At 33.1% G+C, this 121896-nt stretch overlaps 12 protein-coding genes, 4 long non-coding RNA genes and 1 other non-coding gene across 20 annotated transcripts in view; 7 read left to right on the top strand and 10 right to left on the bottom strand.

The window, feature by feature from the left end:
- Positions 1-1545: 1545 nt before the first annotated feature.
- Positions 1546-2370, top strand: LOC108200586 (uncharacterized). Its single transcript, XR_001802761.2, has 4 exons — positions 1546-1696; positions 1898-1924; positions 2067-2144; positions 2343-2370. It is a non-coding gene; the product is annotated as an uncharacterized LOC108200586 (long non-coding RNA).
- Positions 2371-2453: 83 nt separating this feature from the next.
- On the top strand, positions 2454-2944 carry LOC135151189 (uncharacterized). Its single transcript, XR_010289770.1, has 3 exons — positions 2454-2542; positions 2743-2769; positions 2862-2944. It is a non-coding gene; the product is annotated as an uncharacterized LOC135151189 (long non-coding RNA).
- A 407-nt stretch (positions 2945-3351) lies between these two features.
- Positions 3352-4239, top strand: LOC135150548 (uncharacterized). Its single transcript, XM_064086915.1, has one exon. The coding sequence runs from the start codon at positions 3352-3354 to the stop codon at positions 4237-4239; it is 888 nt and encodes a 295-aa protein (XP_063942985.1).
- Positions 4240-15097: 10858 nt separating this feature from the next.
- LOC108192295 (3-oxoacyl-[acyl-carrier-protein] synthase I, chloroplastic) lies at positions 15098-18227 on the top strand. Its single transcript, XM_017372802.2, has 7 exons — positions 15098-15712; positions 16220-16651; positions 16752-16925; positions 17265-17381; positions 17471-17572; positions 17761-17827; positions 17942-18227. The coding sequence occupies exons 1-7, from the start codon at positions 15293-15295 to the stop codon at positions 18007-18009; spliced, it is 1380 nt and encodes a 459-aa protein (XP_017228291.1). The 5' UTR covers positions 15098-15292; the 3' UTR covers positions 18010-18227.
- Positions 18228-23109: 4882 nt separating this feature from the next.
- Positions 23110-28219, top strand: LOC108202936 (3-oxoacyl-[acyl-carrier-protein] synthase I, chloroplastic). The gene is made up of 7 exons (XM_017371568.2): positions 23110-23699; positions 25170-25601; positions 26077-26250; positions 27219-27332; positions 27464-27565; positions 27762-27828; positions 27932-28219. Exons 1-7 carry the CDS (start codon positions 23247-23249, stop codon positions 27997-27999), a joined length of 1410 nt encoding a protein of 469 aa, XP_017227057.1. The 5' UTR covers positions 23110-23246; the 3' UTR covers positions 28000-28219.
- A 146-nt stretch (positions 28220-28365) lies between these two features.
- On the top strand, positions 28366-31578 carry LOC108223776 (acyltransferase Pun1). Its single transcript, XM_017398196.2, has one exon. It carries the CDS (start codon positions 30093-30095, stop codon positions 31449-31451), a length of 1359 nt encoding a protein of 452 aa, XP_017253685.1. The 5' UTR covers positions 28366-30092; the 3' UTR covers positions 31452-31578.
- A 259-nt stretch (positions 31579-31837) lies between these two features.
- Positions 31838-40992, bottom strand: LOC108202927 (probable aspartyl aminopeptidase). Its single transcript, XM_017371555.2, has 10 exons — positions 40788-40992; positions 40637-40706; positions 38147-38282; positions 37550-37822; positions 37084-37231; positions 36445-36684; positions 35256-35388; positions 34487-34668; positions 33846-33958; positions 31838-32026 (listed from the first exon to the last, which is right to left on the bottom strand). Exons 1-10 carry the CDS (start codon positions 40935-40937, stop codon positions 31921-31923), a joined length of 1551 nt encoding a protein of 516 aa, XP_017227044.1. The 5' UTR covers positions 40938-40992; the 3' UTR covers positions 31838-31920.
- A 1304-nt stretch (positions 40993-42296) lies between these two features.
- On the bottom strand, positions 42297-65680 carry LOC108204512 (ABC transporter C family member 13). Of its 3 annotated transcripts, XM_017373995.2 has the most exons (36): positions 65349-65679; positions 65194-65234; positions 65022-65109; positions 64501-64656; positions 64268-64399; positions 63842-63942; positions 62115-62178; positions 61709-61954; positions 60949-61018; positions 60789-60849; positions 59357-59444; positions 58363-58481; positions 56962-57059; positions 56405-56471; positions 55899-56016; positions 55699-55815; positions 55521-55601; positions 55181-55423; positions 54686-54787; positions 54525-54592; positions 53882-54013; positions 53640-53787; positions 50564-50835; positions 50275-50431; positions 47731-47906; positions 47552-47663; positions 47400-47453; positions 46730-46852; positions 46396-46494; positions 46173-46265; positions 45936-46046; positions 45704-45865; positions 45373-45560; positions 45039-45228; positions 44468-44635; positions 42297-42669 (listed from the first exon to the last, which is right to left on the bottom strand). In XM_017373995.2, exons 1-36 carry the CDS (start codon positions 65385-65387, stop codon positions 42586-42588), a joined length of 4368 nt encoding a protein of 1455 aa, XP_017229484.1. In that variant the 5' UTR covers positions 65388-65679; the 3' UTR covers positions 42297-42585. The 3 variants fall into 3 exon arrangements, with proteins under 3 accessions (XP_017229484.1, XP_063941894.1, XP_063941895.1); XM_064085824.1 differs by lacking the exons at positions 47400-47453; positions 47552-47663 and having other exon boundaries at positions 46730-46841; positions 65349-65680; XM_064085825.1 differs by lacking the exons at positions 62115-62178; positions 65022-65109; positions 65194-65234; positions 65349-65679 and having other exon boundaries at positions 64501-64640.
- Positions 65681-68458: 2778 nt separating this feature from the next.
- Positions 68459-73479, bottom strand: LOC108208304 (3-oxoacyl-[acyl-carrier-protein] synthase I, chloroplastic). The gene is made up of 7 exons (XM_017378825.2): positions 72953-73479; positions 71374-71805; positions 70362-70535; positions 69747-69860; positions 69510-69611; positions 69226-69292; positions 68459-69108 (listed from the first exon to the last, which is right to left on the bottom strand). The coding sequence occupies exons 1-7, from the start codon at positions 73403-73405 to the stop codon at positions 69041-69043; spliced, it is 1410 nt and encodes a 469-aa protein (XP_017234314.2). The 5' UTR covers positions 73406-73479; the 3' UTR covers positions 68459-69040.
- A 1452-nt stretch (positions 73480-74931) lies between these two features.
- LOC108194194 (uncharacterized) lies at positions 74932-76165 on the bottom strand. Its single transcript, XR_001801351.2, has 2 exons — positions 75910-76165; positions 74932-75463 (listed from the first exon to the last, which is right to left on the bottom strand). It is a non-coding gene; the product is annotated as an uncharacterized LOC108194194 (long non-coding RNA).
- A 2828-nt stretch (positions 76166-78993) lies between these two features.
- Positions 78994-81220, bottom strand: LOC108204405 (large ribosomal subunit protein eL20). The gene is made up of 4 exons (XM_017373823.2): positions 81063-81220; positions 80823-80938; positions 80655-80718; positions 78994-79526 (listed from the first exon to the last, which is right to left on the bottom strand). The coding sequence occupies exons 1-4, from the start codon at positions 81072-81074 to the stop codon at positions 79185-79187; spliced, it is 534 nt and encodes a 177-aa protein (XP_017229312.1). The 5' UTR covers positions 81075-81220; the 3' UTR covers positions 78994-79184.
- LOC135149974 (small nucleolar RNA Z103) lies at positions 80163-80268 on the bottom strand. The gene has a single exon (XR_010288329.1). It is a non-coding gene; the product is annotated as a small nucleolar RNA Z103 (small nucleolar RNA).
- Positions 81221-82350: 1130 nt separating the features above from the next.
- On the bottom strand, positions 82351-84709 carry LOC108204688 (small ribosomal subunit protein uS11x-like). The gene is made up of 6 exons (XM_017374254.2): positions 84568-84709; positions 83716-83835; positions 83585-83630; positions 82980-83065; positions 82715-82844; positions 82351-82612 (listed from the first exon to the last, which is right to left on the bottom strand). Exons 1-6 carry the CDS (start codon positions 84568-84570, stop codon positions 82545-82547), a joined length of 453 nt encoding a protein of 150 aa, XP_017229743.1. The 5' UTR covers positions 84571-84709; the 3' UTR covers positions 82351-82544.
- A 5610-nt stretch (positions 84710-90319) lies between these two features.
- On the bottom strand, positions 90320-95756 carry LOC108204592 (phospho-N-acetylmuramoyl-pentapeptide-transferase homolog). The gene is made up of 8 exons (XM_017374112.2): positions 95468-95756; positions 95288-95347; positions 94529-94743; positions 93248-93698; positions 93066-93130; positions 91984-92177; positions 91312-91520; positions 90320-90657 (listed from the first exon to the last, which is right to left on the bottom strand). Exons 1-8 carry the CDS (start codon positions 95603-95605, stop codon positions 90475-90477), a joined length of 1515 nt encoding a protein of 504 aa, XP_017229601.1. The 5' UTR covers positions 95606-95756; the 3' UTR covers positions 90320-90474.
- Positions 95757-97251: 1495 nt separating this feature from the next.
- LOC108204593 (protein BIIDXI) lies at positions 97252-102291 on the bottom strand. The gene is made up of 3 exons (XM_017374114.2): positions 101986-102291; positions 98652-99149; positions 97252-98005 (listed from the first exon to the last, which is right to left on the bottom strand). Exons 1-3 carry the CDS (start codon positions 102068-102070, stop codon positions 97419-97421), a joined length of 1170 nt encoding a protein of 389 aa, XP_017229603.1. The 5' UTR covers positions 102071-102291; the 3' UTR covers positions 97252-97418.
- Positions 102292-111040: 8749 nt separating this feature from the next.
- LOC108211056 (uncharacterized) overlaps positions 111041-121896 on the bottom strand; it is an 11361-nt gene continuing 505 nt past the window's right edge. The window contains exons 1-4 of the long non-coding RNA XR_010288103.1: positions 121595-121896; positions 119146-120677; positions 116778-116883; positions 111041-111620 (exon numbers count right to left, since the gene is read on the bottom strand). The exon at positions 121595-121896 is cut by the window's right edge and continues 505 nt beyond it. This is a non-coding gene — a long non-coding RNA (uncharacterized LOC108211056). The remainder of the gene's footprint in view (positions 111621-116777; positions 116884-119145; positions 120678-121594) is intronic.
- Positions 114941-119564, top strand: LOC108211038 (potassium channel KAT3). 2 transcript variants are annotated; one of them, XM_017382529.2, is made up of 11 exons: positions 114941-115702; positions 115787-116002; positions 116100-116255; positions 116356-116413; positions 116517-116834; positions 117531-117770; positions 117919-118017; positions 118099-118131; positions 118214-118399; positions 118515-119178; positions 119412-119564. In XM_017382529.2, exons 1-11 carry the CDS (start codon positions 115524-115526, stop codon positions 119537-119539), a joined length of 2277 nt encoding a protein of 758 aa, XP_017238018.1. In that variant the 5' UTR covers positions 114941-115523; the 3' UTR covers positions 119540-119564. The 2 variants fall into 2 exon arrangements, with proteins under 2 accessions (XP_017238018.1, XP_017238009.1); XM_017382520.2 differs by having other exon boundaries at positions 118512-119178.

Here is a 121896-nt window from a genome sequence, read left to right as displayed (position 1 = left end):
TACATCTATTTCTCAATACCAATTAAGTATTTAATCAATAAATTAAAACTAAATATTTTATAAGTACTTGACTCATATAGTGTAATAGTACAAAAATAAATAAACATATTTAACAATATTTTATTTATATACCATATGGAAACGAATAAATAATAATTATTTATTTTCCTTAAAAAACAATTATTTATTTTATTTTTTTCATAGAATATTAAGTTAAGTAAAAGTGATTAATTTCTTTTTCTTATTATTCTCAAACACTTCAGTATCAAATATAATCAACTTTCCCTTACAAAAAAAATAAAAATATAATCAACTTTCTTATTCTTCTATTATAACCACGTAGGCCATTTATACAGGTTATCAATCAATTAAACATGATTTTAATCGATTTATAAAAGGAATATCTACATCAAATAATGTTCGACATTACATTTAAACTGTAAACTAATCAAATAATTCGGAATTAATCAATTAATGTTCGAAATTAATAAAATTTAAACTTAAACTAATCAAATAATTCGGAATTAAAAATTTTGAAAATGAAAAACTAACTTTTGGAATACAAAATTATTTAATATTCGATATTACATTTGAAAGATAAATACAAATAAAATATAAAATATAAAAATATATTATTTCGAAAATAATGTATTGAGATATTATATTCGTACGAAACAAAATAATATACAATTAAAAAATATATTTGCAATTAAGGAAATTAATATTTGGAATTAATATTTATTTAATATTAACTATTAAATAAAGGTGCACATTAAATATTATTTAAGTGATGCACATGGAGAGAATGAAAGGCCAAAGACCAAGTGATCTGTGTTTGCCAGTACGGTCGCCCTTGGCAGGGGCGACCTGTGTGCCTATATCAATTTTTTCTGTTTGGGTTGCTCAAACTCAAAACAATTAGGCTGGTTAGTTTTGAAAACTTGAAAAAAACTGGTTGTTTTTGAAAAGTGGTTAAACATATTGGTTATAAATGAAAGGCCTCGTTTTATATGCTACTCACTCTGTTTTGATATGTTAGTCGTTTAAGATGTTAGCACATATATTAAGAAAACTTATCCTGACTACTGCCCTTACGTAACTTCATGCATGTATATTTACTGCTGTTGTATGGGGAACCTACTGAATCAATTTTCAATGATTTTTATTGCCTTGTTTAATAAATTGAATGATTTCTATTGACCTGTTTAAATTCTTCTTTAAAGTTCCCTCCCCCACTTTTAACTAAAATTTGAATAAAAATCTAAAATTTCATTTCCCTCTATAATTTCCCTCCAATTAAAGTCTATATATTGTAAACAATATTGAGATAGTCAGCAATGTTGAGATAGTCAGTACTCAAAAAATTGTAGAGAGCGTAAAGCTAAAGTGAGAAGTTATGGGTACCAAGTGTATTGATTTAAATATTTCTCCAGATGACATGCTTCAGAATTCAGAAAGTAATATGCATCCAAGTACTCTTTTTAACGTAATATATTTATTTTTTGCATTTCATACAAATATTTTTAGTATGAAGTGGGATATTTTATTTTGCAAGTAACCATTTAAAGTAGTCTTCTTTTGCATTTTGATAATGAAATCATTCTTTCCTGTGCAGGGCAATTTGAGTTTATACAAGTGACTCAAGAAAATTTTAAGGAAAATGACATAGACTTGAATTCACTTCCATTTTTTGAGGGTACTTTAATTTAATTTATAATTTTTAAATTTTAATTTTACTATATCATACAAAAAGTATTTTTTAGTTGTAGGTGAAATTGCTAATGACTTTCTTTATATGTGAATGAAAGTTTAGAAAAATAAATTAATTTAAATTAATGAATGGTTATTTTACATGCATTTTGGCTTATTTTTTCCTAATTTCTTTTAACTATTACAGGTGGAGCAACACATGAAAAAGATACAGGTTTATAAACTTATTTGAATGAATACTTATTTTTTTAATAATTATCCATTTTAATTTTTTTTTCTTTGGGTGACAATTTTCTAAAGAAAAATTGGATAAATGATAATGTATTCTAATTTAGTTTTGTTATGTATTGCTACAGGTGCACATGAGGAGTTTACAGAGCATGGAGAATTTACAAATAATCATATAGATTTGAATGCACATCCATTTTCTGAGAGTAATTTTTTTTCATATTTTAATTTCATAATTCTTGTAACAAATTTTTAAGTTTTGTTAGTTACCGGTTAGATCTTATTTGTTCATAATTTGTCTTTTTTTTAGCAAATTCTATTTTTAATTTTACTTGCATAAAGTATACTTAATGTTGATGTAAAAATATTTTATTATTTTTTCTAATTTCTTTTAACTATTACAGGTGGAGCAACACATGAACAAGATACAGGTTTACAAATTTATTTAAATGAATATTTATTTTTTCAATAATTAACCATTTTAATTATTCTAATTTGATTTTGTTTTTATGTACAGCTACAGGAGGTGCTCATGAGGAGTTTATAGAGCATGGAGAATTTACAAATAATCATATAGACTTGAATGCACATCCATTTTCTGAGAGTAATTTTTTTTCATATTTTAATTTCATAATTCTTGTAACAAATTTTTAAATTTTGTTAGTTACCGGTTAGATCTTATTTGTTCATAATTTGTCTTTTTTTTTGCAAATTCTATTTTTAATTTTACTTACATAAAGTATACTTAATTTTGATGTAAAAAATTACTTTATTATTTTTTCTAATTTCTTTTAACTATTACAGGTGGAGCAACACATGAACAAGATACAGGTTTACAAATTTATTTAAATGAGTACTTATTTTTCCAATAATTAACCATTTTAATTATTCTAATTTGATTTTGTTTTTATGTACTGCTACAGGAGGTGCTCATGAGGAGTTTATAGAGCACGGAGAATTTACAAATAATCATATAGACTTGAATGCACATCCATTTTCTGAGAGTAATTTTATTTCATATTTAAATTTTATAATACTTGTAACAAAATTTTTAATTATGTTAGTTATCGGTTAAATTAATTTTGTTCATAATTTGTCTCTTTTTAATTATTATTTTTTGCAAATATTATTTTTTTTAGTTACATAAAGTGTACTTAATTTTGATATAAAAAATTATTTTATTATAGGTGAAAATCAAGTAATGCAGGAAGAGAATATAACTGGTGAATGCTTCCCGTCGCAGGGTAATAATTTCTTGGGTGTAATATTTCTTAATTTTTCCTTCAAATTTTTTGACTAGGCATATATTTATCAACTTGAATTTTTTAATTTGTAGGTGAAGAAATACAACCAAAAAAGATTAACATATTATCTAATGAACAAAGAAATGCAATTTACCTTGCCCTTTTAAGGATGAGCGTGAATGGAAAGCTTAAGAAAAATACCAGCAGAGAAGTTGCTACATTGTTCTCTGTATCCATGCGTACAGTTCAACGTGTTTGGAAACGATCAAAAGAAAATATGAAGAATGGGGTGACTGATGTATCTCATAAAAGAACAAAAAATTGTGGTCGCAAACGGATACATATTGATTTGGATCATTTTCGGAGCATTCCTTTACAGGAGAGAAAAACTATTCGAGATGCAGCTAATGCTCTAAAAGTTAGCACATCAGTTCTAAGCAGGAATCTAAAGTCAGGCGATATAAGGCGTCACTCCAATGCAATCAAACCATTTTTAAGTGAGGAAAACAAGAAAGGTAGACTACAATTTTGTTTAGACATGCTTGACAAAGAAAGTTTGCCTCATGATCCCAAATTTCATGACATGCAGAATGTCATTCACATAGATGAAAAGTGGTTTGACTTGTCAAAAAAATGTGAGACCTATTATCTTTTGGCGGATGAAGAAGAGCCTCATCGTACTTGCAAAAGTAAAAATTTTGTTACCAAAGTCATGTTTCTCGCTGCTGTAGCTCGTCCGCGATTTGATGGTCAAGGCAATGTTACATTTTCTGGGAAAATTGGCATCTACCCATTTATCACCAAAGAGCCTGCAAAGAGGAGTAGTGTGAATCGAGTTGCAGGTACACTTGAGACAAAGGCAATGACTTCTGTTAAAAGAGATACAGTTAGATCATATTTGATTGAAAAGGTGATACGTGACATTCGAGCAAAATGGCCACGTGAAGATATGCATAAACTTATTTGTATCCAGCAAGATAATGCAAGAACTCATGTGGATCCCAAAGATATAGAGTTTTGTCAAGCGCCCAGCAAAGTGGTTTTGATATTCAGTTAATGTGCCAACCACCAAACTCTCCAGATATGAATGTTCTAGACCTTGGTTTTTTTAGAGCACTTCAATCTTTGAGGTACAAGAAGGTGGCAAAAACAATAGATGATCTGGTGAATGCAGTGGAGGAAACATTTGAAAATTATCCAGTTGAAAAATTGAATAACATATTCTTAACTTTACAGCTGTGCATGATGGAGACGATGAAAGTGAAAGGTAGTAATGCTTACAAGCTTCCACACATCGGCAAAGATGGTTTGGAGAGACGTGGACAACTACCCATTCAAATAAAATGTGATGCAGGTCTTGTTAATTCAGTTTATGAATTTTTAAATGAAGTGTAATATTAGATTTATCCAGCTTTAGGTTCATTCTAATATTATGGTTACAAGCTTTTGTGTTACAACCTTTTGTGTTTAGTGGCATGATTTAGCCAGATCAAGTGTATAAATAAATATACATATTTAATTATTTAATTATTTAATTATACATATTTATTTAATTATTTAATTATACATATTTATTTATTTAATTATTTAACTATACATATTTATTTATTTATTTATATGCAGAACTTTTTAAAATTAATTTTTCTAAGAAATTTCTAAAAAATCTTAGAATTATGTCACATAAATAATTTTAAATTTGTTGTGGATTATTTCACATCAATAAAATCTATATTACTCTAATTCTATTTTCTTTTATAATATTAATAATGAATAAAAAGTAGAATTAAAACCAACCAAATGAAAATGTAATGCTTAAACAAAAAAAACCAAAAAATCTACAATATAAACACAAAATTTACTAAATGAAAATTTTCATTTCAAAATTATCATTACATAGCACCACCAATATTTAACAATATCAAACATTTAAAATAATACTTCTTTCAGATAGTTGCACATGCATTTTATTCCAGAGGAGGCTTATTCAAATCAATAGCACATTTTGCTTTCTTTTTCTTGTTTTCTCCATCATTCACGAAAGCATTTTCTTCTTCTTTTTTGAGATATTGAGGCTCCTGCAAAAGAAATTGTTTGACAAGAGGAAAATATATTTCTGACATACATATTACCTCTTCACAGAGACCTTTTGTTATATGACTTGTTTCAGTGACTTTTTCTTCACCTTTTTCTATATAAGCTTCTTTCTGGACTTCTAATATTGGGAGCTTTTCTTCATCTTTCTCTCTTTTTTGAGACGGTAGGTTGAAACTCATTGTGTGGGATAAAAAAAATGAAAGAGGATACATTAAGCTTAACACTCTTGTGCTTTTAAAGTACAAGAAGAGGGTAGCCGTAGGTGAAAAAGTTCAATTTTCTATGTAACTGTTGGGTTTTTCAACATGCACGGGATTAACAAAATAAGGGTAAGATAGGAAAATTTTCATTAATGTACTTTGAAAATAAGAGAACGACTAATATTAAAAGACACCTAAACTTTTCTAGAACGACTAACATATCAAAACAGAGGGAGTATTTCGTTGGTTTTCGTAAAATTAAATGGTTCCCGCTGTTGAGTGTTGAGGACAATTAATGTTGCCTCATTTCACTTTTTAAGGAGTATCGACGAATATGAAAAAAATATTAAATGGAAAAAATATAGGAGGTAATACGATTGGGTTTATAATCGTAAAATATAAACCAATTTATTGTGGATTAAACTTAAATATAATTATATTACTGTATATTAATTCATTCAATCAACTTCTTTCTGTTTTAACTTATGAGTTGCGACTTATAATCCATTTGGCTCGAACATGAATTTCTCGCATGTGCGCATTTATATGTGACGTACCTTCTGTGCGTATCGTCGTCTAATCATGTAATTTGTTCGAATAATCAACGTCAAAGAAGGACAAAATTCAGTTTAAATATAGAAGTATATGTTGTTTACACTCAACCGGTAAATGTTTTTAAAATATAACTTTGAACGACTATAACAGGGTCAGGGTTGTTATCCTTTGTTCTATGCACAAATTGTCTTTTCTTTTTTCAGCATGTACAAATTGACTTTGTTTATCAAAAAATGGTGGTAGATTTTAGTATAACTGTGAACTATGAACAAAGCACGTTGATGATAAATATTATATATATAACATAAAATACAAGTTAATTGTAAAATGTTGAAAATAATTAAAGTCTGTTTTGTATTTTATAACATATGATCCCTTTATTCACATATTTTGTGTTATATTGCTACTGTTTAAGAGTTGTTTAAATGAAATAAATGTTGATCTTAAAATTAAATAGAAAAATATTATATTAAAAAATAAGTTGTAGCACTGTACCTTATAAGAGCATTAAAGTGCGTGTCGAGCAGTGAAAAAATTATATAAAAATGAGTGAGATGAAGAGAGTATTTTATGATTTTTTATATACAAAAAATGTAGAGAAATATATATATTATATACCGAATATGTTATAAAATACATGAATTTCCTGATAGTATTCTTAATTCTATGTATAAGATACTTTATTCAAATATATGAGTCTTCTATTAGAATTTCCTGATCATCACATATTTCTATTCTGTGCGTATCGTTGCTGCGTCATGCAGTTTGTCCAAATAATCAACATTAAAAAAGGACAAAGTTTTTTGTAAAAAGTATAGGCGCATGTTCTTTAGACTCAAGAATCAACCGATAAATGTTTTTAAAATGTGACGTAAACGACAAAAGCAGGGTTGTTATCCGTCAAGTGGTTGGAAACGGGTTATCAAGAAAAAATGTAAAAAATATGTAAAGTGAGATGAAAAACGAGTATAATAGTGGAACTCATTTATATTTAATAATATATTTGAGATAGTAGTGTAAAGTAGTGGATGTAATAGTGTTTATATTATTATAAAATGGAGATACCGGGAAAAGAGTAGTTGATGTAATGGTGTTTTATATTATTAAAAGTTATTTTTTTTGAAATGTATAGAAATGATAGGACATCTCACTAAATATTATAACACTATATATTAAGTATACGAGTGTTAAATACTGGAGTTATTTTTGTCGTTTTAGCATAAATTTTCAATTTTTTTAGTTCTGATCTGAGTTATATCGAGTTTGACCCGAATTATCATGAGTTCGACTCGAGCTAGAACTAAAATCATATTAACATAAAAATAATATAAAAAATTAGCTTGGAGAGGTTCGAATTCGAGTACTTGATTGAGTTATTAACTTGATTGAGTTATTAACCGGCAATAACCGATTTTTAGAAAACTAATTTACACATATATACAGGGGTGGTTTAAAAGCCGGGCTTCTAGTTAAGTTAGAAGCATTTATTTGTACAAACGTAAAAAATCAAGAAGCACTTATAAAAAATTAGGAATGCTAGCTTTTGTTTCAGGACTTCTGCTTATTTCTCAAACACTTTAATCACTTATAAGTCTTAACTTGCTTCTAATTTCTAATCTAATTTTTTATTTTAAGCAAAAAGCACTTATTTTAAACTCACTCAAACGGCCTCATATTACAATTAATTCTAATATAGTATAATGGACGTTGACTTATCTTTTTAATAAAACACACTAAATATAAGGACCACAATGAAACGATGCCAAAGATTAGGGAGGCAATTAGAATTAAGTAAAATTAATTTGTTGAGTATATGAAACCTTAAAAACTCGCATGCAAAGGAACCATCCAAAAAAAGTTAATTAAGCACAAGTAGGGAACTAAGAAATACTCATGGGCACGTGAATCAACATGCATGTGAATCAAGTAACATGAATTTGAGTAGGCAGCAGAGTTTGTTAGAAGAAAATTCAACACAAAATTGGGGATGATCTATATTAATTTTAAAAACGATATTTAGTACTTCCCCTGTACAAAGTCCACTCGATCCCTTGCTCAGCCTCTTGTGATCTCTATAAAATGAGAGCTTACAGAGTAGGCAAAACAGGAAAAGGCAAACAACATATATTTTCCTCAGATAATATAAGTTCAATTTTGCGCTTCCAATTAACACAATGTCGACCGAGGAGTCAAATGCCACGCAGCTGCTCGAAACGCCGGATAGCGAGCTAACCGATAGCCAGGCTTGTTTGGCATGTTGTGGTGGATGTGCGCTATGTGTTGTGTGTTTGCCCTGTGAAATCATCACCGCTGTGCTCAGCTGCCTCTTGTGTCCTTTCCAGTGCTGTTTTGCTCTTTGCTTGGGTGCCGCGGCTGCAGCCTGATCACCTCATTATTTGAGCAGACATGGCATAAGCAACTTTATGTTTCCGTGTGATCAACTGGAATTTTCTTACTTTCTGTCGATTTGTGCACTTGTTGCTGGATTATTTGTTATTCATAATGCTGTCGATCACCGTTTCTATTTCACTTCATCAAGAATAATATGTAATGTTATAATGTACTATTTTCAGTCCTAAAAAAAACTTTTCTAATTGTTGTTGTACCATGTCCTTTTTCACATAATCTTCATTACCCTGACTTTATTATTTTTGATGACCAAACAATCATCTTGCCTTGTCTTTTGACAAGTATCGAATTCAACCCGATGACGTGATATCATATATGAAAATATGTATTTTAACTATATGAGATGCTTTTTATAAGATCTTAAAATTATATTATACAGAAATTTACATAATTAGTTTCTAGTGTCTATTTTAATTTTGATTTAATCATTAATTACTTATATATATATAAATAAAAACTATATATAGTAAATATTATAACATTATAATAAGTATACGAGTGTTACGTACTTGGGTTATTTTGAATTTATATATACTAAATATTACAACATTATATCAAGTTATGTCCAGTTTGACTCGAAGACATAAAATGTGATTATCATATAAATAATGTAATATCAGTTGAGTTTGAGCACTCGATCGAATTATCAATCGACATTGAACGACTTTTGAGAATCGATTCATTTAATTATAATTCTCATATAGTATAATGCGGATGTTGAGTTGTCTTTCTGATACAGATTCTTAAGGTGAAATTAATAAAGTATACAATATATAAGGACCATAATGAGGCGATGCCAAAGATTAGCTAGCCAGGGAGGCAATTATGATTAAGTAAAATTAATTTGTTGAGTAGGAACCTTACAAACTCGCAAGGGAACCATTCAAAAGAAATATTTAAGCACAAGTAGTTAGAGAACCTAAGAATAATACAGTGGACATAACCACCACAATACTCAGCAACTACTACACAAGCATGTGTATCAAGAGTAACATCAATTTGAGTAGGCAGGAGGAGAGTTTGTTAGAAGAAAATTCAACGCAATAATGGGGATGATTATATTAATTTTGTTATCCTTTGTCCTTAACCGGAAAATGTGTATAATTCGTTATTTATCAACTTCCAAAAAATTTAATCCAATTAAAATACATCTTTCGCTTTTTGAAATGTTTTGAAAGATATTCCAGTAATGCATACTTCTACCCGAGACACTCCAGTGGAATTTCTAATCTTAATATGAAAAGGTAAATAAAATTTAATATCTTAAATGTAAGATAGATGGAAAAAAAATGAGTATTTTATCCAGACATACCTAGATTTTAATAAATATAAACTAATATGATTTGTATTAGAAAACGATATTATTGAGTACTTGCCCTGTACAAAGTCCACTCCCCTTCTCAGTCTCCTGTGATCTCTCTATAAAATGAGAGCTTACAGAGTAGGCAAAACAGGAAAACATAGACAACCTATATATTTTCCTCAAGAAACATAAGTTTCATTTCCACTTCCCATTAACACAATGTCGACGGAGGAGTCAAATGCCGCCCAGCTGCTCGAAACACCGGCAGACGGAGAGCTAACAGATAGCCAGGCTTGTTGGGCATGTTGTGGTGTTTGTGCTCTATGTGTCGCGTGTTTGCCCTGTGAAATCATCTACGTTGTTGTCAACTGCCTCTTGTGCCCTTTCCGGTGCTGTTTTGCTCTTTGCTTCGGTGTCCCGGCTACCGCCTGATTGCCTGATCGATTATTTGAGCGGACATGGCTTATGCAACTTTATGTTTCCGTGTGAACTGAAATTTTCTTTCTTCCTGTATGTGTTGCTGGATTATTTATTGTTCATAATATTGTGAGTCACCGTTTCTATTGCAATTCATCAAGAATAATATGTAATGTTTCTAATGTACTGTTCTCAGTCTTGTAAAAAACTTCTCTAATTGTTGTTGGACCATTTCCTTTTTCACCTGATCTTCACTTCACCGATCACCCACTTTACTATTGATAATTAAACTGGCGGTCATCCAACCATCTTATCTTGTCTTTGATAAGTTTCGAATCCTCGACTTTTTATTACCGAGTTACGTGTCCTCTCTCAATATAGGAAAACTTAAGATCAACACATCACTCCACTGTAGTGACCAGACGAACTCGGATTGGAGATCCTGCCTAACCGAGTTAATATACGAACTCTTTTAAAACTTCAAGTACTGAGGCGGCCGAATATAATTTAAATTAAATATAAATGTAAAATTAGAACGAGAACAATAAGAACTATCATCATATTAGTGAATAAACCATTGTTGATTAAAGAACTAGTCAATAGCATTAGTAGGAAAAAAACAGCTATTCAGCCGTGGTTTAGTGTTTGTTCAGAGGTCGCTCGTAGCCGGCATCAGAATACTATCCATATAAATAAGTTGACACTAAAAAATGAGTAAGCCACTAGCAGTTCAATTTTTAAGCAACAATCGATTCACCCACCAGCATTAGTCAATTGTTTAATTAGGCATGAGATGGAAGAAGTGTCTCTTTTTTATTTTTCTAAACATTTTTGGAACAACTGTACATTATATCATACATAAATTTCTACTTGTTGACCGAGTAATTAAGCTACAAACTAATCTATCGTTCTCCTGCATAAGCAGTATTTTCTATTTACAACAACTATATAGCTTATGACCGTAGTTTCCTTAATTTTATATATTATAGTTATAATATTTTTAAGTTGTTACATTATCATCTTCTTAACATACTTATAAACACTATCATAATGATGATATGTTTATTTAAATAAATATATATAATAATCAAAATAATATTATTTTTACTGGATAAGAGTATTTTGTATTGTGTATTGAAGTATTAAAATTATTTTTTATGTTATGAGATTATGTTAATATTGAGTTTTTTTTCTAAAAATAATTGATTATTTTTTATTTTAAAAATAAATCAATCAACAAATATTAATACAAATATATTGAAATTTAATATATAAAACTAGTCAAATATACATATTACTAATTTCAGTATATGTTTCAAAGTTTAATATACATATACATACATACATACATATATATATATACACATACATATTTACATACATTCACACACACACACACATATATATATATATATTTGTGTATATAAGTTTTGTCATAGGTTATATATCAATCAAACATGTAAACAAATTAGTCATTTTTAATAGTGATCCGTAAATCTAAAAATATGTTTTGCATAAAAATTTATAAAATAATAATAATAATAATAATAATAATAATAATAATAATAATAATAATAATAATAATAATAATAATAATGTTTCAACGATATACACTAACATAATATATAATAATAAAGATAAGAAATTGTTACAAATAGATATATTAAGACAGAATAAAATTAACTAATTATTGTAATAATCACAAAGAAGTTCTATATGTATTATTAAGATAAATAGAATTTTTTAAAATTATATAATAATTTTTACATGAAAATAAGATATTAGAACATGAAAAATAATATATTAAAAACTATGCTAGCAGGGATGAGAGTTGCATGTATATGTTTTATGTATAAATATTACATCAAGAGTGGGGATGTTAAATAAAATATTTATATATCTAAATATATGTATGTGGGCAAGCTCTAAAAGCATAGGATTATACGTGGTGAGCTGCATGTAATTATACGTGGCTATCTAATTACATGTACGTGGCCAATTATAAGCGCTATGCACATGTACGTGGCGCTCTGCATGCACTTGCATGTTGCATAATTACACGCGGAAAGCTGCATGTACTGTATGGTGTGTTGATGCCATCTATGCCGTACACGTATCTTGATCTCTAAGTGGATACAGTAGTACCTCACAGCTAGTCAGCTATATATATTTAACATCTTGATGGAAATTTGTGTAAATCAACACTTTTCTCACAGTTGTCTAATTAATCCATTTTCTTTCTTCTATCTGATGGTCATATATTCAATGTATGTTTATAATATTTTGTAAAAACTATGAATGATGATGATCAATTTCAAAGAAAGAACAATTCATCACATCCAGGTATCCAACTATCCTTTAAGAACACCTTCACAAATCTTGTTTAGTTACTTTTCTCTATTAAAATCAACGTTAATTCTGTAGATCTGTTTGCTTACTAATTTTTTGTCATAGATACTAATATTTTGTAAAATACAGATGCGCTCTTACAGTGATGATGGTGCATGGATGAGAGTAAAGAAGAAAATGCATACATATATTGAGAGTAAAGAAGAAAATGCATGTAGAGTCATCTTGTGCTGCTACATGTAATATGAGATGTCAGTTTAAGTATCTATTTAATAAAAAATGGTGTCTAGATGCAAGTTTGCAACTATAAATATAACATGGAGATGATATTTTGTATAAGATACAAACTCGGCATGTGAGTTTGCTTGTTTCGATTGTTGTGTTTAAATGCACCTTAGAATTCTAATAGAAAATAACAAAATATTGGTGGTTTATGTTTGACATGGATATTTAATTTTTATTTGTTGAGCTTATCTATAGTCTATACACGAGTATGCAATAAGATTTAAATATATCATCTTGGAAATGTGTACTGTTCTTGTGAATTTAGTATTATATGGAATATTTTTATAATATTCTATCTTTAAAATTTGATCGGTTCTTACTTATTTCCATTTGATGCTTTAATATAATAATATTTGTTTAATATTTATGTTTAAAAAAACTTAAGTAGATAATTCGTATATAAGGTAAACAATAGTATTATAAATTCAATATTGAACTCTATTATATCTTAAAAAGGAATATCATTTCACTAAATTTAGTTTAATTTATATAAATTTTTGAATGGTTACCGAATGAATATGAAATGGATGAGATTAAATTAAAACAAACAATTTTTTTTAAATATATTGAGAAATTTACACTTTGAAAATTTTTCAATAAATGAAATTAAATTAAGGCGATCTACCAATATCAAACATGAAATAAAAAAAAATTATGAAGACTTTTTATTATATAAACAACATCCAAAAAGGAAAAATAAAGAGTGAATCGAGCAAAGGCTTATAAAGCTTTTGATTTTATAAATAAATGTTATCTTTTCCTGTCGATAATATATAATGAAATTGAGGGGAAATAGTTTATTTATAAAATTACTATTATAAATATATACTATTTTTGACATTATTCATTGGAAAAAGGATCATTTTTGTTAATATTTTGTCGATTTTGATAGTTGCCTTTTTAATTTTATATAAAAATCAAATTAATTTTTTAATAAATATATAAGAATTATGTCAATTATACGTGTGGGTGTGTGTGTGTATGTGTGTATATGTATATGTGTGTGTGTGTGTGTATATAATTATTAATTAAAAAAAATTAAGCAAGTATAACAATTATTACATTTTATAAAAAGATATGACATTTATAATTCACAAAATTTCAATGACATGCATATTTTGTTTATTATTAAAATAAATATTTAAATTTACAAAGTGCTAATTTAATTATTTGTTTTATATTTAAAGTTAGGAATATTAAAAATGAATTTAAAGAACATTTCCGGTGAAAAGAAGATATACACAATAATATTAGGAATCCTTAAATATAATTGATAGTCCCGAATTTCTATGTCACTCTAGAAATAGAAATTATGAAACTTGTGCCCACTTTTGTCACCATTCGCATGCAATTCCTTTTCTGCATGTATTTTTGTACTTATGTATGATTATTAATTTATAGAGTACATCACTATTCGCATGTAATTTTATACTTATGTGTGGTTATAAGTGCATCACAGCTGGGATTGTCCGTTTCAATTGAGTCATCGATATTTGATGTCATATAGTTAGATTGACATATTTTATATGCATTTGTAACTTGACGATTTTATTGAATTCGGATGTTATGTTATCGCGATTTGATAAAAAAAAATTTAATCCAAAATAAGTTTCGATTAGATTTAAATTTAATTCACACTATTTTATTTTGAATAACTAATTCACACTATTTTGATCACAACATAAAAAAAAATCAGAAATTTATTCCGCACATAATTTGTAATCCAAATTTTTAGTATATTATAATAGAGACATTATTTCATTGGAGATCTTGAAAGTTATATATTACTGTCGAAGAGAATATGTCTTACATAAATTAAACTCTAAACTTAGAGAACATATGTACTCGATAATAATAAAAAAATGCTCTTCAATTCATAAATCATATTTTCAATTTGTATATTGAATTATTAATCATAAATTCTCTAACGTAATTACTACTGGGCTAGGTTGGTGACCACTGATGTGTTTATATATAAATACTTACTAAAATACAAATCAGATTGGCCTACAAACTAAAATCAATTTTGACCAATTTTTATCATTATTTTTAACTACAGAATCACCGATTTATACATCACGTATCACTGTATTATATATTACATATCCCTCAAATAAATTAACATTATCTTTTTAAACTGAATTATGAATAAAAGTTTAACATGTATATTATCATCAAAAAATTTAATTTTTTTTGAAACTATCAAGTGAACCTTACAAATATACTCGAAAAAACAAAAACTACAAAATGGAGTGGTGCTCATACAAATACATGCGCATGTACAGTTTGCATGCCATCATTACGCAATCAGAAGAAAATCCAGAACACTCCATAACGCCTCTACTTCAAAGTGACCACAGCTTCACCTCGTTATTGTCACTCCTCCCCCTATTAATTCTCCCTTCACACCTCTCCACATTTACAACAAGCTAGAGCAATCCATTCTACAGAAATACACAAAGATTTACATCTTACGAGCCCTCTTATCTCAATCCAAAATGCAATCCCTACTTCACTCCACATTCACTCCAGCATTCCGCTACCGCAATCCCACCCTCACATCCCCTAAACCGCCTCGAAAGTTTTCGGTTTTCGCAGCCTCGGCCGCTCCCAGACGTGAAAAAGACCCGAAAAAACGAGTTGTCATAACCGGTCTGGGGGTGGTCTCGGTGTTTGGAAATGACGTGGATACTTATTATGACAAGCTTCTTGCAGGGGAATCCGGGGTGGATTTTATTGATCGGTTTGACGCGTCCGAGTTTCCGACACGGTTCGCGGCGCAGATCCGAGGATTTTCGTCGGAAGGGTACATAGACAGCAAGAATGATCGGAGGCTTGATAATTGTCTGCGATACAACATCGTTGCGGGGAAAAAAGCACTCGAAAATGCTGGTCTCGGTGAAGACATGCGCTCCAAGGTTATTTTTGTACTTAATAATTTTAAAAATACGGAAAACATTTTTTACGAGAATTTTTTTATTTTTGTGGATTATTTAGCTTTGTTTTTACGATTTGTAACTCCGATCTTCTGCGGGGAAAAGGGTGCGGTGCCGTCACTTTTCGTGGCCGGAAAAAGTTGAGTACAGTGGAGGACCACCCTGTACAAATTTTGCATATAGATTTCTCTTTTATTTTTTTTATTTAGTTTTTTCCAAATACGTCCGATCGGGCCCACACAAAATTCATGTTTCGAAACTTATATGAACGATTAATTACATCTATCTTTGATCAACTACATCAGGCATGCAATTAATAAAATATAAAAAGTACCTAGCTGGCTGTAATTATTGTACTTTATATTTGTCAATTAATTCACTTTATTGTAATCATAATTAGTACTTAATTACTACACTTGTTAATTTTTTTAATTTTTTTTTTGGTCAGGGACATTTGTTAATTGTTTTTTTTTTGTTCATGTGTCTCAGATTGACAAGGAGCGTGCAGGTGTGCTTGTTGGAAGTGGTATGGGTGGCCTTACAGTGTTTTGTGATGGTGTTGAGAATCTCATCACAAAAGGCTACAAAAAAATATCACCTTTTTTCATACCCTATACTATTACCAACATGGGCTCTGCATTGCTTGCTATTGATCTTGGCTTCATGGGGCCAAACTATTCCATTGTTGCTGCTTGTGCCACCTCGAATTATGCGTTTTACGCGGCTGCCAACCACATTCGTAGTGGCGAAGCTGATCTGATGCTTGCTGGTGGAGCTGAAGCTGCAATTGTGCCTGTTGGACTGGGCGGGTTCACTTCGTGCAGAGCAATGTCGCAGAGGAATGATGATCCCAAGGCGGCTTCTAGGCCTTGGGATGTCGATAGAGATGGTTTGGTTATGGGTGAAGGAGCTGGAGTCTTGGTATGTTTTACATCTCTTGGTTTGTGGTGGCTGTTTTTAAAGTCCTAATTGTTTGATTAAATTTGAGGTTTGTGAATTCTGATATTTGCAAATTATTTAGGTGATGGAGAGTTTGGAACATGCTATGAAGCGAGGTGCACCCATAATTGCTGAATACTTGGGTGGCGCAGTCACTTGTGATGCTCATCATATGACTGATCCAAGACCTGATGGAGTTGGCGTTTCAATGTGCATCCAGAGTGGCCTTCAGAATGCCGGTGTGTCACCAGAGGAGGTAATGCCTCTGTTCTTAATTCAGTAATACTAATCATAGGTCTATTTTTCATGTTATGTTTGTATCTGCTTCTGAATAGTACTGGTTTATATTTGTTCCATGATATACATAGTTTCAGTTTTTATGCTTGGCAAGACGGGGATAAGATGTCACCCAAATATTAACCAATGCGTTGATTCTGGATTTTTTTGTATTGTGTACTGATACAGAATGCAATGCATCAGCATATCACTGGAAACTACAGCTTATTGTACTGAATTAACTTTTTTTTTTGGGGGGGCTAATTCTATACATTGTAGTATTTGACAATGAACTAAGAACATCGCCTTCTATTTGCAGGTCAATTACATCAATGCACATGCAACTTCAACTTTAGCTGGAGACCTTGCTGAGGCAAATGCCCTTAAGAAGGTATTCAAGAACAATATGTCAGAGATCAAAGTTAATGCAACCAAGGTAAACTCTCATTCTAACATTGGTTCATCTTCAAAGAATTAAGTATGCAAGTTGCTTCTCACTCGCTTCCTATACATATACTGCTGCAGTCTATGATAGGCCACTGCTTGGGGGCTTCTGCGGGTTTGGAAGGCGTGGCGACAGTGAAAGCCATAGCTACCGGATGGCTGCATCCTACTCTCAATCAAGTGGTATGTTCTACATTTAACTTGTACCATCACAACTATTACTCTTACCTCTGTGAACTTGCAGGTTTAGCCCAAAGAACAAAGAAAATGATTGGATTACTAACAGTTTAATTTAATTTTGCTCGTCCTCCTCATACGTCTGTCACTAATCCTTAAAATTCACGATTCGTTGTCTATGACAACAAATGCAGAACCTTGAACCTGAAGTAGACTTTGACACAGTTCCAAACAAAAAACAACAGCATGAAGTGAATGTTGGTAAGTTCACTTTCGTCTCTTTCATATTCTATATCAATGAAATCACAGTCATATCTTGAAAGCTAGAAATTTAAGTGTCGGCTTGCTGATATGGACTATAAAAATGTAATGCAGGCATCTCAAACTCTTTCGGGTTTGGTGGACACAACTCAGTGGTGGTTTTCTCTGCATTCAACGCATGATCAAGCATTAGAGCTCCCCTTCGGCCATCCAAATAGATTATAGTGTTTGCTTATGGTTTACAATTTGGAATAATAAGCTACTTGTTGTCTCTTTGTAATGGTTTTATGCCATACAAAACTATTTTGCTGCTGTTAATTACTATGAAGTACTCTTTTATCTATTTCAAAGGCCTGGCATTTTCTTATTAGATAAACAGAAATTGCCTTGTTATTGGTTGCTGAAAGTTAGTGGGCTAATGAATATGGGCTTGGTCTGAATAAGAAGCTGGTATTGGGCTCATGAGCCCATCTCTGCTGTTATAACTAAGTAGCTTACTTTATCGTTGTGTTTTCGGTGAATATAGACCAGGCCCGGTTCAACTGTGATGGATTTAAATGTTGGGCTCTTATTAAAAAAAATATACACTGTATAAATAATTTCAGCACATCTTTAAAAGAAATTTTAGCTTTTTATTATATTGATCATAATTTCACAATAATTTACATATTTTATGTAAAACACTAGTTATCACCAAACTCTGTTCTATTTTATTTACTTTCCGGAACTAGGTTCTATTATATCCAAAACATATAACATACATATACATGGGCCTATACTAACGGGGAGTCCTTGAAAATTTTGGGCCTGTGCAATTGAATTGACTACAGAGGTCAATAGCGTATCCCTGCTACAGACATGTACTACACACTCATTATAAAATACTACAAAATTACCTATTTTAATGCACCAAACTTTAACAAAAAAAAATATTCTACTAGATGCTATTTTTATGCTTTTGATTTATAGATAGAACAAGTGAAAAAGATAAAAGTTTTCTAAAGAAAGTGGGAAAAAAATTACCGGTCCTACCAGGTGCTAATGGGTTAATTAAGGAGTCCAAAATGGCACACTATGATGTACACCCTCCGCACTCCTAGTTTGTTTACATGGGAGGACGGAATTCGACACACATTCTAATACTCTCGTAAAATGTAGTTCGATAAATTATTTTAAATTTTTTTTTGAATAAAAATCTAATGTTTAAATTTTAATACAAAAAAAATTACAAAAATAAATTATTGAACTACATTTTATATGCGCCTTAAAATGCGTGTCAACCACAGGAGGCAGTGTGGAAAAACTATAAAAAAAATAGAGGGACCGGTCAAGTAGCAAGACAATAAATGTAGCCAACCAAAGTTGGCAAAGAGCATGAAGAAATTAAAAGGGGTGGTCTTTATAGTACACCTACTAGTGTTTCAGCTACCAACCAGCAACGGCGGCCGCCCCTCCACGTCAATTACTATCACTATTGCGTTGAGTAACCGTATTCATTTTTAATTTTCTCCCAAACTTCTCCCCGAACCTTCACTAAAATAGATACCCCTTCCGACCATGCTTTCTGGTTCTTATCTCCTTTATTTTTTGCCCCAAAAATATTATCAATATTAAATTAATATTATAAATACTTCTCCTGTCCCAATAAATTGTGTCCCAATATTATTCAATACTATTTATCGATAATTCTAAATAAAATAATATATAATGCTATATAAAATCATATGATGTAATAATGTTACATAACTTAATAAAAACCTCAGTCAACTAGTCAAGGAGGAATAATATAATACATGATATTCTGGTACTAATATTCTACTTATAACAATATAATACACTTGATGCCATATAATATTCTTAAATATATAACAAAAGCGGTTAACCATAATGTATAATATTGCATTTTTGCAGTGAAGAGTAATTTCATTAAGTTCAAGTGAACAAGTTCGCGTACTCTTATTACAACTATCTAACACTTCACATTTGTTTGAATTTTTTCGTATAATCATAGAGACTTGCAGAATTTATAATAACAGAGTTTTGCATGTGCATCTATGTGATATATCTTCGTTGTTCTCTGAGCATAATCATCATTGTTCCAATTCTTTCTATTATGTTATTATACACCTACATTCAAAATATTTTGAAATAATATTGTCAAACCATCATAGTTTCTTAATTTACGCACATTAAAATCTCTCTCTCTCACACACATATGCTGTGTCATAAAATAGGGATATATCTTCAATCCAAGTGTGTGCTCGTGCAACTCCGATTTTAGTTGTTGAATAATGCATAACAATATTTATTTATTTTGAAAAACAAAGATTTTCATTCAAAAAAGAAAATATTACATAGGGATTGGCAAGTCTGCAACAAATATAGACCCTGCAACATAGAGAGTATCCATGTTCCAAACAATACTAGCTGATTTGACGAAACTATTTTGGCTAAACAATGAGTAAGACCATTAGCGGATCGAGCTACATAATCAAACCCCTTAAACCCTACATGAGGGGTCAACATTTTGATGTTATCAACTAATCCATCAAAGTCGCTACATCCATAAAACGATTTTTTTTAACAAACTTACAGCATTTGCACAATCAGATTCAATATTAAAGTTTGATATCTTCATATCAACTGTCGTGATGAGTCCCTATTTTATTGCATAAGTTCTGCCACCAACGCATTAAGCTCTATGAAATTACCTGGATCGTGCTTCAATATCTTTACGAATGTGTGAGAATTTTTTGTTTCTTTTTAGAATTTTTTTCTACGATCATGAAATTAGAGCACAATTATGTCCTTCAATACATCAATATCGCATAAATCGTTATGATCTACGGGTTTTAATATAATATTGATTTTACATACTGATACAGATTTTGTGCTTCATTTTTCATGGACTTTTTCTTCGAGAAGAAATATAGTACAGTCAAAATTGTGAAAGAGTGATTATCAAAATTCCTTTTTTTAACTCTTTGTTAGGGGTGAGCATTCGGTCGGTTCGGTCCAAAACCGGACCGAACCGAATAGACCGAGAACCGAAGTTTAGATTTTTTTCGGACCGAACCGGACCGAAATTTTACAATGGACCGAACCGGACCGAACCGAAATAATTCGGTCCGGTCCGGTCCGGATCGAAGGAACCGAAATTATTTTAAAAATAAAAAAAATATTATAAATAAAACTAAAATTCATGATTTATTTTAAAATTTTCATATTAATTAATCACCCCCAATTTATTAAAGATACATATAATTAAACTAGTTGAGAAGCCGCGCGTTGCGGTGGCCTATAAAAATTATATTAATGATTCAATATTAATATTTGTAGAATAAAATAATTTTATGGTTGTCTATAAAAAGTATATTAATATTTCAAAGTTAATATTTGTAGGATAAAATAAATTTATATTATAAAAATCTTGATGTAATACCAATACTAATATATAAAATTGTAAAATTGGACTATAATTCATGGTGAAAAAATGAAAATAAATTTATACACGTAATTAACAATTTAAAGTATGACGAATCTTAATTTTATTTGTTTTTTTTAAAGTAATCATGTTCTTACATTGTCACCTTTCTTCAATTTTTTTGGATTGATTGTGCACAAAAACATCTAACTTAAATATAACCACCCTCTTAAAAGTTGCTTGAACGGAGCAAACAGATAATGCATGAATAATTTTTTCATGTATACAAAGTAAATAATATAAAAATTAACAACAAATATGTCCGATGAACAAAACAAATATTATAAAAGAATAACCAACAAACATACATCACTAATAGTTAATTTATTGACATCAACTATCAATATCATGTCAAGACTATATTTTTTTCTCATGTTTGGATTTGTCGACTCCAATATAACGGTTTATAACGACATTTGCTTGCAACAACCTTTACTTTACTGTATAAACAGCCTTCACTTATCGTTGCAGGAGAACGACACATCCGAGTTAGAAATCGAGCAAGAGAAAGGTATTTCTAAGTTTTGATATTTTTCATCCAAAAATTTCAGAAAATTAGAAAAATAGAACGGAGCGATGTGAGAGGCGCCACCTACACGCCCCTCGCTTCTCTTTTAAAAATCGAGTAAGAGAACTATTAGGTAAGTTTGTGGTATTGAGAGAGGAGGTTGTGTTTAGATGATCCAAAACCCTACGATCTATACGGGTATTTATAGGTGCAGAGAGACTTGTTTGCTACTCTTTCCCATAATTAAATAATCTGAACAAAATCAGATTAAAATTTTCAAGCTACTATATTCCATAAATAATCTGTTCTTCCCATAATTAAATAATCCGAAACAAAATCAGATTAAAATTTTCAAGCTACTATATTCCATAAATGATCTGAAACAAAATCAGATTCTGAAACTTGCTTCTAATATACCCGAAACTAAAAAAAAGTAGCTCTAATTTTTGATATTTTTTCATCCAAAAATTCTAAAAAATTAGAAAAATAGAACGGAGCGATGTGAGAGGCGCCACCTACACGCCTCTCGCTTCTCCTTTATATAAGTATATTGATTTACAAACTAGATATTAAAATTATAACATATAAGATACATATATAATATAAATATAAATTAAAATTATACATATTTTGGACAATTCGGTCTATTCGGTCCGGACCGAAATATTTTTTTACGGACCGGACCGAACCGAACTTTATTTTGGTCTATTCGGTCCGGACCGAATGGACCGAACTTTCAGAAAATTTGGACCGAACCAAATCGAGTTTACACGGTTCGGTCCGGTTTTTCGGTTCCGGTTCGGTTTTGCTCACCCCTACTCTTTGTGAACACAATATATTCGAGAACCGTCTATGATTAATGGTCCTGACAGCAAGAGCAAGTCCAATAGGTTACTTAAACTCACATTTATGTAATGTACTAAAAAAAAAGCAGTCCAACACTATCCCAGTGGTTATTTAAATAATCATCTCTCTCTTTATTTCTTTGTATTTTCTCTCCTTTTCCCCTTCTCTCTCAAATTTACTATCAAAATAATATTAGGAGAACAAATATAGAGATTGCTAAAAGTAGATTACCTAAATCACTGAGACTCACTAAAATTTATTATTTTATATTATTAATAAATAATGAGACATATTGGACATGCTCTCGGCAGATAAATTAAACACCCTTTAAACTCGATCATTTCAATTTCCCAGCTCTTAAAAAAAGAGTTAACCAAAACGAAGACACTCTTTGCTCGTGAGTAACACACAAGTGAACCGGTTAGGTAATCTAAAATCTAAGTCCCAATATAAAATATTAGTAGCATATCTGTCCCATATATCCCACATGTAAATTCACTCAAACCACCGCACACCCTTGGGACTACTAGACTCATCTCTCTCATTTTCAATCCCAATCCACTAAATCTCTCTCTTACACCATGCAAGCTCTCCAATCTTCACCTCTCCGAGTCTCCCCACTCGACCCACTTCGCAAACCCACCTCCGGCGCCGCCACCGTCACTAATGTCCGCCCACCTCACAAGAAAACCTTCATCTCCGCCGCAGCAACCACCACTTCCGCCCCCAAAAGAGAGACAGATCCGAGCAAGAGAGTGGTGATCACAGGAATGGGATTGGTGTCTGTGTTTGGGAATGATGTGGATACTTATTATGACAAGCTGCTTGCTGGTGAATCTGGGATTGGTTTGATTGATAGATTTGATGCTTCCAAGTTTCCCACGAGATTTGGTGGTCAGATTCGTGGGTTTTCATCAGAAGGGTATATTGATGGGAAGAATGATAGGAGGCTTGATGATTGTCTGCGTTATTGCATTGTTGCTGGTAAAAAGGCTCTTGAGAATGCAGATCTTGGGGGTGATAAGCGCTTCAAGGTTTGGTTTTTGTTTTGGCTGTGGTTGTTTACTTTGTTGATTTGATTTGATTTGATTTGATTGTTAGTGTAATTGTAGTTTGTTATGTGATTGTTTGTTGAATTGCACATGCATGATTGAATTTGTGATTTTTTTTTTTGGTGGTATTTGATTTGGGTTTAGTGGAATTGCAGCAATGTGATGAATTGTTTGGTCTGTGTGTGTATTTCTACATTTTTGGTATTTTTGGATGCAGCGGTTGTTAGTAGTAGATTAGAGAAATTGTGCATAGGAATGTTAGGAGTTAGGACTCATGACTTCTATGGTTGGGGTTTGAAAAGGATTGGTTTTGCGCAGGCTATGAGGCTAGTGGCAGTGCTAGCTTGCCTTTGCTCAATCTTTCAGTGGTTAAAGATTAAAAATACTGTTATTTACAAATAAATAAAAAAACTCTTTGAAAATTTATTGTTGCCGGGTGTATAGGACAGGAGTCTGGTTTTCGCTCTATCGAGTAGATATATAAGTTCCTTTTTTGTTATATGTATACAAGTTATAATCGTGTATTGGTATTATTTCTTATTATCTTCACATGTCTGCACACGTCTTTACGTTTTGTAGACCCTGTTTACATGTTAACCTACCTTGATACAGCTCATTACAAGCCGGATAGACCTTATATGGATTGGTTAACGAGTGTGTATTTATATAAGGCCCATGCACGTGTGACGTGTATCTTATGCACATATGTATAGATTGCTTTGATTTCTGTTGTCGCAAAATTTATATTACGGTTTTTCTATGGTGTGCCCATGGGCACATACTAAGCACTAGAATCTATGAATTTGGATGGTTTTGATTGGCTTACACTCCTTAATAATGGTGGACCCCCCCTGCATTTACAACAACCACACCAATCAAAACCATCCAAATTCATAGATTTTAGTGCTTAGCATGTGCCCATGGGCACACACTAGACAAACCGTTTATATTATTATGATTTATGCCTAAAAGGTAACCATTCTGATAGATTAGTAATTTTGGACATGCTATTAATTCTCTGGTGGCAAGTCAATTGTCAACAGATACGGGTCTCTTCCCTTATTGGGATACTTGGTGCTCACGCAAAGCTTCCGCGGTTACTATTTTAAGTTTCCCTAAGTTATTACTTGTCGTTTTGTAGAAAATATTTTGACCTCTGAAATTCGTTCTGGTAGATATGGACGGGACAACAGTTCTAAATTTCATTCAAATACAAACTACATATGTTTGGTTGGTCAAACACATTTACTTTGGTGAATGTTCAAGTAAATCACATAAATGGCTGTTCTTTTTGTTTATATCTCCCCAAATAGTGATTTTCATTGGATATCCGTAATAAATGTTTAATTAAATCGAATATTGTCCCCACTCTCCCTTACGTTCAGTCATGATAATTTTTCCTGACAAAAAGTTTGGATTTTTTCCTAATCTACATGTTTATCTGGTATTTAGGTCGATAAAGAGCGTGCTGGTGTACTGGTTGGAACTGGGATGGGCGGTCTTACAGTATTTTCTGACGGTGTTCAGGCTTTAATAGAGAGAGGTCATCGGAAAATTACTCCGTTTTTCATCCCGTATGCCATTACAAACATGGGTTCTGCGTTGCTTGCAATTGATCTCGGCTTCATGGGACCAAATTATTCAATTTCTACTGCTTGTGCTACATCTAATTATTGTTTCTATGCTGCTGCAAATCACATCCGGCGAGGTGAGGCTGATTTGATGATTGCTGGCGGAACTGAAGCTGCTATTATACCTATTGGGCTGGGAGGATTTGTTGCATGTAGAGCATTGTCGCAGAGAAACGATGATCCAAAGACTGCTTCTAGGCCATGGGACAAAGATAGAGATGGCTTTGTCATGGGTGAAGGAGCTGGTGTTTTGGTAAAATTTGCTCTTAGATTCTTTTTGTACTTACGTTAGACCTTGTGTTTCACTTATTTTTTGTTTTCTTTTATTTTTACAAGTGGTCCTACCATTAAGTTAGACACTTCAATTAACAGGGTATGAGCAGCATAGGCTTTTAATTGATTTCTAAACTCAAAAAACTTGTATTTTTATTAATTTGATGCTAGCACAATGTGCTGCAATACGCACGTGTTCTTATGGTATTGGTAAAAAAAAGTTATAAAAAAATGAAAGAAAAGAATTTGTCAACATTGTTTACTTTGTTTGTTATCTTACCCTGCTCATACTTGACTGTTCTATATTTTGAGGACTTAGGTAACTACATGAAAATATCCTTCACAGTAATGCTTATCTGTTTCAATGAACTATTAGGAATCAAATAATGATGAGGTTTCCAAAATAATATCTAAATCAGGTTGGTTTAAATTTCTAATATTCTAATATCTGGTAGGTAATGGAGAGTTTGGAACATGCTATGAAACGAGGTGCACCAATAATTGCCGAGTATCTAGGAGGTGCAATCAATTGTGATGCTTATCATATGACCGATCCAAGATCTGACGGACTTGGTGTTTCTTCATGCATTCAAAGCAGTCTTATAGATGCTGGAGTGTCACCAGAGGAGGTAAATGTGGTCCTTTTGCAGTCTACTTCTTTTTTATTGTTGTCATTAGGTATTGTCTCCTGCTCTGGCATAATATGGATGTTTAAATAAAAACAAAAAGGTGCGGATGTTTATTAGATATGGGTTGTGATAGATTTACGAATATATGTTTGTGGGAACGCGAGTATTTATTTCTTTTATAAATATTTACACACAAATATTACATCTAGGAAATGGCATATCCCGAAGAAAACCCATATCTTTCTTGCTGTGTAACAAATATAAATGTTGATGTCTGTGTAACAGCTCAATGCTGTGGATTTAGAACAAATTTACTCATTTTATTTTTGAATAACCTATTTTGTTACAATCAGTTAGATTGTCCTGTTCCTTCAGTTTCAATCTATACTTCTATACTATACTATAAAAAGCCAACATGGGTATAATCTGTAGTCCAAATTTTTAGTTATATTTTTTGGTTTGGTACTCTTCTTCTGAAACTATAAGTCTAGAACAAGTGGAGGTCTATCACTCTTGCATTGTTAAAATGGTTTAAATACTAAAAACACTCATGACAATACATTATCATATAATATCTCATAAAAAAATTATAATGATGTTAAAAATAAAATTATAAATATCCAATTTTGAAATTTTTTTAACAAAACCCTCATATAACTTTTTTTTAAACTCTAACGTGTTCTATTTCAATACATACACTAACCCTAACGGAAAAATATTTATAAATAGATAATAAATTATAAAAGCTAAATTTTCCTGAGAACGTATAATCAGTTGGTTAATATAATTTAATTAAGATTCAACTCATTAATACTAATATATTAATGAAATGATGTTAAAATTTAGATTATAAATTACGAATTATATACCCGCCGGTGCTTCGCACGGGTTAAAGGCTAGTATTAGTTATAAGGAAATGATTTATGCGACCATAACTTACCGAACTCCCACTTAAATTCTTATCACAGGTCAACTACATAAATGCACATGCAACTTCCACTTTAGTTGGTGACCTTGCTGAGGTTAATGCTGTCAAGAAAGTATTCAAGAATACTTCAGGAATTAAGATGAATGCAACCAAGGTAATCCCCTCCCCTACCCAGGGGGAGAACTTGTATATTCTTCAGCTATATCTTTCTACAAGTCTTAAAACTACATGCACTTCCTTTCTTAATATTTGTATATTTTCTCACTTGTTTTTTATTTGCTTTAGTCTATGATAGGCCACTGTTTAGGTGCTGCCGGGGGTTTGGAGGCTATCGCTGTAATTAAAGCCATTACTACAGGGTGGTTGCATCCTACGATTAATCAATTTGTATGTCACCCTCTTTACTTGAGATTTTAATATGTATGGCTGCTAGCATTAGGTCTCAAGCTTTTCCTTGGTTTTGTTTGTTTATTGTTAGTTCTAAGAGCTCATTTCTGATAAACATATTTGTATTCATAAGCAAACGGCTTGCTTTCTTATCCATCTACTTCTTGGTCATGATTGTCCTTTTGTCTAATTCCAGAACTCCGAGCCTTCAGTGGAGTTTGACACCGTGGCTAATCAGAAACAACAACATGAAGTAAATGTTGGTAAGATTTTTCGAGCTACATTGTCTGTTCCAAATGTATCTACATCTTTATTTGAAAACCAATCATACAACCGTTGCCTGATTTAAAATTGCAACACCTGCAGGCATCTCAAATTCGTTCGGATTTGGTGGACACAACTCTGTTGTGGCATTCTCTGCATTCAAATCGTGAATTGGCACATCCTTCATTGTATGTAGTATGTGTAACCATATCAATCTGTTCTTTACCTTAGTTTTGTCAATTTCTTGCAGAGGCAGACATAGTTATCTTTTTTTTTTTTTTTCTGGGAGTCAGACTCTTGATGTTCTCACCATTCTTAGAACAACGAGGCTGAATAGGCATTAAAAAGTAATCCTTTTTGAATTATAAAATGATTTTTGGCATGTGTGAATTTTTTCGACTTGATTAGTATGTGAACTTTATATGTTATCTATGCTTCTTTAGCTTCATACTGGTAATTTTCCTTGCCAGTGAGAAAACGTCAGGATTATCCCAATTAAAAGTGGCGACGCGAAATACCAACATAGGAGGGAGTTGAAATACAAAACAGTGTATGTAGGTTTTGGAAATAACAAGATAGTAAAAATCATCGTCAATTTTTGCTGAGATATGCATCTCCAAAATGCATATTTGGGAAATATAATCCTGTTTGTATTTAACATTACCCTATTTCAGCGATATATAAAATATTTTTTGAAATATATAGAAACATATACCGACTTGGTATCAGTATAAGGTAAGATCAATTACAACCATTGTTGTTATAAGATCTAAGATCAAACTATAACCATTGTTGTTATATAAAAACATATACCGAGTTGGTATCAATATACAAATGTTTAATTCAGGTCTTGAAATCACAGCCTCAGAGAACCATTTTTCCATAGCCAATCTAGGCCGAAGATCTGTCATGATACCATGGAGGAGCTTCCTGGGTGAAAGAGCCCTTGTGCATTCGGGCGTTTCTTTCCCGCCATAAGTGATAAGCAAAAATCTGAGCACCAAGCAGAGCAATACTCTAATGTTGTGTTTGGTTGGGGAGAATGAGATGGAATGAATGAAAAATACTTGAAACCAATAGAGATAGGAAGAAAGTTTTGAAAAAAATTTGAAGAAGTGCAAAATTACTATATGATGAGATTTGAGAAGAAAATGAGGATAGGAGAGAATGGAGCATTCCATCTCAAATTGAAGGGGTGATATCTAGCATATGAGTTAAGGAATGGAATGAAGGAAGGAATGAAATTTCTTAATAATTGTCCCTAACATAGTTCATTTTTCATTCCATTCCTCCCGGAATCATTCACCCCAACCAAACACAACATAAAAGACGTGTCAGTGATAGACATAAGGTGCGGGAGAAACTCCTTTAAATTTCATGATAGGCAATTGCAATTCCCAAATTCTGATAGGCCTGCTCAATTTGATTTTAATATGGCTACGGTTAGAATTCAATATCAGCCCTGCGAGTTCTGTTTTATGTGTCTCAACTTCGCATCTCTCAAGGATTTTCCCCAGATCTCAAAAACCAAACTGAAACCATTTTACCGGAAGAATCAAAACCGAAACAAAATCAAAATTTCATCTGTTTAATCTCATCCACTAGAAAAATATTTTAACAAAATGATCACACTAAGAAAACAAGATACAGTAAATGAATTTCATAACTCAATTAGGGCCAAATTGCGATGCAGTATGTACAGACTAGAATATGAGTAAAACATGAACAATAAAATCCAAAACCGAAAATTCCAGTGAAAACAACATGGGCTAGAAACCGTCATGACATGATTCTTAGTGTAAACATTTAATCAGAAACCAACAAAACTAAACTAATAATAAATAACTATAAGTAATAAGAGAAGTACATAGAAATTTTAGAAATATTATAGCAAGACAAACAGAAAAAGGCTCAGACTCATTCAGAAAAGCACAGACAATCAAAAATTGGTAAAATATGATCATGCAAGGACAGAGGACAAAAGCATAAATAATTCGAAACGGCACCACGTACTTATTATAGTAGATTACACAGGGAGAACAAAGTTTATATAAACGAACAAAGACCTCGTATAATTGAACATCAAGATGATCAAAGCTATAGACGTGTGGAAGAAAGCTGTGTGACTGAATCAAATACGATACTGAATTAGTGAATTTTGGCTTGAAATGTCATGCCAGGGAACAATATGGTATGCCATTGGCCTTATAAATATCTCCTTTCTCAATATATTTTATTTCATACTTGCTAATCTACAAGCATTATGGCAGCTAGAGGGCTAATCCTGCGAGCATCATCATTGTCCAATAGGCAAATAAATGTTGTCTCAAGATCAGAAACCAACATTAAACCTGATTCTCTTACACCCCTCAACCTCAGACATTACAAACTACCTTACCATGATCGAATGAAACCAGATTTTTATATGCCGTTTTTGTTATTTTATCCGAATCCTCAACCATCGGATCATAAGACGTCGATAGCAGAACTACTGCAGCATTCTTTGTCCAAGACACTTTCCAAGTACTACCCTTTTGCGGGGAGGCTAGGTTCTTCTGGTTCCTATGTCGATTGCAATGACGAAGGGGTTCACTTTGTTGAGGCTCAGATTGGATGCAATTTGTCTGAGATTTTAGAGAAAGCTCCAGTGGAGGATGAAGAAGAAGGCTTTGGCCAACTGGCTCAACTCTTTCCTCCTTCGTCGATATGGCACAAAGTATCGGGTTCTCCTTTGGTGCTTGTTCAGCTAAACCATTTTTCTTGTGGAGGATTAGCTGTAGCAGCTTGTCTGTCACACCGTGTTGCTGATGGAGGCACATTGTTGTCATTCTTGAGTTATTGGGCAAATATGTCGCGAAATCCCAGTGATCATGAAAAGCTAGCACAACTTGAGCCATGTTTCGTGCAGGGGGTGCTGCCCCATTCGTATGATGATGATTCTGTTGCAACTGAAGTTTTGCTGCCCGAAAAGAACTGGATCACTACGGAGATAGTGTTTCACAACTCAAAGATTGCAGAGCTGAAGGCCGCGCAGCAAAAACAAGACAAATTACACAATGTAGTAGAAGATCAAAAGTACACACGAAATGAGCTTGTGACCGCACTCCTCTTCAGATGTGCTGTAGCTGCTGCTACATCAAACTCTGAGGCCTTTCCTAACTCTGTGCTGTTCCAGGTTGTAAATGTACGTAGTCTCATTGATCCGCCACTGCCTCAAACAAGTGTCGGGAATCTGGTCAGTTCCAATCACATTGCAGCGAGTAGCAAGAGTGAGACAGAGCTTCATTCATTGGTAGGCCAAATGCGGAAAGGGAAGAAGCAGCTTGCAGGAATAAAGGATTTGGTCCGAAAAGAGGTCCTGCCATTATTCGACAAGTACGCGAAAAATAGTTACAAGTTCTATGTTGTGACCAGCCTATGCAATTACCCAGTGTTTGATGAGATGGATTTTGGGTGGGGAAGGCCGGTTGGTGTAACTCCTGTGGATGCGCCGTTTGGTAATTTCTTCTTGCTGATGGATACTCCAAATGGGGATGGTATAAAGGCCACTGTGAGTCTGGGAAAGGAAGACATGAAAAATCTCCGAGCCAATGAAGAACTGCTTGCTTATGCTTCTTTCTGATATCAAGAGGCTCTTTTCTTGATTCATTTGCATATTACTCTTTTCTTGAAAAATTCCCCTTCCAAAAATTTCCCTGTTATTGTTACAGTTTAATGTAGCGTGATTAATATATGAATCTGTTTTCACAGTTTTCACTTTCTCAATTAGTCAATTCCAAAGTATAATTTTCAGAACTTGGCAGGCTTAGGAAGCCAGCCGAGGAGCTAGGCCAAGGGAAACTGACTCTGAGAGAAGTTGGATTAGATATATTCTGAATGGGGCTTCACCAGTACAGCCTCCCTCTGAATTGGAACTCTGAGATAACTATAAAGTGAAGAAAGCAACACTTTATAATACTACATAAACATCTATGATTAGCAATTTGCGGAATATTGTTCTAAATGTCCTGAATGAATAAACATAAACGTTATCTTTATTCTTGGGCACTCGTTTAAGATTTAGAGTAAATATTTGTACTCAAAAGTAGTTATCAATCTACACATAGCTTCTTATCAATGTCTGAAAAATTCTGATAAAATGCTTTAAAATGCTTATAAGCAGTGTCAACATCATCCTTCCCGCATATCTCCCGTACACTGCAACAGAGCAAAAAATTGACATATTTCAATCACCAACTTAGTCAAGTAAATAACTAAAAGTAATAAATGACAGTGTGATGATAGAATATCATACTGGAAATCTCCGTCTAAACCATTTTTGCCCAAACATGGAGAAGAAGAAATCTGGTCAATCTTTTTAACGAGAGAAATGCATTCCAAAGAAAATACACACCTCTTGCTTAAACTTGTTAGCAACTTTAAGTAAAAAAAATCCAAGTAAGCTATACCAAAATCAACAAAGGCCCGACAAAATTTATGTTGGCATAGTTACTTATCTTTTCTGATGGGACTTGCAATTAGTGGCTGATAGCCTGATAACAAAATCTACTATAAAAAGGACTAGTGATAATATTTCAAACTGTTCTCCGCGTCAAGTCTCCAAGAGAACCAACACCAAATCCATCTCCACTATGCACCACAAGTTCAACTAGTAACCACCACAACCCACACTTGTTTGTCATGGAGATGATATAATTTGTTTAAAGAGAAACAATTAAAAGGTTAGTCAAAGGCTTACCACCAACTCCATCAGATGTTATTCTCACTTCTGTCTCCTCCAAGATAAGAGGGAGTAGTCACAAGTACGAGCTATACGAGTATAGAGAAATTACATTTCCCTATTGTATGTTTCGTAAGACTTTATGTGATGAGATAGGTTTTATTACAAACATAGTTATCAAGTCCTCTGTTTATATTAAGATACAGGGTTATGTTAGTTCTCTCTTATTAAATACCTTTGGAAAAAGGATGAAATACATGCAAGTTCTATGCTTAACCCTTATTTTATAAAATTTAAAATCCAGTTTTTTAGGTTGGGTTATGGCTAAAACCCAATAGCGTTCAACCAAGAAGGAGTTGATTGACTTTTTGTGAATCTTGACTTAATAACTAGTACATATACTGTACAAAATATGATATATTACTCTATATATTAAAACCAGTACATGCAAGAAAAAGTAGATAAAAAATGTTTTTAGGGAGAGCAATGGTCCACGCTCATTTTTGGGACTAAGTGGCTCCACACAAGTGGCAACTAATGTACTTATATCAAATTATGCCGTATAAAATCCTGCAAGCATTTTTCTGGATGAGATGAGTTTTCACTAATCTCTCCAATATATGTGTTTCAACCCAAAAATAAAAAGGTGCCATACATCAAGATAACGTAAATGGCTAAAAGAACTTGACAAATGTCTGAAACAAAAAAACAGTTTCACTTGTAAAATACACCCAACTTTCCTGAAAACTAAAGATGGTATATAATTTAAAGGTAAGTGGATGTTTCTGCATTCAAATACTAACTAACCCTTGTTATAATCGTCTAATACACTCCTTATTCTTCATAAGGTGAAAAGAATATGTAGAAAAGATAACATAGCATAAGATAGAACTTTGTTGAACTTTCAAATTCACTCTCCACCTATTCAAGGACGGACAAAGTCGTTTGATTTTTTTATTTTTTTTTGTCAGAAGTCGTTTAAATTTTAAATGTATACTGTTAGAAACATAATGGAAAGTAAAATTCAAGTTCATATATATGTACTGAGAGTCAATAACATTTAACTTGTATTAGACATTTAATATCTAAATTCTGACTTGATTTATAAATATTTTGTATTTACAATCTACCATGTATTTTTAATTTTATTCTTTATCGGCAATAACTGGACCCCCTAATGGACATTCTTAGTTCTCCAACACACATAAACAAAAAGGAGATATCTTCAAATATAGGGGTGAAAACTGAAAACAATATTCGATGAATTTAAAAACTTGAGTAAAGTACTGAAGATACCTATGCATAGATAGCTGAGAAATTCCACAATCAACAGTACGTATTCCGATCCCTGAAGCAAGTATGGGACCTATAGTAGAGCCACATCCCATATCATTTCTGACCACAAACTCCTGCATAGCAAGCAAAAAAATATCAATTCAAAAACTATTTCAATTACGAAATCGGCAATATGTTTCATATTATTGTAGCCAAGTCCAAAAGGCCTCATTTAGATGCATACTGCATACACAGTTCCTTCTGCGACACAAACATGACTGCCTTTACTTTAGTATAATATCTAATTGCGTAGTTACGGAAGTATTTGCATTGAGTAGAGCAAATTATTTTTTGATGCCAACAGTTGATATCTCGTAGGTAACTGCCCAACTGGTCAGATGTCCAATTATGAAGTTGGAGATAAATCTTTAAGATGCAAACAATCTGAGAATGTACGAGTGCTTTCGACCTTCTTGCTTGAAGTTTGAGAAGTGCACTATGCAAAATTAGTCTAAAAAAGGAAAATGAAATAGATAACTTCTAAAATATCAGTTAATAATGAACATAATGCAGGTCATCAAATCATTAACAGTATACGTAGATTTTTTTTAAGGTCAGTCTGTTTATACATTTTAATGTGAAGTACTTGAAGATGCACTTACCTGTGTCGGAATGTTATTAATTTTGCCAACTTCTTTAAAGAGAAAAGCTGTAACGCCACTTGTAGCATAGCGCTGATTGGCATTGTGCTTTATAACAAGCCCCTTTCCTATTTCTGGTCGATGATGTTCTTCATGCTTGTCCGAAAAATTTGGGTGGACACCGTGTGCCATGTCAGCAGATACTACACGAAAAAGTATTAAAATGAGTTCAGGTTTCACTTGCGTGTCAGATTATATAATGAAAAAAATTAGAAAATGCTAGAGGATAATGTTTCCCAGAAAAGGTCATGAATGAGCAATATAGGGCTCCCTTCACAAGCTTCTGTTGCTGGGCTTCTCATTAGACCACTATATTCCACAATCCCATTTCAACCCTTGTCATATTTCTGGCATGATTTCCTAAAACTCTTTTGGAAGAAGAAAGGAAATAAGAAATAGCATCATGATTTACGTCAGCAAAAATAAGTAATAAAATCGAAGAGTTGAGACCAACATTTTGAGATTGGTAATAAATCTCTGAAAAAAAGTTCAGAAAGGTAGGATGAAGGTGAAGAAGAGGCTGGTTGTTGTCATGGCATCTTCAAGGACAACAACATGGCATCCTATAATGTTTAATTAGGACAAAATAACCATTGAATCCTCAATCCACCTTGTATCTGATTCATGGGTCCTTGTATCTGTTCAAGGGCAACTAATATTCCATGGGTTCTTTCATTATGGAAAGAGATTGACAGCCATCTATGCAGATGCAGAATCTTCACCAACTTACCAAGAAATGACTGGCGAATGGAACGCTCGTACACACTTTCTCCAACATAGTTATGAACTAAAGAATCAACTATCCTTCGCATGGCCTGAAACATGGTTGGCGCACCTGCTCCCTGGGCTGAATCGGAACCTACCTGTGGGAGGTATTTTTAGTTAATGAAATTGAGAAAAGAAGAATCAAAGCAGTTAAGTGGACAGGAGAGAGTAAATCAGCAAATAGTATTAAGTTGATGGAGAACGAAAATTTAGAACTTGTATATATGTTATCAATTAGTTTGTATATATTGTGTGTAAAGATAAATAATATATTTATCTAAATGTTTGATATTTGGGGCTAGTAGTTTATAATATATAGGTGCTCAAGTGTTAACTGGACTTGGTCATATAGTTTATTTCATCAGGTACTCTACTCTCTATACATTGATGTAATCCTGCATAGCATATTAGACTTGGTTATTGAGATATTTTGAAATATTGAATTGGGTTTCTTTCTGTGTTGCAATCAGTGATTTTTCTCACTTCTGCGGTTATGGTGCTAGGTGTTCTGTGGTTCATCCACCATAGTTCTATCTAATTTATCATTTTTATTGACATATCTCTGTTTTTACAGTTTACCCCGTATCACAAGTGCACTTCCACATTTATGGACAGGAGTCACAAGACCCAAATAATGATCAAGGCCTATTCTGTGCTTCTTTCAAGTCTCACATTAATGTGTTCATGGTGTATGAAAAGGGAGACTTTTTAAGGTGTCGCTACTTTTGCCTCATTCATTATTCACATTTTGCAATCATAACACTTTACCATTAAAGTTTTATCTCTTTCATTAGTCAAAGAAAGAAAGAGTAAAATGGCAAAAGATAGGAAAAAAGTTGTCAGGATATAGGAGATAAAATTACTTAAGTGTTAAATCCCCAAAAATGAATGTTGGCTTTATCGCTGCTGATTGAAATCTACAACATAGACATATCAAAAATAGAAGCAAAAGACCAGCCCTTATAACCACTTAAATCTAATGGCTAATAACTTGCGTAAAAAATGGGATGCAACAGAACAGCCTCCCATAAAAAATTATGTTCATATAATAAGATAATGCGAGGGATTTTTATTCTTTAAAATAATCCATAAAACGAATATAAACAAGTAATCAGATTAATGTTCTCGAGCAGAAAAAGGACTTAGTCACTTACCTCTTCATTATCAAAAAGAGCGACCATTCGAATTGCGTGTTCGTTTGATAGGTCTTCCGGTGATTGACAGGAATCAATAAGGGCTCTTAAAGCACAATAACTTGATGCCAGATTATCTAATCGTCCAGAAAATATAAACTCATTATTGCCACCTCCAAGGCAGCTTGGTTGGGTATCACAGACATTCAGTTCAATACTCACTATGTCATCAATCTTACAGCCAACTTCGTCTGACAAGATCTACAAATAGAAGAAATCTTAAGCTTAATTTATAAACTAGCTACCCTCAGAAAACAAAACTAATAATCAGACTATTAAAGATGGGTCAAGCATGAGTTGAATTGCCTTTTAGATGTTTCCCCCAAGTATTTTAAGACTGTTGTACGATTAATTCTAAATCTTGCAACTGCAATTTACATTTTAGACCATTAAACTGAAATTCAAACATGAGCACTACGGATTTTACATTACAAAACAGAGCATACATGACAATGTTTTTCTATTGCTAATCTACAAATTAAAGGCCCACAAAAGCTTATGTCATGACCCTTTCTTCCCCATCACAAATGTCTGCCCAGTGCCCACTGTGCACTTTAATAACACATACAAGTTCAGGACACCAAAGATTTAGAAACTTACCTGCATAAGCAGTGGATGATGAGCATCTTTTGAAGACAATTCAGAATTTTTCCCTTTGTGATCAGCAGTTGCATCCTCGTGTCTTGTTGCTAGTAGAGGGATAAGCTGAGTCTCTAAATTCGGCTTGAAACCATCTTTATTTACTGTGCTAGACAAATAAACAACAGGAAGATAGCCAATTTAGCCACAAATATGATTAGACTAACAAAACTTCATGAAAAGACAAAGCAAATGTATCAAAAAAATTGCCATACATATCACCCAGAATTTAAAGATTATATACTTCATTGAAGCTTAAAGCACTTTATTAAAATTAAAATAAGAGAAAACAAGTAACAAGACCTTGCATACAGAGAAAACTAAGGTAATTGCAATAGCTAAAATTATCTCCGAAAGAGCATCCAGCATACTTCATAATGAATCTTGACATACAATGTTAACTATGCTTGAAGAAAGGACAACAAACCGGTCAAGATGAATAGCCAAAGTAGGTACTCGTAAAAGAGGCCTCTTCACTTTGACAAGCTTGTGCAAAAAGGTCCCATCATTATGTCTTACTATGACCCTTCCGGCTAAACTTAAGTCCCTGTCAAACCAAGTGTGCCACAAACCTCCACCATATGTTTGCACATTGAGCATCAAATATCCAGACTTGGATGATGCTGACTTTGGCTTCAATTTCAGACATGGGCTATCGGTGTGGGCAGCAATCACATGAAAACCATTACCAACAGAATACCTGAAAATCTTATGACAGTTTGTCAGAACAGAATAAAAGAATAAAAACCTTGCATACTATAATATATTAGGTATGCTGATTGTTCTAAACAAGCAGTACCCCATGCAGTAAGGGATCTACTTAGTCAGGTTCATACAGGCATACAAAATATGGTCAATGAACAAATCTACTAAATTTTCGCAAGAAAATGAGCCTTGTAGAACCCAGACAGAATGGAAAGAAGACTCCAACTTATATTGGTGTTAGTAGTCTCACATCCATATCAAGAAGCTTAACATCATACGTATTCCTATTTCAATCTCTTGCGTAAATATGCCGACTTACTTTTCCCCAATAGCAAAAGCAACCAAACTAGACATGTTCCTTGTGAAGAAATAGCGGCCACCAGGCTGCAGGTCCCATTCCTCATTCTCACTTAGCAATTGAAATCCAGCAGCGATTAACTGTTCTTTAGCTTCAGCTTCATAAAAGGAAAGCGATATATGAGAAGAAAGCACTATATTTCCACTGCATATAGCACTATTCTAAACACATATAGATACTTGGAAAGATACTATTCGAGAACTGGAATCACGCAGCAGGCAGCATGAAATCCTGTAGCAACTATAAAGCTGTGTTCACTTGGATGGAATTGAATGGAGGGAGAATGGAATGAATTTTGTACTCTAAATTGGATGTGATTATAAAAAATGTCTATAATTTTCATTCCTTCAATCATTCCGTTCCAACAATTTAAACTAGAAATCTAACCCACATGTTTTGGAAGGAATGATCATTCCACTTCTTCATCATGTTTCTCTGCAATCTTCATCATAAAAATTTAGACTTACTCATATTTAATCACTATAGTCTCATACTTTCTTCTTTCACCATAAAACTTCTTTATAATTTTACATTCCATCCTCTCCTCTTTCCATTCCATCTAAGTAAACACAACCTAATTGTTCTTATACAAGCTATGAAAGTGGAGTGACCAAATAATAGACATTAGCTGAAATGAGAAGACAAAGCACAAAATGCAACAGATTTTTACTACTCCCTCCCTCCCAATTTATTTGTCTTGTTTGACTTTTTGTGGTCAAATTGACCAAACTTTAACTGAAAGCTATATATTTTAGATATTTAGATAATTGAAAATATTCATTAAAAATATATTAATGGAAATTATATATATTCTACTATAAAATGTATTTTTCAGATTTTTTAAATTATGTAAAAACAATTAATAATTAGGGTTAATTATCTAGTTGGTCACTGAAGTGGACTTAATGTATCAAGTTGGTCACTGAACTGAAAACGGTATCAAGATGGTCACTAAAGTCACAATAAATATCAAACAAGTACCTTGAAATATGAGTTCAAACAGTAAAAATATTATTTATAAAGTTTTACACATTATTTTTAAATTTTACCACAACCAACTAAAAGGTTATGACTCCTAATATTTATGATAATATATTTAGATTATATCAAATTTATATATTATTATATAGTTTTTTTTATTTATTTTAATTAAAAATAAATAATAACTAAACTTGATAAAATATTAATATATTATCATAAATACTAGAATTCATAACCTTTTACTTAGTTTTGATAACATTCAAGAATAATGTGTAGAACTCTATGAATAATATTTTTACTACTTGAACTTATATTTCGTGGTACTTGTTTTACATTTAAGGCGACTTTAGTGACCATCATGATATCATTTTGAGTTCAGTGACCAACTTGATACATTAAGTCCACTGTGATCAACTTGATTATTAACCCTTAGAGCAAGTCCAACAGCTGCCTCAAATGATGTCCTAAGTCATAATTTGAGGCATTTGATTAAAAATATTACTCCAACGGTGTCCTAGTGATGCCTTAAATTCCTAAGACAACTTACTTTAGCCCTATTTTTAGGGCTCACCTACTTGAGCCTCATTTCACTTTTAATAATAAAATATTATCATTCTCTCTCTATCCACTACTTTTCCCTCTACTTTTTCATTGGATAAGGCTTCTTGTTGGAGTGAATGTATAAAAGTGATGTCCTAAACTACTAGGACATCATATTTTATTAGAGCAAGTCCAACAGTGTGCTAGCCGGATCCCTAAATATAATATAAAAAATTATGTCCTAGTATTTTAGGTTATATTCTACTAACTTCAACTCCAACAATGTGCCTTATTTTCACTATATGTTTAATATTTTATTATTAAAAGTTCACTTTTATCATTAAAACATAATATAAAATAGAGAGAGAAAGAGAGTGTTGGTAAGAATTTATTATAAAATATGGGATAGGGCAAGGAGAGATAGGGCTTGAATGGGTTGTCCTAGTGATATAGGGCATCACTAGGACATTGTTGGATCAAGTTTTTTCATGAAATGCCCTATATTATGACTTAGGACACTAAATAAGGCAGCTGTTGGACTTGCTCTTATTTTTATAAGGCATCCATTAAGACACTCTTGGACTTGCTCTTAATAATTATCAGTCAAAATTTGATCAATTTGATCATAAAAAATCAAACAATACAAATAAATTGGAACAGAGGGAGGCCGGAATTCTAGACTGCACGTAATTATGACTACGAATCATCAGAGCCTGGAGAACAGGAAATTCTATGGCATTGTGTTGGTACCACGCCTATTGTGTTTCTCGATCTTTTTGACCTCTAGAATCCATTTTTCGACTTCATCCTTTTAGAATTGTAACTGCTACACTCCATACGCTTACAACTTTTACAATATCACTTAGTAATTGTACACCAAACTTGTTATTATAACCAATCGTATCACGAAATTTGTTTAAAACATGATACCTGTAGCATGAAACTGAGTCCATGACTCGTTGAGATAATCCAGTAAGCCACCTACTATCGAACAATTAACCTGATTTAAATTACAAAAATGAGGAGCAGCGAGAGTGTAGTAGTGTAAATAGAGATTAGAGAGTTGAGAAACAATAAAAACCTGGGAGCTTGCGCGCGGAGCGAGAGAGGAACAGAGCTTGCGATTGTGATTGAAATTGAATTGATGAGTGAATCGAAAGCGTGGTGTTTTTATTGGAAAAGGAAATGAATGGAGAAGCTGCAAGTGGAACCGAGCCATGGGTATCGCCATCTCCGCGCTACAGCTCTTATTTTCTTCAGATACGTCTAGATGAGTTCGTGCTGTGCAGATTAAAAAGTCGTTCCAAATAACATTTTTTGTAAAAATTAATGAAAATGAGTTTTTTTTTTTTAATTTTAGAATCAATGAAAATGAGTTTTGTTGGTATTGTGGTTAATTTTGAGAAAATGTTCAGAATAATTAATTTTCAGTGACCATAGGTCCAAAATACATATTCTCCGCACAAATGTCCTTTGCAATCAGACTGTGTTGTAAAAAGCGGGAATCGGACTTAATCGGTGAAGTCACGGAACAGGGATTAATCGGTGATTAATTGAATTGATCAGGGATTAATCGGATTAATCAGTGATTAATCGGAGATTTAATCAGTTCGGCGAGTTACGGAACATGGATTAATCGGTGACTAATCGTGATTAATCACCGACTTTTAGAACAGAGGCAATCACACGACCTCGTAATCTACATTCGTATAGTATATAATATAAAATTAAGATTGAATAGAATTGTTTTTATCCTTATATAAAGCTCCCGAACTTAACCCAAAATTCAAATAACTTCACAGCTCTGTACGTTGATGAGACTTGAAGAAAAGTTTGTGTCGACGTCAAGTGCATCTCTCTCCGCTGAGAACTGATGAGAGGGTTGAGGAGTTTATATCCAAATTTCGTCAAAAACTGAACATTGAGAGAGAACAATCTATACTTAATTACCAAGAGATGTTGGGTATGGATGTAATAGCCAAACACATTCATGTGTGTGTCTAGTCTTTATACCATACTACTATTATTATTATTATTATTATTTTATTAAAACTAAAATATTAATAATTTTATTAGTCGGTCGAATTTTATTATCCAGACAGTATTATTCTACGGATCTCCTCAAATAAACTGTTTATTATCAATTAAGCGAAAATATTTAAAAATTCGATCAGTATAATCGGTGTGTATTTAAATTAAATTTAAAATATAAACAATAAAATTACAAATATTATACATCATTCGTGCATGACACAAGTAATAAGCTAGTTATATATTATTAGTAAGCAAATAAAAGTGTTAACATTTTGGTTCCAAATAGTTAACGTTTTTTATATATATTTTTATAAAAATCAAATCACTCTCGGTCTCTAAGAGAGTCCATTTTTTCTATTTTATTGAGTTCTTTTTTTGTTTTAATCTATTTACACTGAGTGCACAGAAACGCACAATCCTATCCAGAAACCTACCAATATATATGCCTGGAAACTTAAACAATAAAACTTTAATATCAAACAATAGCACAACAAAACTTTAAATTTTAATATCTAACAATAAAACAAGACCAAAAAAGAGAAACATGTCGCAGACAGATAATAAAGTCTGAATGGAGTTGTTCTATTTAATGCAGAGAGTAGGTAAGCCGATTTCTGCAGTTTGTTATAGTAACCTGATAATTCCTTGTTAGTTTAGAACATGAACATAATTCACCGAAACTGTGTAGCTCTGAACTTAACTCAGATAGTAGTTTGGCTTCCTTTTCAGTTTAAGCTAAATACTATGGTACTCTGCTAATATAACGCTAACCTCATTTGATGATTTAACCAAACACTACATTACATTATTAGATAAGGTTAATCCCTGTTAATAGCACCTTTTAGTTAGTTACTCGTAGAAGCCTCAACAAAACTCGAGAACCGACTCATCTTATCCTGTAAAAGAACATGTGGATTTCCTTGTTCAACCTACAATAACAAAGAAAAGACAAGTGTCAAATTAATGATTGTCATGTTCTGAAGGTAAACAATTCTTATTTAAACAATTTTGGATGTTAGATTACTCATCTAAAATATTAATGTGTTCAAGAAAGGCAAACAGAATTGAATTGTTGATGGGATTTTAATTGACCAACTTATTTAAAACCTTAAAGCCATGTTTGTTTCATGAGATTAAGTGGGAGGTAAGACGATAATCCACTAAAAATTTTAATCACATGTTTGTTGTGTTAGAACATATATTTTTAGGACAAGTTCAGGGATTATGGTCCTTTAAAATATCAATCTCATGTTTGTTTGGTGAATTAAGCGATAAGATTATAATCCCCTCTAACACATCAGTTTTTAAAAGGATTATAATCTCTTCACTATAAAATTATGTCTAACAAACATGAGAAGCATATTTAATGGAAGATAGTCCAATGTCATATTTTATCCTCAAAACAAACAATCGATTAGAATTTAGTAAAATATAATTCAATCCTTAATTTAAACATTCTAAACAAACATAGTATTGGGTAATATAAAGGATTACAATCCTTGTAATGATATTAAAATGATTATAATGCTTAGACTATAATCCTTGGATTACAGTTCCACGAAACAATTATGATCCACGGTATTAAAGGAAAGTAAATTTAACAGTTGGGGTGAGAATACTATGAAAACTTCAAGGTTTTAAAGGAAGACCCGAGAGTCCGAGATGCCTCTCCGAAAATCGAGTTCTGAGATACCATGTCAAGTAATCATTTCATCTAAAATCTTAAGGCCTTAAAGAGAGGGAGACAGATGAAACCAGGTTCCTCCAAAACCGAGACGAGATAATCATGATAAGGAATTAACTCATCAAAACCTTAAGGTGTTAGAAGTAGCCTTAAGTGGATCATCTATTATTCAACCATGGAAATCAGGAATAGGAATGGCTAGAAATCCCATTGGGGAAGTCAAAAATGAGTAACCAAGTTATTGAGAATGATGTTCCAACACTATAATTTTCCGAACCAACCAACACCATATAGATATAATATTCCTATTGTTATTAAACAGATTGAAGTCTGATGAATCAGATAACCCGAAGTAACATTCTGGGTCAAGAGCTCAGATTAAACTTAAAAATCATGCTGTCCATTAAAATATTAATACATGCATATAATTTATTTTGAATCAAACATGTTATATAATTGAAAGGAAATATATGCACTAGAAATGAAAATGAAGAGATGTAATGATTATAGTAAGAAGAGATGAATAAAAAAGGAAACATGGAAGGAGGTGAAACGATGCAGATTTTTCCAGAGACAGGTAGGATGACGACAAAAATATTCACTATACTGTTGGAGGGTTTGAACTCCCAGTTCAAATTTGAGAGTGGAATGACAGATGAAATTTATGAAAACTCGTATTGGATTTCTAAAGATCTGAATGATCCTTTTTTCTCTGTATATATTTCTTTCATTCTTACGAAATGAAAGACGAAAGGATTCTCCATAACTTCACATATGAGAATTCAAATTCCATTTCGTTCCATTTAACCAAATAGAATAGAGTTCTACTCAGATTCTAGGTGGATCCTTCACATGTTTTCTCTCCTTGATCTACTTCAGCTAAGGTTTTTCCCATTTTAGAATATAATAGATGTACAGAGGAATATAGTGATAAAAGAGGATATTAATTAGATAGCAATGAAATTCCCATATCCTTATGCTTATTCCTTTTAAGCTTAATTAAAAAAAGTAAAATTATATGGTGGCGTAAATTATGAGCATACCAGTGACCCTTGATCAAGAATAAAGATAGTATCCATGTTCAGCACTGTGGAAATGCGGTGAGCAATTGTGATCACTGTGATGCCTCTGCATTTGCTAGTTATGGCATTCTGCAGCTTTAAAGCCGTTGAAGTATCCACATTGGCTGTACATTCATCCAAACACAGTACCTAAAATACATGCAGAGTTCAAATCTTTATAAAGGTGGTTAAAATCTTAACTTTCATCTTGTGTTTCAGGTCAAAGACAGAATGATGCAAACATATACAACATAACCTGGGGAAACAAAAACAAGAATTTCATTAATGTGTGTTTGGTGTTTGATGGAAATTTCCTAACAATCATTTAATTCCAACATAATAAAGAATAGTCGTTACAATGGCTTCACATAATTGGTTGAACAATATATTTATCTTTAACTTTGACATTTTTTTCATTTATAATATAATTTTTTGGACATAAAGTTATGTGCCTACACAAGAAAAAATCCTAGTTCCATCATTGTGCGTGGGTGTGGGTGTATGTGATTCTGTGTTTCATCCTCTATCCTTCATGATTCTATTTTGTCATCACCTTAGACGACTTGAGAAATGCGCGTGCAAGGCACAAGAGTTGTCGTTGCCCAACAGAGAATGAAGCTCCAGATTCTTTTACATGCATGTCAAGTCCTCCCATGGCTCTAACTTCATCTTCAATCTGGCACTTTGCTAGGGCATCCCAAATTTTCAGGTCATCGTTCACCCGGAACGGATCCAGGTTGTCCCTAATTTTGTTTTAAAGAATAATCAAGGTAAATTGCATTACCAAATACATCTAGCTGAGAATTGACAGTTTAATATTCAAATTTAGGCTCCACTATACATGCTTCTTCAAACAGTATGTTAATAAGCAACATATAGATATGTACCTTAATGATCCTTCAAAAAGGAATGGAGTTTGCGGAACAACAGAGAAACGTGTACGAAGGTCTCTTAATGAAGTTTTAGCTATATTTATTCCATCCACCAAAATGCAACCTCCAGAGAGTGGGTTAAGGCGAAATAACACATTTAAAATGCTAGACTTTCCAGCACCTGTTCTGCCCACAATTCCAGTCTGATAAATAAAAAATAATTCAGGTGTTAACCCTAAGAGGAAAAAAATGAATAATTTGAAGTCCCAAAGAAGGATCTAATCTTATTGATGCGTATAAGAACACAAAGAACAAAGCACAATAGTAGATACATAAATGAACAGACCTGTGTTCCCCCAGCAAAAGTACAAGTAAGATCGCACAATGCAGCAGGTAACGAAGGCCTATACTTGAGAGTCACATTCTGAAATTCAATGTTTCCATGCAAAGGCCACTCTGTATCGAGAAGCTGGCACTCGTGTAGTTCTTCTGTTGCTACATCCATATACTAAAACAAAAGGAATCAACATTTTCAGTCAGTGCCAAAGAAACCAAGCTATGAATTTCATTCATCATACCTGAAGAACCCTCTCCACCGAAACCAGTTCCTTTTCCGTTTCTGTAAAGCTGGTCAAGAAGTTTCCTAATAGAGATACAGCTGGAGCTGCATAAGAGAGCGCCAATCCTACCTGTTGACAAACAGGGACCATACCAGATTCCATTGTCATTTACATATGACACAATGTAGCTACATTAACAGATTGAATTTATTAGTCAGGAAAGAGGCAAGAGTAACTGAAGACAATATCATTTACCTTCCCTGGGCTACCGAAACTGATAAGAAGATGTCCACGAGATCCAACAACAGCCATCACAGCAACGAAACAGACAATAACTGCTGCCAATATCTAAGACAAGTATATTGTTTGCAGATGAGATCTTATGAATCATTAATGTGATTCAAAGAATTCATGCATAGAACTTGTCTTATCCAACGAAAAATATATTCAGAGTACCTTCCCAACTTTGGTCACATACCTGCAGACGCAGTGAAAGCCACAAATTTGCTATAATCTCTGAATAAGAAGTACGCTGATACAATATTACATTCTCAGTAAATCTGGCAAAGAAAAAATCCTGTCAAACAATATTAGTCTGGCCCACTCTGTTTCCTGAATGGAAGATGACACTCGTCATTCAACGGAAGCTAGATGTATTAACAATTTAAAGAAATATAACTACCGATGCTAATACTAAATAATAGTCTCAGACTTGAGAACTATAAAGACAACTTGAATATAGAATGGTTAGTTCAGTGTTACTGATAATATATTCGATAATCTCTAACAGTAAGTAGAATGTATATTCTTACCTCAGTTTTGAATGCCCTTATCGTTGATGATCCATTCAGGATCTCAGTAAAGGAGGCATAAATAGGTGAACGTGCAACACTATCTAGCCTTCTCAATTCCCTTGATGTTGACCTGTAGTACAACTGAACAACATTTCATTTAACTGCAAGTTCTTAGCCTGACATGATTGACAACAGGTAAAATCATATATTACTTCATTAAACGAAAAATATGCTAATAAGTGATTTGATTCTTTGTTTTCTGTTGCTGCTAAGACATGAGAGATGAACTTCGTATTCCTCTTTCAAATTATTATTCTTTTACATTTGTCCAACTGAGCATGCTTTAATTTCAGTAAAAAAATGTAAGCTGTTCAATTTTATGTTACAACCTTTAGTTCAGTATACTCTCAATTCCAACACGAAGCAAGATTTATTAGCCATATGGGCAACAAAGATATTCAAATAAATATGAAAGGCATTCAAAGAAAAAAGAAAATGAGATGGAAATTCAATGTGAATATGTGATACCTCCTAGCCTCAAGAACAAACTTATTAAACACAATAATAAACTTTATCTTATTATTTACAGGTGATTATACAGATGGAGCAATGACTTGAAGTGGAAGTGCTAATTGAATATCTAGTAGTAGAGTTGGGATTTAAAGTTGAAGAGTTATATGTAAAATACCTGCAATTTGTTGTATACATACCAAAATGGCAGTAACAGAAGTAAGAACATGACCTGCAATACACACATCAGTTGAAGCAGATTCACCATATCAGATATGGAGTATTTCTAGCAGGAACATCAACAAAACATGCAAATTATCTTAAACTTACCTGGGTGTAGGAGAGAACGATAGCTATACCTAGGAGGCCGACAAAATTCGCCAGGAGAATGTTAAGGATGAAAGGAAGAGAGTCATCAATTGTATAGAGATCAGAAGACAACCTATATAGCCAACAGAAGATATAATTTTTAAGTAAATTTAAAATTATGTTTACAAAAATTGTGCTACCTGTTGAGTATTCTTCCGGTTGGAGTCTGATCGAAAAAGTGCACAGGTGCATCGACTAGATTCTTTAATAGTCTGTCATGCACTTGCACAGCAGCACGTAGACCACCAAATGCAAATGAGAATGCTCGCACTAATGTAAATGAGGAATTCATGACACAGAATATGCATAAAACAACCTGCATGGTCAACCGTCAATGACATAAATATATTGATTTCAGCAGCAAATCTACTCATTCAAAAATTTGTGCAATATTTTCTAGCACATTTGTGCACTTTTGGAAAAGGGATTATTTCAAGCGTATGTAAAAAAGAAGCTTACTGGCAGTGGTGTATACAGCTAATTGGTCCACTGTGGGCAGAAATACAGCCTCACAAAAGATTAATAACCAAAAAAAACTTCAAGTATATAAGTTTATCATTTATCACGTGATAATATATTCCTAATATCTATTAAGATATGATACTTTGTTAAGATATATAATATAATTATATTAGTATAGTATTATTGGATAGTTGCATTATTATATAATTTACCTTATTATTGTTTAGATGTTGGCTATGCAATCCTCTCTTCTATGTAAATGAGGCCAAGTTGATTATAACAAAATATCAGTTTGATACTTTTTTTCACTTTACTTTATCATCTATATGATCCTGCTAAACCCTCCTAACACGTGATTTTAGGAGAACTGGTAACTTGATATGAAATCAAAATCATAAATGTTCTTTAAGTTTATCATTTTACTCTTTGTAACATTGGGTTGTTTTCTAGTAGTAATTAGTTTAGCAAATAACTGCTGATTTTTTAAGTCCTTTACTAGCATAATTGGTGATGGTTTCCGGTCTGCGATTTACGGGGGAAATTTAATCCAGTTGAAAATTTCAGTATTCCCTTTTTGTCACAGCAAAGGAGTTGTGGGGTCGGGTTAATGGTAGTGATCCAAATTCTAAACTGTACTATGTTGGATACATAAAACGTGAAGAATGTTAAAATTATGACATGGATAATAGGTGGCACTGATTACACTATTGCACTTAATTTGGAGCCATACAAGACTGCCAAGAGATTTAGGAGCACTTAAAAAGGGTATAATTAAGATGCTCTGATCAACGCAAATTCCGTATTTCATGAGCATACAAATAATAGCGAGGTGGATTGTCATTCGATACAGGAAGCTTACTACAAACTTGTAATTACTCAACCTCACATTTCAGCTAATAAAGTCTAAACAACAACTTTTTTGATATTTTCACAAAAGCCCTTTTCTGGCCTTGGCATCTCTTGATTGACAACTTAATGCTAATGGATATAAATGTTAGTAGATTAACTTATTAAGAATTTTATAAGTTATATGTAAGGGATACTGCACGACAGATTCAATGACCATAAATAGGGTAACGAATTAGCTAATTCTGATAATATATGCTAATTCTGATAATATAATTAGGCTGTAGGAAGAGATAGTTATAGCAGATTATGAGGAGATAACAGGCAATAATCATGCTGTAATTAGAGATAGTACTGAGCATAGTCAGGCTATAATTGTGGCATAATGGGTGCCTCTTGTGTATATATTGATATGAAATACTAAGGAAAAGATATCCAGTTCAACTTAACATGGTATCGAAGGCCAGATTGGGAGACATCTCATATACGAATCCTCCTACCCTCTAAATCTATATTCAAGAATATTATATATATACACCAAGACAAATTAGCTCCTAAGATATGGGCGCCAAGCGATCCCACTCTAGACCCAATAATGGGCTTTCGCCTGAGGGGGAGCTTAAAGATACTAATACTATATGATCCTGCTAAGCCTTTCTCCCAACACGTTGAGGTTCCAGGAGAACTGGTAACTTAACAAAATCGACTACTATTCAAATTCATTGTATGTATATATTTAGAGTATTGAAAGTTTTAAAACTAAGTAAAGACTTCTTGTGTAATGTTATAATTGTGAAAACAAGAGATTAGATTTTAGAAATTTGCTTTTAGACGTCCAGACAGTTTTTAGTAACTCTTTCAAACTAAAAGAGGATAATTAAGTGATAGATAAATAAATAATGTAACCATACATTTTCTTTGGAACTATATGTTAATCACTTGTGCTGTTGTGCATCAAGCAAACCTATAGTAACATTATTTGTTACTCCCTCCGTCACACTCATTTCTATACAGTTTCTTGTTTGGGACGTCCCACTAATTGTATACATTCCTAAAGTAGCAAGATTTTATAATATAAAAATTTAACTACACCCACTACTTTCTTCCACTACACCTACTTTATAATATTAAATATTAGTTTGTCCTACCACTTTACTCACACTTCACTCACTTTATACATTAAATATTAGTTGGTCCCACCACTTTACCTACTTTTATTATTTTTCTTCATTAAATTACAAATTTTTCTTAACCTCCGTGCCACACTCCATATGTATATAACTCATTGGGACGGGGGGAGTATTAAACAGTCCACCACAGGTACTAATAAACGAGTATCCGTGTTGGCTATTGGTTTGAAATAAACTAGTACTTACCAAATAGAAGGATGTGCGATCCTTTTGTTTATCAACTCCTGTTGTATCCACCCAGTACGACAACCAAAGGTCATTCCCATTACGAGATGCTTGCATAAATATTGCTGAGAGGCATGTTAAGATTGTAACAGACCAACCGCAGAACACTGCATAATTTCTGTAGAACAAAAAGATTGATGTTTAAATATAAGCAAGTTACATACACAAGCTTAGACAAGAAAATGACTTTAATCAGTGCTTTAACATGAAATCTACCATAAGGGTCAGGTCTATCAAAAAAATAACTCACTTGTAGGTGACAACTTCAACCCTTCCTTCTTTCCTTTGTTCAACCTCAATGGCGCAAGGGGCTTCCTCCGAGACACAAATATCATCACTCTCCAAAAGAACCTTTTTTTGAGCATCTACATCATTATCTTCACTTTGAACTTCCGATGAAATACTTAAGTCTTCTCGCAAGGAGGGTGGAATATATGAAGAAACGGAGGACTGTGATGGGCTTCCTACCAGCCTTACTCGTCCTTTGTCTATTAAAACAACTGTATCTGCAGAGGATATTGCCTGAGGGAAGCATGAACAAGATTGTCAGATTAGATTTACCAATAAAAAGGTTTGGGCAAGAAAACAATATGTATAATCAAATGTTTGCAACAGCCATAGGTATAGAGTAACATATAAAGAGACCAACTCTTGTAACTTTGGCGTTTCACCCACACCCTTAAATAGACCACTAACTACCTACTACATCTGTTCCCTCACTCAGGTTCCCCTGCAAACCTTAAAAGTAGTTATCATATGTTCTATATAATATAGGGTCGCACTCAAGAGAGAACCAATGCTTAAAATAGAACCATGGAACCACTAAAGTTTTGCTGCAGAACCCTCTATTTTACATAGATTTTCAGGATCTAAATCTAAATACATGTTTTTTGCATCGTTGTGTGTGTTCAGAAGTAATTTCAATATATAATACATAAATAAGACATTTTTTTTCATATGAAGTTCTGTTGCAGAACCCTGACTAATATTAGAAATAAGGTAAGGGTTCTCTGGTTTTCTGTCTAATGGTTCTCTCTTGAACATGACCCATATATACCAAAACACTAAATCTTATGTAATTGGGCTTCAACTCAATACAAAGGCCAAGGAGATGAAAAAAAAAATCCAACAATCCTTACCTTGGTTTGATCTGGCCCAAATAACTCTAAGCTTAACCCAACATACATTGGTGCAAGAAACAAGAGATCAAAATAAATTTGTTTTCTTTAAGATGAAAACTTAATTTGTTTCCTTTAAGATAAAAACTTCAACAAATTTAAAACTCAAAATGTGAAAACTCAAATTATGTTGGAACTGCAACTTCACAAAATATCTTGTCTAATTAAGGTAATATGTCCAAGCAACAACTTCGTCAAATTTTAAATGTTCCGTGCCTATACTACCCATGCTAACTGTCAAAGACACAATAAGCATATTTTACAAGACAACAAATATTTATATAGTAATTTAGAGAGCTGTCTTTATGCCATCCACACTACAGATGCAACACTAAACAAGCAATGCCAATACACCAAGATTAAGTTTGGCAACTCCACCGACTTACTAAACTCATCCCAAACTAAGCGAACATAATATTCCTTTTCCAACCAAGCAATGCAAACATGTCACCGATAAGTGATTGAAAAAACAAGACAGAGATGGTCCTTAAAAATTACAGGTCCCAAAATTTCCTACAAAATAAGATGGTACATCAACTCAAACTACTATTCGTTCAAGCTAGACATAAACCTTTTTATCAATATACAACTATATTAAACGTAAACCTGTTGACATACAGAACTCAAATTGTGCTCCACCTCAATCTTAAAGTGACAACCCAAATGTAGGAATTCTCCACACAAAAAACAAAAGTACTACTCTCATCAAACACGATGTTCATTCCCGCTCATACCCATCTACTTATACAAACTCAAGAATAAAAGCTCTAGGAAAAAACTTAAAAACACATGAAGAATGGAAACCACCTCAATCACACAGGGCCAATAACTTCTAATAATGAAAAACTTATAAGAATGCATCACCCATTCGGCTAATACTAAAACTCGACGGTTTCGACCCATGAAAATTCAAATTCGAAACCACCTGAACTTAGATGTCGCAAACCAGAATCATTTTCGAAATTTGTATCCCGCAAAATCTCAAACACAAAAGTGTCAATTAGGTCGCTAATTTTTATAGATGGTGCCAACGCCCTGTGACTCAATCCAGCAATAGTAAACTTCATATGATGTGCCTACTTTTATTAACAAATGTGTCACTTAGGTCGCAAATTTTTACAATAGGTGTTCACTCCCTGCTACAAAAATCTGGCCCAAAGTTGAACTTCGATAAAATGTGCCCATTTGTATTACAAAAAGCGGTCTGCTTATTTAGATCCCCAAGCCCAAACCTCCAACACCATTAACACAGATTAGATAACATATGCAGCAGTAATTTTAAACAGAAAAGAAGGCAGTTAGTAACTCATAAAGTAACAACCTCAACAAGAGCCATTTCATGCCACCTTAGGCAACGAAATTTCAAGATGAAGAAGCATAATGTCAATAGGGAAACATCGCGGTTAAAAATCTAAAGGGGGAAAAACTCAGAGCAAAGATCTTGCATTGGCAGTTCACTGAGGAATAACTTTAGAACTTTTCAAAAACCAATTCTTGTCATATTGTTCTCCAGTGGAAGTCAATCGAATAGTGTAAACGTCTGAAACTACTTGTTTCAGGTTATTAATCAAAATCCAACACCCTAGCTCCCATACCAAATTTCTATGATTTGACCAGATTTTAACGATTAACTAAGAAAGCAAAATCGAAGAACAAACACAAATGAGGATTCAATTAAAGTTAATTAGATCACAAGTTGAGGATAATAGTCCTCTAAAAAGAAGAAATAAGTTTTACAAGGAGAGAGTGAGACAAACTCCCCTAAAATTGGGATTTTACCAACACAATCAAATATCCCCTACCAAATATTTTTCCCCCCCAAAGAACCTGACTCATATCGGCATCAATACAAAAGCCCTAACAGAAATCAGCACACGATTGTCACGTTTTTGTTGTTTATATTCTATTCTAGCAATGCATTATAATATTGTGCTCAAAGTATCTAAGGTAACCAAATATAATACAGAGGTTAGCCTAAGAGATGCATTTATATTTAACAATAGAAACTGCTCTAATTCCTTTGATAACTTGTATGATATTATTGAGTAAATTGTATCAACGGAACAGAAAGATTGTACGCTTGTCCAGTAACCAATGACGATACCTTTAGGAGTCAATTAACACAGCAAGTTATAGTGGAGTTGATACCTGTGCATTGTGGGTACATAGGATACGTGTCTTCTGGCTCATTAAGGGACCAAGAATTGCATTAGATATTATCCACTGTGCAACTTCAGCATCAACTGCACTAAGGACATCATCGAGCAGATATATGTCGGGATCATGATAAACAGCCCTGTGTTACATATGACAGTATTAAAAAAATCAAATTGATTCATAAAGCCCTTACCCACTGCTATTTACACTGTAAAGTACGGAAGTTCTTTTACCTGGCCAGAGCTAAACGAGCTCTCTGCCCACCTGACAAGTTGAGCCCTTTTTCACCAATAAAAGCCAAGTCACCTCCAGTCATTCGGAACACATCAATGTCCAGTGCACATGCCTCTAGTACATCAGATAATCTTCTCGCAAAAGAAAACATATATTCTGTTTAAAGCTGAATAATCCTTCACCGATGCAGTAAAACCTCTATGGACTGACGACTTTGAGTAATTTATAAGGGTTAAAAAGTACACTCTCTCTCTAACGTAGGAACACAGAAAAGTGCATATATATCGAGGTTATTAATTTTGGAGTATTAGTTTATTGATGTTCTACTGTAAATTTTTTCTTTTACACAAAATCAAATATGTGTGCGGGAAGACATATAAATTTCCACTACTGTGCATATAAAAAGAATTGCAAAATCATCACTACCAAAACCTTAAGGTGTTGGGGAAAGCCACTAAACGGGTCTTGAGCCCTTAACCACAACCTTAGCATTATAGTTGATATTCTCAGTAAATACTTAAGGGTATTGGGCGTAACTAGATGGGAATAAGCGATCACTTAGCATACATATGACTAGTTCACCTCAAAACTTCAAGAAAAAGATAAAGAAATTCAAAGTTACTTCGATGTGTAAAATTGCACCTTCTTGGATCATATTCATCCCCAAGAATGACATTATCACGAATGCTCCCAGAGAGAATCCATGGGACCTACAGAATCAGAACATAGGATGTAAGCAGTCAGATACTACACAAAATATTTAGAAGCAATATGCCAATATGCATTATTCATTATTTAATAACCTGTGGTACATAGGCTATAGATCCACTTGTATGCACAAATCCATTGATGATTTTCGTTTCTCGCAAAATAGAATTTAGTAAGGATGATTTGCCTGAACCTACCTGCATGCAAGCATTCAATTTATTAACTCAGTGACATATATATGTATTAGTCTGTGGTAAAATAATACTGCAACTTAGAGCTTTTAACTTGTGTGTTTTCCAGGTTCCCTTATCTTTCAATTTAATGATACTTTCCAAAACCCAATGCATGATAAAACATCAAAACACAATCACGAGAGTCTTATATGTATCTTCCTGGTAAATACTAAGGGTTTGCATATTTGGTATATTTGTGCCAAGATATTATTTACAGCCAGTGCTAAATTGTCCAACTTTGTCTTGGATGATAACTAGGTATATAACTTCCTGCGGCTAAATAAGTATACTAGAACTGAAGAAGAATTAGGTTCTACTTCTCTTGCATACAAACAACAGAATGTGAAAATTAGACACCTCCCCAACAACAGCAATGAGGTGACCCTTTGGAACAGAGAGAGTCACGTGATCCATCACCAACTGCTCCTGATCATTGCTACACCACAGACAACATGCTTCATTAATGACAACAGCAACATCTTCAAAGCTTACACATGGATACTCATCTGTGCAGGATGATGCATAATTATCACTAGACGTCGCAGTTTCAATCTCTGGACAGCAAAGAAACCTGCTTAGACGACCGGTGGATATGGTGGCCTGGCATGCAATTAAAAATTCAAAGTTTGAGTAGAGCGCAAAAAAAAATATAAAGAACAAGCTAAACCTGAACAGATATGGCAGACAGAATACTTACGTCAATCAGTCCATTAATGACCCATGGAAATGAGTTCAGCGGAGAGATTAAATTATTGAAAAGCGCAAGACAAGTAAAGACCTATACATATGAAAACCTCACCTATCAAACTGAGCATAATAGTTCAAAATAGTCAAGAGAGACTACTGTATATAAACATATTTTATATTAGCTATACCGTTGCAGCATCAAGTTGATTTCCCATTAATGCATAAAGTCCAAACGTGCAAAAAGAGAAAAGTGTTGGTGTTGTTGCCCAAAAAAACACGCACCACGCATCCAAATACTTCCTTGTCTAATAAATAGAGAATCACTAATTAGAAGAAGATTGTTCTTCCCAATAAAACAAAGTATGGCTGAAGCAAATCGGTGTCTTACTGACAAATAAGACACTTCAGAGGATCTTGTTTTGATCAACCAACTAGAAAACAGAAGCTCCCAGCCATACATCTTTAAAGTGCGAATATATGTCAAAAGTTCTCCTGTCCTTCTTATCCTGTCAAAAATCATATATTTTGATGTGTAGACTCTCATAAAAGAACATAGTAGCTTGATGCAGAGCAACGAACTGTGATATTAAGCTCCACTGGTTTCATGGAAATTAATTTCAAGGGAAATGTTTTTTTCCTGATTTCCCAAGGTTTAACTTTCAGAAAATTATCTTATAAAAATCATATGCAGGGAAATCAGAAATTCTGAAGAAAATATTCACAAGTTTGTTTGGTCTACGAAAAATACATATATTCAAGAGAAAAATAATCCTTTAAAAAAGGTTAGAAATTTATCGAATGGTTGAAATTAGTTGACTATCTTGAGTGCAATGGCCCATGTGCAAATTGGCAATTAGTAGTAATGTTCTTGCTTAATAACCCTAAGTTGTGTACCGTTCATCCTTCTGTTTCATCATACTTCTAGTAGCATCTGCAATTGCCTCAGCAATCCATTTATTCACTGGGAAAAAAAACATGGATAACACATTATTTACTACTCAGCACATAAAAGTGTAAAACTTAAATATTTGAATAATCCCAAAAGTATATAATCATTTTCACATAAAGGTAGACTACATTCAGCTGAGGTTTGTGGTTCTACAGATCCAGGGGCTTACTTGTCACAAATCATAATATAGCACATCAGCACATGTCTTTTTCTTTCTAACCCCTTTTTTATTATGTTACTGATGACCAAATGAGACTGCACACATCACATTGTTGGATATATGGGTAGAACACTCTGAGAGCAACTTTTTTCACGAGTTCAATATTGGAGGTAACTGAGAGATACTCAATTACTTACTTTTTTTGATTAAGTAAACAATCAAGATATCTGAGATAGTAATGACAAGTTAAATTAATTGGTTGAACACAATATCACCATCTGAATCTGTAGTATAACCAAAGTTTAGCATGCACACACATTTAAATAGTAGCGGTATGATTACCTGGTATAAGCAAAATAGTTATTGCAATCCCTGAAACAAAAGCAAACTTCACTTGTGTATAAAGCAAATAAAGTGCAACTCCAATCTGTAGGGGCAAGCTGATACATTTGCATAGAAATAAGATAATGAATTTTAAATCATGCATATTATATGATAAGATTAATGCGTGAAAGCAAGTATAGATAGAGATCACTTCAACCTAAACTAGTACAACAGACAAGCATTTTTAACTTCAGTCATGATATATTGCCAAAACAGATTTTGCATCTGTGAATGAGTAGACACAATAAATAAATAAAATAAAAGAAAGAAAACTAGGTCAGAAGTTGTTTGCAAGGTTTGGATGACAAGGTGTTACTGACTGTTGACCTTGTAACATAAAAAAGGCAATGGAGAAGGATAAGTGATGTGACCGACCTTCCTTGATATATACCTGTGCCTCAATCTAGCCTAGCCGAATTGCAGGGGAACAGGGTTGGGTTATGATGAGGATGATGTACAAACACTGTACGTATGAACTATATTATATGTTTACAAGGACAATGACAATTCGGGATGGATCCATATGTTTCCCACTGGATAAAAATTTAATCAGATGATCCCCACATAAAATGATTACCAATGGGGTAAACATACTCTAGCAACTGTGTTCGAAAATCTACTAAACGAGAAGTTGCTTGCATCAGACTACTTCACTGTAGTAGACAATATGGACTCCAGCTTGCTGCCTATTCAGTTGTGGATGACCAAAAACATGATTCAAAAAAGTTAATACATATAACCGGAGATATGCAGAGTAAATATCCTGTATCCATGTAGACAAATGAAATACTGATTCCAATGAAAATAACAATACTGAAGTTCAAATATATCAACTATTGTATGAATACACTAAAGATCATGTAATAGAGTATACAGCTATGAAGCAAGAGTACGGGTGCGGGATTCGGGAATTCGGCAAAAAAATTAATATGAGGATTTGGGTGGTGGGGGATACGGCAATTAAAAATATATATTATATATATAGTTAATTAACAAAACAAAGGAGTAGCATTAAAATTAAACCAAATAGTCAAATACACAAGTCCATCATACTTAATAAATGAAAGACATAATATTGAATATTCATTTGACACATGAAATCAATAATCTTGAATTATTATAGCTTCCATGTCCAGCTTCCACTTGTTTTTCCCAATGAAGGCAGTAGCTACTGCCTTTGGCAGTGCTGTACATTTTTCATATGTATTCCATCATCACAGTGGCCGCAAAATCACAAAAATTACAGTTCCCGCACCCCCCATGAATCCCCGACCATATGAAAGATATGAAACAAAATATGAAAGAATCTGAAACATGTGCAATTGTAATAATCTGAAACAAAATATGAAAGAATCTGACCTCCACATGTCATGAAGACTGTTGCACAAGTTGACAGATCTATCAGCGTCAACAGACATGTAGGTCTGAATTTCACCTTCAGAAAATTTTGACCTTTCCGCTAAGCTAACACATAGGCACTGGAAATAACATACATTGAAGAAAAAACAGAAGTCAGAATCAGATTCAGACATGTAGCTATGTCTCTTTCTTTTATGTGACATATAGCAACAATTAAAGATAATCAACAACTTTCATCAGAACGAAATGATTCAGCAAGTTGATTGAAAAAAGGTCAGTTCTTTTTTACATGAAAATAAGTATGTAACTGTACCGAAAGCAAAGAACAAAGGAACTTGAAATCAAAGAATAGATAAGAAAACATAAGAGGTGGGTTAAGGCTGAAACTAGAGCAACTATTAAATCTTGAAGCGGAGTATAAAAAAGTGATGATATTAATGACTACGTAATGTCATTATGAGATTCTGCTTCTTTATCCAATATAACGGATTCCATGTATTTATCAGCTTCCTATTCTTTCTAGACTAATGCCGATCTCAATCAGACAATCTTTCTAGAAATGACTTAAAAATCAAGTTAAGCTTAAGTGGAAGTAGGTCACATCATAACTGTAGTTATATGCATAGTTCACCAAGATTACTCATCCTTCTGCAGAAAGACTTTAATAATACAGATTCCAACATGTATCAAGTCACAACAGTGTTACTTCCAGCTACTTGCACATAGTCTGATCAGATATTAAAAATTAATTGTAGTATGTTAATCAAGCATAGCACCTAAGATCATAAAAAGAAAAAGGAAACCCCAAAAAGATATTCCGAACTGAATCAAGAGTATAAAACAATAGAAGCCCATATGTATTGAAAATGGTGAAGAGCTCGATTCTATCAAAGGCAGTCATCTGGATTGTTGGTTAATTACTTGTGTGCATGTCATGTTACTAACTGAAAAGATACTACTTAACACTATACTTAAGCTATATAACGAATTATACCTTGCGAAAAATAGTAGCCATAATACTCGAGCGTAGCTTCAGTTTTAGTTTGGAAAGGTGAAAAGTGTATTGAGTATCAAGGAAGGATCTGCACCATTGAACTAAAAGTAGTTAGGCCTGCTTCTAAGTTAAATTAAGGGAAATAGAGTTAACCATACTTTACTTATTTATACATATATGTGTATAGACAGATTAAGACTTTTAGTTTAATGATTTTCCTAAACAAACACAACTATCATGATATTTGGTGCAGATACGTTTCTCATTATTTAGATACAATTGGTATAAAACTTCTCTGAAATATGATTACTATAGACTTCCTTTACTAAAGAATTATGTATTCTATGATTTCCTATACAATCACATTCATTTTTGTTGGTTTTATTTCATCAGGTAGAAGCACCATATCAAATTTAAAGTTGCATGATTTTAGTTGATAAGATGTGTTTTAGGATCTGAGCTCATTAATCTGGTTTTGTAAAACATGTGACAAATTATATCTTTAGCGTTAGTTTCTGCTTTTGGTGAGTTCGGTAAAGACGTAGCTAAAAGAATATGTAAATGTGACTTAACAAAAAAATTAATAAATGTTGAAAATTATTTGAATTGTTTTTTATAATTCTTGCTGACTAGGTTTTAGCTGCAAATTCAGAAAAATTACTAGATAATGTAGTTTCTAAAAATTTAGGTGAGGTATTAGTGGGATAGAGTTGGGTATTTTCCAGTGTTTTTTGTTTATGTGCAGCCTATATAGAGGCTTCCAGGTTTAGTTTAAGTTTTATGCATCAGAATGAATAGAACACTTATGTTTTAGTTTTGTTTTACTTCTATTGGACTTTTGTTTTACTTTTAAATCATTTATATAAATCTTTAACAACAAAAAACACAAAATAATAATAATGTGCGTGTTACTTAATCATTTGCTTTTTGAGTGGAAGATGTAATATGTAGGCTCTGAATTGATCGCTTATTAAATAGCATACCTTAGATATTTCCATTTTGAGGCTAGGAAATTTTTCTCCTCTGCTTTTAAATTCAATATCCACAATAGTTACTCTAGTCAAAGTGGCTTTGGTGGGATTAGGGAAAGGGAAATAATCAATGTCTCACATAATGCTCATTACCTGCTCAAGTTTAATTAAATTTGAGATGAAACAACAAGGTCTTGTTATTATATTTAACCAAGATGCAGATATTAATATGTCAGATATTTGCTACAAGGAACTCTGATATATGCTACTACGACCATTTAATTAGGAAAACAAACATGAGCAAAAGGAAAAGTTGTTCAACCATAGAGTAAATATAACATAGTTTCAGAGTAAAAAGTTAAAACAGTCAATGATCCTGACATATGAAATACTCATGCAGTAAATATAATTATGCTCTCAATTGGTGACGTGGTATTAATAAAATTTAAAAAGATAATTACTTCAATATAGATGTGAGGCCTAAAGATATTGCGAATATATAGCCATCGAAATTTTCACCACCTGCTTGTGTCAGGAAAATAAACAAGAACAAAAACCGTAAACAAGTACCAGATTACAGAGTAATAAGAAAACAAGAGAAAAAAAATTAGATTGATGAACCTTCTTGAAGAAACCGAATAAGCTTATTGAGAAGCAAAGGTCCCCCAAAACCGAGACAATCATTAAGTATCTGCAAAAAGATAAGTTTCTTTCAGCCTCAAACACTTAGTAAAGAAGATTTCAGTCCCAGTAGGAGGTCAAATCTAAGGCATAAAACTGCAACAAGAATGTGCTTATATTTGATAGAAAACCACTCATAATTGTAAATTATATGTTAATTCGTGTATCCTCTTCCAGCATCTTAAAGAAAAACATCAACTCATCAATTTCCTATTAATGTGCTAATAGACCTAAACTGTCTTGCATAGACCACTAGAGATTCCAATCATCAAAGCTATTCCAGATAATATTTATAATGTATCCGTCAAACTAGCTTTTATTAATGAGTTAAAGGTACCTACACAAACCTAACCATGAAGATGTGTGTACAGGCAGATTTAATCGATTTCTAACATTTTTGAAACATGAGGTAAAAACAGATTTTACATTATGCCTTCTCAACTTTGGCACCCTCCAATCTCTAGTCCTATTCCCCTTTCCTAAGAAAAATTAGCTAACAATCATCAGATTAACTCTGCATCTACGTGCTTTCTATTCTACTTGTTTCGACATTTAAGTTAAGAGGCAATTTATCTAATCAGCATAGTGACATTTCTCTGAACTTGAAGGTACATATTAAGTATTTTTATTTTTTCAATACTTTTACTTTCCAAATTCAAGTGTTTTGCATTAATGTAAGAATAATATTTCTGATAAATACCTTTAGAAGACCAAGACTAATATAAGACCATCCATATGCTGAACAGAATGCTCTAAATAGTGAGGGGTGACCGGTTTTTCTCTGCCTTTCCCAACAACTTAACAGCATCAGATGACAGGACAAAGGATCCATGTCAGCAGGTAGCTCAAGCAGGTCTTCAAAGTCAAGTTGCTTCCCAGCCCCACGTTGCAGCACAGAAGATATAATTTCAAATGACATTAATTGCCAGATGTTCTGAGCCTTTTCCTTTGACAAGAGAGTAAACAAGCATAAATTTTTATTTTACCTCGTTACTACAACATAGGGAAAAGATGATAAGACTGTAGAAATCGCGAACTAGAGCATCGTACAAATATCGCCCAAACATAATATACATCTCTCACAGAATAGCAGCAAAAGTACGTACATGATCGAGTTGCTGACCATTTTCAATGTCCAATTCATGTGATAGAAGTAGATCCTCACCTAAACTACAGAGTTAAAATAACCAGCATACGGTCAAGTAGATGATAAACACACAAGTCTAGTTTACAACAATAGATACAAGGTAAAATGAACTTATATCCAGATTACTAATAATCAAGCACCTAATCTATAGAAACTAGTGGCAACCTTAGAAGGATCAATTATTTTCGTACCTTCATTCCTTTTAAACCCAACACGTAAAAACGAAAAGCAAAATAAAAACCAAGAAAACAAAAGATGAGTTCAAATTTCAAAAAATATATATAATAACAGGAGCCTTCATAAATTAACATCAGTGACACTCTTGCAAAAGAAATCATAATTGCTGCATATAAAGATACTACCAAAACTTTGCAAATTTGACAAATATTGTATGGTGTTATATAATAAGTAACGATCCAGGTTGGGGTACACTAAGGTACACCTTTTCTAAGTGCCAAGACTAAATCAAGAAAATGTGCGTAATATTGGTAAATAATGAAGCTTCTCACTTTCTCAGGCATCTTATATAAACTAGAAGATGAAACAAAAATTTGAATTTAGACTAAGATTGTGCCAATGCAATTTGCTGTCATCCATGAAAGAAAAAAAAAAAGAAGCAAGCATTGGATACCCTTAATTAACAATGGTCTTAAATTCTCTAAAAGAAAAAAACAATGGTCTAAAACTTCTGAGTCATGATTCAACTTTACTAAAGATAAAATGGGTTTGCCCTGCATCCACTACAGGGTTTGTACGATCGAGGTGTTTGGCTTTTACCAGGTACTTTGCAACCCAACACTGTATTGTACTCTCAACTACTTCTTTGTTTGCCAAGTCATCTGTATTGTACTGTCTTTTATGTTATTTCACGCTTAGTGTTTAATGCATGGATAACAGATGATTATTTTAATATTAACTGTCAGGAAAAGATTACAAACCAGATGTTTCTGAAAGACAAGAAAAGAATACAGGAGTCTTTATGGAACAATCTCTTTACTCAGAGAAATTAAAGTAAGGCCTGCGAGTTACTCAGCTATCGTTAGACTCATATTCATTTTGGTTTATTTTTTCTCGTCTGGGGAATTTAGTTTGTCCAGCAATTGTTTAATACAAGTCCTGAATTTTTCCAGTTTTGACGAGTTTCTACAATTGTAAGAACATATTAAATCTAGTTGAACCTTTGCTTCTGCCAGCTCTTTAAGAAGTTCTCACAATTATATTTGTGGGAATAATTAAAGGGCAGGACAATTTAATGGGCAGAGTAAAAATACAAAAACCCAATACAAATCACAAGCTCTAATCAAAATCCTAAAGACAACTAGCACAAATGCAACAACAAGGGTAATCCACATATATGTAAACTTAAGTTTACATTCTTAATAAAGCGTCCACTATAATTCAGGACGGGATGGGAGCCACAAATAAACTAAACCTCAGGTTACAAATAGTCAAATACACATTTATTTAGATTTTTAATACCTACTGCATATTTGTTTTCATAGTTTTATCAACTAACTAATTGTTTATTTTCTTTTGTTACTTAAACAAAGTGCCTTCACATGGTTCAAACTATGACGAGGATGTGAAAACATATAAGCTTTTAATGATGTTACAACATGTAAGCATATAATGATTTTTCAAATTAGTATCATTGGTTTATGTATCGGGTCATTCACATGATCCTACCTGCTCTTTAGAGATGCCCGTTTCATTTTGATAAGTATAATTGAGATTCCAAACATGACTTCCAGCAGCAACCGTAGGCTCTCTTTTAGACATGTTACAGCCTGCCAAGAAAAACAAATAAATTGGAGTATAGCATATACCTATGCAGGCATACTGTTGTATTTTGTATGCCATAAATTAGGTTATGAACAAGGGCCTTTGTTTTCTACACCCATAAAGTATAGGGATGATACTCGTCACTCATGTACTAATTTTACATCATAGAGACATTAACCATATACTATAAGTAAAATAACTTCTGTTGTACATAAAAATATAGCATGCAAGAAAAAATCTTACTATTAGGCTGCTCTGCAACCCATAACACTTATTATCACTACACTGAAATCTAGAGATTTAGCAACAAATTTATTATAACAAACTTACCTCCAAAGAATAAAAGATTGCTTGCAGATGAGGCACCCAACAACATGCCTTGACGATCCACCAAATGCACATAAGCCAGTCAGAGAAGACAATAAACCAAAACTTACACTTCGAGACGAGTAGAATAGTAACCTAATATCGTGGGACAAGAGAAAACCGAAGTGTAAGCCCGGAATAAAAATGGATGTTCCACTGATATTGCAAGGATTAAGAAGCATCTTAAAAAAACATACCCAAAATAATAGCTGAGATAATCTTAAGAGCCACTTATGATACATAACTGGATAACCATTCAATGTAGTCCTCAAAAGAAAACCAATGTCAATGCATGCCACTAGTGCCCCAATTACAGGAAGAACTTGAAAGGGAATCCTCTCTGCCGGATTGATCTGCGTAGTGGGGATAAAGGCATACACCATTTATCAACATGAAGGATGGTAAAGTGAAAGTCACCTTTTGACTGATTTGACGAGCAATAAATTGACAATCAATTCTAATTTAAATAATACAACAACTGAGTCTTGCAAGTTTATTACACAAGCTGAGCTCTATTAAAAACTTACAAAGAGAATAATTAGCTCAGAGTAACCTGAATGTTAATACATGATCTGATTAACAGTTTTAGTTCAATTTCCTCTACAAATTTATCAACATTCCGCGAGTGAGGTCGTAAACCAATATGCCGAGCAAGATATCAATTTCCATTACAAATTTATAACGCAGCAAAGAATTTAATAATGAATAAATTACACACCCTTATATTTGCTCTGGCATTCCTTTTTGTAATTGCGAGTGCAGCAACTAAAATCACAGATATTAAATTAACTCCGAGACCCAAAAACGTAACTATCATTAAGGAATTTCATTCAGAAATTACTAATACAAGTATCGCACAGAAATTACGAAACGCGGAATAAAAAGGATATAAATCATCGAAACACTTGGAGACTCCAGTTGCACTCCATACCTAAACATTAGAGTACAATTATGAAAAGCAGAAACACAAAAGAGAGAAAAATTAAGATGATCAAATAGTACAGGGAATACACAAAAACGAGACTTAAATGCAGAGATGACGTACGTTTGGAGAATGAGGGCATAAGACGTTGAACAAGGCCATTAGTGTGATGAAGAGAGAGTGAGAGAGAGAGAGAGAGAGAGAGAGGAGAGAGGGGAGAGAGAGAGAGAGAGAGAGAGAGAGGGAGGGATGGAGAGAGAGAGAGAGGAGGAGGTGGAGAGAGGGGAGAGAGAGAGAGTAGTGGGGAGCTGTGAGAAGTGGACGCAGCAACAGCAAGCACTACTAAAGTTGCACCGAAATTGAACCCATCGTCGTATAAAGGGAAAGCACTGGAACTACATACAAATACGTACTAGTAGCCCGTGTCTCTTTCTGGTGTGAACTGCATTTTATTTATGCAGAGGATCGCAAGGTTTTGTGGATGGAAGGGGCCATTATTAGTTAGAATTAAAAGTTGTCACCTGCTCCCTCCGTCCCACCCATTTCTTTACACTTTCCTTTTTGGGGGTCCCATCCAATTTTTTATATTTCAAAACTTACCAAAAATAGTCAATGGATCCCACCACTTCTCCACTTTTCTTTCCTTTTCACACTACTTTTACTTCATTATCTTCTTTTTATACATTAAAAATCAATGGGTCCACCACTTTACCCACTTTTCTTCCTCTTTTCCACTACTTTATACATATTTCTTAACCTCCGTGCCCAACCCATTCGATAAGAAATGGGTGGGACGGAGGGAGTATGATCTAACTAAAATGGGTGCCGGTTAAAAAAATTTAAAATGGAAATTGCATACAAATCTATGGCAAATGTTACCTCATCAATTATTATATTAAAATAATATATTTTATTTATAATAATTTCAAATATTAATAACACGCCGTTTTTAAGATATAGTCAATTAATATAGTTAGTACCAATAAAGTAAAATATCTTCCGGATGCAACAAATTTTACATGATATTTTACTAGCTTAATTTATCCAACTATGAAAAATCTTTAACTAAAAAGTGAGTTGACACATCAAAAATAAAAAATATAGTCAATAATATCTTGAAAATATCATTCTCCGGCCATCTCCACCTCTTTTCTATAATTTTAGCCAACTCTTATGGATAGTTATATATGTCGCACCTCTACCTCTAAGAAATCTGTAGAAAAATTACACATCATTTCAACCGATATATTTTATTTAAAAATTTAAAATATTAATAAAATATTATTTTTAAATTTTAGTCAACCAGTATAACTAATACAATCGAAGTACAATATCTTGTAGATGGACAAATTTTACTTAATGTTTGATAGACCCAATTTAACCAACAATTATAACAACGTCGCAATTTAAGAGAAGACTTTTATTAATGTTAACTTCTATACATATACCAGAATCATTATTATTAATAAAATGAAAATCAATTAAAATCAATCACCTACCAAAAAATATTATACGTGTCCATAATCAGACGTTACATAATCCGTTTTAAAATAAATTTTTGGGGACATCAGCCCTTCGTATTGTGTAATTATATAATTGATTACTCCAAATATCACATTTTCAAAAACAATCTTAAATATTCATCATATCTCAAAATAGAAGTCAATTTATTATTTTTACACGTAATTTGAGTTAGAAAAAGCAAATTATATATTATTTTTCAATTTTTTTCATATATATATATATATTTTATTGAGGAAAAAATAAAAATACATAAAAATATATTTTTTCACCTCGAATTATGTGCAAAAAATTAAATATATTTTCATTTTAGGGCAGAGAGAGTATCATCTAAAATCTATTTTAAATTGGGTTCTCTACTCAAAATATTAGTTTAAATTAAATTTAGGTCAAAGCCTTTATAATATGTTTAAACTAATAATTGATAGTTTAAAATTAACTAGAAAAATACGAGCATTAATTGTTTGTGTTAAGTTCAAAAAGTATCTTTTGAAAAACGTGAAGTGATGTTACATTAAACTGACAATTGATATTTTTACTTAAAAAAAACAATTGATATTTTAAAATTAATTAAAAACACAACATCATCAAATTTTTATGTTAAGTATAAAAGTATTTTTTGAAAAACGTAAAGTTATGTTACATCTTATAAATTTACAGTATCTTAGGCATTTTGATTTTTATCCCTCGATTACCTCAGTATATTATGATAATTTACAGCTTGTAATTGAATCCCGATATCTGTGAGAGTGCTCTTGATAACTATGTAATAATAAAAGAACGTTGGTATTAATTGATAGTTTTTTATAATAGCTTTATATTTTAAATTATAATACAACAGGTAATATTTATGATAAGTTATAATGGTTATGTTTCTCTTAGAAACCTTAGATTTATTTATGCTATTAATTAAGATTATGCAGCAGAACTTTGCATTAAATAAATGTCGTGTTTATATATTATATTTAAAATTAATTTTGAACTCATAATGATACAAAAAATATGTATTTAAATATAGATCCTGAAAATCTTTTTAAAATTTGAAATTATGTAGCAGAAATTTAATGATTCTAAAATTCTATATTAAAGATGGATTCCTTCTTGAACGCGACACAATATAACTTAATGAAATTAAGAAATTAAAAAAAATTTATATTCAAATTCTGCTTTGCATCTATGAAATCATGGTTGCATAAATCAGGAATCAGAGATTTATCGGAGATTTTTGTTTTATAAATATAGAATATTTAATCAAATTAGAGTATAATCAGTAGATCGGTAAAATATTTTTAAAATTTAATCAGCAATTTTTTTTAAAAAAAAAGGATCTTTTAAAACACTCTCTCAAACATGATTTCTTAGTTTTTCAACAAAAGAAAATATTTAAAAAATCTAGAAAATGAAAACTAGAAAAACTTTACACAGGCAAACAGCCCCAAGTAGTTAAGATAGGAAGAACACAAGAATGACCAAGGTCAAGAAAAAATGTCCAAAAAGTCACTATTTCAAGTCAAATATGCCTTAATGTGGAAAAATGACCCTAACTTTCACTTCAAAACAAGACTTGAAGTTGTGTTTTGAGCTTGAAAACACGACTTGCGTTTTCAACTGAAAACACACGACTTAAAATTACTGTTTTTATTAACACAACACGAATTTGCGTTTTGAAGTGATAGTTGGGGCCATTTTTTCAGAAAATGACAGTACAGTCCTTTTGCTGCTAAAAAGTGACCCATGGGCCAACACCCCCATGACAATTCAAAACTGGATAACTTTTCATGCCCAGTCTGCCTCGTTTTAATACAGAGAAAACGACAACACTTGACTCAGAGAAAAGATACAATAGGATACCTACTTCTGCAGCCTCAACAAGAAATGATAAAACTAAAGGGGAGCATCTCCAACAGGCTCTTAAATAGACTCTTAACTCAAGATATAAAGAGGATGGATAAAAATTGAGCTCCAAGAGACTCTTACTGGCTCTTGAAAAGCTTAAAAGCCTCTTCTCTCTCCTCTCTTTTAAGAGCCATGTAGTGGCTCTTAACTTGTTTTTAATAATAAAATATTCAATCCCTCCACTACATGACTTTGAATCTTTGACATAGTGGATTTAGATATGAATAAAATATACAATAGTGAGAGGATATAGAGAGCATTGTTGGAGTTGTCACTCTTAAAATTACATTATATTACTAAGAGCCATATTTTTTATATTATATTTAGGAGACTCTTGGAGATGCTCTTAGAACCAATTGCTATGGCTAGATGCTACATACAATGAAAGATGTACTAATTTATGGCTTGAATGCAGAAAATGCCACAACCGAGTTGTGTCCCCCAAATCCGAACGAATTTGAGATACCTGCAAGGGTTACGGTTTTAAATCAAGCGAAACTCGTACGTTCGCACGAAATATCTAATAAAGGTGTGCAAGGTGTGATGACAGAATGGAAAACCAGTGGCAGCACAAAAGACTTACCAACATTTACTTCATGTTGTTGTTTCTGATTTGGAACAGTGTCAAACTCCACTGAAGGTTCAGAGTTCTGCGTCAGAGAAAGGACAATCATGACAATGAAGTAGACAAAGGACAATTGTGACAATCAGGAAATCCAGCCATTTGCATTGAATACAGAATTTTCATTAGTAACGAGCTAATAAAACCATAGGACTGAATAATATAAACCAAGACTTGATAATGTTTACGACTTTAAGCTAGCAGTAATATAAACAGCAAAATCTAGAGTAAGAAGTGTCACATACAAATTGATTAATTGAGGGATGCAACCACCCTGTAGTAATGGCTTTAATTACAGCGATGGCCTCCAAACCCCCAGCAGCCCCCAAGCAGTGGCCAATCATAGACTAAAGCAAATTGAAAACAAGTGAGAAAATCTGCTAATACGAAAATAATATATGCTAGTATAAGCATATGTTCAAGAGTTGAATGGAATGCTAAAAGGAGTATACATGTGATTTGGCTAGGAAAAGAGAGTTTACCTTGGTTGCATTCATTTTCATCCCTGAAGTGTTCTTGAATACTTTCTTAACAGCATTTACCTCAGCAAGGTCACCGACTATAGTGGAAGTCGCATGCGCATTTATGTAATTAACCTGTAAACATAATAGCAAAGTTTGGTGAGTTAATTAACGGGTGGAACAAAATACATCAACTCCATTGCTTGTAACATATCTAGGAACTGTTGTAAGAATGAAGTAAAAAAAACAGAAAGGAAGAAATAAAAATTTTGCTGATTATATAAAAACAAGGCCATTTAGTAATATATTGGAGAAATTTATTTAAAATCCACAAAAGCGAGCTGTTGCAAAAACTTTAACATTAAATCCTTATTTTGATAAACTACCAGACAAATAAGCATGACTGAGGTAATCCTTAACATATCCAAGATGTGATATATGTGTGTGTAAAATTAAAGAGGAAGAACGGAGAGAAATGCAAACACATACATTAATACCATATGGATTCCCCCATCAAACTTTGTATTTTAATACTGGGTTTAAATTGACATTTGTATCAGGCACTAGGCAGCACAATCAGAGAATACATAATGACGACAGAAACAAACATGCAGACTGCAAAAGGAGAGCTATTACCTCCTCTGGCGACACTCCAGCATTCTGAAGGCAGTTTTGAATGCATGACGAAACACCAAGCCCATCAGATCTTGGATCAGTCATGTGATAGGCATCACAATTAACTGCACCTCCCAGGTACTCGGCAATTATGGGTGCACCTCGTTTCATCGCGTGCTCCAAACTCTCCATTACCTGCCAAATATTTAGATTTTCAGATATTAAACAAAGCAGATGCAACATTATCTAGGGAAATGCATCAACTTTTTAACCTTAGTAATAACAAACCAGACAATACCGCATTATTACCACTTAGAAACAGGGTCGCATATGTTTAGATGCACGCATACCATACCTCTACTCCTAGGAGTAGTTTAAAGGTAAAAAATATCTTGTGAACAGTAAGATGATCTAATTAGGCGAGAAGCATGCAGTCAGATTAAGAAAAAACATAAGAAGCAGCATAACAATATAAAAGGACAATAAAAAGCAAAAAGGTAAACAGAAGTAATAAAACGTCCTTGCAAGTTGCAACACATTCATTTCATCCTAATAGTTCACATAACACTGAAACAAGTAAAGATGTTTTTACTTAGTTACCTCGGTTACCAGATTTAAACTATGCAAGTGATGAGCAAGGTGATATAACAACAAACAAAACCAAACAAAGTCAACAGTTACGTTCTTTTGAGTTTTTATAAGACCCGCAACGTGTATAGCACTATAGCTCAAGACTACATATCTCATGGAGTCATGGGCCTTTATCTCTACAATATAAGGATAAATTACAATTAGCTTAACCTGTGCTATCATCTAGAGGAATGAAGCACAGTGGAAACTTACAGCAAGATATTGTGCAGAGATCAGAATAATCAGAAGAAAAAAAACCATTGCAAGCCATTAGGCATCAGATAAAAGCATATGCAACTTTTACAGCCGTATCAGTTAGAATTTCAAACACAAGGACATTTTAAAAGAATTTTATATGAACAAGCTCAAACAAACTACAAAAAGAATTCTTAGCTAACTTTACCAAAACTCCAGCTCCTTCGCCCATAACAAAACCGTCTCTATCTTTGTCCCATGGCCTAGAAGCAGTTTTAGGATCACCGTTTCTCTGAGATAATGCTCTACACGCAACAAATCCCCCCAGCCCAATTGGTACAATAGCAGCTTCAGTTCCACCAGCAATCATCAAATCAGCCTCACCTCGCCGGATGTGATTGGCAGCAGCATAAAAACAGTAATTAGATGTAGCACAAGCAGTAGAAATCGAATAATTTGGTCCCATGAAGCCAAGATCAATTGCAAGCAATGCAGACCCCATGTTTGTTATCGCATACGGAATTAAAAAAGGGGTCATTTTTCTGTGACCTCTTTCTATTAGAGCCTGAACCCCGTCAGAAAATACGGTAAGACCACCCATCCCTGTTCCAACTAGTACACCAGCTCGCTCCTTGTCAACCTGAAAGATCAAAAATATTAAAATGGATGCACAGTAATAGAGATATATTCCTATGTTATGGAAGGGATGTGAAGATTGCTACGTTATCTAAGGAAACACACACACACACACATATAGATATAAATATACACATATATACATATATATATACTCTCTCTCTCACACACACACACACACACACACATATATATATATGTGTATGTGTATGTATATATATGGAATGTGCACCATTTGCAGGCTAATCAATTAATCATTATACATTTTCTTTTGTAATCAAATACACACACACACATACACACATATTCCAACATTACAGTTTTTGTGTTTGACCAACAATACCTAGTTAGTTATGTTCGATACTTGCCATAGCTGAATCTACAATTTTTTTCTACTTCAATATTCAACAGAATGAACATCTATGACAGACAATTATGTATAGAACGACATTGATATAATAGAAATGAGAACCTAAAACAGCACACCCAAATGATTGCTCCCGCAAGCACCAAGTACTCTAAGAAGAAGAGTTATGTTGAAATAAAACACTAAAATTCTATCTTTCAACAAGTCCCATTGCCAGCGAATTGTGAACTTAAAGTATTTCGGAGAAATAAATTAAACGCTGAAGCTATATCTTTCAACAAGCCACGTTGCTAGGTAAATTGTGAAATAATAGTATTTCAGAAAAACAAATAGAAACGGAAAAGATGCCTCAATCACATAACAAGTACTAATAAAAAATCATTCGAACTGCATATCAACAATTGCTCAATTTAGAGAAACACACCATTTGTTTACCAATAACACACATGAACAAGATCAAAACTAAAACTTCACTATAATGTAGATAAAACTAAATATACCGCAGCTTCAATGAGTGAAAAGAATACAGTAGTAAACAAGAAAATACGAGTCATTTTAATTTTCAGGTGAGTTTTCTGTAATGTGTCAGAGTGGGACATTGTCACCACCCCTACTATAGAGTGAAAAAGAGGCTTTATAACACACTAGCAACACTAAATTTTTACAAATCATTACCAAACCAACTACAATAAATCAACAATCAAATCAAATCCATAAAAAAAATTCATAAACTCAATCATGCAAGTCCAATAAAACAACAAATTCACAATCATAAGAACCAAACCTTGAGGCGCTTATCACCACCAAGACCTGCATTCTCAAGAGCCTTTTTACCAGCAACAATGCAATACCGCAGACAATCATCAAGCCTCCTATCATTCTTGCCATCAATATACCCTTCTGACGAAAACCCACGAATCTGACCACCAAATCTTGTGGGGAACTTAGAAGCATCAAATCTATCAATCAAACCAATCCCAGATTCCCCAGCAAGCAGCTTGTCATAATAAGTATCAACATCATTCCCAAACACAGACACCAATCCCATTCCTGAGATCACCACTCTCTTGCTCGGATCTGTCTCTCTTTTCGGGGCGGAAGTGGTGGTTGTTGCGGCGGAGATGAAGGTTTTCTTGTGGGGTGGACGGACATCTGTGACGGTGGCGGCGCCGGAGGTGGGTTTGCGAAGTGGGTCCAGTGGGGACACTCGGAGAGGTGGAGATTGAAGAGCGCGCATGGTGTAACGTGTAAGAGAGAGATTTATGGGATGTATCGACAATAAGTTGAGTATTACATGTGGCGATGTATTTATACAAGGGTCCAGGTCCCAGGCAGCCATATGCCAGGGACCGGTTATACAACTCATTGTTTCCTGGCCGTTGAATGCATATCCAGCGGTCAAGATCGTATTAAATTTTTAGTATGTCCAGTGTTTTTGCTGGATGTCCAATGCTAAAAAAACGCTGGACATATTAAAAATTTAATACGATGCTGGCCGCTGGATATGCATCCAACGACCAGAAAACTGTGAGTTGTTTAACTCGTCCACAGCAATCGATTGCTGTGGACCAACTCCCTTTACACAATTGTAATTGGGGATCTAATGGACTGCTCACTTGGACTCAGATGACGGCGTTACCAAAGTACACATATTTTACGGCAAAGTATACAAAATATGACCTGTTCGGTTCAGTTTATTTTTTTGGACTTAGATCGGTTTGGGTATCTTTTTGTCAATTTTTTTAAAAGATTAGTTCTTTGTAAATTGTGACACTAATTTCATGGATATCGTATATTTTTAATATTGTTTTATTAACAAGATAATAACATTTTTAATATTTTCACATTAAAGTGTGTTATGATGTCTCTTTCCTTATACTTTTTTAAATTAAAAATTATGATCATGAAATTTAAGTAAAAATAATGTTCATGAAATTTAAGGGACGCTTCTAAATGTTGAAATTGAAGCTAAGTTCACATTTAAAACATTTACTCGTATTTGCAAACCAATAACTACCAACTAAAACTAGTAAAGGTTGGACAAACATGATTATTTATTTATTTTATTTTATTTTATTCTCCGCAACCAAACATGATTGGATTTAAGAAGTTCTTCTCGCTTGGATGATATACTGTAATAACAACTTCATCTGCAGTTAGAATGTTATGAGTAGTTTTCGGGTATAGAACCATCATGTAGCAAGAGCATCTCCTTGACCTGGAGTGGACAAACTAAAATTTCACGCGGAATTTCTTGATTAAAAATTACTCCCTCCGTCTCAATTTATAGGTCCATTTTGGAATAAACACACATATTAAGAAAAAAGTTGGTTACATAGAATCTTATCTCATGGATCATTAATTGGTGCATTGATAAGTGCGAATATAGTTGAGTTTCAAAAAAATCACAATAAATATAGGGATTTAGTGCATTGAGAAATGAGAATATTATTGAGTTTAAAAAAATCACAATTAATATGTAGATAAATTTGTATTGAAAGAAGAGAGGGACAAGTATTTTGGGACAATTTTTTTTCCCAAAATGGACCTATAAATCGAGACGGAGTGAGTATACATTTTCAATCCGACATTCTTTTTTGCTAATTTTTTTATAATATTCATCCACAATGTTTACACGTCATTTATTATGAGCTAATAAGGTTAAAAAGAAAAAGACATGAATATGTAGACTTCAATTCATCTGCAAATACATACAATGCTTTCTGGAATAATGTAAAAGCAACATAAAAAACCAATGAAAAGTTTAATCAACGAGAAGATTAATCATATCGAAACCACATGATAAGATAGAATTCGAACATATATAACTAGGCAGGATGGGATTAACTAATATAATCATTCTAAATGCATCCTTATTTTCAATAACAGCAAAAAGAGGTGAACAAGAACAAATCAAGGAACAAAAGTGAAATGCCGATCAAATTTAGAACATGTAAGCAAAGATAGAGGCCAGGGCCGAGAGCATAAGTGGAACAAAGAGTGTGGCGGTGTCACTTGTTGGTCCGGGGGCAGGTCCATCTGTTTCGTCCATGATTCCAAAAGCACTTGATGCAGGCCCTGGCGCTGGTGCAAATTGAGCTCTTGTAGCTTCGAAACTAGCAAAGATAGTGAGGACCACCATGACTATGGTAAGAGCATTTGCAAGCTTCAAACTCTCCATATTCAGTTATGAGTCCTCTGAATAAAGATTGAGAATGTGTAGTGGGAGGAAAAGGAGGAATGAATGGTTACACCTTAGATCTTGAATGAAGACTGGTTTTATAGGAAAGAGTATCTGAAATAAATCAACATCTGCCAACTGTAAGGGACACATGATTGGTATAATTCAACATCTGTCAACTCTTTTCGTATTTACATATATATATACACCCGTACGGGTCATGTTCCACTACAAACTATCTTAACGTGTAATCTGATGAACCACAAATGCAAATCACCATTAATTATAAAAAAAATTTGTCGCCAACTGAAACTGTAAACATATTACCACATTGTATCAATACATGCTGTGATTATTTATTTTTTTGGATTTTATACACTCATATAGATGATCATTTTCGGATAAAACTTTGGAAGCCAAATAGAAATTAATCAAATTCTCTGAGCCTTCATTCCACTGGATTCAACATATAAATATCAAACAGAGTATTAATTGTAATTTGTAACTCAATGTATTGATTTTGATATAAACAAGATTAACTACTCAAGATTGAAGCATACCTCGAGCTGAGATGAACCAAGTGAATTAGGCAAACACAAGAACTATACCTATCAGTTGAGATGGACAACTGTAGAAGAATTTAAACATGGATGAAATGATATAAACAACCTTAATTACGCTAATTCTTATATAAGTTTTCTTCTGATCTAAAATGCATCAGAGTATTACTATAACACACAATTTTAAGAGGAAGTTAACATTGTATCAAGTGTTAAAAGGTTAAAGTAGATTGCAGTTCATTAACATGCTAATACGCGCTTGTAGGCACAGCTAGCACTCTAACAAGTGTGGGTGCTGATAAATCAAGTATGTTTTCTTTTAGTTTCTTCTAATCAAATTTTGGGCATGCATGTGGAGCTCGTTATATTAGCCATTGTGGTTTTTTGGAAGGGTTTCTGTCAATCCATCATCTGTAGCCATTTGGTTTCACGTTGTCATACAGGAATTGGAAGGAATGCAAAAGATATTGTATATTAGTAAAGCTTAGGAGGCGATTGTAGACTATGGCATGTATTCGAGCCCCATTCAGTACATTATTTGAGCTAAAGTAGATCCTACTGTCATCTTGATTCTGGCACAATCTGTACAACCAACCCCCTCCCCCACCCCACATTTGGTATGAGTGACCAAACTGGGCTGGGACTAACTAAAACTCAATCTCAGGTGTATTTTCAAATATTAGTTGGCGAGGGGGCTGTTTTCATTTAGAGTTGCAGATGGTCTCACTAGAATTTTTTGATTTAGCCCCATCTTAAAATATGAGATTTATTGATTCAGCCTCTGCAGCTGATCTTGAAATATCAGTAAATTATACTATTGATCAAGTGATTTACTCTAAGCCGTGCTTGCTATTGTTCTATCTCAAATTCTTAATGCTAAAATATATAAATCAACTTACGAGCATTCTGTAATTTTAACTACTGAGATCATCCAAACATGAGTCTGCATTTCATTTTTTCGCAAGGCATCTCAGATAATCCAACAACATACTACTAATCTCCTTCAAAGAACAGGAAACAGTGATGTAGACATTAAAACACTGATGAGCGCACTTTTATTATGTTAAGCTTGTTGCCAATCAATCATACTCGAAGACAGCTTGTTTTATTGATTCAAGGTTTGAAGCTTCCATTGAAAAGTAAAATGCCAAGAAATCATGTAAAAAACTTACCAACAAATGCAAAAGTGCAAACTTGTTTAATCTGAGAAAAATGTTTAACATCTGGATGCATAGCTGTAGCCTGTAAAGAGAGATTTTAAGTCCAAATTGATGGCTAGCTAGTTTATTCTTCAAATCACACTTTTTCCTAATTTTACAAAAGCAACAGTCTCAAAAATTAGGAAAGGGAAAATATCTGCACTCACAGTATAAGCGGCCATTGCAACAAATATCCTTGTGACTCCATGGCAGTCTCTTAGAGCAGTTCCAGAGCTGTTCTTGATCACAGCTTCTGAAGAGTGCTTCTAAGAGGAGTAATAATGTTAAGTACCTCAATTTTGTTCCAAATTTTTTTCTAAATCATGTATCAAACAAAATACTGATTCTAATCGGTTAGTTTATATGCATACAGGATCCGTGAAACCAATCGAATATTACCTTATAGAATTTGGAGAGATGAATATAATATTATCTCGAAATCAAATTTGAATTTGAATGATTAGGATCACACGTCAGAAAGACCATATTAGAATTCGCAGGATATGAAACAAATTTGTTTTTCACAGGAGTTACAAACTCAGATACTTCTGTATTATCACATTCACACCTAATTACGTTACACATTAAAAGTGCAGACGTTAAGAATTAAAAGTACACAAACCCCTGAGCTTTAGCTGTTTAGCATCATGGACTACTCTGTTCAACAAGGACACGCATGCCAGGTGTCACGCATGCACAAGCCCTAAACCTCCGATCCTGCTCCACCGTCACTTGCCGCCGCCCCATCGCCGTCTTCCTCCTCCCTCACACTAAACGACAAAGACTCCCGCAAGTGGGACCCACAAGTTGACCAGCCCGTGGGGCCTACCCGAAGGCCTCCAAACCTGCAAAGTGAGACACTGAATGGGATTATCAACCGGCTCCGCCGCATCGCCGCCTTTCAAAACATCACACAACAACACGCGCGCACTCCCCACCGGCTTCTCTCTAACATGCCCGTGTGCATAAATGTCTACGTTTAACGCCGACATGACGTCACTTTCCGGCAAGCCCTCGGGGAACTTGACCTTCACGACTTGGTTCCACGTGGGGTTCACGCCGCCGTGGTTTTCCACGTCGGTTTTCGCTACGTCGACGTTTTGGTCCACGTAGACAACAGCGTAGGTACGCATTTTGGTCACGTGCTTCACGTTTTTTAGGCCTTCGGCGGAGATGATGAGAACTTCTATCTCTCTCAGCGGTGGTGTTGCCGGAGTTGATGGCCGGAAAGTTATGGGGGGTCTCATTTTTGTGGGGTACACTACTACAAGTGTAATAAGACCACCTATTTTATTTCGGTTGTATTAACATTACTATGCTACACTTAATTAATTATGGGCCTCCCATAAGCAATAAGCTAAGCGGTTTCTATATTGAAATGCATTATTAAATCTGAACTCACGAATATTATTACTCATTTGAGATTTTTATGTAAAAAGAAATCGTTAATAAATTATTATCAATGAGGAATAATCTTCGTATCATACGTGTGAATGTGAAATTTGTGCTCATCAGAAAATTTGTGAGATGACATCATTATTGGTTAATCATGCTTGAAAAATATTATGATACTTTTCCTAAAAAAATTAACAAATATATGTTACTTGACGTTATATTTTCAGTACAGCATAAAAATAAAGAATGAGTAGAAAAGCGCACAACACAAGGCTGAGAGAACGACTGCTTGTTTTAATAAATTTTAAGAATGACTATCTAAATATTTCAAAAAAAAAAAAGAATGACTATCTAAACAAGAAGTCCCTCCCCGCATTGTACAAAGTTTCTGCAACCATGGTTATAGGCCACATACATTAAACCATGTTTTGATATGAAATTAAACAGCTAATGTCGTAAAACAAAACAAGCAATCAAAAAACAAGGCATGGAACAGAGAAATTTAACATACTTGTAAACAACTTAAAAGAACTCCAGCATAAAATCAAAACAGAATCTTCAACAAGAAATTTGGCAAAATCCTCTAACATTCCGAACAATGACACGGCACTTGTATCATAAAATAGTTGTAATAAAGTGACAAACGTCTTGATAGACATTTAGTTACTCCCTGACCAACACTCAAACAAACAAGTTTGGTTTAGATGCCTTGTAAGTAGTCTTCAGCTTCCTACTTGGTGGCCTAACCTTCTTGGAAACTAACGGGAACTTGATCTTGGAGTTGTGAAATTGTTTGGTGCTCTCACGTTTGCAGAGCTTGGCTGGGATGGTGGCCGTCTTGATAATCTGGATGCAATGATTGCGGACCCTGTGGCGAGAACCCATCTCAGTGTACATCTGCTCAATACCACCATTCAAAGTGGTATCACGGTACTCCTTGTACATATTGTGATAACCAGTCCTACTCTGGTAACGCAACCAGATACCATAGTTCTTGATTGTAGTTGGGTTCTTCTCAAAAATCTGCACAATATATACATATATATAATAAGAAGTTCTCCATGATGCCCAGTCAATTAAATTAATGCAAAACGTAGCAAGCATTTCATGAAAGATATTTTTATTTATTAAAAAATCTACAATATTAAAAGATCCGATTCATCTCTTTTAAAGCATATACAACACATTCAAAATAGACTGACTGACAAAAGGATTGGACAAGTAATTTCAAGATTTCCAATGGTCCAGCAGTAAAAGTGTATCAAGAAAATACAATATTCCTATATTTATGTACACCAAATGATGGAGCAATCATCAATAAAATAAAGATGACACAACCAGATGAATCTAATGCAATAGCCAAGTGCCCCAAGCTCAAACTACACTTGTAAGTTGTAATGCTCATCAGGAATCATTTGCATACTACAAACAGATCCTGATGAATGAAAACAATAACAAATCTCCACATAGGGAAACACTGTTTCCAACATTGGAACATCATACAAACTTTACAACGAGAATCGATCACTCTAGAGCAAATTGCAGCAAAACTGTTACAGTTTTTGCCAAATTGCCACTAGAAACTCAATATAAGTAATAGTAAAATGGTAAGCGGATGACAAGATAATAGAATATGATATTTGAAAAACATTTTTTTAGATGGATCAGAGATCTGGCTTGGATTTTTCTCAAATAGAAAAAAATCAATATATAGCGCTCAGTAATTTCAACTTCGATCATCTGGGGAAATACTCATCATTTCCATCTCACATCAAATTAGAACATAAAAACAAATCCTAGGGCCTGGATGAAACTGTAAACAGTTCTCTACATATCCGCTAAAAATTAATCACATAAAAATGATATTACAGATTACCCAAACAATTTTCAACCAGAACTACCTATTCCTATAAATTTCATCATACACCTGAAAAAGAAACATGCTTGTAACATAACACAATTGTATATCATTCTAATATTCCTACGTGATACTACCAAATAACTCCTCAAGCGTCTCGGTAACATCACATTTGTAAAGTAGTCTTATACAAAGAATCAATTCATCAAACAAGTCTCTCCATCCGATATACTAGCAAATATTTCACATTAAAAACACACAAACATAATTTCAGAAAATGAAAAAGTATATACCTCATTGATAGCAAGCATTTGTCCATTGCTTTTCTTAACCTTCTTCAACTTCCTCAAAAAGTACCTTCATTACACACATAACAACAATTAAACAAAATACAAGAACAATGATCACTAAAAACAAAAAAATAAAACAATAAACAACAGACATATAAAAATAAAATTTACCAGAACTTAGATTTGGCGCGGACTTCATTAGTGGCCCAGAGCTTCATCCTGTAGATCTTAGGATGTTCATCAGTCTCCGATGGTAGGCCCCTCCCAACAACCTGGTACTGATGAAACTGCAAACACAAACATATTTACAATATTAATCTGAATGAAATTACAAGATCTACTCAAACAAATGATTGAATATGCGACCGATTGCAAGATGAATTGAGCATGAGATAATGAGGTTAAGCTGACCTTGTAGCTCATTTTTGCAGAAAATTTCACCTTCAGTGTGTGGGCAAATGTGTGTTCAGGCGTTGCAGAGGCGCGATTAGGGTTTTGTTTTTTGGTTATATAGGAGAAGCCATCAGGGGTTTAGGGCTTGGGTTTGGGCCGATCCATTTGTGATTTGTAATTTTCGGCCTTGTACTGTTCTGGTCTTGCATTAATATTGGTGTTTGCTCATTCCTAAGAGAATACTGTAGTATTTATTATTAAAAAAAAAAAAAGAGAATAGTATTTGTTTTTTTACAAAGAATACAAAGAATGTTCAAAAATATGGTTTTTATATATATATACATGTTTTTGATAAATAACAAAAGAAATTACTGAGAACACGAATTTATTTTGAAAAGGGTTGTTTTAGCCAAATAGCACCAGTGACCTGAGACCAGGACGAAACTAATGTTCAAGTTATTGTGTTCTTTCGATAAATTTGATGTTCATTTGTTTAGCAAAGAAGAAAATTAAGGTTCAATTCAGATTACAGCTTATGTTTCTTTTTTATCAGTATATAAAATTCCAAATGGAAAATATCAGGTATATTAAAAATTATTTCCAATTTTTTTTTCATAATTGACTATGTTTTATTGGTTCAATTCACATTAATAATAAGTACCCCTAGTGCATATCAACCATCTAATTAAAATCAATCATTTGTTAAAAAAAAAAAAAATTGAGACAAGATTCGAATAAGTAACATTACTGTTCCAAACTCCTGTATGTTACCAAAAAAATATCTAGTTTTTTTTTATTTATGCTTGTCATCTTTTTTAAGCACTGTAAAGTCTAGACTGAATTTTGTGCAAGTTTGCATAGCCTTGTGATTTCGCATAAAGGTGAATTTCTGCATCTCAAAATCAACCGTGAATTTTGTAGAGGTGTGTGTACATACCAATTTATCAGCATCTCATGTTTTATATTGTTTTGATTTCATTCATTCGATAAGATCAACCAAGGTTTGTGAACAAGTAAACATGATTGTCAATACATCAAGTTTGATTCTTTTGATACCCAAAAAGTAAACCGAATGTCAAATATCCATGATCTCTATTACTCCTATCATGATGCTGAAAGAAAAGACGAATAGACCTACTAAATAGCATTGATTACCAGACATGTTTTGGCTTGGTTTCATGAAACACCCATCATAGGTGCACTACTAAAGACGATAATCGCCAGAACACAATGACTGTGATCCATGATCAAAATTTTTAGATCGGACCAAAAACAAAGATTCATGTAGAGAAGCATGACAACCAGATAATCCACAAACCAAATTCATTCAAAGACTCCATACATTCATAGACTTATAATCTTGGCAAAGCCAGACAACAAAACTTCCATTTAAGTATCAAAATGCAACATTACATAAAACATTGGAGAATCCTTTCCCAAATAAAAATAACTTCTAAAAGCAAGCTCCCTCGGTGCTGGTGCTGATGCTGGGCTAGAACCTCACAGCCTCCTTCCTCTTCTACCACCCTTCCTGCGAGTGCTATCAGTGGGGATTGGAGTCACATCCTCTGAAAGAAGGCAAACAAAACATCAACAATCAAATTTCACTTGTCTCTGCTACAATTAATTGTTGACAAAAGTTCATAACCTAATCAGAAAAGAAGAATTACCTATGCGACCAATTTTCATTCCTGAACGAGCAAGTGCACGAAGTGCAGACTGAGCACCAGGACCAGGAGACTTGGTCTTGTTTCCACCTGTTGCACGGAGCTTGATGTGAAGAGCAGTGATTCCAAGTTCCTGTAATATGAAAATTTATGTAAATTTTCAACTTTTAAGTTACTCTTAATGGAACTCCAAACACATAAATTGTGAAGTCACTATATAAGGGACTTTCAGATTACAAGCTAACATAAGAGAAAACAAGAACCAGACCTTGCATCTTGTTGAAACATCTTGTGCTGCAAGCATGGCTGCATAGGGTGAAGACTCATCCCTATCTGCTTTTACTTTCATCCCACCTGCGGAATTGATAAATTAAGATCACATGAGAGATTCATATAATTGTTTTTTAATGGTATATCTGATCGTTCTCAAACAAACTTGAACGCCAGCAATTTTCAAAGTACAGCAACCACAAGAAAAGTTTCTTCTGAAGTTTTTAAGCATTGTACATGATGTTAATTAGGTGTTTACAAAAGCCGTGATTTCTAGTATAAAAACATATATATAAATAATCTTATTAGGCTTCTGTGAAAATAAAAACTTATTAGGCTTTTAAACCATGGTATATGACATTCATTAGGAGTTTCCCTGGAAACCATACGACAGATTTTACTTTATACCATATTACCATGGACTGTCAATTACGCTTATGCATATATCAGCACACTATTTGTATCTCACTTGGATGGCAATTGATACTTTTGAATCTGTTTCACATTACTTCAGAGCACACTAATTTTAGAAGGTGACAAACAGATTTTGCCAACATACCAAAAAATTACTAAATCGGAAAAATCATTACACCAGCGACTTACCAGTGATACGAACCATGGTTTCTCTCCCAGACAAATCAGTGACGTGCTGCATACAAGTACTCAGTTATATACCACATAAAAGAAAAGCTTTATAGATTAACCATAAACATTAAACTATTTCGGTTACTTACAATAAATGTGTCATTGAATGAAGCAAAGATGTGAGCAACACCAAAAACATTCTCCCCTTCCCTCACAGCAGGTCCCAATGTCACATTCTCCTCTTTAGGCTCTCTGGTCTTCCTCCTCGACTAGACACATCACCCATAATACACAAGATCAAACAAACATACACCACTCTAAAATGGAACTCAATAATCAATTCAAGAGCCATAGATAGTACATTATATCACTTCCCTAATCACACATCACCATACAATAATAAAACACATAAATTAAGCATTTTACGCATCCATACCAACTTAAATAAAATTTACCCAACCTAACACCTTACACTGACAACGAGGAACACAAAATATTAACAATTAGTCAATACCAACAAACTAAAATATTAAGCTTCCCCAATCTCGCAAAATCTCCAAGCTCTTAACCTACAATCACAATCACTAGTCCTTTTTCCCCCAATTACTATAAAGTATCTTCACATACTTAAAAACAAGCTAGTTTTCTAGAACCGTTACGCCCAACAAATAATTCACTCAAAACGCCATACTGTGCCTCAACAAACGAGAAATCAACCACAAGAATCACAACATTAGCACTAATTCAACCTCATTTTTACCCCAAAAATCAACATTTTTCAGTACAATAGGTCAATAACCAAATCAAGATCTAAATTCACATTCACTTTAGCCTAATATAGTGTACGGCATTAAATATTGAGACACAAACTAAAGATACATACACAAACGATGAGGCTACTATAACATCAATAAGATCTTAACAACAGAAATCTAAAACTTATTTTAACAGAGCAGAGGATTATAAAGAGAAGTATACATACAAATGACGAATATACATACCATTTTTCCTGACGAATTAACGAGAAGGTGGTCAAAAATTGAGAGAGAAAATTAGGGTTTGGGCGATTGAAAGAGGACGGCCAGGCTGCGGCTGCTTTCTTTGGTTTTATACCAACGGATGAGTATGAATTAGGGTTTTAGGTGTAGTAATTTGTTCGGCTTTTTTTTACTAAAATTTGTTGTTTTTACCTTTTTATCGTTTTATTTCAGATTTTGTTCAATTTTCTATTCAAAATGTGTTTAGTTTATAATAAAAATATATTTCCTATGTCTCTCATTTTTCTAAAAAAATATTTATACATACACATATTTTAAACCGCCTATAATACATAATTGCATAATTTATTATTTAAAAAAATTAAAATAATTTTACGCTTTAAATTTTTATTTAGAATAAAAAAATATAAAAAATCATTTTAAATAACTATTAAAATTGTGCTAAGTCCCGCTTCACAAAATAAACTGCTATGAAGACAGAAGTGTATGTATATTATTCAATATAACTTTTTTCATAAATTTATTTATGTTATAATAAATTTCAGAATAAGTAAAATTTATCATTACATTATTGAAAGATTATGAAATTATTATCTTATATTATATATATATATATATATAAAATTTAAAAGTTGTATTTGATTGATATTTTAATGGATTGTTTTTCACCTACTTATGGATTTTAATAGAGTTTTTATATATAAATTCTAATGGATTGTTTTTTATTTATGGATTTTAATGAATTGAGATCTTTTAGGAGTTAACCACAATATTTCAAAATCTTATTGACTTTGCTCACATTTCAAAAAACATAATTACACTGAGAAATCCCACAACATCTATCATTTTATGAAATTCAAAAAATTCAATATTTTAATACTCCTCTGTTCGTTTTTACATGTCTATTTTCAAAAAAAATTGTCCCTATATACATGTCCATTTACACTTTCAAACATAATTTAATGATAGTTTTTCAAATCTAATCCCATAATTTTCTATTTCGACTTATTTAAAATTTGGTTGAATTCACGTTTTCAAGACATTAATTAAGGGTACTTCACCATTTTCAAGGTATTAATTAGAGATATTAAAAAAAAGTTTATATAATCAATTATTTTTTGGTATATGTGTCTTTTTCAAAATGGACCTACTATTAGATTTTAATGAATGTTAACCAGCATAATATAAAATCCAATCGAATATCTTAAAACTTTAATGAATTTTGGACAACAATTGAATATCCTCAAATTTTATTGGGGTTGATCGCGGTAGTGTGGGCGGTGCGTTTCTTCTTACAACCGCAAACCAAACCGCATACAATAATCAAAATCTTTTCTTGTAATGAATTTATGTGATATTTATCATTTCAAAACTACAACAACTACTAAAATATAAATAATGTAAACGAAAGTGTAAATATAATAACAAATATGAGTATTAAGAAACATATTATAATAATATAATCATTTCATACAAATTTGGTATAATAGTAATGCGAGATTTATAAAACAATAATTAATTATTATTTGAAGAGATTTAACAAATATATATATAACATAATTATAAATAATATATATGTATATAATATAATTTTATTTAACAATCACTAATATATTATAATATAATTTATAATATAATATAATATATATATTATATATATTATAATATAATTTATAATATATTTATATATATTATAATATTGCGGTGCGGTTTGAACCGCACTAGGAATATGTAAAACCACAACCCGCACCGCACCGTGCAGTTTGTGAAATTTCAAACCGCGACCGCATCACGAAAATTAAAAACCGCATTTTGCGATGCGGTCCGGGCGATTCTGAGCGGTCTGTTGATCACCCCTAAATTTCATGAACAAACAAAAATCATTTAATCTTAATAGAATACATACACCCCTTAGTTTTTGAAACAAGGCTGATCTAGAACAGAATTCCTGAAGCGACTATACTTTGGAAGTGCTTGTTGATATAAAAACAATCCAAATCTTAAAATTTAGGAGGCGACCTTCAAAATAGTTCGAACAGGTCTTCAAATCCATTATTCAATTCTTATTTCCTGCCTTAAATTTGATTAAAACGGGAGGCTCAATGGTACACCATGTTTTGCTCTTTAGAAGGCCATCAAATTTGTACGTATAGCACCTACATTGCTGTCGAGTGTCGACAATCATTTAAGGATCACATCAAGCACACAGACACTCTTCGGTACAATAACACTTTGATTTCTTGCTGAGCCACAAAAAGTCTCAAATGTACCGATTAAAAAGCACTCAACTTCTCTACATAGGCAAGAATATAGATCGAATACGGCTATTAAATCCAACGTTGCTTTAACCCTACGGCGAGTTAGATCAAACAATTTATGCCAGGTCTATTCATAAAATTGTCATTTTAGCTTCCACGACCAGATGGTTGATAGAACTTCGAAAACATTATGATCGACGAACTAGCTAGATATAAATAGAATAAAAAAAATAATTACTAGCCTACTCACAAGGTCGAGCGATATCCTTTAGATGTTTGACAACTTCAGCACGCGTTGTAAATCTTCTGCACCATGTTTTGATCCCCAAATGTCAATATATGTGTATCCGGGTATGAGATCTTTAAGAGCATCTCCAAGGTCTTATGTATATTTATTAGCTATAATATGATATATAGATAATCATCTAAAATTATACTCCCTCCGTCCCTTTTTACATGTCCATTTTGCATTTTGAGGAGTCAAATTTACCCATTTTTGACTAAACATTACAAATTATCTAATCATTATTTTTAAAATCTGAAAGTTGCATGTTAAAATACACTAAATATACTTTCTATTGATATAATTTTTATTATTTTTCTCAATTATCTGATACATGTAAAGTTCAGTCAAAATAAAGTCAATTTGACTTGTCAAAAGTCAAAATGGACATGTAAAAGGGGACGGAGGGAGTAACTAAGAGGTCCTAGATTCACTCCAATGGTGTTATGTATAATTAATTTTTTTGCTAAGAGGTAATGGTTGGAGTGCTTCACTTTTTACATAATATCTAAACAGTGCCACTAGATGCCATGTAGATAATTTAGCTAATGGTTTTAGTCCTTGGAGTTGCTCTAATAGTACCCAAATATCAATAACCTCTCCCACTCCCTGCAACCATTATGGCAATGTCACACAAATATTGCAAAAAGATCTTTTTCGCTAGCATGGCCTTCTAGAGAAGGAACATCAGTTCGCAAAAGAACATATGTTGACTTGGCATTGTAACTTCACATGTTAAGTCATCTTGTGCAATGAAATCTTTCAAAGCCTTGGCTAGCGGAAATAAAATGTTGCCCGCACTAATATTCTGGTAGCATTATTACAGAACTCTGGAGATGGGAGGTGTTGAGGCAATGCTGATGCAATCTTTTGTTATAACCAAAATATTTGAATTTGAAATTGACAACATGAGAAGATGAATCAAGGAAACACCTTAATCAAACATGACTTTGTAGCAAAGTTTTCGGTTTCCTTCAGATTTTCCATGTCCAATTCATGGGTTATATGAGAACTAGCCAACTAGGAGTAAAATTCTGATACTCACTTAAACTAAGATCGAGTTTATAGTTACCGTGTTATGACTTTGAGTGGAGTGGGAATGACAATGATCATATACGATCGATTGTTAGTCGGATCATGCTTAACAATCCCGGTCGCGCCATTCCTCCAAATAAGATTGTCGAGTTTCAGAAAGCTTTTAATCTTTTCGACAAGGTGCGATCTTTCCAATACTTTATACTTCATGATTATGGTTATGTGATTATTTATGGATTCACAGTATATATCATTATGGTGTGGTTCATAATTTTCATGATTAAGTATAATGGTGTGGTGTGCTTGAATCTATTAGTGTATGTGTTGTTTTGTATCATATTTTGTCATTTCTTGATCTATTTTGCCTGATTCGGAGGAGATTGGGTATTTGTAATCATTTTTATATCATATGATTAGTTACATTTTTGAGTTTTGGATTCGCATTTTCGATTTTTAGTTTTCGCTAGTGTCCATGATGAATGTTTGTGTTTTTCCGGTTCTTGCACGGTGACGGTGGAGGTGGTGTAATGGTGCTTAATTAGCGCGTGTTTTGATATTAGATTATTCTGATTGACTTATTTTGTTGCATGATTTTAGTTTAGATTTGAAAATTTGGAATTTATTTGATTTTAATAGTAGTAAATGTAGGTCTTAATTTTAGTTTTTGTGAATGGCAAGTTGACTATTTTAATTTATTTGGTTTTAAAATTTGAATTTTCTCTTCATTCTTTAATTTGAACTTTTATGTAGTAATTAGAAGATTAATTAAAAGATTTAAATTTTGAATCTTATAAATGAATGCATTTAAATATATTTGTACCATTTATGGGTTATTTGAATTTTGAATCTTGTAAATGAATGCATTTAAATATATATACCATTTTGGTGGCCGAGGGTGACGACGGCGACGGTAGTTCCGGGATCAGCATGCGATCCGGTTTCAAAAAGGAAGGCGCTTCACTGTGCCTTAATGAAGGCGTTAATTGTGCCTCTTTATTGAGGGTGTAATTTGTGCTCCATAATTGATGGAGTTAAATGTGCCTTATTTGAGGTGTTAATTGGCCTTAATTGAGGACGTTAATTGTGTCTTAATTAAGGGCGTTAATATTTTATTAATTGTACCTTAATTAAGAGCTTAATTGTCTCAATTATGAGTTATCATAATTGTGGGAATTTTTTGATCATCTCATGCAATATACACGTGATTTTAATATTAATTAATTATTGGATATATTATCTTTTATTTTATAATATATATAATGTGTTATATATGTCGACTTATATTATTCTTGTTTTCTTTCTTTTATTCTCAGGATTCTTGGAAGAAGACGGGTTTTTCTTTTCGGACATTAAAGTTTTATTGTCTAAATTTCCCCGGTCATCTTGCATGTCCGACGGTTAGATAATAAGCTTTCTTGAATGAAAGAATTATCACGGTGAACTGCTGTTTCATATTGTTGAGATTCATTCTCATTTTCAAAAAAAAAAAAAAAAAAAAAAAAACATGACTTTGTGAAAGTCACATCGACTGACTGGTAGAGGCTGAAACAGCCTCTTCTTTAACTGATCAGCTGATCAGAGATTCCCAATGGCAAGATCTGCTGTTAGAATATACAATATGATCCTGCTAAGTAGAGGCTGAAACGACCTCTTCTTTAACTAGAGGCTGAAACGACCTCTTCTTTAACTGATCAGCGGATCAGAGATTTCCAATGACAATATCTGTTGTTAGAATATACAATATGATCCTGCTAAGTAGAGGCTGAAACGACCTCTTCTTTAAATGATCAGCGGATCAGAGATTTCCAGTGACAAGATCTGTTTTTAGAATATACAATATGATCCTGCTAAGTTCTCCTCGTAACACTCTGAGATTTTAAGAGAACCAGTCAGTTGACATCTCTTCTTCAATAACAGACGAAACAGATAATTATTCGGTTCAACTCATCGTAGCTATCTAACAGAAAGTTCAAGCAAATTGGCAATCAACGGTTATGGCTTAAAGCGGAAGCAACTAGTACTTTTAATATGATAATTTGTGTATATGCTAATGCGGATGCAGGAAAGATTGTTATTCCTAGGTATGTGTACTATTATATTGTATAGCCAAGATTGAAGACTCGTTCTTCATCAGTGTATTCCTCTACTCATATTTCTCTGTAATATAAGAACAATTCAGTAAGACAAAAAGTGATCCTTCTACATTATAACAAGAATTGTTTTTACAAGAACTGACGATGTGGCTACCAGGTATGTTAATCAACAAAACGAGCAAGGATGTGTGGTGAATCTGCTATATGTTACGCCAAAATTTTGATAAATAACTTCCACTGTCTATACTGAAATAAGGCCAATGTATCCCGCACATAGTATCAACATGGAAGAAATAACATATGCACCTGCAATAATTATAGGCTCTTTGATTCCACATAGTTCAAGATGACGATGGAAAGGGGCCATTCTGAACAATTGACGTCCTCTACCATGGAGATATTTAGTGGTCTTATAGAATGATACCTAAAACATAACATCACAACGATCTTATGTAAGTAAAGATCCTGACTACAAATCCACGATAAAAGAGTGATTTCCTAAAATTTGCACGTATTAGGAGTTCACTCATGTTCAATGTTCGCTTCTGATGATGGAATGTTTTTTGAAAGAGTTAATAATATGCCTATAGCCTACTACAGGCCTTAATACATAAGCTGTAGCAAAATGCAACCATAAGCTAATTATTAATTTAAACGAAATAACACTTGCAACATTAGGTAGTAGAAAATTTAGCAGAAAAGGTATGGTGAACTATGTTTATGGCTTGATCTGCAACTTAATACGTCAAAAAATAAGGGGTACACTCATAAGTCATAGCATACTACTTCTGACACTATATGCCAAATACAAGTAATGTTATCAAAGAAACAGATCTTGTCATTTAGGAATACTATAAAAAATAAGAATACTGCAAAAAAAGAAAAAGAAGGAAACACATGTGTATTTTTAATGCATTTCAAAACCGAGCAAGTACATACTGCAGATTAACATATGTACTGTCATTGTAAGGGATTCTGAAAAGACTGAAGATATATATAACAACTGGAAGAAACTCCTAGTGATAACTAGCAAAGGAACAATATATATCAAGATTATATCGCTATATTCAATTAATACCTGCATTACAACTGAGAGCGTTTCCAGGACAAAGATTCCGGATGAAATGAATAACGGAAAGAACATCCCTGTACACCCAGCCATTGCAGCCAGGGCACCACCTAAAGCTAAGGACCCAGTATCACCCATAAATACAGATGCCTTGTATCGATTGTGCAAAAGAAAACCAACACATGCTCCTGCCATGGATGCCCCAAATACTGCAAGATCTAGTTTATGCAGAGAGGTCCAAAATCAGAAAACATAAAAATAAGATTCAATATCCAGAATTTTCGTTTTGCAAATTGATAAAATGTTTTCCAAGTGCAAACGGAACTAAGATGCTTCATGTTTTGTTTTTTAATATTAACCATTTATTATGTTCTCAAATATCCTCACCAACTTTTTAATTAATATAGCAGTCCTAGAAACACAAATTACTTAAAAAAAAAATTCCATCTTCCAGGTAAAAGACATATGAAACTGTATAAGCAGAACTGTTCTGCTAATGAAACAGTTTCTGCCATCCCCATGTGACTACATTACTAGTCAGAGAGCAAACTGAAAACTTAATAGAGAACAATGCAAAACAGTAACAGAATAGATCACATAAACAAAGTGGGTAAAGTAAGAGGACGAATTCAACATTCAATAACTTGATTTAAAGATCAGATTGCATGTATAGATACTGACCAGAACATATTGGAAGCACCGCGATCGACATTCCAATTAAAGCCAATGCAGCAGTCCCTCCAGCCAGACCATCAAGACGATCTGTTAAGTTAACTCCATTTGCCAGTGATACGAAACAAAATGAAGTCAAGAAAAGATAGAGATTTCCCAGACATACAAGGCCCACTGGCACAGGAAGAGGAACCACCATTTTACTGCAAGATATTTTGCAGAAACCTTAGTTCAATATTAAGAATTCATCATTGCCACTATTTGTAATGACAAATACAAGTTTTAATTCCATTAATGAGAATGAAATTCCGAAAAAAGTGTGACCTTGACTCCGTGAGTATATCATGCATACCATGAATATAGTGTAATTTAGAAGGCAACACATTGAAATTATAATATGAGATCGATCAAATAATCGCAAACAACTTCAGATTCTTCTTCTTCTATTCATTTTTGATAACATCTAATATACAATTTGGTCTAACATCGCGTCAGCATTCAGCAACTTTTTCTTTTCATATCCAAATCCTTGCAAGTATCGGACATTCTCGTTTCTTTCTCAGTTTTCTCTTATTTGCCGGAAAAAGAGCCAAGTGCCAGGCTCTCATCAAGCCAGTTTAGCAACTCTCCCTAGATAGGTTAGTTTGTTTGCCCTCTACAAAAATCCTATCGATTCAAATCCACTATAGAGCTCGGCAATGTCTAAAACTTTACCAATGCACTAATTTTATTGTTGTTCTTATTTATAATGTATGGAGTATACTTCTCCTGAACTATATAGATGCTTTTTCTTCCTCATCACACATACTAGAGATTATCCTAATTATAAACACAAGATAATTGCTAGTGAGATTCTTCCAGGTTGAAGTTGTAATATTATCCAAAATCTACACATCTGCCTATTTTTTCTTTTTGCAGGTGGATTAATACGAGTAAATACATGTCCAAAGAGCATTCTCTTCCTAACTGATCAACCACTTTCAAAAACTTGCGACAGCTACATACATCTTTTGAGGATTACTATCATGAGAACTGGATGTGTTAGTTACCATCAAATAAATACTCGATCAAATTAGTACAAGAATATATACATGCTGTAGGGTGAAGATACATTTGAGGTGTACAGCCAGTAACAGAAACATGCCCCAACAGCTATCTGCAAAATAACATGATCTTGAATCAGTCGGATTGCATACGTTAAGAACTTTTAATGCTTTGCAATAATATTTCTGGGAATAACAAAACTTAATTACAAACAAGAAACAGCACTTACCTCCAAGAGGATTCTTGTCCAGGAAGATAAACCACCATTATGCTTGTTGATAAGACTTAACGAGTCATCAAGTAGCCCAATTGCCGCAAACGACAGAGTTGCAACAGCCGCAGCAGATACTTCAATAGAAGAGAAACCAACTATGACTTCTGCGACGATCACGCCAATTGGTACAAATAACAGTCCACCCATTGTAGGAGTTCCTCTCTTCAAGGCCTGCCTATTTGGCCCTTCTTTGTTAATGATTGATTTCATCTTCATCCTACGAAGTAAAGGAACTCCAATATATCCTGCACAAGCTACTAAAATTGCAGACGTGGAAAAAGGTCGCATCAAGTGAAACTGGCTTAGCGGCAGTCTGACGATCCTCCATGCACACCAATCCGCATACAAAAGGAGCACTATCAAGAAAGTGATCAGACCCAAATTGATGACGACTCCATATTGGATCCTGCAACCAGAACACTACGAAAGATGAGTCGATCAAATTTATCATATGTACTCACAGATGTGACTGTAAAATTATTAATTAAGGTTACAGGCCAATTTTAAATGTTCGGGATATTAATGATTGGTTTCTGAAAGTTCTGTGAGATAATTATAGAAACAGGTATTAATGTTCCACATTCAACTAAGATGTGGCCGATGATTATTATCGACCTGGTGGTTCAATACTTTGGTAGAGTGACTACATTTTAGAAACGCGAGCAGGGTCCTCAAAGAGAGCCCCTACCTCTTGTGAGATCTCAAACCCTTTAGCTTGTTATAGTTAATAAAAAGGAAAATAGAACTTTAACACTAGCACCACTATTCATATTGCTTCAGGACAAACGCACGTTGCAGAAACATCTCAAGTGATTTGCAAGTGAAACATCACTTGAGGGCTTTTATCATTCTATATTCTTCTTAGGAATTCGTATTTGGCACTTTTAACAACACTAGTTAAGGTTATTTGTTTAATTTTCCAAGAACCTAAAGATGAACTTGGCCTTTTCGGCTCTCAGGTGCATAATTAGCAAGTCATGTCGTGTTGCAGATAGCCGAATAGTAACATAGAAGATCACGACAAAGCTATATTTACTGCAACGCCAGCAAATATGGAGTCTATCTTTATTTATTAAATCTTTCAACTTTTGTATCTGAATCCTAGTAAAATAAAGATAGCATCATGCAGTTATAACTTATAACTTAGAAACGTATATGCATATAATATAATAAAATATTCTACAAACGTAAGAAAGATACAAAATTCGATAGAGTGCTTTAAGGAGGTAAACTTGCCAGCTCTTTTTGTGAGCTTTCCCAGTTAATGCAAGCCGATTGGACATAATTGTTAAAGCTTCAGGCCGAAGTTTGTCCCTTATTGTAGGCATATCCACGTCACTTAAAGGATTTAATATAAATTCTCCATCACTGTCTTCACCGTCACTTGAGGAAAAACTGTATACAACAGCACCATCACTGCCCACCCAATCATCAAATCCAGACACAGAATCCTATATACAAAAACAACACCAGACAGCATACACATTTCTAGTGTAAAGTGAGACTGTCAGCATCATCAATCAAATAATAAAAAAAATCAAACACTGCAGAGAAGTTATAGAAAATCACAATTGCTTCATACATTCACACGGTTAACTCCAATACAAACAGTTTCAAACTATATCATTCCAAAATTGAGCTCAGAGCTCCATATCTATTACAGTATTAGACTAATCATACGTTCCTCACAGATTTAAAGAACAACAACATTAGCTTCAAAAACCACCAAAACAACTTACAATCAGCTCCAACCATACCTTACGCATTTCACTAGCATTTTATGAGCATAGCAGTCAATTCCTCGTCAAAGTACACACTACTAATATTCTAACTAAAATAAGATCGAACGGAGACTCAAACCGTCTTAACAAATCAAAACAGATACACGAATACCGTTAACAATAAAACAGCTGACAACAAATACAAATACACACACACACACACAAAAATCAGTACTAACATAGTTGTATAACCGCCAAAAAGTAATTTAATCACCTCATCCATTGCGGTAACATGAACGAGCCTGTACTTTGAGCAACATCCATATCTTCTTAACTAACACATAACGAACATACGTGAATTGAATATACAAAAACAATTACAATATTTATATATAACAATAAAACAGTGAAACAAACAATCACAAAATACTAAAATAGTGAATAGATATCAAACCTTGAGATTGAAACACGAGGAGCTAGGAGCAAACGAATCACAAGAAATGCGAACCCCCGAAATTTTCGGGAGCTGGTACGAATCCCGAGGACAAAACCCTAGGTTACAAAGACTCGCGGACATGTATTTCGATCGCATCACTAAAATCACTAAACAAATTCACGATAATTGTGTTAATTTTTAAGCTAAAGCAATGTGTTCATGTACAGCACAAGCAAGAACAATTTAGTGTGCGTGTGTGTGGGTATATAAATTGTTGTGTGTAGGTATATTCTGTTATAACTACCAACAAATTCAATTGTGTGTGTTTATAAGAATTTAACGGCATATTTAGGTGAAGAAAGGAGAGGTTAAAACACGCGCTTATGTGCGAGTGGGGATTTTGAAGATGATAGGAGCCATCTTTCATTTTCTGTTACTGTCGAGGGACATTTTATATTTTTTGTAATTAAATGGATATTTCGAAATTTAGGAAAGGAAGAAACAAGGGGATAATTTGAAGCAAGAGTGTGGATCAGGATAACAATGTGGATGAGGATGATAATTACAATGGGTGGTGAATTTTTAAAGCAAGGACACGTATAATATGAAAAAAAAAAAAGAGTAAGGATTAGTACAACTTAAGTAAGATTGCAGTCAATTTCGTTAATAATTAATGTAATATTTTAAGTTTCTCGGTTTTTAAGAATTTTAAATGACAAGTCCATTTTTTTTTTGTCTGATGCAAGTCCGGATCAAAAGTAGATAAGAATGTTCGCGCAATGCTTTTTAAAACAATAATTTAGGTCTGTAAAAGTATAATAAATTTTAAAAAAATATTACGAGTGCTCATTAGAAATGATTATTAATGTTGTCAAAGTTGATGATGAATTATGAAAATCTAAGAGTGAAAAATATATATTATTAGCAAGATCTTGTATATATGGTGTTTATCATGATAAAAAAAAATATAGAGGTTTATTAGTAATTATATGAATAATCATGTTTTTCTAACTATATTCATATTAATTTTCGATATTTTTGGCTAAATTGTATTTCTAACAAATTATATAAAATTTATTGTATTTACACACGACCGTGTTCTAATGAAGGCCGACTATAATAATTGATTGTAATTTTTATCAAGAGGAATGGTTGATTGGGTTGCTATTTTTTCACATATTATTTATATATTCTAGTCATGGCATGTTAATCATACTCTAATTTCTGAAAAGAGGAATATTCGAGACATGTTTGTTTGAAATTGACTAAATTTTTGGAATTATTATCCTATTTATTTTAATTATAAAATATTTTTCATAAATTTATAGATATTTCGATCATAATTTAATTTATTAATATGAGATTAGAATACCTTCTGAGTAAAGGTATTATAAATCACGATGATAAGAATACAATTCGTAATATCATTCTTTAATTTTAGAAAATATAATATACAGATTTTGTAGTGTGTTCCTGATAAGGTGATGAATTTTTATTTATTTACTCACACTACATTCCACTAATAATGATGTCACTCCTTACATGTATAAACTACCGATCAAATTTCTCGCTTAAATAAAAATTAGTTGGACAGACACAAGAAAAACCTATAATATATTATGTGCGGGAATTATAATCTCTTTATGCTCATGTCTGGACTCCAAGAAATGAACCAACTTTCCACTAAAATTTTGGATGTAATTTGTAGATATCAGTTTCATTTTCAAATTGTCATCAACTAATTTTATCATTAGAGTTAATGCCCACATTTTTAAGTGACTAGTTCTGGGCCTTCTAGCAAGTAAGCCAAAGAGCCCTACATTTCATTTCTTTGGAGCCTTAATAAGAGGTTGGTAATGCAAATTGCAACATGGACATGGAATTTGGTTTACCAACAATTCCATGCCAAAACCATATTACACAATAACTACGTGTCCATAAATTACCACAAATGATAACCTCAAGCTCATCACATTTCAAACAAGGAAAAGGCTAGAGCTAACATTATAACTATGCCTCCAAGCTTCAATTTACTAGCCCCTGAAAGTGCCACCCTCACATCATCAACCACCGGTCCACACAACGAGGTCTGATCATCGCTCCTTGTATTGTAATACACGCTGTAGAATGCAACTCGCGTCCTCTCGGCCTTGGCCGTGAAGTTCACATCAGCAGTTTGAAATGTAGCATTGGAATTAGGAGTGTAATGTATGTTCTCAGCTTGGTCACCAGCAAAGGCCATAACTGCTAGTGGCTGCTTACACTTGTCATTTGCATGGCCTAGAGAAAATGACATTCTGTAGGCCTTGTTCGGCTTGGTCACAACCATCTGTGAAATTATGCCTTCTTTGCCCGAAAGCAATTCAATTGCGCGCTTCCCTTCCGGGACAGTAAAATGGTTAGAGTCTATGTACCGGACTGCCCTGTTGGATTCAACAATCCAGCCTGGTAGCGATGATGTTTCTTCATCAAGGTTGGTTGGAAGTAGGACACCGAGAGATGCATTTCTGAACATCCACGGACCTTCTTCAAAGTCACCATTTAGCACAGCATTGTCTGTGTAAAATTGCAGATCAACCAAGATATATTACATGAACAAACTTCTTACAAACAAGGCCCAAGAACGCTATGTACAAATAGAGATTTTTCTTTTCTTCCTGAAAGGCCTATTTAATTTTAGTGATCAATCCGCAAACAACTTAAACTTGTAACTTGTCTTATGAAATCATACTTCTTTATTTCCAATTCTAAAATCATTAATTAAATTTTTTCTAGAATTCAATGGTACCAACTTACTGCACCTCTTCTTTTTTTTTTTTTTTTTTTACAGCATCACCCCCAAAAAAATCAGAGAGAATTAATAAACTTCATTATTGAATCACAACCACCAAACTAACTGCAATATTTTAATGCAAAATTTGGATAGTCTATTAATAGGTATAAAACGGGTTTTAAATTGAATTAAAATTTTCCTACTTGATTGCAGAACATTAAATGTGCAAATAAATTCTAGAAAGACTTAAAGAGCAACAGCACGTATCTGCCGACACATACCAATTTTTGATGATAATTCTAGAAAGAAAGTAATAAATATTTACCACGAAACATAAAAAATTTGTATAGCTTATTATGATATGTTCGGAATGAAATTAATTTAAATTAAAGTAGAGCATAGATAATGAAAAAAATTATGAAGACTGACCTTTGACTTTCTCTGGAACAAACAGTTTCTTAACAGCAATATCATCAATAATGGGCCCACAAGTGGGGTCATCCTCCATCCCAGGATTCCTAAACACGACCCGCGCATCATCTTCCTCGACCTGAACTGCCCATGAGTACGTGTCCCAACCCTGAACACTATACAACGTTTGTAAATCAATGGTCTGTGACGCAGGTGGCACAGACACGTTCAGTGACTCTAGCTGAGCGCAGGTCCTGGCCGCGCTAAATGTGACCGAGTAAATCGAGCCTTTTTCTAGCTTCACTTCCTGGCTTATCTCCGCGTCATTACCGAGACGAATTGCATGTTCACCTTCGGGTACGATGAGGATCATACCACCTTGTTTTTCCCCGGAGGATACGATTTCGACAGTGCCGTTTGTTTTCCAGCCGGGGATCGAGGCGGGGCCGTCGGATACGCCGAAGTTGGAGAAGCCACCTGGTGGCGGAGTTTCAAAATCACCGTTGATCAGTAAACCTGCATTACACAAAACATCGAAAATTATGTTATAAAACCTTTTACGGAGTTTAAATTATGACTTACGAAATTAAGATAGATAAGTTGAGAATTTAAAATATTTATTTAAATGATATTAATTTATTAATGATTTTTTAGTTATTAAAAATTCTAAAAATAAATATAAAAATAATTTATGAATAATCTGTGATTTAGGATAATTTTACAGAGAAAAGTTTAAAAAAATATTAAGTGATTGAAAAAAGTACGCAACACTAACTTCTAACTCTAGTTCGGTTCTCGCTTATTCTTAATTTTAAATCCGTTTCATATTTATTACACAAAAATAAATTTTCCAATTTAAAGTAAGAACTAATAACAAAAAACTTAGATCCTTTAAATCATGAAATTTCAGTATTACGAATTAGACTTAAAACTAAAATTAGATTGCAACGGAATATGTACACAAATTTGCAGTGCACTTGCAAATATTGCAAGGGGACACAAATTATGGAGAATTTTTGTCACATAGTAGTAAGCAGCATGTGCTGAGAATTTCTTGCACGAAATAATTTTAAGAAATAGAAATGTCACATCTCACATATTATGGACGAACCGCGTCAAGCAAAGCTGTCTCTGGGACCCTTATCTTCTTATTCCCGCCCTTGTATTACTAACTTTTTGACTCATTATATTAACGTGAAATAAACCTTTCAAGTACATGGTCGCAAAGTCATCACCGGATTTCTGGAAAACATTACTCCCTCGTCCCAATCAATTCTATACAGTTTTCTTTTTGTGATGTCCCATCATTTCTATATATTCCCAAAATAGCAACTTTTTATAATATAAAACACTGTTACACCCACTACATCCTCCCACTATCTCCATTATATAATAATAAAAACACTATTACACCCACTACTTTACTCTACTATCTCAAATCTATTATAAAAAATATGTGGGTCCCACCACTTTACCCACTTTCCAGCTAACTATACTCATTTCTTACATTTTTTCTTGGTCTCCGTGTCCGATCCCAATGTATATAATTCATTGGGACGGAGGGAGTATAAAAGTAGCTTGCACAATTAAAATGTTGGACAGACAAACACTAAAGTCACTGCATCTTATCTGGCTTACATCTAAATCTGGTGTATCTGGTGTACAATTCTCCCGAACGATAGATTTGGTAAACATGATACGTTCTGGACCATTAACGACCCTCCTAATTTCTTGATTAGGAAGAACCACCCAATATTCACCAAATGTGGTGTCAATATCAAGAATTTGTACCAAAATGTATAGATTTGGTGAGGAAGTATCATCTACCTAACGTGATTCTCAAGTATAGTAAATCCAGTGGTCCAAACAAACAGTTACTCAAGTTCGAAAATAATAATGGTGATTCCCCGACACTGCAGATAAAATATAAATTCGGCATTTGAATTTCTGCCATAAGCAGGGAAAGGACATTGCCTTCTGACCTGTATTCAAATAACAAGTACTAGCGCTCTACATTGCAATATTTCAACCAGTCGTGATCTCCTTAACGTTAGAACACTAGTTTAGAATTTGTGTCAAACTAGGCGGGGCCGCGGGGATGCATATTCTGGCACTAATTGGCTTTTATGTGAGCCACGCAGTAATTAATTTAAGCTCATCACAGTCTATGAATCTAAAACTTATCATAACTCATTATTAACAAGTAAAGTTAAAGATAAGATCTGCTTTCACTTGAGTGTTGGGCCCATGGCATGACATTAGCCGATGCCATTTGACGAAGTATTAAAGAAAATATTTAAATTAAGCAAAATAATTAGGCTCTAATAGTTCAACAATAGTCGATTTAGTTAAACACGCCGATACCCTGTTCTGGTTTAGTAGAGAATTTAACTGCTTAGAGCAACTCCAAGGGGCTCTCTAAACAAGCTCCCAAGTCTAAAATTTAGGAGCAAATCAAAATTTAGTGCTCCAATGGGCTCCTAGATGCTCTTTAAAAATTTAGGAGCCTACTCTCTCTCCTTTCTTTTAAAGAGCATCTAGTAGCTCCTAACTCAATATTATATTATTTTTCCTTCAATCTCCTCTCTCTTTTAGTTAACTTTTTCCCCTCATTTATATAAAATAAATATAAAATGTGAATAAGGAGCCAAATTTAAAGAGTAGCATTGGAGTTCTCACGTTTTCCGGTGTATTAACTTACTAGGAGCCACATTTTATATTATTATTTAGGGAATGATTTAGGAGTACCGTTGGAGATGCTCTTACAGGTCACAAGTTTCCTTTCTTTCTTGGCAAGTTGACGTGTTTGGTTTATAATTCCGGGTCTCTGACATATGTATAATATAACATATTATGACCGATTTTTTTCTGATCCTAGATTTTTCATGAAAATATATAGGACTAATGTATCTTCTGTCTTCAAGTGAGAAAATAACTCATTTTAAGATTTTTACCATTTTACAATTTTTTCCACATGATCGTATGCTACTTATAATCGATTGTTGTGGACTATAATCCTGCAACTACATGTATAAAACGAAGGATTTACTGTTGACCAAAGAGGTTTTAACAATTCATCTAATCTTTAAAAAAACATAACTATGTAGGTCTTCAACTTCATATGCAACTAAAAGTATAGGATAAGCTACAACAATGCGCCTCAGTTTGCAAGAAGCTAAAAGCAGACCAAAATGTACCTAAGTTTCGTAGTTTCAGATCTTAGGTGCGAAGGAACCGATTAAATCAGACCATTATCTCGAAATGAGACTATACTATTGCAAATGCCATATGGACTTAAGAATAAGGAGCACAATTAGGGTTAATCAATGGCAATAAGCACTAGGAAACGTACCATCTTCTACTAGTGCAGCAATATGATGAGCCACTAGAAGAGCGCAAACTACCACCCATTTACATCTTGTTGTGCACCAAGCCATCTCTCTCTGCCTCTCTCTCTCTCTCCGCTCTCTGCCTCTGTCTCTCTCTCTGGGACTCTGCGCGTCTGTGTGGTCTCTCTATCTATTAACAGAGGACAATATGGGAGCTTGAAGAAAGAGGAGACAGAGCAAGTGTCATTTTATACAAAGATTCCAAGCTAGTGTCTACAAACTAGTGTGTGCCTCACAGTCTTTTTACAAGCTGTACGTATTTGCCTTTTATACTGTAAATTAAAAGGATCGAGAAACACTTTAATTTCTTCTCTCTTTTCCCCTTTATTTTGCTAATTAAAACACTTTAATTTCACTCGAACTAAAAAGAGATTTATTAAATTGTATATGATTGCAATTTTGGGGATACAACGATCAAAAGCTCTGAGAATTGTTCCCCACTAGTGGTTCCATACACATCTTTTTGACATTCTTCCGTGTATTGAGACCGCTTGGCCCACCGCCGAATTTTCTCAATCATGAAAACCACTCGTGATCCTTTTTATTTTTTATTTTCCTGTAGTCTTGTATGTCCTCTTCTAAATAGACTTGCTTCAAAATATTTGGTCTAGGCCAAATCTTTTAAGACTCTAGGCACTCGAGATTAGTATGTACATTTTTCTATGTTGTGATGGTAAGATTTCTCTGCCCTCACTAATGCTGTGTTTCAACATGATACAGAAATTAAACAAAAAAAAAAAAGACATATTTATTTATTCAATTATTTCTTAGTGAAGGAAAGAAAAAAATATCTAAGAATTTGAAAGTTTTTTGTTATATGTTGACAAAATACTTTTTTTTGGAAACAAATGTTTACAAAATACTTAGTATTTTACAAAATGATATATTAATTAATTTTATCTTAAAATATTTATTTTAAAATTAAAAAAATTTAAAAATAAATTAAAAATGTTTAATGATTATTTCTAAAACAAAAGGAACATTAATTCTTATTTCGATTTCACTATAAAACCTCGCTAAAAACATTAATTTTTATATTATAACTCAAAATAAACAAATATCAAAAAAATTATCAAACAATTATATGATTTTGACAACACTTTTTTTATCAGCACTTGTTCTCACACCACGGTAATTTTTAACAGCATTCCCGAATAGATCTTAGGTAATGTTTGATATTGTTTGCGCAGATAGCAACATCAGTTTTTTGCTAAAAGCTAACGAAAAATTGATAAATGCAATTTTTATGAACAACAACTTTCAGCTGAAAATCTGTTTTTTAAAAAAAGTAAGTTCTCTCATGTTTTTGAAAAAGATGCTTTTCTATTTTTACGAGAAGTGTCACATATTTCACTATCAAACTTCATCAAAAACATTTTTTATATTATAACTTAAAATAAACAAATGTCCAAAAAAATACCAAACAAGTATCCAAATTATACGACAACTTTTTTTCACTAACACTTCTTGTGACCGCATAACAGTTTTGAACAAACTTCCAAACAGACTTTTTGATCAAAGTCAAAAACACACTGCATCCCGCAAATAAGTAGGAGGAACACACTGGAGTCCTGGACAGTCTGGACACCAGAAATAATTTTTATTTAAAAAATTTGTGGACACACAGAGCAAGCTGTTTATCGTTCTAGGGCTCGTTTGATTGGAGAGGGGGTATAGGGTTGAAATGAGGAATTGGGTTAAACTGGTATGGATTTGAAGTATCATTTCTCATATCAGATGTTGGTTGAGTGGTGGAATGAATATGGTTGAATTATAATATTTATGAGTTATTAATTGTAATTAATTTAAAATATCATTAAATTAATATTTATATATATTTTTGAGTCATTAATTTCATATTGTATTAGTCAATCATCAATCAATATACTTATATAAAGGAGAAGCGAGGGGCGTGTAGGTGGCGCCTCTCACATCGCTCCGTTCTATTTTTCTAATTTTCTGGAATTTTTGGATGAAAAATATCAAAAATTAGAACTTACTTTTTTTAGTTTCGGGTATATTAGAAGCAAGTTTCAGAATCTGATTTTGTTTCAAATTATTTATGGAATATAGCAGCTTGAAAGTTTTAATCTGATTTTGTTTCAAATTATTTATGGAATATAGCAGCTTGAAAGTTTTAATCTGATTTTATTTCAAATTATTTAATTATGGGAAAGAGTAGCACACAACTCTCTGCACCTATAAATACCTTATAGATTGCTGGGTTTGAATCATCTAAACACAACCTCCTCTCTCTCATACCACAACCCTACCTCTGGTGATAGTTCTTTTGCTCAATTTCTAACTCGGCACAACCCTACCTCTCTCTGGTGATAGTTCTCTTGCTCGATTTCTAACTCGGAGATGCCGTTCTAGCAACGATAAGTGAATGCTGTTTATACAGTATTAAAAAAACAAATGTTGTTTTAGGCAAAGGTGGTTATAGACCGTTGGAGTCGACAAATCCAAACACGACAAAAGAATAGAGCTTTGACATGATATTGATGGTTAATATCAATAAATTAACTATTAGCGATGTATGTTTGTTGGTTATTCTTTTATAATATTTGTTTTATTAATCGGACATGTTTGTTGTTGTTAATTTTTATATGATTTACTTTGTATACAGGAAAAAATTATTCATACATTATCTGTTTGATCCGTTCAAGCAACTTTTAAGTAAAGGTTGTTTATACAGTATTAAAAAATAAAGGTCATTAGAAGTAAGGGTAGTTATAGACCGTCATCTCACAGATTTAAGTTAGATGTTTTTGTGCACAATCAATCCAAAAAAATTGGCAGGAAGGTGACAATGCAAGAACATTATTACTTTTAAAAAAACAAATAAAATTAAGATTCATCATGCTTTAAATTGTTAATCACGTGTATAAATTTATTTTCATTTTTTCACCATGAATTATAGTCCAATTTTGCAATTTTATATATTAGTATCGGTATTACATCAAGATTTTTATAATATAAATTTATTTTATCCTACAGATATTAATTTTGAAATATTAATATACTTTTTATAAACGGCCATAAAATTATTTTATTCTATAAATATTAATATTGAATCATTAATATAATTTTTATAAGCCGCCGCAACGCGCGGCTTCTCAACTAGTGATTTATATATAATGATATCAAATAGTAATGAAAATAAAAGAAAACAAATTTGATTCCTGAAACTCATGTTTCATACCCACCTCCCCTTGGGTAGGAAAATCTCATACCTTGTGGGTTTGAGGAATGGGTTTAATGAAAGAAATTTTTTAACCAAACACCAAGTATGGGTTTGGAATGAACAAAACACATACGGGGTCGTTTGGTTGAGGGGTATCTGGATTCAGGTATGGGTTTCGTCCATTCTAAACCCATACCTGGTGTTTGGTGGTAAGAAAACGAATTTTCAAACCCATTCCTCAAACCCACAAGGAATGATTTTTTGATACCTAAGAGATGATGTGGGTATGAAATGGGGGTATGGGTATCAGTTTTATATTTTATTTTTTTGTCTCTGTTTAAACAATTAAATATTAATATTTAATATAAAAATAATCAACAATGCAAAAATACATAACAATAATAATTTTATTAATATTTTAATTAATATAAATAATTAATATAATTATTTTTAAAAAGTTAAATATATTGATTCTACATGATTCTAGCATTTGTTTTGGGGCATACAGGCCTGCGCGAAGTTGCGAATTATACAAAAGCCGAGGCCCGAGGTTGGCTTGAAATATCTAAGCATCGGACTAGCCGTGTCGCTGGCTTGGGCTTTAAAAGCCCAATTCATATTATTCCACTGTATCATTGATGAGGCGGAAGAGTCATCCATTTGAATTTATGAGGCTGTCTCCGGTTTTAATATTTGAGAAAAATATATTTGAAATATTTTGTATGATTCACAATTTTTATTCATGAGAAATTTGAAATTTTGAACTAAAATTTAAATAATTAAATATATTCAAATACATTCACACCCTTACTTTTGCTGCACTTGATTTTAATACACACATATACTTCACATTTTTTCACTTCTTATCTTAGATATTTTACATTTTTCATATGTTTTTACTGGCAATTGCTCTGATTCTACTAATATTTGAGTTAAATATTCTCTAAAAATCCTCATTTCTAGTTGAACTTTAACTAAATCCCTGATTACCCATTAGCCAATTCTCTATTATGTTCTATAAAATATTTTTAATATATATATAGGGTCAGTTTCGAGATAGAACCACATTATATTTAGAACTTAGACCCTGTAAATTACCATTAGATATGAACAGGATGTGTGGTTAAGATTATCACTAGTATTAATCACATGTTATATATTTATGTGACATTTATATGTGTGTATAGTTAATAAATGAGAGTTAATGATCAGATTTATTACTTTCCATGATTAATACGATTCTCAATTAAATTTGATGTATATAAATAAGTATAACAAAATTAAATATATCAAATATTTTTTTTTCATACATGGAAATACATAACAAATTTGCGTGATTTAATTCGATACATGTATATGTATTACAAATTTATGTGATACTGTTGCAGCACTTGTACTAATATAAAAGAAGATGGTATTACAATGCAATATTTTTTTAAAAAAAATAAAAATACTGCTATAATACGTCAAATATCATACTTATATTATTTAATAATTATACTGATACTATTGTAGTACGTCAAATACTGCTATAGTACGTCAAATATCATACTTATATTATTTAATAATTATACCGATACTGCAGTACAATCACAGTATAATATCAATCAATATACCAGCCATTTAATTATAGAAGGTAAATTTAAATTTGTCTACATATAATTACTGAAGTTAATGCATGCATTAATCACCTACAATCATGTATAAAAGACAATTGTGCGTAGCCAATTTTAAATGCAGTATTTGATCTTGACCATTAGTTTAATTAGAATCTAATGAATTTATATGAGTTCTAAGTTCTGACTTTAAAGCTGGTTCTAATTTGAACCTTACCCTATATATATATATATATATATATATATATATATATATATATATATATATATAAAATATTTCTATTAATCAGAGTCATATATTTATTTTCAGTATCATTTGATTTATTGTTAATTTCATTCACTTGGTAGTTTAATAAAAGTTAGCTGTGATTAACGGAAGGACTCCTACCAGATATATTTTAAAATTCAGGTACCATATTTATTTTGTCTTTAATTCAACAATTTAATTAATTAATATTATAAAATTGAGGGAGATTAAATTTATATCCTAAATAATAATTTTAGACACTCAAAACACACTATCACGGCTTTATTGGAAAGTAAATTATGAAAGTATCAGTTATCGTGGATCAGGCCGTCAAATTCTGTACCCATTTTGGTAGCTGGACTGAGCCCACCAAAACGAGTTCATGTATAGCTCTGGACTTTAGTTTAGACCGATAATTGTACACGGTTTACTGTTATGCATGTCCTCATTACTGTGAGCGAAAGATTTCAGTTCGCTAAAATATTCGTAGTATTTTTTACGCCAGGACTCCTTAACTTAATTTAAATTAATAGTATCATTAAAATAATTTTTTTCTGACCCCAGTAAAATATAGATAATATATTTTTAATTTTAATAAAATAATGTATTTCTCTTGATCCGACGTTATTATTTAAGAAGTTTAACCGTAATTACAACGACGAGACTTTCAAGTTTCATCACCGCCCCGACTTGCCACATTAAGAATCGAGTACACGGTCATGCTAATTTCACAAACAGGGTTTCAAGATTGTAGTTTGTAATCACTAATCAGTTCTTATTAAATATAACATTATGCGGGGCTGCTTTGTTAATTCATAACGTAAGATTTATGAATAACAAAAATGAAGATTTACAAATGAACAGTACATTACAATTAAGCAGCTAGTATGGTTTCTCACAGCTTCTAGTTCTCAAATGGTAAACCAATGGGAAATGCTTCCATGACCTTGATCACTTACTCAAATACAAATATAACTCATAGATGGGGTTATAGACTTATAGTGTTATACATGGTGGTGTAAAAGACAGAAACCGAAATTAATCGATGGAGTCATTCTTTAACAATTAATTGGATAATTGATGATTAATCAAAATAATTAATAAGATATCTTAAAACAAATTTAACAATTTATAGAATATATTATACTAATTTTAAATATACATTATCATTAATCGAATTAATAGGATTTTTTGTAATGATTATTAATCGAATTAATAGGATTTTTTGTAATGATTATTAATTGGATAATGATTATTAATCAGTCAAATCGATGATTTTTAGAATTATAAATAGTTTTTTTTTGAAGTAAAAAACTATAAATAATTAACATTTTAAATCATATAAGCTTGAATATATAATATAGGTTAATTTTGTTTTTTTCTTGGAGTACTGGTGGCTCCAACCGTCCTTGTTACTCCAGCTTCATTTCAACCTGCAATTTCCATAATGCTTAATGCATGCACATGCGATTCATTTTCTTGCATACTTTTAGCAATTCATTATTTCAATCTCTACCAGCAGCTCAATAATGAACTTTTGGCGCCATGGTTATATCTAACTTCTAGCTAGTATTGTCATCTCAAGTTTTTAAAATACATAGACGCAACGCAAGTCTTGCATTCTCTTGTTTTTATTATTAACGGGAAACTATATATAAATCGGCAGCGTACGTTTCTTTTGGCTAAACATAAACATGTACAAGGCATTTCCTCCTCCAAGTCTGAGAATCAGATGAATTCAAATAAAACAAGTATCGCTAGAATGCCAAATAACGCGCTTTTGATATGCGTATTTAATTGAGATTTTAATGAATTAATAATAATTTATATTTGAATTTGATTTTTCGAGAATTCTTGATAAAATATTGTAGAATTGAAATATTTTAGAATTTAGGTACAATATTTTAAAATCTCATCGATAATATATATATACAAAACAATCTCATAAAATTTGTCATTTTATGAAGTTCAATAAATAGATCTGATATTCACTAGATTTTAGTGAATTTTAAATAATCTCAATTAAGTATCATAATGCTTTTTTATTCATAATGCTTTTTATTCATATCTGAAATCTTGATTGGATATTACTAGATTTAATAAGATAATTTAAAATTCTAATTAAATATAAAAAATTCTTACATATTTTTTCTTTTAAAATTCGATTCGAATATGTCTGAATTTTATTAATAACTTGATTTGAATACATCACACCCAATCAAGTATCCAGAGATAGAATGTTTTAAATCGTACTAAAGCATAGGTGTCTTATAAGAAAAGGAAGGAAAGCTATATCTGGGTACAATTCAAATAATAGATTGAGTTGATGTAAACATATAGTATTTGATATTTCGTTCTCCCATTTTATGTGATTTAATTTATTCTTATGAAAAAAGTTTTGTAATATTTATATAACACTATAATAACGAGCCATTCATATATTTCTCTTATTTAACATCTGTTATTTCATTTTTTTGTGATTGAAATTACAGTCAATCGTTCATTTCCTAAAAAAAGTATATTTAAATTTCTTTCAAAGATATATAAATATATAAAATATTATTAGAAAAACATTCCATCTCAAGCAATTCCAAAATGATCGATCCTCTGGGCAACCACGAAACGTCTATGCATGTGTTTATATGCACGTAATATTTATATAAATATATTCTTTGCGACACGTGATTAAGCTAGCTCCCACGTCCCAACTACATTTGTGATTTGCGACCTGTAAACGAGGGCCACGTAAATATGCTATATTCGTAGTGACCAAAATTCTGACGAAGTTATCTACATTTAAGCGCTTATTGGGATATGTATAGGAGAGTAACCAAGTCATATCGGTCACTTAGCGAGAAGATAAGTGACTTTGCCTACCACTAAATAGTTCTGTGGACCATTTATCACGTCTTTTCGAATTATCAGATGCGTGATGTCGAATATCATTTTAACTTCAAATTCGAGAAAAGTGAATTTGATACTATAAGCATAACTGATATAGTATTATATTATATACGAGTAGTCTCCGAGAAACAAGATGAGAAGATACTTGAGAATGGATGATGACAAACAAGAATACGTCAAAGTTGCTCCACCCATTGAGATTGCGATTTGAGGTCTCATTCTTGTGTTAAGTTAGCATGTTCCTTCTAATGCTCCTAGCCACAAAAAATGAGAATAACGTTTGTTATAGTGATGTTTGAAAAAGATTGGTTATGGAGTGTAATGCTCCGTATAAACGAGAAAGATCGGAGAAGATGAAAAATCAAAAGGGCGATCATGAGCAAAACATAGTGAATACAGTATTATATTAATCACACTTTTGATTTGACGATATAAGTTGAATCGACGTTTTGTATCGAGAGGTTTTTCGAATATAATTTATGATCCGTGTACTTTTATGTTACTTTCCCAGAGAAGTTATTTATTTTCGAAAAATATGCAAGTACATATATTTGATGATAAGAATTTATTCATGTTAAATAGAGAATACTCATCGCTACGTAACATGTTGTTTAAGTAGAGAATACTCATCACTCCGTCCTCACATGTTTATATTCACTGTTTACACGCATTTTGAGACTCCTTTAAAATATAGTTTCAAAATATTTTTTAACTTTTTTTATTTTAAATAAAAATTAAAATGTTAAACTTTTATTTTGGCAATTTTTTTTAAAAGAATATTATGAAAGTATTTTTTTATAGAAGTCTCAAAAGTGTCCAAAAATAACATAAAGCCGGATGGAGGGAATAATCATTTATGTGTTGAGAATTTTTTTCTCAAAACACGCGCGGTGAGTCAAACAGCAAACATCCCCCTGAACAGACAAGAATTTCTTGTCACAACTCACAACACAGTTGGCTGGGGCCTTGCTCATCCTAAATGATGAATATAAGAACTTCTTACGAGATTAAAGAAAAAATTGAGTAAAGGAATTAGAGAATGAAGGATTTCTTGGAGTGCGATCACCTGTATAGGACAAAAGTAATGTAATGAAGAAATATAATTTGTACACTCATAAGTCATAACATAATTCAAATTTTATTTTCATCCATAGAAATATAAACTAATCGCAGAGATGGTGAGAAGCCGTATTGTATATGGCCTAGCAAAGTCAGGCCTGCTCATCATTTTGGATGCATATGACTGTAATGAACTAATGGGACATTACATTGGTCCTAGATTCTGTCACTTCACACGTTCTCCATAATGCCAATCTCCCTTGGTTTCACTTCATTGACATGAGAAACACCATGGGGTTGAGAAACAAATATCTGAAGATGTAGTACATGTTTGAGTAGACTCCAGCTACGAGAGAGTGAGAAGGAAAACATATTGGAATAGCACACTGGACAGCTTCTTGCAAATGTTAATACATGTGTATTATGACCCACTCCATATATGAAAGCTTAAAAGCATGTAGACAGTGGCTCTGCAAAGAGCTCAGTGAGGCCACGACCGCTAGTAACCAAACACAAGTGCCCCTTCAATTAGGGGTCACCCAACTACTATGATCTCAAGTTTTTAGCCTTCCTACCATGTGCCCCCTGTCATTTTACAAATTCACTAATGATCAAGACTTGAAACAACAAATTGTATCACTAAACCCGGTCAGTGCCTTTGCACTTCCGGCCAGGAGAGCTATGATATCATTTATAACATCCAAACTCGCAACTGAATGCACACCGGATCCAACAACTCAACACGTGTTGTTTATGCTTATAAAGACCATATACTCATTATTATCTAACTGATGTGAAATGTTACATTCTATCTACTAACTTCGATCTTCAAGTATGATGTCTGAGAGCACTGGATTTGCTATCAGTTCATTGCCAGTTTTATCCGGGATTTGCTTCCTTGATCTTTGCGATGTATGGTGTATTGTATATCTTACATACACAAGTAATGATGTTCTTATAAGTGGCGTCCACCAAATCAAAATGTCTAATCAATTCAATTAGAACCGTACATACAGTTGTGGAGACAACGAGCATATCTATGATCAAACCATCTTTTCACTAGTTATTCAACACAGAGTTACATGCAAAACAACAACTATTTGAAACCTGCTTGTTTATCAGACAGAAGCATGATCTTACACAACAAGTTTCTTCTAAGAATTTTGGGGGTTGAAACTTCTTGAATACGTTCCAACAACAAGTATGTCGTTTAGTCGGTCAGTAAAAGTACGAGACACCATTCCTATATTATATGCAAGTATCAAACTGAGGCAACAAATTCTGATCAGAATTTTTTTTTATAATTATCCTATCAAGTTGCAATAGATGCTTTGATGGTATCATATTAGTTACTTTAATGCAAGCCCAGAATCCAAATAGAAGATATTGCACATAGCTGGAACTGTCACCATTAATTACAGACCTAAATATATCTTCTCTCATCAACTACACAGAGGGCCTGAACTTGGCCAGAAGTTGGACACACACTCGCAAGGTTTCTAAAATTAGGGCGACTTTCAATGGAGGACCACCGTTGGTCCGGACCACTGCATCCCCAATCCGTCCTGGCCATCCCTTTACCATCAAGACCACACACAGACAACACACAGAGTAGGGTCAAGTTCGTCTACAAACTTCTTAAAATCCAAACTCAACAAACTTTTAGATTTCACCATATAAATGTACAAGATTCAACAAACTTTTAGATTTCACCATATAAATGTACAAACTTCTCCAAATTTATACTAGGATCTACCAAAAAAATTATAATAAAAACTGAATCTGATATTTTGTTTGTAATATATAAAAACACCTGTTTAATTAACTTGTACTTTGTAGTCTAGCATGGCTGGTGTATGAATGTGACTGTGTGAGCATATATATAGGTAAGGAATAATACGATAACACACCCGCTTCACTGCCTTTATATTTCAGTCCTTAATTTGTTATTTATGATCCGTGACCATCCTCATGTTTGACTCAAACACTAGCCGTGGCACATTAAGGGCTGCTAATTAACAGTGAGTTGCACCAACTCACAAGAATATTATGTATTCCTTCAGAAGAAATGAAATTCAGATCATATACTAGTTGGATACTGTGACTTCCCTTCAGATTGCTTTATCAAATTCCCCTTTTCCTATACCTGCCAACTTTTAATCATCCTAATATTCTCTGTTTCTCTCTGGAGAAGTCCAATGGGAGTTTGCTTTTGATGGGGTAGATACGTCCTTAGCAGTATATTAAATATATTAACAATCGTGATTATAACTACAATGATTATCGTAACCATTATCATAATGATAAAAACGATATAATATCTAATAAATTTCCTACTACCTTCTGTAATTTCTTATGCATGCATGCCTGCTCGACAATTCTTTGAAGTATTAAATAGACACATAAAATGTGAAATTAAAACTATGATCAATATATAATGTCACATTATACATAAGACTAGTAGTAAAATTTTGCTACATGTTTCTTGGCTGCTTGTAATTATATCAATTTTCAGTTCTAAAATGAGCTTCTCACTTGTAGAAGTTGGATTACTTAATCATTTGAAAGACCTCTGGCAAAAAAAAAAAATCATTTGAAAGACCAACTGTACAAGACTTTCTTGATTATTCTAATAAAGTCAGTCACACCTCACAAGAAAAATGAAGACTACTACTACTTTAAGATCACTTTATTAGATTTCTTTTTATACGTGATTGTGGCACAATGCCTTAATGCATATTGCTGAGTTTATCGCTTATGTATTAAACCCACTTCTCAATTGCAGGACCTTCCCCTCTCATGCCTGTCTCTATCTTTTTGACTTTTTGTATGATTGCTGCCTTGTATAATAAAATTATAAGTAACAAATAATGCGGCAGCATGCAAAAAGATTGGGCGCTCAGTGCTCACAGGAGATCTAAGATGTAGGACATAAATCTAAAGTGTAGGACATCTTAGGCAGATTATTAGTGGAGCCGACCAACTGTAAAACCGTCCTGTGTAGTGTATTGAGGCATATATATTTTCACATGTAATGCTCGTGCTATATTTCTACCTTGATAATATGGATTTTCTATTTGATATATACATATGTAGATTTGCCTCCATAATTGCATGTATATAGGTAGGGTGATACAAACTGATAGATCATATTGAAAATATTTATAAAGACTTAACTATGTTCCAAGTGAATCTAATATATAAACGCCTTTATGTATAAAATTTATCAGGAATACTATTTATATATCTAGTTAATGTTGAAAATTTATATAGTAAATCACGCAGGCCTGTAGAAGAGCCTACTATGTGTGCACATTATAATTTCGCCTCACCTCAAATCGAAAATATTCTACAGATTGTAAAATAACTGTCCCCACCCTGCACTATAGACTCCTATGGATAAACTCTTAAAAGATGCCAATGGGTCATATTCCGGGTCTACCCTCGCATTCTTACAAAGCAAAATAGAACATTGTTCATTCAGGTTGCAATTCTCTTCCACCTGTAATCATTTATGTCGCAAAACTTCAATTTAGCATATTAGCGTATTCATATCTAATAAGATAATTAATATCTAATAATTTAGTTATCAATATAGTTCTCTTGAGACACACAAGTAGACACTACAGCAGGGAAACCAGTAAAAGTCATATTAGCTTGATCTACCGCATCAGTAAAATAATCAGAAAATAGTCAGTCATACTGAATCTGCTTATAATGAAAAGATGAGGAAAGAAAAGCATGCCTAGAGAGGAGGGGAAGAACAGGACGGAGGGAGGGACCTAAGATATATGGCAGGAATTCATTTCACACATATGGTTAAGTATTAAGTACAATAAGCCATCAAATTTATTAGAAAGGATAGGAACTTCAAACTGGTAGTTGTTAAGAGAAACCTCTTAAGAATGCTAACTTTCGGCAAACAAGCTCCTATTGGTCCACGGGGCATCCACGAAACAAAACCCTGACCAGCCTCCTAATCTTAATACAATAGTTGTTTGGTCTATATTTAGAATTTTGAAATGAAAACACCATATATTTCACTCAAATCTGTCCCACAACTCTACAAGTAAAGATGATGGAGCTTCCACCATTGGAACGCAACCAGAACCATTTTTTATTCTCACTCCGAGAGCTTGTCCATGCCTGTTAGCATTAAAGACAGTTGTTTCTCTGTATGTTGCCACATAGACTACCAGTTCATCTTACTTTGTTCAGTCTAGACTTTGTTTAGTCCATTTCTACCTTACAAACAAAGCCCTTTTCATAAATTTTCAATCTCTTTTCTAACCTTAATGATGGACTATTGGCATAAACTTTCCATATATGTCCAAAGCATATTTTATCGATAAAATCATATATAAGGAAAAGTACAGGAATGAGCCATCTATACTTGTGACATCCTCTGGTTTTCTTCTATTTAAATAAAGTTCTGTGAGAGACTTGCCTTACCACCCATAGAATAGTAACAAACTAGTTCAGCACAAAATGTCATTCTCCAGAACTAAAAACTTTTTACATCAGTTCTGTCTTGACGAGTTCCAAATGGATGTAGGCTCCCAGAGAGGCTTCTTCTCAAAGGATCTTCTCCCATCTCTTGGATCCAATATTAATCAAGCAACCAGACTCCCAAAGTACATAATTTCCCCATTTAGTCCCTGTTACAGGTGATACTCGTGAACCTGTCATTCAGTAAGGTAATGTGACATATATTTACCATGTTACTCATCATCTTTTTTTCTCCGTTTCAGGGCTTGGGAGATGTTTTTAGTTATCTTAGTCATTTACTCAGCTTGGATATGCCCATTTGAGTTTGCATTTCTAACTTACAAGCAGAACCCACTTTTCATTTTGGACAACATTGTCAATGCTTTCTTTGCTATTGATATCATCCTCACCTTCTTTGTGGCATATGTTGATAGCCAGTCTTATCTTCTTGTGTATGAACCAAAGAGGATATCATTCAGGTAAATGTGCAGCATTTGATCAAATCTTCCACTTCTGCCAAGATGTCTTATGTCAGGGTCCCTACTGACGCTCTCACTAACAATAACCTGTATACAGGTACTTATCGACATGGTTTATCTTTGACGTCTGCTCAACTGCACCATTACAGCCTCTAAGTCTCCTTCTTACGGATCGTAGCGGTGGACTAACTTTTAAAGTCCTCAACATGCTTAGACTATGGCGTCTGAGGCGAGTTAGTTGCCTGTTTGCAAGGTTGGTCACTAAATCCAAATTTTGACTGGTTTCCAACATATGTTTTTAAATTTTATCGGTCAGGCCAAGATTTTTACCAAGCAGGTTTCCTTTCCTTCAGACTTGAAAAGGACATAAGATTCAACTACTTTTGGATTCGATGCACCAAGCTAATCTCGGTAAGCACTAAAAGATTCACTAATTCCTTTGAGAGGGATAAACCTAGGTTACACAAATCGTTATATATGCACTATTTCACATTCTTTAATTTCTGAATGACAGGTGACTCTTTTCGCAGTACACTGTGCTGGATGCTTTAACTACTTGATTGCAGATAGATATCCTAATCCAGAAAGAACCTGGATTGGTTCGGTCTACCAAAAATTTAAGGAAGAAAGCCTATGGGAAAGATATGTTATTTCCATATACTGGTCGATAGTAACACTAACTACGACAGGATATGGCGACTTGCATGCTGAGAACACAAGAGAGATGCTGTTTGATATCTTCTACATGCTATTTAATCTGGGATTGACATCATACCTCATTGGGAACATGACAAATCTCGTTGTTCACTGGACCAGCTGCACTAGAGATTTTGTATGCCCTTTATACACATCTATCTTCCCTTTCCATACCATTTTTTAATCTGCATAAAAATAATTTGCTTCATTTATCAGGTCCATAGAAGATACAATAGCAAGTAAATTCCCAATATAATTAGGAGTTCTATTATATTCTTCACTGGAAATAGAAACTATACGGGAAAATATTCAAAATCCTTGCATACTTTATAACCAATGAAATTATAACTGGGGACAGATTAACATTGTTATATTGCCTCCAGTTCTCTAAAGCTGTAGACAGGGATTTGAACCCTATTGCCAGAGCTATAAACACACACACACACACACACACAAATCACTATTTTAAAATGTCCCTTACCCACACTCATGTTATGTTTGAATATAAGAAGTAGTTTTAAGCCAAAATCAGGTGTAAATATCTACCAGCCTAAAAAATTTACAAAACTATATATATAGGTATAAAGTTCTTAAATGTTCATCTCTTACTATAAAGGTAACAAGGAAAAGTTAAGAGGGGAGCACATAAATTCGAGCATGGTACAACATTATAAATATAATATATAAAGAGTTTTTGTTAGGGAATTATGCCCCAAAATGCTAATCTATGATCGGCCATTAAATATATTTTCATGTCAACTTTATAGTAAAAATGATGTTTAGTTAAGTCTGTGAACATTAATTTGTTGTACATTTGTGCTTGGTGTTGCAGAGGGATACCATCAGAGCAGCATCAGAATTTGCAAAACACAACCAATTACCCTCTGCTATTAAGGATCAACTCTTGTCACACATATGCCTCAAGTTCAGAACAGAAGGATTAAAACAGCAAGAGACCTTAAATAGTCTGCCAAAAGCAATACGCTTGAGCATCGCACATCATCTCTATTTTCCAGTTATTCAGAATGCCAAACTTTTTCAAGGAGTTTCTGTTGACTACCTGTTCCAACTGGTATTCTTTTTCTGCCTAATTTAATCATTTTGTCCTGTTACATACATATATGATAGCAGTGCCTAATTCAGTGAGGCTCTTCCGTTGTTCTCATGCATATATGCATAATAGCTACGAGGTTCTAACACAAGAAACTGTTTGACTGAAGGTCACTGAAATAGAAGCTGATTATTATTCACCAAAGGAAGACGTGATTCTACAAAATGAGGCTCCAACAGACTTGTACATACTAGTCTCAGGAGCAGTGGTGAGTTAGCTTCTTACACATCTCATTTATTATCTTGAAATCTTTTACATAGTTGCTGATAAGGCTATTTTGTCATGGCAGGATTTGATAAAAAATATTAACGGCCATGATCAAGTACGTCATCTCCAATAAGTACATAATAATTTACAGTGCATCTAGCCATTGATCCTGATATATATTCCTAACATTGTTGCAGGTCCTCTGCAAGGCAACTCCAGGGGATGTGTTTGGAGAACTAGGGGTTTTGTGCCACAGGCCACAGCCATTTACTGCTCGAACCACTAAAATTTCTCAAATACTAAGACTGAGTGGACCTGCTCTTATGGGCATTATTCAGGCAAATGCTGAAGAAGGACAAATTATCATGAACAACTTTTACCAGGTATTAAATTTTAAACTTCACAAAAATGGATATGCACTTTTCTGGAAATATTGGTTTACTTGTTTCTGAAATCTAAAAAGTAAAAGGATTTAATAGAAATAGCCTTTTACAGCAGAATTGTCAGAAATCAGACTCCAGTCAGGTGCTAGACGGTGAATCCGAAAAAACCCAATCTTATGACACAAAAGATGTTTCTAATGAAGACCTAATGCCTCAAGAATCAAAGAAATTAGAAGTTGAAGAGAAGGTACAATCAGGGCGTTCGAGGGCTCTTCATACATATAGGATGGATTTAAACTCAACAATGTATGACCAGACTGCTCTTCATAATTTTTGCAAGGGGCAGCTTAATACTCCAAGGATGTTGTTCGAAAGAAATATAAGTAAGAACAAGCCAGATGCCAGAGGGTGGACACCAAAAGCTCTATCAGAACAGCTAGGAAGCAAATCTATTGACAACCTTGCACAAGATTATGAAATTAAAAGTGTAACAGATGAACACAGGGTAGATGTTCTTTCAGACACATCAGAAACCACCAGGAGTGACCAATTTAAACCACCATCAAATGGTCCAATCACTTATTTCACTCCATTTGTTAAAAATTCTACATCATTTGGCTCAAATAGTTCGACCCATCCTACTGATGCTGATGTTGTTAAATTCAGTAGAAGGAGAGTCACAGTTCACTTGAAGTTTATAAAGGACAATACACTACCAAAGCATCCTGGGAAGTTAATGATCCTACCTGATTCCATGGAAGAGCTATTTCATACTGCAGGTACGCTTTGTTCAACCATAAATAACAGAAACCTGAAACAGCAGACAGTAACCCATCAGTTTGATTTGATATTGGAAAAATTCAAATTTAAACTGAAATCAAAAGAAACTCAGATTTCTAAACTAGGTGGTTATTGCTATTTTTCTTTTCAGGAGGCGATTATTGCTATTTGAATGAACTATTCTCACTTTGATTTTCATTAATTTAATTTTTTGCATCTTGTCAAATTGCAGGTCAAAAGTTTGGAGGCTATAATATTACAAAAGTTGTAAATTCAGAGAATGCAGAGATAGATGACTTAAATCTCATCCGAGATGAAGACCATTTATTTCTCATACCAGAAACATATGAAAGCGTATGATACATACAATGATAATTAAAGCCTACATAGAAATGCCTAGAGATCTGCACTTCAAGTAACAAAATAATACAGTAGTAGTTTAAAATGAGTTTGCCACTGTATTTAATCTAGATTTCTAATCAAGCTCTGAGGATACACACGCATACAGGAAAGTGGAAATTGAACAAGCCAAACTACAAAGTTGCTCCAAAGCACTCCCAACAGACAACATCAACATTTGTTGCTAGACTCAGCAGAAGCAAAAAAACATGCAACACTGCAATGATGTATCACGCCATATGTATGAACTGTTTCCAATACAGATTTACTTGATTAGGAAATCTTATTTTGCTCATAGAAGGCGGGACACAGTTATGGGCTACAGTATCGACTTAGCCCTCTAGATATCAATGGTATATTCCAACATAATGGCTAGGACCACTACTTTAAGATACAAAAATCAACAATGTTCATTACATGGTTCCATTTAGAGAAAAAACAAGCTGGAAATTTCGCATAGGTTAATGCTGCAGACAGTGTGTGATTTCCTCTTAGTGCTTTTAAGGGATAATGGACGAGCTTCAGTAATAAAAATAAATACAATCATTCAGTGATATTATATTGATCTCTCTAATTAGCAATTATAGTGTTTCACCTAAAAATATAAATCATTCATCATATAATTGAATGAGCGGCAATACATATAAGAAAACCTAGTCCAATAATATAAAACATGTGAATCATACTTTAGATTTTCTATGATACGATATATGACGAACAATGGTTCGACATTTCAGGATGTAAGAGATTGTGACCGTCGGTAGATTTGGTAAATATGCCACGTAAATAATTGGAACTTTGTTTTTACCATCATGACCTTCTTGACAGGTTTCCTGCTTAGAATTAGACAGAAATATTTATGAAACCAGGCATATGAAAGTACTAGATAATTTAAGAGTTCAACTAGCCTTCACTGGATTAAGCTATTTCTGGAGCAAGACGTGTGGAAGTTTCGGATTATATCTCAAAGCATGTTTTTGCCAATTCCTTCTGCAATCTTTAGGTTTTCTATATCTTCAAAAGTGAGCAATCTCATAGTCTTTCCCTTAGCAATTTCCTTTCTGGCACCAAGTGCACGATTGCCAGGAAGGAAGCACACCTGAACAAGAAATGTAAGTTAAATTATTAGAAAATCTCTGAGAACTGCTAAACGAATTATCGCAAGAAGCAAGTCAAACAAAAGAGATAAAATTACCAATCCACCACCAATAATAATTTTCCAACTCGACAACGACTAGACTCCATAAAATATATACACATGATAGATAAATAATACAAATGTGATTATACCAAGACTGTTAACGGACTCGACCTGACCCAGTACCCAAAATTTCCACGGCTAAAATACCATACATTATATATAATTTAAATCATGGGAAAGAGATGCAGAAGAGCATGAAAAATGTGGATAGATATCAAAATTAGGAGTTTATGGTATTCAAAGACACAATTAAAGATTTTTAGGTGCAAACAAAGCAATAAATATGATGCTGACAATCACAAATAAGGCAAGCAGAGAATGTGAATTAAAAAATTTCTCCATCCCACTAAACTTATTTGTGATTATAATCAGATCGAAATTTTTCAGCAGATGCTTAACAGAGTAAACATCTTTTCCTTTATCACAATAGTCCTCCTAGCAACTTTAGGTCACAAGGATATAGAAAAACTGTAAAGCATAAAAAAAAACCCGTAATGTATATATATGAAGAAACTTGTCCTGAAGGTGTCCTTATGCAGTAAAGAAACAACGAGATAACTCTGATTTCCAGAAGAAGTGATACAGTCATTAAAAAGATAAAATTTCAATCCTCTGATCTAACCACCAATCACTTTGTAATTGTTTGGGCAGGCTTAAACACTCACTACACCCATTCCTGTAATGTCTACATAAATATCATATTTGAATCAAAGATATTAATACGTATCAGGGTTGTACATTATTATTTTCTGTTCAGGATACAGAAGAATAAGCTTAAACAACAAGCGACAGTGATGATGTTATAAGTCATGTACCTTGTGTAAATAAGGACCAATCCTTCAATTTTAGCCTGACTCTTCATATGTTCTAAAACCTTCGTGGATTCTAAGTTGTCCTGTAATCAGCAACTGTTAAAGGAAATGGCAGTTGGAATTGCCGTACATAGCAATTAAAAAAGGAAAAATGGGCCCAGATCTCATAAAATCTGGAAGTAATGTCAAGAACAATCAGTTATTAACGTCCGATAATCTAGCATTTCCAATTTGAAAAGAAAACAACAGATCGTGTAAACGCTACGCGAAGATTAATCCTAACAGAAACGAAGACGATCGTAGCG

This window comes from Daucus carota, chromosome 1 (assembly GCF_001625215.2).
Source record: "Daucus carota subsp. sativus chromosome 1, DH1 v3.0, whole genome shotgun sequence".
In the NCBI taxonomy this organism is placed as follows: domain Eukaryota; kingdom Viridiplantae; phylum Streptophyta; class Magnoliopsida; order Apiales; family Apiaceae; genus Daucus; species Daucus carota.
Note: the sequence above shows the minus strand (reverse complement) of the source record. Positions and strands in the feature narration are given on the sequence as shown.

Excerpts from the sequence above, each read along its gene's own strand:
- LOC135150548 (XM_064086915.1), top strand. The coding sequence starts at position 3,352 with ATGAGCGTGAATGGAAAGCTTAAGAAAAATACCAGCAGAGAAGTTGCT.
- LOC108192295 (XM_017372802.2), top strand. The coding sequence starts at position 15,293 with ATGCAATCCCTACTTCACTCCACATTCACTCCAGCATTCCGCTACCGC. Across the intron at positions 16,652-16,751 it reads GTGAAGGAGCTGGAGTCTTG|GTGATGGAGAGTTTGGAACA; the intron begins GTATGTTTTACA and ends CAAATTATTTAG. Across the intron at positions 17,573-17,760 it reads ATCCTACTCTCAATCAAGTG|AACCTTGAACCTGAAGTAGA; the intron begins GTATGTTCTACA and ends CAACAAATGCAG.
- LOC108202936 (XM_017371568.2), top strand. The coding sequence starts at position 23,247 with ATGCAAGCTCTCCAATCTTCACCTCTCCGAGTCTCCCCACTCGACCCA. Across the intron at positions 26,251-27,218 it reads CTGGAGTGTCACCAGAGGAG|GTCAACTACATAAATGCACA; the intron begins GTAAATGTGGTC and ends TTCTTATCACAG. Across the intron at positions 27,333-27,463 it reads TTAAGATGAATGCAACCAAG|TCTATGATAGGCCACTGTTT; the intron begins GTAATCCCCTCC and ends TATTTGCTTTAG.
- LOC108223776 (XM_017398196.2), top strand. The coding sequence starts at position 30,093 with ATGGCAGCTAGAGGGCTAATCCTGCGAGCATCATCATTGTCCAATAGG.
- LOC108202927 (XM_017371555.2), bottom strand. The coding sequence starts at position 40,937 with ATGGCGATACCCATGGCTCGGTTCCACTTGCAGCTTCTCCATTCATTT. Across the intron at positions 33,959-34,486 it reads TTAATAACATTCCGACACAG|GAGTTTGTGGTCAGAAATGA; the intron begins GTAAGTGCATCT and ends CTTGCTATGCAG. Across the intron at positions 32,027-33,845 it reads TCTCAGCTATCTATGCATAG|TGTACGGGAGATATGCGGGA; the intron begins GTATCTTCAGTA and ends GCTCTGTTGCAG.
- LOC108204512 (XM_017373995.2), bottom strand. The coding sequence starts at position 65,387 with ATGGCCTTGTTCAACGTCTTATGCCCTCATTCTCCAAAC. Across the intron at positions 56,472-56,961 it reads AACTATTTTGCTTATACCAG|TGAATAAATGGATTGCTGAG; the intron begins GTAATCATACCG and ends TTTTTTTCCCAG. Across the intron at positions 47,454-47,551 it reads TCGTTCTCTCCTACACCCAG|GTCATGTTCTTACTTCTGTT; the intron begins GTAAGTTTAAGA and ends TGTGTATTGCAG.
- LOC108208304 (XM_017378825.2), bottom strand. The coding sequence starts at position 73,405 with ATGCGCGCTCTTCAATCTCCACCTCTCCGAGTGTCCCCACTGGACCCA. Across the intron at positions 69,612-69,746 it reads TGAAAATGAATGCAACCAAG|TCTATGATTGGCCACTGCTT; the intron begins GTAAACTCTCTT and ends AATTTGCTTTAG. Across the intron at positions 69,293-69,509 it reads ATCCCTCAATTAATCAATTT|AACTCTGAACCTTCAGTGGA; the intron begins GTATGTGACACT and ends TCTCTGACGCAG.
- LOC108204405 (XM_017373823.2), bottom strand. Across the intron at positions 80,719-80,822 it reads CGCGCCAAATCTAAGTTCTG|GTACTTTTTGAGGAAGTTGA; the intron begins GTAAATTTTATT and ends TGTGTAATGAAG. Across the intron at positions 79,527-80,654 it reads AAATGCTTGCTATCAATGAG|ATTTTTGAGAAGAACCCAAC; the intron begins GTATATACTTTT and ends TATATTGTGCAG.
- LOC108204688 (XM_017374254.2), bottom strand. Across the intron at positions 83,631-83,715 it reads CATTCAATGACACATTTATT|CACGTCACTGATTTGTCTGG; the intron begins GTAAGTAACCGA and ends ACTTGTATGCAG. Across the intron at positions 82,845-82,979 it reads ATGTTTCAACAAGATGCAAG|GAACTTGGAATCACTGCTCT; the intron begins GTCTGGTTCTTG and ends TTCATATTACAG.
- LOC108204592 (XM_017374112.2), bottom strand. The coding sequence starts at position 95,605 with ATGCGATCGAAATACATGTCCGCGAGTCTTTGTAACCTAGGGTTTTGT. Across the intron at positions 93,699-94,528 it reads AAAGCTCACAAAAAGAGCTG|GATCCAATATGGAGTCGTCA; the intron begins GCAAGTTTACCT and ends TTCTGGTTGCAG. Across the intron at positions 91,521-91,983 it reads GGTGCTTCCAATATGTTCTG|ATCTTGCAGTATTTGGGGCA; the intron begins GTCAGTATCTAT and ends TGCATAAACTAG.
- LOC108204593 (XM_017374114.2), bottom strand. The coding sequence starts at position 102,070 with ATGGCTTGGTGCACAACAAGATGTAAATGGGTGGTAGTTTGCGCTCTT. Across the intron at positions 99,150-101,985 it reads TGCTGCACTAGTAGAAGATG|GTTTACTGATCAACGGTGAT; the intron begins GTACGTTTCCTA and ends TGTGTAATGCAG. Across the intron at positions 98,006-98,651 it reads TGTTCCAGAGAAAGTCAAAG|ACAATGCTGTGCTAAATGGT; the intron begins GTCAGTCTTCAT and ends AATTTTACACAG.
- LOC108211038 (XM_017382520.2), top strand. The coding sequence starts at position 115,524 with ATGTCATTCTCCAGAACTAAAAACTTTTTACATCAGTTCTGTCTTGAC. Across the intron at positions 116,835-117,530 it reads CCAGCTGCACTAGAGATTTT|AGGGATACCATCAGAGCAGC; the intron begins GTATGCCCTTTA and ends TTGGTGTTGCAG. Across the intron at positions 118,132-118,213 it reads ATATTAACGGCCATGATCAA|GTCCTCTGCAAGGCAACTCC; the intron begins GTACGTCATCTC and ends ACATTGTTGCAG.